Source organism: Cupressus sempervirens, chromosome 10 (assembly GCF_028749045.1).
Source record: "Cupressus sempervirens isolate cs-2001-9-10 chromosome 10, ASM2874904v1, whole genome shotgun sequence".
In the NCBI taxonomy this organism is placed as follows: Eukaryota; Viridiplantae; Streptophyta; class Pinopsida; order Cupressales; family Cupressaceae; genus Cupressus; species Cupressus sempervirens.
The window spans coordinates 848,671,605-848,815,783 of record NC_143127.1 but is presented as its reverse complement, the minus strand read 5'-3'; the positions used below and the strand labels follow the sequence as shown (position 1 = coordinate 848,815,783).

The 144,179-nt window shown below is 34.9% G+C and overlaps 1 protein-coding gene and 2 pseudogenes across 4 annotated transcripts; 1 reads left to right on the top strand and 2 right to left on the bottom strand.

The window, feature by feature from the left end:
* The first annotated feature begins 31,051 nt into the window (after positions 1-31,051).
* On the top strand, positions 31,052-32,203 carry LOC149536671 (enoyl-CoA delta isomerase 3 pseudogene; annotated as a pseudogene). The gene has a single exon (XR_016357284.1). The product of XR_016357284.1 is annotated as an enoyl-CoA delta isomerase 3 pseudogene (transcript).
* Positions 32,204-52,785: 20,582 nt separating this feature from the next.
* Positions 52,786-53,968, bottom strand: LOC149536670 (enoyl-CoA delta isomerase 1, peroxisomal pseudogene; annotated as a pseudogene). The gene has a single exon (XR_016357266.1). The product of XR_016357266.1 is annotated as an enoyl-CoA delta isomerase 1, peroxisomal pseudogene (transcript).
* A 3,507-nt stretch (positions 53,969-57,475) lies between these two features.
* SQD1 (sulfoquinovosyldiacylglycerol 1) lies at positions 57,476-123,061 on the bottom strand. Of its 2 annotated transcripts, XM_089802991.1 has the most exons (4): positions 122,903-123,061; positions 122,766-122,832; positions 121,558-122,653; positions 57,476-58,192 (listed from the first exon to the last, which is right to left on the bottom strand). In XM_089802991.1, the coding sequence occupies exons 3-4, from the start codon at positions 122,614-122,616 to the stop codon at positions 57,779-57,781; spliced, it is 1,473 nt and encodes a 490-aa protein (XP_089659117.1). In that variant the 5' UTR covers positions 122,617-122,653; positions 122,766-122,832; positions 122,903-123,061; the 3' UTR covers positions 57,476-57,778. The 2 variants fall into 2 exon arrangements, with proteins under 2 accessions (XP_089659117.1, XP_089659118.1); XM_089802992.1 differs by lacking the exon at positions 122,766-122,832.
* Positions 123,062-144,179: the final 21,118 nt, after the last annotated feature.

Genomic DNA, 144,179 nt, shown 5'->3' with positions numbered 1-144,179 from the left:
CCATGCACCGCATCAAAAATGGCACCATTAGACTCGGACACTCTGGATAGCTTAAGCAAGAAATTAGACCAACTTCAAATTCTCTTAATCAACGAGACATCATTAATAGGCTCAACAACTTTATACAACATAGACAAAAGACTGCGTCAACCATTTGGTAACATAGACATCATATTTTGTGGTGACTTCTACTAGGCACAACCAAAATGTGATGGTTGGATTTTTGAAGCACCAAGAATTAATGGTGAGAAAATTCCATACACATTTTTGGATAGACAACGTCAAATACTATAACTTGGAAACTGTAATTAGACAACGAAATGAACACTTTATCAGGATTCTCAATCGTATAAGAATCTGTGAGCAAACAAATGACGACATCTGCTACATAAATAGAATATGTCACAAGCCTATACCTAATGACCCAAGACTACCACATTTGTTCCAACGCAACCTTGCTGTTGATGACCAAAACCAAAGAATGCTAGACCTCCTACAAACAAAACTATACAAACTCGAAGCAATTGATCAAAAAGACACAAGCTTCGACAAAAACCCTTACCAACTAGAAAAGACAAGTTTACCAACAACTATATTCATAAAGCCAGGAATCCTCATTGAGCTTATTGCAGGCAATCTTGACACACAGGATGGCCTAGTCAATGGTGCTGATGGTACATTCCAACTACATACACATGACAAGCAAGACATCATCTAGATCGAGTTCAATGATCCTAATATAGGAAAACTAAGAAGACAACAAATGCAACATGTCTATAAAGATACAACACCACTTACATGGACACCATTGACACGAATTACAAGAAGGATGTGAACATTAACAAACATAGTCATACGATCACAATTTCCCATACAACTTGCATCCGCAAAAACTATTCATAGAGCACAAGGTCTAACAATGGATAGTATTGCTTTCGATCCCACGAAAGTCTATCAACATGGCCTTTCCTACACTACCTTGTCTCGCGTAAGAGACATAGAAAATTTGTATTTGATGAACAAAATACAGCACAACAATTTCAAGATCTCCCAAAAAGTTACACTAGAAATGCAACGACTACAAACAACATGACAATGGCCACTATGCTATACTCTATCACCTAAATCACCAAGCAACATTACAATATGCACTCTAAATACCCAAAGCCTACAACTCCACACACAAGAAATAGACCACGATCATGATTTACATGCTGCAACTGTAATTTGTCTTCAAGAGACAAGAACTAAGCACATTGACCAATTGCCATTGTTGCACAAGAAATTTGTCTTTTATGCATCGTACAATATTCATGGATTGCTAACATGTTGTAGCAAAATTAACGCAATCAAAAACATTGAAACATATGCAACAAGACACCTTGAATCAATCACAATCGACATCTCTCACATTCAAACATCCCTGTGCATTGTAAATATATATATATATATATATATATATATATATATATATATATATATATCAGACCAACAGCACCAACAAATGAACTTTTCACTTTCATCCATACCATCACTACAACCCTACCCGAACATTCAAAACTGCTAATCGCAGGAGACTTCAACATCGACACACTAAAGACATAAAGAAAAAAATTAGACCTCTTCAACATCATGCAACAACATAATCTCAAACTTGCAACTCAGAACACAACCACAGAAACAGGAACCAACCTCAACCATATCTGGATACATAATCTCAACACTGAAATAACAACAACCATCTTAGATGCATATTGGATTGACTATTTCGTAGTTTCACTCCAATTGCACATCTAGTACATCACTCCATTTGTCTATTATATCATCAACCAAAATGAATATCATAACTTATGCCTAATCATCCAATACTAACTACTTTCTTCTTTGTAGCAACATCTGAGAACACCATGGAGGTACAACAGAGCACACACTCTCCAACCACCATCCACAACAATAGGCAAAAGAGGCAAGTACTCCTAATGCTTTCATACTCATTCTCTCCAATGCATCAACATAAATTAATCATACTAAATCAAATTGAAGTTGATGTAACAAATTTCAATGCAGACAAAAGCTGACCACCAGTTTGCCAACTCCCATATTTGACATTTGCAACACACAGTCAGCAGCAGTCTTCGAAGGTGACATTCTAGCTACATATGGACCAGCTTTGAAGACCTCTACACAAAATGAACCAAGACCATCAATCGCACACATAGATCTAATAGATCAAGCTGGTCTACTGACTATAACAGCAAACATTACGAATGCCTCAGTTGACAAATACTTGCATTGGCTCATGCTTGGAACAAGTATCCGTGTTCAAAAATTTGGAATCAAGAGAAAAAACTCCCAATATGAAAGGGAAGATGCTGATTACTGCATACAATTCAGGTCAGACACTGAAGTGGAAAAAATAGTTCCTGTTTGCAAACAACAACAACTGTCACCTAATACCAAAATTTGCCAGCTCATTTAGTCACCTAACAACTATCCAATTGGCACTCTTGGCGTTCTTCTCACTTCACATCTACACAATGCCACACAGTTCCAGCTTCAGATAAGAGATGGACAATGGCCATCCGACACAGCTACTATAAGTGACAACCACTGAAAATTAACATTCACGACAATGTTATTATTCAATTTTCATACATGAATTCCTAACATCTATTCTCTCTTTTGTTTTCAGCTCATAGTGCCAAAAGCACACAGCTACAGCTACAAAAATCTTGAAAACATATGCAAATCGACATCATCATCAGCAATAGTCCTCTTACTACTAAAAAATGTCACACGCACTGGGCCAAGAGGTTCAACAGTCATTAGATCAAGACAAGCCACCTACATAGACCTTCTCAATGACAAGTGCACCAAACAATCATTACAACAACTCGCAAAAGCTAATTTACATGCAAGTTTAATAATCCTTAAAAGCCCAGATTTAGTTTTCATTGCTACTAAAATGTTGCTAAAGTGACTTTTGAGTAACTTTGACCTTGCTGGTTTCAGCATACAGGAACATTACGACCAAAAAATGTTCACAGCTCGCCATACCAGCCACTATGCACAATCTACCAACAAATTGTCTCTCTATCAACCACAGGAAATCCAACTGACATCCACTGCACTAAGTGTGGAACAGATACCACATTTCAATTTCAACCCTACCTCCAATGCATCATTGAGACAGAAGACACTATCTTTGAATGCAGTCTACATGGTAGCCTCTTACAACAACACTTCCTAGAACTAACCAAAATTGAGTTTGACAGGTATGCAGAACACATGTCTACACCAGTCTACATGATCCACAGCTTTGAGATCCAAGGCACTTTTACACTCGCCATGGACCATACAGTTACATCAATTACAAGAGAAACACTGACTGTAAGACCTTATTACAACTCCTCATTACTTCGACTACCACACAGTCAATTACAATTTAATCAAATTCAATCAAGCAACTAACTTATATTTACAAATTGTAGGGTACCTAACCAACACATGCTCGTGAAGACAATTTTGGAAGGCAGAAACACCACATGTCAAGGTAAAGTTAACACTCACAAAAAAGCACCCAAAAACTAAAAATGTTTCACACTTATTTCATATTTCACATTAAATTACTCTAAATATCTAACTGTCGAACTCTTTCTGTACAGGCACAACAAATCAATAGCAGCACATCCAAAAAATTTGAAAATCACTTTTTGCCACATCAACAATGCACACTACATTACAGCCAAAGCGGAAGCACATCACAGCAGAAAATACAGAACATCAAAAGCCTGCTGAACATATAGATTTTGAAAAAAATGCAGCTACTTGAAAATCAAGCTCTTCCAGACTTTTCAGCAACTAAAAAACTGTACATACTACAAAATCAGACTTCTATGTAGTTTCCAGCAAGTAGTAGCAAACAGGAAAAAAAAATAGCATGTATACAATGCATTTCCAGCATTTGCATATAGCAAAACCTATGTATATAGTTCAGACAATTTCATATAATATAACATAATATAAACTTCATACTATTTAAGACCTCCATGCAGTTGCCTCGTTATGTTTACACTGCTCAAAGGGCACCAACAGAATTATTAAGACAATACAGTTAACCTGGATCATTACTTCTCTATCGTGTTCTTTTTATTTACTTATCTCTTACATTAGTCTTCTTCCATTTCAATATTATGAAAGTTGTTTCTCTAGTTTGCTTCAAATTGTTTAGAAAGCTTTTAACATCCGATTCATTCTGTAATTCGTTAAAGCTCATGACATGGTAAAAATTAACACATATCAGTCTCCTTGCCAAAAGGCAAGGACTGCAGCTCACAAAGAGCTCTTGTTCAAGAAGAAAATGAGATGAATCTAACATCATTTTTTTGTTTTGGGTTCATAGGAAAGCAAAAAAAAGGGAAAATTCAGAGCATCTTGAAAAAATGATTTATCTCAATTAGTAAACTAGATAAAAATACCAACATAAAGTAGCTAACACAAGCACTGTGGAAAGATATGTTTTTATATCTTGCATTGTTCATAAGTTCTCCTTCTCAAGAATGATAGATATATCATATCGTCAACTACACTCATAGTTTACGGCTATCTACAAATAGATATTTGTATTTGGCACTAATTCAATTTTTTTTCAATATGATATGATAGTTTTCATTTACTAACTAAATATACACTTAGCTCCTAATTCTAAGGGATCATATTCCATTAGCTTTTTCAGTCTAAGTGACAAGAAGATCAATCAAAAAAAAAAAAAGCAGGATCACCTTGTAGGATTTGAACCTACGACATTAGGTTTTGGAGACTTGCGTTCTACCAAACTGAACTAAGAGTAGGAAACTGTTCTTTAGTCCTTGTACCCAAACGTAGTACTCAGATTAGGCAAGAAGATCAAAATTAGAGCTTAATAAAATAAAATAAAAAAGATATGGATTCGTATAAACAAAAAAAAAATTGTTTTACTTTTTTTATTGGTTATGGGTCTACATTCTGAAGATATGGGTCTTTTCTAATACAACCTTAATGATATTAACAAGAGTAATATTGTATCCTACTAATGTTTTCAACTCATTTTTTTTTTCGTAAAAAAATTCAAAATCAAAATATTTGTCATAAATTATTTTGTACAATAAAGTTGAGACCCTTTGAACCATTTTGATGTCAAACATCGTATGTTGTTTTTCTAAAACATTTGTACTAGAAAAATTCACATCCATAGGACACCAAGTGTCACTATCAATTAATTATTAAATTCGCTCTGAACTAGTCATCTGTAGCGTTGCCCCGCATTCCTCACAAACACCTTTTTTATCTAAATTAATTATATATATATATATATATATATATATATATATATATATATATATATATATATATATATATATATATATATATATATATATATATATATATATATATATAATGACCTCTCACAATTCTCGCACAAAAACCACAAATGTTTAAAACATTCTGAATTCAATTTGTATTCTACGGACTTTGTTTTGTTGATATGTTCAGAATCTTTGTTTTCTTCACACATATTCTCAGAATCTTTGTCTTCTTCACACATTTTCTCAAAATCTTTGTCTTCTTCACACATTTTCTTAGAATCTTTGTTTTCTTTACACATTTTCTCATATTTTTTCTATATATATGGTTACATGTACAACTTAACTTTTAATAGACACAAATACAAACCATCATACTTTAGCTCAATTTGGGTGCGAGCCAGAATAGATTGCTGGCCCTTGCCCCCCCAGGCTTGAATCTACTGATCCACCAACCCCGTCGAGTTATTCAAAATATTAGATATTAGGCAAATACCTTTCCTCTAGTTGAATTATTCTATTCTCATCCATTCAATATTCGGCTCAATCTTAAAAGAAAAGATTGGGCCGAGTTCGCTTCGATTAAGGGACCAAACAAATGAAAGTCACTCGATTAAAAGCGATCAATCATATCAAATTCAAATTTGATTTCCTTCCATACTTCACAAGCAGCAGCTAATTCAGGACTCCATTTAGTAGCTTCACGGATCACTTCATTACCTTCATGCTCAAGATCATGTCCTTCATTACGAGCTTGTACACAAGCTTCTAAAGCAACCCGATTAGCCACTACACAAAGTGCATTTCCCCAAGGGTGCCCCAAAGTCCCTCCACCAAACTGTAATACGGAATCATCTCCAAAGATCTCAGTCAGAGAAAGCATATGCCAAACATGAGTACCTCCTGAAGCTATAGGCAAAACACCCGGCATAGAGAACCAATCTTGAGTGAAACAAGAGCTCTTTGGGAGCTCGAGTCCTTGCCTTTTGGACTTTTGGAGTATCTTCTTGAAATGGTTATGTGGAAACTTAGTGTTGTAAGATTTCAAGATGACTTTGTGTCTTTGCTTTTCTTCTTTTCCCCTCTTACATTTCTGATTTCTAAGTAATATTAATGTCTATAAGTAATATTAATGTCAAGAAGTTGTAAAAAAATTGTAATATATATCAAGTGGTTCTAGAGATTTAAATTTATAAAATATTGGTATGTTAAAGCCCAAGAAAATAGTCTAGAAAAAAGAAATTTTGTTATAATGAATGAATTTTAAAATATACAACCCAAAATTTTATAGATATCATAATTGTTTACTGCAATTAGTTATAAGACACGAACTAATAAATACCATCTTTTTCAATAAAATCATACATGATCCCCTCGTTAAGATTCACTTTTTCGTCGTTTCTCAGTCGATTCCATCTATTCTTTGTTTTGTTTTTATAGGGGGCAAGTTGTGTGGACCAGATTGTATTGTGACGTCCATTCATGTTACCAGTCCACCACGAACATTTATTGGCGTTTGAATGCTGGGTGCTCACCATTAAGTCATAGCAGCGTCAATGGGAGTTTCAAAGCAGAGTATGTTCTTCCATTAAACTCTCAACAGGAGGGGGTTATCGTCAGATATTACAATTGAAAATGCTTGAGCATTGACACACATTTGAACTACTTCACCCAAGAATGTTGCTTCATGGAAGGCTTTGATTGCAGGATATGCATAAAATGTGTTTGTCTAGAAGACATGGGTGTCCAAGGAAAACCTAGTCATCTTTAATCCTCACTTGTATTGTTAATACCTAATTTCTTTTGTTTATTAAAATGTTGTGCGATTTTTTTAATTAAAAAAAACTAGTTTATTAAGACATTATCTAATATCTACCATTTTATCATTAATGAATTATGAAAAATAACAATTAGTAAAAGATTTCTAAATCTGATTATATAAATTATTTTTCTAATAATCTCATTCTTATTACTCCAACTATTGATATTTATCAAAAATCATAACGAAATTCAAATATATTACCAACTAATGTAGTTGAATGAAAACTTCATATTGTCAGGGCCATATATTCTTGGATATGAATAAAATGAATTAACATTTCTTACGAGAAATTAGAAAAAGAAAATATTTTTAAAATATGACAATTTTCCATTATTCATCAATAATTGATTTACACACTTCGTCAAATGATTGTGATTGATGAATATCGTTTCATAGAAACTGTCGCTTCATTAGAGTAACTGTAATTAATAAATATAGTTTTCGTAAAAACGTGTTTAATCTATTATATAAAATTAATATTACATTATTTGTATTATAGAATACATACATAATTAAATATTGAAAAATAATTAAAATTATTTAAAACAATATTATATAATAAAATCATTTAAAAAGAAATTCGACAGAGAGGGAGAAATCATAGGAAGGGGAAAAAAATCTAAGCTTAATTATATAACTTCTTTGTTTTTATAGGCTCGGCGTCCCGAACTTGGCAGCCATCTGCGGCCACGCGGCGGCCGGCGGGTTCATGATGGCCCTCGCGCATGACTACCGCTTCATGACGCAGGGGCGCTCTGTGTTCTACATGAGCGAGCTCGACCACGGGATGCTCGTTCCTAGGAGTCTCATGGCGTTGATTCGTAGCAAGTGGCTGCCCGCTGCCCGGCGCGACGTTTTGCTGGGTGCCCGCAAGCTGAGCGCGGCGATGGGGGTGGAGAGAGGGATCTTGGATGGTGTTTTAGGAGATCCGGCGAAGACTTTGCGGGCGGTGGTTGAGGCGGCGGAGGAGTTGGCAGGCAGGGGATGGACGAGGGAGGTTTACCGGGGGATCAGATTGGGGGATTTTCCTGGCGTCGTGGAGGAGCTTAATGCCCATACCGACCCTTATCTCTTCCACAGCGCCTTGTCCAAGCTCTGATCATCGTTTCTGATTTATGGGAACTCTCGTTTCCAGATCTGGGTTATTGTAATGTTTGGTTTTGTGGAAGAAAATGTGATTGGTGCAGGAACACCCACACATAAAGATCTCTTCTTGGGATGTGTCCAGATCATTGTGGGGTCAGTTTTCTTATTTTGTAATAATTAGAACATTCTGTAAGCCGTTTTGGCAAGATCTAGAACATTCTGTAAGCTGTTTTGGCAAGAGATCTCTTTGGGTCGGTTTTCCTATTTTGTAATAATCTAGAATGTTCCATAGACCATCCCGGAGAGCACGTATATATATTTTTCATCTGATGAATCAATTAGAAGAATATTGTTATCTATCTCTTTCTAGTGCTGGTTCTTTTTGTTTTTGCTTCCGTTGAGTTTATCTCTGCATTAGTGATTCTCTTGTACTCGATCGAATTTGTGTAAGAGGTGAATATTTTGGTAACTTCAACAAGATTATGCCCTTCTTGGGCTATCAATAAAGATTATGCCCTTCTTGGGTTATCAATGAAAACTGAGGGTAAGGATCTCCTAAGTCAATTTTGATTATTTAACTCTAGTTGTTTATTTAAAAAAAATTGTTTAGAAATCCCACCCTAGTATGTGGTGTTTAAGCCATTTGATTTTTGAGCAGGTGTATTTTTTGATTTTCATTCTAGGTCTATTACGAACAACTTAAACATTACACACTAAGACTTGATCCATAAGCTAAAAGTGTTAAATAGTCAAAATTGATTTACTTTTTCGAAGCTTAATTTTCTCCTTAGTGTGTTATATTTAAGGGTGGCTATTTTTCATCTTTTGGTGTTGGTCTAGCTCTACTCGTCAATGCCTTTTTGTGCCCTCCTAAAGATGTGACTTCTAGGTTTTGCAATAAATTTCATGGACCCTAAGATATATGTGGATCTCATTGATTGTTGATTTCACCAAGACTCCTGCTCTAGGGCTTTTGTTCAGTTGCCACTATTTAACTAGGATGAGCTGATTAAGTCTTTGCAAATCTTTTGATTTGTCAAATCATTTGGTCAAGAGGGGATTCCTTTAAGAAGTATTCATTTATGGGTTAAATGGCTAAACATGGCGAATAACGTTCCCCTCTTTACTGCATCGTCAAGTTGTAATTATTGTTTCACACATATTTTATATAATCATATATTACAAGCTTTGATATTTTTCTTTTTAAAAAATTCTTCAATTATTATATAATTTATTTCATAAAACATATGAATGTATAAACTTGTGATAAAATTTGAAACTTTTTAAAATATTGCTAACTTATACTTATTTTCTAATTTTTCAAGATTTTCATTTTTATCAATATATAATTAGTTAGTAGAAATTTATATACATTACTAATGGTTAAAATTAGTAAGTAGATTACTTATAAATTAGAAAAAATATTGATAAATTTTATTAAACTATATAAATTGACATGCTAAAAAAGGGGTATATATGATACTTATATTTATTAATATACCTTAGAAAATTGATTATCATACAGTCATATCAATTTACTTCTTTGTAAAAACTACAAACTTAGAAACTTATCTATTTAATTGAAGATTTTTGCTATCATTGTATATTATTTTCTTAATTATATACTTATTTTTGCATGTATTCACCATGTGTTTCATGTTTTTAAAGAAACCCTACCATCTAGATGCTTCTCATATCCTTGATTGGTGCACCTTGTAGGTACAAGATCCAAGAGTGGTGTTGATGAAGGCCCAACAAGCAACACAAAATAATGCAATCAAAGAAGCTACTTATATTACCTAATTTAAAATATGTTATTACATAGGAATTAAAATAGGAAATGAAAACAACAAGCCTTACAGGCAGACACTATACAAACATTCAAATCTTTGGAAACCACCTTGTTCTTTCAATACTACCTTCTACAAAAAGCTTCTTTCCAACCCTAGAGGTAGGTCCAAATAACCTACTTTTCGGGTAAGAGCCAAAATTTGAAATTAGGAAGTTAGGTGCCAAAATGGAGATTTTGAAACTTAATTTGAACTAGGTCTAAAAACATGTAAGTTCTCGAAAAATGGTCCATCTTTTGGGAAGCATAAATTTTGATCTAGGACTTTTTGGAAAATCATTTACACCATCTCTAAGTGCTCTTGATGCAGGGTTTGTTAGGAATAAGGTGTCTCAACCTTGTATAATTCCTATTCTTATTATTTGTTTTGTAAAATGTATTTCTTGCAAATAATGTTGATGTGTCAACATCTTGAATTGTGTGTAAGGAGATCATGACTAAAATGGTTATGATGGATTCCTATGACATGTAAGAGCTATGTTTAGAAGATTCAATGACATGTGAAGACATGTGGCAACTAAGATATTTGAGTAAAAAAATTTTGGGGTTCCTATTTCCTCGGAGAATGGTAAAACCCTAATACGGTTTACCTTTGGGAGTAGCCCTAAAGTGAAGCACATGTTATAAGCATTTTTTAGGGTTGCGAAGAGATGCGATGTGAAAAAGGTGTATTGTTGGTACTGCGAGTAGCTATTGGAGTCTTCTGTTGTCGATGTTGAACTTGCATTGCAAGTGTATTGTAACCTTGTGTTGAAGATAATACATTGTGCAGGTTCTGAAGGGGTGGGGTTGTTTTACCGAAAGGTTTTTCCCCATTGGAAAATCCTTGTGTTATGTGTTCCTTTCTCTGTCTAATTTTTGTATGCATGGTTGGCTGCAATATTGTTGTTTACATGATATTGAATCTATAAGTGTAGAAGATTTTAATAGGATTTGCATCATACTTTCCTTATGAGATTAGTGTAGGAAGCTGTTTCCGCACCTGAGTTTCCTTACAAGTGGTATCAAAGCTTGATCAACTTTTGATCCTAGTTGTTGGGTAGGGTTTTTTGAGCTAATCTCAAGTTGAGTGGGAGTCTTGTGCAGAGCATCCTTAATCTTATTTACAGATTGAGATGGCGAGTTCATCATATGGAAGAATGGAGGTGGAGAAATCTAATGGCACTAATTTCGAGTTGTGGAAACTCAAGATGGAAGACATTTTGGAAGATCGTGACCTATGGGAAGCGACTACAAGCACTACAAGACCAACAACTATAGCTCAAGCAGATTGGGATATCAAAGATCGTAAAGCTAAGGGTCTCATAAGAATCTGTTTAACCGATGCAGTCCTTCTGAATGTTCTAGATGAGAAAATCGCATATAGTTTGTGGGAGAGACTTGGGGCCGTGTATCAGGCCAAATCTTTGGTGAACAAGTTGTTCCTGAGGAAGAAGTTGTATTCTCTAGGAATGGAGGAAGGTGGATCCTTAACGAATCATTTAAATGCATTTAATCTGTTGGTTGCACAGTTGACATCAGCTGGTGTCAAGTTAGAGGAGGAGGATCATTGCTACACACTTTTGTGTTCTTTATCGGATTCATGGGACCATCTTGTGATGGCTCTCGGAAGCACATTAGTCACCTTTAAAATGGATGATGTGGTGTCTTTGTTGTTATCAGAGGAGATGCGGAGAAAGGCTTCTGTTTTAGAAAAAGAAGCCCTTGCTGTTCGTGGGAGATCCACGAAAAGAGGGAAGAAAAATGACAATAAGTCTGATAATAAGGGTAGATCCAAATCCCGTGGGAAGTCAAAGACTTCCAATAAGTCCAAGGCAAAATGTTGGAACTGTGATAAGACTGGGCACTTCCGTAAAGACTGTAAAGAGCCTAAGAAGAAGAAGAAAGCCTCAAATTCTAGTTCTAAAAAATCTCAAGAAGATGGCGATGCATTCATTGTAGTTTTGGTAGCCCATGCATCTGATGATGTGTGGTTGGTTGACTCGAGTGCATCTTTTCACATGACCTCTCATTGAAACTAGTTCTCAAGATATGAAGAGTTCGATGGTGGAAAGGTGTACTTGGGTGATGATTCTCACCTAAAGATAGTTGGACGCGGAAGGGTCACTATCAAATTTCCTGATGGATGAGTAAAGGGAATCAATGGAGTTATGCACATTCCAGGTTTGGCACGAAACCTATTATCTGTAAGTATGTTGAATGATGTAGGTGTGCAAGTTTTTTTTTCTAAAGATGGATGTAAGATGATGAGAGGAGCTATGGTGCTTGCTAAGGGTACTAGGAGAGGTACTTTGTTTCAACATACATTTCTCAGTGTAATAGTTCTTCTGTTTCAAAGAAGAGAGCAGCTATCACTTCATCTCCACCATCTGAACGAGTAGTAAAGAAGACTGTGGTTAGTGGTTCTGATGGTAGTGCAACAAGTGTACCTAAGAGTGAAAACACTTTGGAAGGAAAGCTTCCTGCAGAAAAGACAATGTTGTGGCATTTGAGATTTGGTCACATTGGTGAGAAGGGTCTCAGAACCCTGAAAAATAAAAATCTTGTTGAGGGGTTAAATGATTGCAATCTCGAGTTCGACTTTTGTGAACACTGTGTCTATGGTAAACAAAATCGTGTTCAGTTTTACTCTAGTTCTCATAAATCTTCTGATGTTTTGGATCTTATTCATTCTGATGTATTTGGTCCTGTAAAAGTTCCTTCAAACTCCAAGTCTGTATTTTTTGTATCTTTCATAGATGATTACAGTAGAAGGACATGGATTTATTTCCTTAAAATTAAGACACAAGTCTTTAGTCGATTCAAGGAATTTAAAGCCCTTGTAGAGAATCGGACTAGTAAGAAGATTAAGTGTGTGAGAACTGACAATGGTGGTGAGTTTTTCTCTGTAGAGTTTGAATAGTTCTGTAAAGAACAAGTTATCGAGAGGCATAAGACAACTCCTTATACCCCGAAGCAAAATGGAGTTGCAAAGAGAATGAAAAGGACACTGATGGAGAAGGCTAGGAGTATGCTTAGTGGAGCTGGTTTAGAACAAAGGTTTTGGGCCGAAGCTGTGGCCACTGCTTGCTATCTGGTTAACAGATCTCCTACATCAGCCCTTGTTGATAAGACACCCATGGAGGTGTGGTCTGGTAAGAAGCTTTAAATTAGACATCTTCGTGTTTTTGGTTGTCAAGCTTATGCACATGTTCCAAAGGAGAAAAGATCTAAGTTGGAAAACAAAGCTGTTAAATGTATTTTCATCGGGTACAGTGCTGGTGTGAAAGGATACAAGCTTTGGGATCCTGTGACTAGTAAGGTGTTGTATAACAAAAATGTTATTTTTAGAGAGCTAACATCTTCTTCTATTGTGCTACAACCAGATGAAAAAGAAAAGGAAAAAGATGTTGTTCAGTTGCCTCCTACCCCTGAGAAGACTGAACAGAGAGACCATGTTGGGTCTAATGATGAGGAGAGCTCTAGCAACTCTGATAGTTTAGAAGAAGAGGAAGAACAACCTCAACCTAAACCCTTGAGGAGATCCATGAGAGAAAGAAAGAAACTAGAAAGGTTTGGTTATTCTATGTTAGATTTCAGTTGTGCTTTTTCTTTGATTACTAACATTGATGAGCCTAGATCTGTGAAAGAGGCTTTGGGCATGGAAGATGCAGGTTCCTGGATTGAGGCTATGGATGATGAGATGGCTTCATTAGAGAAAAACAAAACATGGGACCTTGTACCTTTTCATAAAGGGAGAAAATCTGTTGGCTGTAAATGGGTGTTCAAGAAGAAATTCTATGCAGATGGCAGTGTTGAAAGGTACAAAGCTAGATTGGTTGCAAAGGGGTATTCACAGGTAGAGGGAATAGATTATGGTGAAATATTCTCTCCTATTGCAAAGTTGACATCCATTAGATTTCTGTTATCTCTTGCTGCATCATATGATTTAGAGATAGAACAGATGGATGTGAAGACAGCTTTCCTTCATGGTGATTTGGAGGAAGAGATTTATATGTCACAGCCTGAGCACTACATTGTTAAAAGTAAAAAATCCTTAGTTTGCATATTAAAGAAATCTCTATATGGTTTGAAGCAATCTCCTAGGATGTGGTACCTTAAGTTTGATGCTTTTGTGTTGTCAATTGGATTTGTAAGATCAAAATCAGATCATTGTGTTTATTTCAGAATTGAAAATGATTGCCTTCTTATTGTTGCATTATATGTTGATGATATGTTGTTGTTTGGGAAGGGTAAGGGTATGATTTCTGATTTTAAATCTCAATTGTCAGCACAGTTTGAGATGAAAGATCTTGTGGCAGCTAGGTACATCTTGGGTATCAAAATCAATAGAGACAAGTCTAACAGAAAACTTTGGTTGAGTCAAAGTAAGTATGTGAAGTCTGTGTTGGACAGGTTCAGCATGGCAGATTGTAGACCACTATGTGTTCCTATTCCTGTGGGAACAAAGTTATCTCTAGATGATTGTCCAAAATCTCCTAGTGAGGTGGAGGACATGAGTAGAGTACCTTATGCTAGTGCAGTTGGTAGTCTTATGTATGATATGGTCTATACTAGACCAGACATTGCCCAAGTAGTGGGAGTCCTAAGTTGATTTATGGCTAATCCTGGACGGATACATTGGGATGCAGTTAAGCGAGTATTCAGATATTTGAAGGGTACATCAGATTACTCCATATGTTATCATGGTAACTCTTCTGGATCTTCACATTCGGTTTTTATTCATGGGTTTGTGGATTCAGATTGGGCAGGTGATATTGATCGCAGGAGATCCACCAGTGCTTTTGTGTTCACTATGTTTGGTGGTGCCATCAGTTGGATGAGCAAGCGACAACCTGTGGTTGCTTTGTCCACTATAGAAGCTGAGTACATGGCTGCTACTCATGCTTGTAAGGAAGCCATTTGGCTTAAGAGATTGTGTTCTGATGTTGGTGTTGATGTAGAACATATTACTATTTGGTGTGACAGTCAGAGTGCTATTTGCCTTGCAAGGAATCCAACTTTCCATGCCAGAATGAAGCACATTGATGTGCAGTATCACTTTGTGAGAGATATGATTGAAGATGGAAAGGTAAATTTGGAAAAGGTAGATACTGTGAAGAATGTTGCAGATGCATTAGCGAAACCAGTGGGCACTGAGAAGTTCAAATGGTGTTTGGAGTCTATGGGCCTTTTGGCCTATAGCGGTTAGTTCCTGTTATGTTCCTGTTGCTCTTACAAGGTGTTCGACAAGTGGGAGAATGTTAGGAATAAGGTGTCTCAACCTTGTATAATTCCTATTCTTATTATTTTTTTTGTAAAATGTATTTCTTGCAAATAATGTTGATGTGTCGACATCTTGAATTATGTGTAAGGAGATCATGACTAAAATGGTTATGACGGATTCCTATGACATGTAAGAGCTATGTTAGGAAGATTCAATGATAGGTGAAGACATGTGGCAACTAAGATATTTGAGTAAAAAAAATTTGGGGTTCCTATTTTCTCGGAGAATGGTAAAACCCTAATATGGTTTACCTTTGGGAGTAGCCCTAAAGTAAAGCGCATGTTATAAGCATTTTTTAGGGTTGCGAAGAGATGCGATGCGAAAAAGGTGTATTGTTGGTACTGCGAGTAGCTACTGGAGTCTTCTGTTGTCGATGTTGAACTTGCATTGCAAGTGTATTGTAACCTTGTGTTGAAGATAATACATTGTGCAAGTTCTAAAGGGGTGGGGTTGTTTTATCGAAAGGTTTTTCCTCACCGGAAAATCCATGTGTTATGTGTTCCTTTCTCTGTCTAATTTATGTATGAATGGTTGGCTACAATATTGTTGTTTACATGATATTGAATTTGTAAGTGTAGAAGATTTTAATAGGATTTGCATCATACTTTCCTTATGAGATTAGTGTAGGAAGTTGTTTCCACACCTGAGTTTCCTTACAGGGTTGACCCCAAAGTGTGAGATTAATTATAACGCCTTGCTCGAGAACCCAAGAGAAATAAACCTAACAAGTTACAACTTTTACATAACTATGTTTTTCTAAAGTTTAAACAGTATCAAAGTAATAATGCAGAAGCAATATACACATATACATCAATTACATATGCAAATACAATACAAATTTGTGTCTTAAGGGTTCCTTCATGTTAAGTCACGATAAAAGGTTTATATTATTAACTCTTCAAGTACAATGTTCATGATCACAAAGAAACAATCAATACATCATCTCATAAAAAAATGTGTACATACGATTTGATACAATTAAATACATTTAATGAATAACATGAATACATATGTTCAACATATGTGAGAATATATACAAGTACATCAAAATACAAGCTACATGATAACACATATACATCAACTGAATAGAAGTATCCAAGATAAGAACAAAAACGGTAATGATACAACTGCACCAACGAACATCCAACATATGTCAACTTGAGAGGGACCTAAATGGTAAGAAGTCACTACCTCCCGACCACGTGGTCACCTAGTTAGGTTCCCACTCCAACTATACAGGTAATATAATGAACAATCCGCATACAAATAATCAAACCATTAAACAATCATAGGCAAGGAATCGTGATGGCCAATTATACCTCAAGGGTACATAAACTACTCATAACGAAACGATAACCAAAATTTTAAAAAAAGATCAACTAGTTCAACACCTTATACAAATTCAATAAATCAAATACCAAGTAGAAAATGAGTATCAAAATCAAGAGATAACATCAATGAAAGATATCCACTTCAAGCTAAAAGCCACATGTCAAAAGTACAATAACCAACAAAACATCAATTTCCATTAATGAAAATAAATCATCAACAATAAATACACCACCAGAAGCAAATACAAATTTATGGAGGGGAATTAGGCTGCATACTAGGGAGTTTCACCACATGGTCAAACCACTTGAGTTACCCTTGACTGGTCTTTCTTAACCCTAAACCCTCAAGCATTGAGTTACCCTAGACTGGCCACTCTAGACCTTGGACCCTCAACATGACACATGCAGAACTAGAATACCCTCTCACAAAGATGAGGAAAAACCCATGATACCCTCTTACTAGGTATCATGTCATTCCCATCCTTAGCCTATAGAAGTACTCAAGGCATGGGCGAGACAAACATCTCTAACTTATCTTTTTTAAATGCATCTTAAGGAAAAGAGCTAGGTAAGATATTTTAATTACAATGTTATTACTTGTTACACAACTTACAATAGGTTACCCAGGTATTGACCACTTTGAGTCTCAGACCCTTATTGAAAGCCACTTCCATAGACATGCACCTAGAATGTAGAATGTATTGGTAGTGATAATTAATTTTTTATTAATTTAATATAATTTAAATTATAAAACATATTGATGTGTTTTTTATCAATTCTATATTCTTATATTAAATTTATTAATTGAAAATTATATAAATTATATATTTTTGATACAATGCAAATTATTACATATATTTCAAAACTATAATTTATATCAAGTAGCCCATTATTTCTTTAATTGAAGCATCTAAATTATAATTATATATTATTCAATATAATTTATGAATAATTTTTTTCTTAGTGTGTGATGTTTAAGAGTGTTGACCACTTCCCTTATGTTCAATGTGAAAGTCTCACTTTTATTCCATCCATACTTAGATAGATTGTAGTAAGTAACTATTTGAATTTATCTTTTCTCATACGTGGAAAGTAGATAATTGAATGCTTAAATGGGAACAAAAATAGAGTTAGTTAAAGTTATAGATTGAATGTGTTCCAAACTAGCCACCTAAGTTGATTAATGCTTAAAGTGTGTTGGTTGTAATATTGATTGATGTTTCTACTTAATGATTGCATGTTTTTGAACTTTTATTGGTTTTAAAAAAAGGCCCCCAAAAGTGCAATGTTAGAAATTGGCAGATAATTTATGCAATTTTCTTCTTTTTAATTTTCTCAATATTTTTTTATAGTTTATCTTTCTTTTTGTAGCTAAAAATATTATTTTAAAAAAATCTTTGTTTGAAGAGTAGAATATTATGTTTCTCTTTTCTATCACAGACTAATTAGTGATTTCATAGCATATGTACATTTTTTGATAAAATTATTTTCATTATAACTAGCCTCATTCTAAATTTACAAAATAATAAATTATTTTATTCTTTATAAGACTAATGTATATTGCGAAAAAATTTTTAAAATGGCGAGATTTGGCAGTCGCATGAAAAAAGCAGAGCAGACATTTAAAGAGTCTCGAAACTTTCAGGGAACAAAATATGCTATGAAAATTGCAAATAGATTATCCCTGCTAGCAAAGAATGAAGATGTTAAGGGACAGAGGAGGCATCCTAGTAAATCGATCCCCCATCTGAAAGCAACTCATGAAAGATGGTTGAAGCCAAGAAATTTGCAAGCTAATACCTTTCATTCCACACCAGGTTCCGATGGATATCTTCGGCCTCAGTAATTTTTCACCATAGAAAGCTTGAACGATCAATTTAGGGTGTTCAACCTCACCAAATATGCCCTTCCCAAGCCTATCAATTTGCCTTCTTTGGAAACTAATAAGTCCAATCTGTCCAGTTCTCTTCATCCCTATACCCTTAGTATGATTGAATATCAAGACAAATATCTGCTCCCCTATCTCCCCCCTCATCGAAGATCTACAAAAAAGATTTACAAGGATACCTTAAACTCTCAAAGGAAGATAGATCATAATGCCAAACTTGTCCGCGAAGAAAACTCCATCTACATTTATAATAAGGAAATCGAAGCAGCATGGAGCGAATGTCAAGAAATGGGGTTTTTCGTAGTATGGACTGGCCCTAGCGAAGATTTGTTCTTTCTCTCAAATTGGTTAGAGGAAATCTGTCGCGACCAGGTAAGTATCTCTTGCTTTTCAGATAAAACTTTTTACTTGCAATGTATGAATGCAAAAATTTAAAAAGATTTTATGAATGTATCAAATTGTTTCTTCAATGGGCATACTATTAAATTTGTAGATTGGTGTCTAGATTTTAGGTTAGACGGGATAGATTTTAGGTGTCCTAAATGGTTCAATATTCAAGCTTTGCCATCGAAATTGAAACAAGTGAAAACACTAAAATCAATAGGATCTGTCATAGGAGAAGTCATAGGGATAGATGCCTCCTTGTAGTACTCCAATAATGTGAAATTACTTATCAGAACAAAATTTAATCAACCTTCTGATATTTGCAAAAGAGTGGTAACAAAGAAGGCTTCCTATGAGATAATTTTACAAGCATATGAAGGGGAGATATCTGAAATCTTAAGGGTAGAGGATGTTAATAATATAGACTTGAGATATCTTCCTCGCACATCAGACTTGCTAAGTATGGTTCTAAGGATAAGCACCCAGAAAAAGGAAATGAGGTCTAGAACGGTGGAGTCAATCACATCCTCAAGACATGGTGAGCTAGATTCCCATTTGGATCTTCGATGTATTGAATTGGATCATGGCTACATAGCAAAATCGGACAACAGAATCAAATCCATCATTGTGGTGGGACACAAAGAAAGTGGTGAAGGAAGAGATAAGAAAGAGGCATCCACCAAACGAAGATCTAAAAAGAAGTAGAAATCAAAGAGCAACACAGGGCAGGAAAGTAGCCTAGATAAGAGAAAAGATATATCAGATAATGTGAGTAAGGCAGAAAGGAACCAGGAATAGAACACAAATAGAGGAAGAAGAGAAAACCTAGACAACTCCAATAAGAGGGATCAACACTCCAGATATATCTCTAACAACAAAGGTCCAGTGAAACAATCATGTCATACGGGAGAGAAGGACCTAAGCAAATAAATTCAAGTATCAGGGAAAAACACTATAGCCGAGGGTCTTAGGAAAGACAGTATAGAGAACTTGGAAAAATCCTTACTTTTTGAAGTAAATTCTAACATAGCTAAAGGAGATGGACAACTAAAGGTTGAGAGTCACACAGAATAGTGTCAAAAGGAAGTCTCAGTAGAAAGGATCACTACTCCTAGCAGGGAGGTTAGTATAAGAACTTTTAAGTTTTGGTAGACTCTAGCAGCTACTGGTAGTTCCCCTTTCACTCCAAAAGATAAGAAAAAAGAGAAAATCACCAAAGGTGTAGACAAATCCTTGGCAAAAGAAGTGCAAAACTTTCTAAACAAAGACATTAGTCTGGACCTTGCAATGGACAATGGAAGTTTAGAAGATAAGGATCTAGACATACAATCTAAAGAGTTACTTTAGGTGTTTAGTTGGGACAATATTGACAATAGTTTAGTGGCCCAAAAGGAGGAATTGATCTAGAAAATCCTTAAATTAGGAGGAGATTATTATTCAACTGAAGATTTAAGAAGAGATTTACTAAAAATTGAGATTGAGGACAATTTGGGGGGATTGTTTTTGATAGGTGAGAATGGGACAAAGCATGAGGACAGAGGAAACAAAAGAGATAATAGGTAAGGTATAGATGAGGAATAGCCAAACATAATTCACCAGATCATTAGTGAACTCAACTATGAAGAACAGGAAGGGCAATGTGGATTAATATCTTTAGTTGTTCATAATGAATCAGATCAGTTTGAGCATCTTGGGATACAGATGAACCAAGAAGGTTTGAGTTCACCAAAATATGGCAGAATAAAAGGCAAAAGAGGCATGAAATCCTTGAAGGAACTCAGAGAAGCAGAGGGATTGTGCAGAGAACAAAGGAAGATAGATTAATTAATGAATGTTGGGAAGGGCAAGTGCCTTCCCAAGGAAACATGAGGATCATCTCATGGAATGCTAGGGGCCTAAACACCCCTAGCAAGAAAATGTTACTAAAGAAAAATCTTAAAACCTTTGACTTAGATATTATTCTACTATAGGAAACCAAGCTAAGTAAAGTAGAATGCACCAAGTTAAATAAGATGTTAGGTTTTTGGGATTCCAGCTTCCAAGAATCAGAGGGGGCTACAGGAGGTCTAGATTTGATTTTGAACCCTAGGAAAATAGCCAGTCATTGTTTGATATCTAGGCCTAATTGGATGAGTGCAAGTATTCAGAGTCTTAAGTCTAATCTGCAGTTGATTCTGATTAATATTTATAGTCTCATTAATATAGTAGGGAAAAGAGTAGTTTGGGATGAGATTAGTTCTTTTATTTTTCAATTTAGGGATAAAGCTTGTTTAATAGGAGCTGACTTCAATACTATTTTAAATCTAGAAGAAAAGACAAGTGGTATTCAACACCTCTCTCAAGCATTGTTAGATTTTAAAGCTTGGATAGACAAGCATAACATGATTGACATCCCATCAGCTAATGGTATTTTTACATGGAATAATAGAAGAAAGGATTTTGCATACATAGCTAAGAAGTTAGATAGGTTTTTTATAATAGGTAACATAGATGAGTATAATTTAAATTTCTAGTCCACCATTCTGCCCATCACTGGAACTGACCACTACCCAGTTCACTTTGAACTCAGTGAGCCCACAAAACCTGTTAGAAACCTGTTTAAATGCGAAAAGATGTGATTTCAAGATACTAACTTCATTAGGAACATTAGAGAATGGTGGAAGCTAGATAAATTTGAAGGTTCCAAGATGTTTGTTTTTGTTTCTAAACTTAAAATGCTGAAAGAAAGGATACTTAGATGGAATAAAGATCATTTTAATAACATTTTTAAAGAAAAAATGGAGATAGAAGATAAAATGAAAGATATAAACATAGAAATTATTAAGAATGGCATGAATAATGATAGCTTTCTTCTAGAAAAATAACTTCTCGTGAAACAGGAAGACATTATTTCTAAAGAAGAATTTTTTGGAGACGGAAATCGCGAGAAAAATCTCTAGAAGAAGGAGATTGGAATACAAAATTATTCCATAATTCCACTCTATATAATAGATCAAGAAGTAAAATTACCAACGTTAAAAATAGTTTGGGTATTCAAACTGAAAACCCAAAAGAAATTGCAGACATATTTGTATCGCATTTTCAGAAAATATTGAATAATTATGAAGGAACAAATAGAGAGGCTCAAGCTAAGATTCTTAGAGTTATCCCCAAGCTAATATCTCTAAAAAAGAATAAGTCTTCAATTAAACCTATTACATTAGAAGAAATGAGAGCGGTAGTTTTTAGTATGGATCCAGACAAATCGCCAATTCCAGATGGATTTTAGGCCTTCTTTTTCCAAAAATGTTGGGATATTATTGGGGAGGATCTATGGAAAACCATAGAAGCCTCGAGAAATGGAGGAGCACTATTAGCAGAGATCAACTTCTCATTTATCACTTTGATCCCCAAAAAGGATGAGCCTGAGGACCTAGAGGACTTCCAGCCTGTCGCGTTATGCAACACAATTTATAATATTTTCTCTAAGATTCTAGAAAATAGGCTTAAAGGCATATTGCCAAAGTTAATCTCTAAAGAACAAATAGGATTTTTCTTGGGTAGATCCATTCTAGATGGTATCCTAACAATCCAAGAGACCATTCATTCAACATCAAAAAATAGAGAAGCATGCATGTTCATGAAATTGGATATACAAAAAGCATATGATATGGTTGATTGGCGCTTTCTATGCAAGGTCCTTGAAGCCTTTGGCTTCTCTCATCAATGGATAAATCTAGTTTTTAAATGTATCTCTACCCCCAAAATCTCTATTCTCATCAATGGATCGCTTGAAGGCTTCTTCAAAATATCAAGAGGTTTAAGACAAGGAAACTCGCTTTCCCCTTCCCTATTTATCATTATGGTAGAAGCTTTTGGGAGAGCGATTTCTAAAGCATATCACAATCAAGAAATCTCAGGGATCACTATGGCCAACAATATGTTAAACATCATCCATCAACAATATGCAGATGACATGATATTGCCTGGAAAAAGTACAATTTATGAAGCCTTGGGTTTCAAGGCCATCATTAAGTCATATATGGATGCCTCAGGTCAAAAAGTGAATGAAAACAAACCGGAGATATATTTTCTAAATACTAAACCTGAGATGGAAGATCGGATTTGCAAAATTATGGGTTATAAAAGAGGTCAATTTTCGTGCAAATATCTAGGAATTGAATTGGAGAAGGGCTTAAAATCAAGTAAGATTTAGAATAGGACAATGGACAAGCTAGATGCGAGGATTGGAAGCTGGAAAGATAAATGGCTAACTAAATCAGGGAAGATCACTAAAATTAGTTTAGTCCTCTGTGCAATTCCAACCTTCCCTCTTTCCTATTTGCCTCTCCCTACTAGAGTTCTCTTTTGAAATTTGAAGCCAAATTGAGAAATTTTCTGTGGAAGAATTGTGATGAAGATAAAAAGTTAGCACTCATCAAATGGGAAAACATATGCAAACCCAAGGATTTGGGGGGATTAGGGATTGAGAATCTGCAATGGCAAAATGAAGCTTTAGGTGCGAAACTCATTTGGCATTTGTATAAAGAGCATGAGCAAAAGTGGGCTAAGATATATTATCACAAATACCTCAATCCAGAGGATCCTCTATCATTATTTAGAATGATCAATTTACTCAAAGGATTAGAAAGCTGGAATTTTATGACTAAATGTCAACCTTTAATTAGCAACTTTCTCACTTGGGATGTGGGCCTGGGTGACAAAGCCTTATTCTGGGACAATTCTTGGGATGGCCTTCCCCCAATTTTGGCCAGTCCCCTTCCAAAGGTCCTTAAGGAGAAATTGGTCTCTCCATGGGGGGATAAAGTGGGTAATTATAAGACTAAAATTTCTTTGGAAGGTACCCAGCGATGGGTTTGGAAATTGGTGGAAGGCTTGGGGTTAGACGCTCTATCCAGAGAGGCTTATGAGAACATTCTATCAACCAGGAAGATTAAGCAAGCAGAAAGGAAAGATGATCTAATTTGGGTTGCCTTAAACAACGGAAGATATAGTGTGAAAAATGGATATTACGCCTTGATCCATTCTCATAGATGGAGTAAAATTGAAGTCCCCCTCAAACTTTGCTTGGATTCAACATGTCTTACAAAGGCAGGCTTCTTTTTATGCTTAGCTTCCCAGAATAGAATCTTGACAGCTGACAGATTAGCTAAATTTGGTATTCTAGCTCCTTCTAAGTGTGTTCTTTGTAAATAGAACTGTAAGGACATGGATCATCTACTATATAGATGCCCCTTTGCCCAGGCCTATTGAGACTGGCTTAGAAATAACTTAGGATGGTTTTCTCTGATGTCAGAATCCTTCATAAACTTCCTTAAGGCCTGGCCTATAGGCATGTATAAAGGAGTATAAGATAAACTTTGGAATTTATGCCCCTCTATTGTGGCTTGGGAAATATGGAAGGAGAGAAATCATCGCATTTTTTAAGAAGATGAGTTAAAATTAGATGAGTTCCTACTAAAGATAGAGGCTTGGATAGTGGAAGTGATGAACTCCCACCTCAGGAAATCCATGACAAAGGAAGGCTCTTTCTCGATTTGGGATGGAAAAATGAAGAAGAATTGATCCAACTTGATTAATCCTCCCCTAGTTTACTTTAAGAAGAGTAAGGAGCAAAGGAACAATTGCAGATGGGCTCAACCCCCACCTAGATGGTTCAAATTCAATTTTGAAGGGACTGCTCAAGGTAACCCCAGGGTGGTAGGAATAGGTTGTATCATCAACAATGATGCAGGTAAGTGGGTAGCAAAGAAAGCCTCGTCCATTATACCTACCTCGAACAACTTGGTAGAGCTAGAGGCTCTGGAAAAGGGGTTGCATTTATGTCTTGAATTAGGTTTGAATAGAGTTATCATTGAAGGTGACTCATAGATTATCCTAAACAAGGTTAGGAAGCATGCAACCCCCAATTGGGTCTTGAACTCTAGATTATGCGAAGTTCTTGGTCCTATAGATCAATTTGAGGAAGTTCAAATATGTCATATTTTTCGAGAAGGAAATCAAAAAGTAGATGGTTTAGCCAACAATGGAGCCGATGGGGTAAATATTATGATGATCTACCTTGTCCTAAGTGAGATTAGCCCTAGTCTCTTCCCTCTCCCCACCATGGGTTAACACTCTTTATTTTTTTGTTCTTATCTTATAATCTTAGGAAAATTAATTAGGTTTCGGTCTTAGTTTGTAGAAAGTCCCCATTGGTATAGATTTAGCATGCTTCTATGATTGGATCGAGATGTGGTTATAAACCCATCAGTTCCCTCCTGTCTCACCATCATTAATAATGGTGGCATTCCATCGAGAGTTACTTGCTTTCTAAGTCATGGGTATCTGAATATAACTTTTGGGATTTCCCCATGAATAGGAAGGCTTTTGTCAGTTGAATGAGATCATGATAGGCGGGGTTCTAGAGAATTCCCCTGTTGTTATATAGTTGTCATTTTCTTTGTACTCTTGCCAATAGTGACTGGTGAATATGGATTCGAGTGTTTATGTATTCCACGCCATTGAATCTCGAACAATGGCATTTTGTGGGAACATAAAACCAGAACAGTGGAATAGGATTTTGAATCCTATGGACGACATGGCAAGAATTGTAGTCAGCAAAGCAATTGGGGAAGGGGTCTTCTACTACTTGTTCACTTGACGAACCAACAACAACATCATTGGTTCATTCATTAGATGATTGGCAAGGGCAAAAGTGAATTATGAGGATTCTATTTGTCTCTACCAAAGCATCTGTGACCCCACATGGAGGAAAGGGCTAGAACAAATGGTTTGCACTATTGATGAAAAACTAAGGATCCCACTGCTAGAAAAATATATGGAATTCCTGCCAGGATTTCCAAAATTGAGGGTCATTTTTCATCGGTCATCTTTAATTGTTCGAGAGAATTACGCCTTCTACAGGGAGTGGCCCAGAATGGAAGCCAGTATTCAGTTCCTTCTACGTTGGAGGGGCATAGTGGAGGACGAAAGCAGAGACTGGTTAGTCAACTATCTAAAAGCAATTAATGCTTATATTCAGCCAAGGGTTTCCTTTGAAGATCTAGAAGCCCTAGATTTCTACATGCCAAATGCAAAAATAACTAGTAGGGCAAAATTTGATTTCGAATTTCCCCCTAATTACTAGGCTAAGAATCCAAATGACATCTCCGACATTATTATGGTATAAGAGAAATAAGATATGTTTACAAGATTAGGTATTTTTCGTAGTACGTAAGAGTCAGTCATAGGTTTCTAGGGCTGGCATTTTTGGTATAGCCTCATGCCCAGTTTTGGTATGTATCGAAAGATGATTATATATGCATTTAGGAGAACTAAGTTGGAAGGTTGTATATAGCTTTTTACTATCATAGATGTTTATATTTGTAGCTAGAGCAAGTCAAGTTTTGGTTGGTGGCTTAACAGTTTATTTACATTTTATGGCAATTATATGGACACAAGGCAAGTGTGTGGTTCTCCTTAATTCTAGTTAAAGTTCTTGATTACTCAATTGTACAGGTGTTAAAGCTAGACTTCTGTATTAAATTTGTAGATCGCAGTAGAATTTGCAATTTTTATGCATTGGAATCTTTCCATTATGAGGGTCTCTGTTAAGGTCATGTGGTTGATCTCTGAAGCTCATTCGAGTCTCCACTCTTTTTCATTAATTACTTCTAAGATGTTAGGAGTAGGATGTCTTTTATATGGACTTTCTGATCTAATTAACTTAGGGTAGAATCTTGTTTAGTTATAGATTAATTGTATGGAGTGAGAGGATTTCCTGAAGAGTAAGTTGAGGGGTTCATTGAGCTAGATTAAGTTTAGATAGCTCTTACTCGATTTAGGAGCTTCTATGGGGTTCTAGCTGATATGTTTAAGCTCTGTAATTTTGTTGTATCTTTATTTTAATAGTGTGCTACAGTGTTACTATCTTTAGACAGTAGAATGTTTATCTCAATTTTAGATTATAAGGTTTCTTTTTGCTGGTTTTGATATCATGATTTTATTAGTCTAATTATAGAGAGGTATGTGGATAGTTTGATTCCCTCTCTGCTTTTATCTGTACATGTAAATATGCTTTTGTTTGTCCTTGATGGTCAGATTAGGGTTCGCTTTATTATTAAAGGTTGAGGCTAGGTTTAGTTGGTTATTATATCTTGGTAGTTTATGGAATCTTCTTTAGGCTATTCTTGTCATAGTTTAATGCTATCTTTTATGGATGGTTTTTAATTTTGAGCATTTTCCTCTATTATGTTAGTAGATGATTAACATCTATTTTAGCATTCAGTATATCTTGGTAATCTCATAAGGTGGCTTTATCTATGTTTGTTTATTATCATTATCTAACCATATTTATTGATAAGCCAAAAGGGGGGTTGATTACTCTGATCAAGAGGTTTGCGAGCACATTGGTGGTTCTTGACTCTAATTTATGTGGATCCTGATAAATGTATTCATTAACTGTAGCCAATTGAATGGCAATTTTCAGGGGTATGCCCCTCATTATGATGTAATTACAATGTTGTATTTAATAGAACAGGATCTCACTAGGGTATGCCCCTTTTAAGATTTAACTATATCAGGACATTTGTCCCGGGCTAGACTGGAGGTTTTCTTCTCTGTTCTTTCCTACCAGTGCCCATTTGAACAGAGAAAAGCTGATGTAACTTATTTATTCGAATTAATAAAATTAATCAAGGCCTTTGGCCATTTACTGATTTTAAAAAAAAGAGACTAATGTGTATTGCGGTAACTACAAATTAAAAACACTCTTTTTTTAACTAAAAATATTAGATTGAGATAAAATAAGGTTAAAATTTAGTCTAATAATAATATGAAGAATCTATACAATTTTCTTCTTCTTGTATTATTCTCAATATTTAATTTTTTCTATAATCATAATAAGAAAATATACAACTATTTATACTTAAGAAGACTAGTGTTTGTGGCATATATTCTTTGACAAGATTATTTGCTTTGTTGGACTAACCTAAAATTTGTAGAACTATTCAAGTTAAGAATACTTATTTTTAACATACATTCTTTGACATGATTATTTACTTTAGACTAGTGTAATTCTATTTTTATTTTTTTTTAAATTTGGTTATTTAATAGCAAGGTGGAATGATATTAATTGTATTTTTTGTTTGGAACTTTGCATAGTAAACAAGTGCCACGTAGTGGCATGTACTTGTGGTAAATTGTAATAGGAATAGAAAGTGATTTTCTTTTAAAAATTTGAAATAAATAAATGAAATATAGGGTAGAAAATAAATAATGTTAAAAAGAAAATCAAAATAATTAATCAAAGTAATATAGTATTTTGAAATGTTCACATTATCAATATCATTAATTTTAATAATATACACATAACAAAAGTACAATGAGCAATATTTCCATCATGAATATATGAATTGTCATTAATTCTTAATTATCTTTTAATAACTTCAACCAAATTATTATATAAATAATGAAAACTGCTAAATACTAATAATTTATCATTATAAGCATGGAGAAAATTGATTACAAAAGATTGTTCAATTTAAAAATTAAATTAGTTGTTTAATACCATTCAAGACTTAAAAATATAATAATTGTGTGGGCCTATTTGTTCTTGATAAGAATACTCCTAGTTGTAGTTTAATCGAAGGTTAAGTTGTAGCCACAAATTGAAACAATACATAAAGCATTAGTGCAAAACAAAATTTATTTAGAAATTTTCAAGGAGAAATAAGATTTAACGAATCCTAAAACCTTGCCGAAATTTATGAATATGAAGAACTTGTCTGAAAAAAAGGGTCCTATAAGAGAAAATTGATTGAGCCAATCAGAATTATATCATTTTTTAAGTTAAGAAATGTTTATTAAAACTTTAGTAATAATCAAACCCAAAAAAAATACAGACATCTAATTGGTTACTGAGTGAACAACTATTGATTAATTCAGCAAAACTGAATGCAATAGTACATTGCCTATGGCAAGTGCAATAATATTCTTAGTTTTTAACATAAATTTTTTAATAAGATTATTTAATTTTGACTAATTTTATTCTTTCTTTTTTTTAATAAAAAAGAGCTTTTATCCATAATTACAAGGCAGATGGAGTGCCATTGATTACAATATTTGAAACTTTGTATAATTAAAAATAATCTTATGTTTTGTTATAATTATATCTTTTACTATAATGTAGAACTACTTATAGTCAAGAATGCACTTATTAATAACATACATTCTTTAACAAGATTATTCGCTTCAGACTAATTTTATTCTAAATTTTAGAAAATCTATTTTGATCCATTCCTTAATAATAAGGTGGAGTCACATTAATTATTTTTAATTTTGTGTGGAACTTGGCATAGTCAAGAATATTTTTTTTCTTTAAAAAAATCTTAAATAAGATTATTTAATTTTAACTTATTTTATTCTATAATTAAAAAAAATACTTTTATCCATTATTTAATATAAGATAGAGTGTGATTGGTTACAATATTTCAAGCTTTGTATAATCTTGTGCTTTAATATAATTATATTTTTTAATATACATGCTTTAAAATTCAAAACTACTTATAGTTTTTTTTTTTTTCTAATCTTATTTTTAACATACATTTTTTGACAAGATTATTTGCTTTGAACTAAACTTATTCCAAACTTTAAAAAATCTATTTTGGTTCATTCTTTAAGAGTCCGTTTGGTTCCTGGAAGATGACAGGAATTGGCTTTTTCAAAATTTAGATTTGAAAATTTTTGCGTTTCTTTCAAAATTGGCAAAATGGAATTAGCATACCGGACTTCCAATTTTGCCCCAAAACTAGGTTTTCCAACTTCCTACTATCAAGTAGGAATTGAAAATCAAAACTTGGTTATGTTTTTTAAGGAGTCTAAAAACAATAGATTGAACTAGTTTTTGAAATTTGCCTTCAACTCCAAGCTTAAGCATAAAAATGTGTCCTCACATGCATCTTCCAAGTGAAACAAACAGTTCAAGTAAAATCACCAAAATCAGAATGAAGATTTGCAAAACCTTGATTTGGTTAAACCAAAGTTTGTAGAAATCTCAGTTTTTTAAATTCCACAAACCAAACAAACACCCTAATAGAAAGGTGGAGTGACATTAATTGTGTTTTTTGTTTGGATTTTAGACAGTCTAAGAATATTCTTATTTTTTATTAAAAAGAGTCTTTAATAAGATTATTTAATTTTGACTAACTTTTTTCTATAGCTTTCAAAAAAAAACTTTTATCCATTATTTAAAAGTAAGATGGAATGTGACTGGTTACAATATTTAGAACTTTGTATAATCAAGAGTGATCTTGTACTTTAATATAAATGTATTTTTTAACATACATGATTTAGAATACTTTAATTTTTTAACATACATTCTTTAACAAGATTATTTGCTTTGAACTGACCTTATTCTATTTTTTTAAACATCTATTTTGGTCCATTCTTTTATAGTAAGATTGAATGACATTAGGTTGTATTTTTTATTTCAAATTTCACATAGTCAATAATATTCTTTTGTTTTTCTTACCTACTGTTTAATATGATTATTAAATTTTAACTAATTTCATTCTAAACTATTAAAAAAATATTATAGTAAGATGGAGTGAGAATGATTGCAATTTTTAGAACTTTGTACAATCAAGAATAAGAAGATGGAGTGAGATTGATTGCAATATTTAGAAATTTGTACAATCAAGAAGAAATCTATTATTTAATATACATTGACAAGATTTATTTGATTTTGAGTAACCTTATTACAGAATATTTGGGCCAATATTTAGGACTTTAAGAGCAAGATGGAGTGACTAGGACATATGAAACTTTGTGTAATCAAGAATAATCATCTACTTAATAGACACGTTTTGACCAGATTTATTTGCTTTTGACTAATCTAGAACATCTATTTTAATAATAGCATGTGAAATGGATGGAGGGGGACAGTTTGGAACCATGCTTGGGAGCTTGGGCGAGAGTGGATGATGAGGTAAAACGCGTGGAAGACTGTTGTAGCGAATTAAGACGAAAACACGTGGGCGGGCGAGAGTGATGACCAAGTGCATTGGGCAAGCTCGCTCCCCTATTTGAACCCCCCATCGGCATCTCCTATTCTCCACTCAACCCTTCGATTTGTTTAGTAGTTACATCTGAAGGGCAGAAAGTAAGCGAGGATGTGCAGCCTTGAGAAGAGAGGGAATGTGTACGTACTGACCTTTGCGGGTGATTACGAGGACGAGCACCGCCTCAATCCCACAACCTTCGGTGCCATCGCGGATGCCCTCAACGAGGTGGAGCAATCCACCGACGCTGCAGCCCTGGTGACGACCAACTTAGGGAAACACTTCTCCTGCGGCATCGACATGAAATGGATCGGCGAGGCCCCCTACGAGCGCATCGACGTTGTCCTCGAGGGGCTGGAGAAGATGCTCGCTGCCTTCATGAGGCTCAACGTCCCCACCGTGGCGGCCATCTGCGGTGGCGCGGTCTCGGGCGCTTACATGCTCGCCCTCACCCATGACTACCGCTTCATGTCCCGCCATCCCCACCCCGCCCCCTCCGACACAATATTCGACCATTTAGCCAGTGCCTCCGAGCTCTACATGTGCGAGCTCGACCTCGGCCTCCCCATTCCGGAGAGTATGATGGCCTTGATTCGCAGCAAGTTTGGCCCCCAGACCTTGCGCGATGTCGTGCTCGGCGCCCCCAAGCTCAACGCCGAGGCGGCGTTGGAGAAGGGGATTGTCGACGGTGTTTTCGAGGACCCGGCTGCGACTTTGGAGGCAGCGGTTAAACGGGCGGAGGAACTGGCGGGGAGGCGATGGCAGAGGGAGATCTACCGTGGGTTCAGGTTGGCTACGTTTCCTGGTGTCGTGGAGGCACTCGACACCAATGTTCCTTATCGCATTCCTGAGACTTTCCACTTCTGATGTAGAAGCATCACATACTAAGGTTTGATTTCTAGATTAAAAGTTCTAGATAGTGATGATGATGCCCACTTCTTCATCGCCCCTCATAGCAAGACTTTTAAAAAGTTTGATTGTTAATTCTGTTCCTTTTTCAGCACAAATGATGCTTGAATATATCTGGTTTCAGGTTGTTCCAATGTTCTCTCAGATTGCCCTTACTATATAATAACCAATGTTTCAAATCAAACGTGTTTCACAACAGTCAGATATCGACAGAGTGTCGATTAAAATTGTTCAGTTTTCCAGTTTATAATATTGAATTCTAAGTGAGGGACATTTTTATTACAATCTTTATACAATATTTGAGCAAGTTTTTCATACCATATGTCACACGTATTTTAATCTTTCCAAATTTAAAAATTGTATTTGATCCCTTTTTTTGGGGTAGAAGGGTGGACTGAATTTTGTTGTAAGGGAGTCTTTTAGAAAATTGTAGAGGATTCATAAGGTCAAATCTATTTTGCTGGTTAAGAGACAACAATTAAAAAGTATGATCCATTCGGTAAAATTCACCCAAAATCAAATTTTGACCCGATCCTTTTTCAATATAACTTACCAAAATTAAAAAAAATCTACTTCACATCAAAAACCTATCGACATGGTGGGCTGAACTCTGAACTTACCTGTTTAATGATTAATTGATTACAATTTTCGAAACTCCTCTCGGTATTTTAAAAACTCGGCCGAGGAAATCGAGGGTTAATAAAAATGGTGCGACACGGTATTTTATGCATTCAACTGGATAATTGGTCCAAGTAGAGTCTCATTCAAGAGTCTTATTGATCCATTTAAGTCCCTAGTTTCTGTCCAATTTTATCAAAAAAGTATTTTATCCGTTCTTTAGCAGAAAGGCGGACTGTAGACTGTCTTTGCTCGGAAAGTAACCACGTGAGTCTTTTCTTGGTATTGCTAAGTGGGCAGAGTAAATCAAGAACAAAAAAGCGAACGACACGGTTAATTTGTTTTTCAGTTATCGTTATAATTACGTCGAGGGCCTATCTCTACTGAAGTAACCAAATTGATTTTTTTTCTCATGAAAGCAACGTAAACCTAACTGATGAGGACACTTTGAAACTTTGGAAAAAAAACTGTTTTTTATAATAGAATATCTTTTTATTGTATATTGTTTTATGTTTGTTGATAACATCATTATCACATATTTAATGCTAACTTTGTATCTATTTATTTTAATTCTTTTTCCTACTAATTGGTTGACAAAAATACGTATCAATCATTGTTTTTTTTAAATTGATTTCTTTCATGCTTACTATAATTAGTTATTTTGGTTTTTTATTAGTTTTGTTTATTTTCTCCTCAATCTTATTCATTGGGTTAAGCAATATAGAACTTATTTGAAATAGAAAATAACCTCAATAAGAATTGAGATTCCAAGTCAATTTGAGCTACAATGTAGATTAGCTATTAATCCTTACCTATTTTTTTTTAATAAAAAAATATGATTGAAGTTTTGTTATCCAGAATTATGTTAGGTCTAATTTCTATAACTTTGGTTGGATTATTTGTAACTACATATTTTTAGTACCGATGTGGTGATAAATTGGATATTTGATTTAAAACCATATTATGAACGAGTCTCCTACTGATTCTAAGGGAACAGATTCCATTAGCTTTTTCAATCTAAGTGACAAGATGATTGATCAAAAAAATAAAAATAAAAATAAAGCACGGTCACGCTCTGTAGGATTTGAACCTACGACATCAAGTTTTGGATACCTGCGTTCTACCTGGGTCTAAATTCCAAAGATATTTTTAACTATAAGAATGTTTAAGCATTTTTCCAATACTCAAAGGAGTATTATACATACAAGTATAATTGGTATTGCGAGAAGCAGAAGGCTATTTTGAAACTTTATAAAAAACTTTACATAAGTGACAAAAATAAAAAAGGAGAAGAAGAAGAATTGGATTTTGAGTCTATATATGAAAAAGTAACAACATTTTTTCAAATGAAATGTTTATTAGGAAGGATTGCTTGACGAAATCTGAATCAAAAACAAATCTTGAGATACCTGAGAACGAAATTTTATTATTACTGCACTATATATTGGTTACTGTGGATTACCTTATCAAAGTGCCATTTGGAGTAGGTACACCCGATGATATAGATCACTTATAAAATCGATATATTTGTTTTGTATCAAATTTATTACAAGAGCAATTACGATTAGCTCTAGAAATGAGCACCATGAAAGTACATCCCACTTAGCCAAATAAATATGATGGCTAATTGACCAAAATGAGCACTAAATACTTTGCAAGAGATCTCTTCCAAATTATTGGTATGGCTATCAAAATCATGAGCATCAACATGTAGGTTCCAGATCCAAGTGGTAGAATTGGGTCCCTTAGCTAGTGTCTTTGAGAAATGGCCAGGTTTAGCCCATTTTTCAAATGAGGTTTTAACAGGATCCCTCTCCACTATCATCTTTACTTCTTCTGGTGAATGAATGGTCATTGAGTTTTCCTCTTTCCAGACGAGACATGAGAATAAACCCATCAAATTTTTGAAAAAAAGAATGACTATATATTCTAAACTCGTCCCTTTCTTTATTTTCCAGTTTAGAACTGGAGCGACTATGATACGGAAGTTGATTTGAGGAAAATGTTCAAATTTATTATGACATATCTCGCCCGGTAGTAAGATATATAAATATGATACAATCAATTTTTTCATATCCAAATTTATTGATCCATATCTATAGACCCATATGTTATAGATCACTTTTATGATTCAAAAGAACTTTGAATTAATGAATATTAATGAATCTTTCATAAATTCTATTTATGGACGATATTTACTCATATTTTTAAAAAATTAATAATCCATAGATTGGATTCTTTGTTCTATTTTTTACTTTTTCATAATGATTATGCAATAAGAGAAGCTAATGTGTTCGAATAGCATGATAAATTTCATCGTCTTGACTATATGAATTGGGAGATTTTCATTCTCGAAAATGTCATGTAATCTTTAACCGATTTTGTGCTTCGATATAATTGCTTGGAGCAAGTGCTATAGATTGCTTCCAATATTTAACAGCTTGATCAAACCAAGCTTCCGCAATTATAGGATCTCCCTGTTGAATGGCATGTTCTCCTTGGTCGGGATAGAGTAACTTCTAAAAGTTTTCTTCCCTTAGAATCGTACTTGAGAGTTTCCTACCTCATACGTCTCAATTAACTATTCTTTAGTCCTTGTACCCAAACTTACAAAATAGGGTGCGCAAATACATCCTATATTTTTCTTCATCATTGAGATCTATCAAAAAGATTGACATTAATATTTTTCTTCCTTAGTTTGAATAAAAGACTTATAATTTTATATACAAAGAATCAGTCATTAAAGTACCCTGGTACAAGTGGCATAGATCTTTGGGCTGCCTCACCAAAAACTCTACGTATATCATTATGTTTCGAGAAGACTCTTTTGAGATACAATACAGTCTCCAATATTTCTAAGTCAAGATCTCTGTGATAAATGATTTCGAAAAGAATGTTGATTTAGAGAAAACTGCTTAGATGCATTTTGAAAAGATGACTTAGATCTATTTCTAAACTTAGATCTACTTCTCAATTTAGATTTATTTCTAAACTTATTAGATCTATTTTGAAAATATGGTTTATATGTATTCCGAAAAGATGGCTTCATTTTATTCATAATTTTTTTTATGAACCTTTCGAATACTATTTATTTTGTTTCAACATATTTCAGAAAGAAATATTGATAGAGACATTTTTTGTTAATGTATATACAAAGATACAGAAATAAATATCTTCAATAAATATTTTTGGGTAGAAATGTTTTTGATTAAGTTAAATAGGTTTTGAAGGGTGCCTAAAACGCTTTACATGTCGAAAAAATTTCAATGGAGCCCAAACAAAAAATACAACAGCCTAGAGGAGAAATAGGTCACCAACCAAAAAAAGTGATCGTCGTGGCCTCACAGATAAAATAGTTCACTTTTGCCACTAGATTACAACTTCATAAAACCATTTAGGACCCTTTAGTCCCAAAAGAGTGAGATAGAAGATGCCAATTAGAGGACTGTTGGGATCATTTGTATTTTTTTCTTTAACTTTTATCCAACCTTCCTCCGCCAAAGAAGTATCCTTCTCCCAAACCAAAGCATCGATGTCTAGCCCATCCGGAGAAACAAACAATACCATACTAGAAAGATTACCCACAAGATCCCTACCCACAAAGGGAGGGGAAACCACAACTTCCATATTCAACAATGGACCAGAAGCCTGGTCAAATGGGGAAGAAATATCAGCACTCTAAGCAACCACAGGCGCGGGGGAAAATAAAGGAGCAGGGTCTTTAAGGAATAAGTAATGTCGATCCAAATCCCCAGCCCAGTAAGAAGGCCTTTTCTTTAATATCCTCAGCTCTGCAAGGCAGCGCACAGCCACATGTCTACTTCTGGAGCAGACCCTATAGCGAAATTAGAGTCTAAAATCCAAGAACCATTAGGGACCTCAAGTTTGATCTTCTCAGTGGGGCCCTTCGAAATATCAACCACCACAAGAATGCATGCGAGTGTAAGTAGTATGAAGAATATCTAAAGATTTAGAATCCACCATTTGGAAGTCTCCAATAGCATCTCCCATAGCTTCAAGAGTTGAATCCAGCCATAGGTGAAGGGGAAAACTTTGGGGGAAAAGTCCAATCCTGTACCCTAGGCCAGCAGAGTAGGTACTTGGCACAAAAGTCTCGTAAGGGAAACTAGCCTACAACCTTTCTTCACTACAAAGGGGAGTCGAACATGTGACCTCAAGGAAGTAAACCTCAAGGCACAAACCAACTCGCCTACAAGTGGCAGCTTTTCTGGGTAGATATGTTGGATTCAATATTTTTTTTATTTCTCCATGAATAGTATGCTTGTAACAAGAAGGAAAAAATTTATTTAATTCCAATCGATGAGGAGTATTGCAGTGATTTTTTCAAGTCGTATATCTAGAAATACCTATTGGTTTTTTTCAAAACTACCTTGGGTACAACTAGTACATTCTAAAGTAATTGTTATTCTTACATTTCCACCCTTGGCCATATAACTTACTTTTGGTATTGTATCTACTTATTTTCTTTTCAATTTGGAAAAAAAAAAAAAAGAGAACAAAGAGAAAGGGATAGAAGTTGTCTTAAAAATGATTAAAGATTTTATTACTTAATTAATTCTTGTAATAAAATCTTTAATTAATATTTTCAAGTAGTTTACTATTTGAGGAACTTTTGGATCTAGACTTTTACTTTTATCTTAATCCTAACTTCACCCTCCCCTTCTAAAATTCTATTTATCCAAGAAGAAAATGAGATGAATCTAACAACATTTTTTATTTTGGGTTTGTAGGAAAGCAAAAAAAAAAAAGGGAAAATTCAAAGCATCTAGGAAAAAATGATTTATCTCAATTAGTAAACCAGATAAAAGTACCAAGCATAAAGTAGCTAACACATGTGTTGTGGAAAGATATGGTTTTATATCTTGCATTGTTTGTAAGTTCTCCTTCTCAACAATGATAGATATATCATATGGTCAACTATACTCATAGTTTACGGCTATCTGCAAACAGATATTTGTAGTTGGCACAAATTCCTTTTTTTTACAATATGATCTTATAGTTTTCATTTACTAACTGAATATACACTTAGCTCCTAATTCTGAGGGATCAGATTTCATTAGCTTTTTCAATCTAAGTGACAAGAAGATCAATAAAAAAAAAAAAATTAAAAAAAGCAGGATCACACTCTATAGGATTTGAACCTACAACATTAGGTTTTGGAGACCTGTGTTCTACCAAATTGAACTAAGAGTAGGAAACTATTCTTTAGTCCTTGTACCCAAATGTAAGTCTCAGATTGGGGAGGAAGATCAAAATTAGAGCTTAATAAAATAAAATAAAAAAAGATATGGATTGGCACAAACAAAAAAAAAAATTTACTTTTTTTATTGGCAATGGGTCTAAATTCTGAAGATATGGGTATTTTCTAATACAACCTTAACAATATTAACAAGAGTAATATTGTATCCTACTAATGTTTTCAACTCATTATTTTCTTCATGAAAAAATTCAAAATCAAATTATTTGTCATAAATTATTTTGTACAATAAAGTTGAGACCCTTTGAACCATTTTGATGTCAAACGTTGTATGTTGTTTTTCTAAAACATTTGTACTAAAAAATTCCATGTCCATAGGACACCAAGTTTCATTATCTATTAATAATTAAATTCGCTCTGAATTGGTCATCTGTAGCGCTGCCCCACATTCCTCACAAACACCTTTTTGTTCTGATATATATATATATATATATAACAAAAGTCTCACAATTCTCGCACAAAACCACAAATGTTTAAAATGTTCCAAATTCAATCCGTATTCTATGGGCTTTGTTTCATTGATATGTTCAAAATCTTTGTTTCCTTCACACATATTCTCAAAATCTTTGTCTTCTTCACACATTTTCTCAAAATCTTTTGTCTTCTTCACACATTTTCTCAAAATCTTAGTTTTCTTCACACATTTTCTCATATTTTTTCTATATATATTATTACATGTACAACTTAACTTTTAATAGACACAAATACAAATCATCATGTGTTAGCTTAGTTTGGGTGTGAGCTAGAATAGATTACAAGCCCTTGCTCCCCCAGGCTTGGATCTACTGATCCACCGACCCCATCGAGTTTTCTAGAATATTAGATATTAGGCAAATACCTTTTCCTCAAGCCAAATTATTCTATTCCCATCCATTCGGTATTCGACTCAATCTTAAAAGAAAAGATTGGGTCGAGTTCACTTCAATTAAGGGGCCAAATTGATGAAAGTCACTCGATTAAAAGTGATCAATCGTATCAAATTCAAATTCAATTTTCTTCCATACTTCACAAGTGGCAGCTAGTTTAGGACTCTGTTTAGTAGCTTTGTGAATCACTTCATTACCTTCATGTGCAAGATCACGTTCTTCATTATGAACTTGAACATAAGCTTCTAAAGTGACTCGATTAGCCACTACACTAGGTGCATTTCCCCAAGGGTGCCCCAAAGTCCCTCCACCAAACTGTAATGCAAAATCATCTCCAAAGATCTTGGTCAAAGTAGGCATATATGCCAAACGTGAATAACTCTTGAAGCTACAAGCAGAACACCTGACATAAAGACCCAATCTTGAGTGAAACAAGAGCTCTTTGTGAGCTTGAGTCCCTGCTTTTTGGATTTTTGGGGTATCTTCTTCAAATGTTTATATGTGGAAACTTAGTGTTGCAAGATTTCAAGATGACTTTGTGCCTTTTCTTTTCTTCTTTTCCCCTCTTACATTTCTGATTTCAAAGTAATATTAATGTCTATAAGTAATATTAATGTCAAGATGTCACAAGAGAATTGTAATATATATCAAGTGGTTCTAAAGATTTAAACTTATAAAATATTGGTATGTTATATTATATATTTTTATATTTCATTAAAATGTCTTGAGATATTATTGAAGTTGTAGTTGACAATAACACAATTTAAAATCTTATAATTTTCACTAAGAATTTCTCTCAATATTTTCTCTACTATAATAGTTTTTGTATTTTGTCATAATTTTAAAACTTTGGAAATTACAAAATTCATATGTTTAAATTTAAAAATCTATTAAAATAAAAATTGGCAATAGAAATGATTATAAATTTTTTAATTTTCACTTTTTCTATCATTATGTTTTGGAAAAAAAAAAATTTATTTTTATTATTTTTAAGTTTTAAAATAGCCTCAAATTATAAATGTTTTTGTAATTACAACACAATTTAAAATCTGATAATTTTCACTAAGAATTTATCTCAATGTTTAATCTGATAATTTTCACTAAGAATTTATCTCAATGTTTTTTCTACTGTAATAGTTTTTTGATTCTCTTATAATTTTAAAACTTTTGAAATTAAAGAATTCATATGTTTAATTTAATTAAAGAATTCATATGTTTAATTTTAAAAAGCTATTAAAATAATAATTGAAACATAAATGATTATAAATTTTTAAATTTTTACTTTTTCTATCATTATATTTTGGAAAAAAAATTATAACTTTTATTTTTTTTTTCAAAATTTTAAAATAGCCTCAAATTATAATTCTTTTTGTAATCACAACACAATTTAAAATCTTAAAATTTTCACTAAGAATTTATCTCAATGTTTTTCTTACTGTAATAGTTTTCAAATTCTCTCATACTTTTAAAACTTTGGAAATTAAAGAATTCATATGTTTAAATTTAAAAAGCGATTAAAATAATAATTGACAGCATAAATGATTATAATTTTTTTAACTTTTTCTATCATTATGTTTTGGAAAAAAAATTATAATTTTAAAGTAGTCTCAAATTATAAATATTTTTGTAATTAACTTTTTTCTTTAATGATATTGTTTTGATTTATTTATAATTTTATTTTTATTTTAAAATAAATTGTGTCAAAGCGGTTTACCTATTGTTAAAAATCGTAAATAGAGAAACAACATAAAAATTTCCTTTTGCTTGGTGAATTTGGTTGTTAAAAATAATGCATTTGAAATGTGCATTTAAATTTAATTAGTCGTGACTTCTATTAGTCCATCATTAATATTTATAACAATTAAAACAAATCAAAACTTCAAATGAGCAAATATAAACACACGCTAACACCCACATTCGTTGCACATAAAGCAACTATAGAGTTGATCGTTGGCAGGCTCCACACCACCACAAGATTTTTACCATCCTAACGAAAAATTGTCCAGTCTCATAAATTCTGACGAGCTGTCCAGTCTCATAATTAGATCCTTATCCTTGGATTTTCTTTACTTTTTCCTAGGTTGGAAAATTAGCATTAAAGCCCAAGAAAATAGTCTAGAAAAAAGAAATTTTGTTATAATGAATGAATTTAAAAATATACAACCCAAAATTTTATAGATATCATAATTGTTTGCTGAAATTAGTTATAAGACGCGAACTAATAAATACCATCTTTTTCAATAAAATCATACATGATCCCCTCGTTAAGATTCACTTTTTCTCTCGTTTCCCAGTCGATTCCATCTATTCTTTGTTTTGTTTTTATAGGGGGCAAGTTGCGTGGACCAGATTGTATTGTGACGTCCATTCATGTTACCAGTCCACCACGAACATTTATTGGCGTTTGAATGCTGGGTGCTCACCATTATTTTATCATTATCTAGTTTATTGAGACATTATCTAATATCTACCATTTTATCATTAATGAATTATGGAAAATAACAATTAGTAAAAGATTTCTAAATCTGATTATATAAATTATTTTTGTAATAATCTCATTCTTATTACTTCAACTATTGATATTTATCAAAAATCATAATGAAATTCAAATATCTTACCAACTAATGTAGGTGAATGGAAACTTCATATTGTCAGGTCCATATATTCTTGGATATGAGTAAAATGAATTAACATTTCTTACGAGAAATTAGAAAAAGAAAATATTTTTAAAATATGATAATTTTCCATTATTCATCAATAATTGATTTACACACTTCGTCAAATAATTGTGATTGATGAATATCGTTTCATAGAAGTTGTCGCTTCATTAGAGTAACTGTAATTAATAAATATAGTTTTCATAAAAACGTGTTTAATCTATTATATAAAATTAATATTACATTATTTGTATTATAGAATACATACATAATTAAATATTTAAAAATAATTAAAATTATTTAAAACAATATTATATAATAAAATCATTTAAAAAGAAATTCGACGGAGAAAGAGAAATCATAGGAAGGGGAAAAAAATCTAAGCTTAATTATATAACTTCTTTTAATTCTTTTAATCTTGTAAACTAATACGATACAACCATGATCAGATTTATTCAATTTGCTTTAGTAATTTATGCACAAGGATTCTTATTCTTATTTATAATTTATACACATATAAAAGACTTAGAAAATACTAACAATTAGCATATATTGATGCATATTATATTTTATGCCAATACTTTGCAATACCATATTGTCCAAGCTATGAAAGTGCAAATTGTACATGATGTGAAGATGGTCCCAATGTATCTGATTTCACCAATGAGGAGAAACAAATAACCTATAGAAAAGAGCTTCTTGCGAATATCAACAAAAATGTGAAAGAGTCTCTTGAGGGAAAATATAGACTAGAGGATGGAATATTGTTCACTATATATGTTTTAGAACACATAATTACTTCCCTTTATATATGGTGACTTAGGTGGGGCCACACCTGATAGAAGTGACTTGGCATAGAGTCACGACCATCAGGTCTTGACTTTAAAGTTTGCCTTATTAAGATATAAGCATTGTGGTCAACACACATTTGATTTAGTCGGTAAAAATCAGTTAATCAAAACCAAAATTGATCAATCGATCAGAAATAGATAGCTGATAATCATAATTTAGATGTTTGTAAAATAAATGAAATAATCAAATTTTATATATATATGATTTTATTGCATGTAAATAATAACAATATTAAAATTTATAGTTATATCACTTATACATATACATAGACACATACGTACCCTACTTGGAACCTTGCTTCGTCGAGAGTGGAAGATACATAAAATGTGTGCGAGACTTTTATAGTTGATTAAGACAAAAAAACACTGAGGCCACATGGACAAATGATCAACAAGCAAGGTGGTTCCCCTATTTGAATGCCCCATCCACACCTTCTTTCCTCCATTGAATTCTTAGATTTGTGAAATCTAAATTACAAGATATGCAATCTTGAGAAGCGAGGGAAAGTGTACGTACTAACCTTTGCGGGTGAGTACAAGGACAAGCATCAATTGAATTGCACAACCTTCGATGCCATTATGGAGTCTCTCAACTGTTAGTTTTTTGTTGTTTAGCTCGGAAGATGGAGTGAATATTCTTTAAAGCAACTAGAGTTGGATATTTAGTAACAACTTTGTTTTATTCTTTAAAAGAATATTTTTTAAGTTTGTGAATTTGAGAAAAACAAATAGTGATTTTATATATTATTTAAAGCCTAGGAAAGCAAGAAAACATTCTTTTCTTGCAAGCTAAGTAAAGCAGTTGTGCTCTATATATATGTAAGATTGCAGTAGAAAACTTGTAATTGGATTATATTGTATTTGAGAAAGTCAATTTCTTATAACCTAGTTACAAATCAATTGCATAATAAATTCACAGAAAGAAGCTCCATTTGATTTATAACAATTAGTGTTATGGGTTAATTAACTGAAACTAAATAGCGGAAGAAAAATAATAGAAGTCAAACACAACTAGACAATAACACATATATACCCAGTAAACCTTAGTTTGGGGAACAACTTGCAACATCAGATCTCCTATTTAGACTAACAACCAACTTATTCTTCTCAAATACAATAGAATCCAATTACAAGTTTGCTACTGCAATCTTACATATATAAAGCCCAACTGCTTTACTTGGCTTGCAAGAATAGAATGTTTTCTTTCTTTCTTAGGCTTTAAATCATATATAATATCACTTCCTATTTTCCTCAAACTCACAAACTTAGAAATATTCTTTCAAGAATATAACAAAGTTGTTACTAAATATCCAACTCAAATTTCTTTGAAGAATATTCAGTCCATGCTCTGAGCTAAACAACACAAAACTAACACTCCCTCTTAGTGAGGAAAGTGTTTTGCATAACACTCAACTTATCTCTGAATACAAACTTATTCTTCACCAAAGCCTTGTCAGTACATCTGCTATCTATTCGCCAATAGGAAAGTGTTGTTGTTTCACTTTCTAGTTATCCACCCAATTTGTGATGAAGAAAACCTCCAATTACACCTTTTATCCAACTTTAAGAGTAATAATAGACTACAAGATTGCCACAATGGTTATACTTAAATAACTTTAGTCTCACAATTGTCTTTCTCCTAAGAAGACAACTCTCACTGAATGTGCACATAATAACTTGTGTTGAAAATTGCCTTTGGAAGAATCTTTAAAAAAAAAGACAGCAAAAAAATATAACAATTTCTATATACAATAATAATTGTCTCTACTTCCCTCGCTGAAATTTTATTTCTCCATCTTTGACAGCTTCTCTTGGAAATCTCTTCCTCACGGGATATCTAGGAAATCTCTTCCACACAAAATATATAGGAATTCTCTTCCTTTGATATATCAAGGAACTCTCTTCCTCCAAGAAATCACTTCGTCAATGTCTCTAGGAAATATTTTCCTCTCAGTATATCAAGAAAATATCTTCCTCAATGTCTCTATGCAGCTCATCCTTGTTCCTTGGATCCACACCATGCAAAGCCTATGCCAAAGGATGATCACCATAGCCACCTTGCAACCTATCTTTACTCGATAACTGGTTGTCATAGCCATAAAACAAACTGGAGACAAATCTTTTTTTCTGTAATCTATGTCATAGATCTTGGCTTTGTATGTAGAGTTCATAGCTTTGATACCATGTTAATTTCTTACAACCTAGTTACAAATCAATTGCATAATAAATTCACAGAAAGAAGCTCTATCTGATTTATAGCAATTAATACTTTTGGTTAATTAATTGAAACTTAAAAGTAGAAGCAAAATAATAGAAGCCAAACGCAATTAGAACGAGGTGGAGCAATCCACCAACGTGGCGGCCCTGGTGACGAACAACACAGGGAAACACTTATCCTATGGCATCGAAATGAAATGGATTAGCGAAGCTCCCTATGAGTGCATTGATGTGGTTGAAGAGGGGTTAGAGAAGATGTTGGCAGCCTTCATGAGGCTCATCATCCCCACCATGGTGGTCATCTGCGGCAATGCAATCTTAGGGGCTTACATGCTTGCCCTCGCCCATGACTACTACTTCATGTCCTACCACCCCTCACACTCTGAGAAAATATTCAACCATTTAGCCGGTGCCTTCAAGCTCTACATGTACGAGCTCCACCTTGACCTCCCCATTCCTGAAACTATGATGACCTTGATTCCCGGTAAGTTTGGCCCTCAAACCCTCTATAAGGTCATGCTTGGCACCCACAAACTTGACAGCAAGGTGGTGTTGGAGAAGGGGATTGTTGACAATGTTTTCAAGGACCTACGACTTTGAAGGGCACTCTGAGAAAATATTCAATCATTTAGCTAGTGCCTCCGACCTCTCCATGTATGAGCTCGACCTCAACCTCTCCATTTCTGAAAGTATGATCGCCTTGATTTGCAACAAATTTCGCCCCCGAACCCTCTGCGACATCATGCTTGGTGCCCACAAGCTCAACAGCATTGAGGCAACATTGGAGAAGGGGATTGCCGATGGTGTTTTGACACCAGTAGTCCCTATCGCATTCTTGAGACTTTTTGCTTCTGATACAAACAGCTTAAACATCACACCCTAAGACTTTATTCTTAGACTAAAAGTGTTAAATATTCATGATGTCGCTCACTTCTTCGTCGCCCCCTATCAGGTTTTGAATAATTTTTACAATAATTATGTTCCTTTTCCAGCATAAACGATGCTTGGATATTATCAAGGTTCAAGTTGTTTCAATGCTCTCTTAGATTTCCCTTGGTATATAATAGCCAATGTTTCGACAAATCAAATGTGTTTCACATCAGTCAAATATCGACAGTGTCGATTAAAATTGTTTAATTTTCTAATTTATAATATTGTTGAATTCTAAGTGGCGTACTTATTAGTACAATATTTCATTTTTAGCACAAATAATGTCTGAATACTGTGGGTTCGGGTCATTGTTTTCTAGATTTCTTTGTTCTAATATAGTAGCCAATGTTCAAATCAAATGTGTTTCCCAACAATCGAATATCTCTAGACTAAAAATGGTTTAGTTTTTCGATTTCTGTATATTGAATTATAAGTGGGGGATTTTTTACGTAGATTTTTATACAATATTTGACCCAGATTTTCCTCCCATATGTCACTTGTGCGAATTTTTTGTTTTCCAAATTTAGAATTTGTATTTGATCAGCTTTTTTAAGTAGTAGGGTGGACTGAATTTTATTTTATGGGAGATTTTTATAAAATTGTCTTAGGTATCTAATATGGGGGGACAAGTCTTAGGGTCAAATGTCTTTCGTAATCTAATAGGGAACTATTAAAGATATGATCTATCCTGTCAAAATCGTTAGAAGAGATTTTGGCTTCATCTTTTCAATATCACAGCCTTACACTTACTAAAACTTTATCCTAATATATAAAATTTTATACTTACCTCAAAGACACATCAACATGGTGGGTTGAACTCTGGACTTACTTGTTTAATGATTGATTACAATTTTCAAAACTCCTCTTGGTATTTGAAAAAACTCAACCTAGCAAATTGAGGGTTAAAAAATAGTGCAACATAGTATTTTTATGTGTTCAACTGTGTAATTGGTCTAAATAGAGTCTCATTCAACAAGTCTTATTGGTCCATTTTGCATGGAGTAGTTTCTTTACAATTTATATAAAAAGCCTTATTTTCGAGTCTTTTCTTGGGATTGGAATAGTTGGGCAGAGGAAATCAAGAATGAAAAGTGAACGACAAGATTCATGTTTCAATTTTAGTTTTTGGACTCGAAATCCTATTACAACTAGCAGCATTTATTGGCATTCGAGTGGTGGGTGGTCACCATCAAGTCTAATTTTGGTTTGTTGGATTGCATGTCATAGGTCAAAATAGAGCGAAACGGCTATGCAGCCGACAAATGGCTGAATATTATGATTTATTAATTCTTTGAAATTTACAAAATAGTCAAATTATAATTATAATTATATATTAAATAATAAATTAATAGCCATTTTGTCGGTTGGGTAGATGGTTCCAAAATAGAGTGGGTTCATAGCGAGCTTCAAAACAGAGCAGGGGCTTCCATCAATATTTAATTAATTAAAATTTTAGAAAATATGTAGATTTTTTGTTACTCATTAATAATTAATTTACATACTTCATAGTTTCATAGAAACACTTGCTTCATTAGAGTAATTGTAATTAATGGATATAGTTTCCCAAAAAAAATTAAAATCTATCATATAAAATTAATATTATATTATATGTATTATAGAATACACACATAATTAAATATAAAAAATATCATTACTATTATTTAAAATAATATTATATTAATAAGTCATTTTGAAAGAAATTTAATTTAAACTTGATAGTTGGCGGAGGGAGAAATCATAGGAAGAGGGAAAAATCTAAGCTTGGCTTAACTTCTTCTAACTTTTAAATCTTGTAAACTAATACATTACAGACATCAAAATTGACCCTTTTAGAATTCATTATTCACCTAGTGATTTAAACACATTGTAAGACTAATCAAACTTCTCTTTTAAAAAAAATTATTTATAAATTTTATATCTGTATAGATTGAGATATTTTTAACTTTATAAATTATAAGAATAAATTATTGTTCGTATGATTGTTTTAACATATTTAAGTCTTATATGGGAACTCAATCTTTCATTATTTTATCTTATGACTAATTTTTTTACCAAAATTAAATATTTTTCAATCAAGCAAAAATAAACTATTTTATATAATATTTTCAAAAAATTAGGTATTATTATAATATATAATGATATTGAATAATATATAATTATAATTTAGATGTTTCAAATTAAATAAATAATGGTGTTTTTGATATAAATTGTATTTTTGAAATATATGTAATAGTTTGCATTCTATCAAAATTATATAATTTTTACAATTTTTAATTAATAAATTTAATATTTAAGAATATAGAATTTATAACAAACACATAAATATTTTTTATAATTTAAAGTATATTCAATTAATAAAAAAATAATTATCACTACTAATACACATTCTATGTGCATGTCTATAGAAGTGGCATGCAATAGGGGTCTGAGATCCAAAGTGGTCAATACCTGGATAAATTATTGTAAGTTGTGTAAAAAGTGATAACATAGTAATTAAAATATCTTACCTAGCTCTTTTCCTTGAGATACATTTTTGAAAGATAAGTTCTAGATGTATGTCTCACCCATGCCTTGAGTGCTTCTATAAGCTAAGGATGAGAATGGGATGATACCTAATAAGAGGGTATGACTAGTTTTTCCTCATTTCGTGAGAGGGTATTCTGGTTTCACATGTGTCGTGTTGAGGGTCCAGGGTCCAGAGTAGCTAGTCTAGGGTAACTCAATGTTTGAGGGTTTAGGGTTAAGAGAGACTAGTCAAGGGTAACTCAGGTACTTTGATTATGTAATGAAACTCCCTGATATGTAGCCTAAGTCTCCTCCATAGGTTTTTCGTATTTGCCTCTAGTGGCATATTTATTATTGATGATTTATTTTCATTAATGACTATTGATGTTCTGTTGATTATTGTACATGTGGCTTTTAAATTGAAGTGGATATCTTTCATTGATGTTATCTCTTGATTTTGATATTCATTTTGTACTTGGTATCTAATTAATTGAATTTGTATGAGGTGTTGGATTTGTTGATCATCTTTTTCCTTTTCTTTTGGTTATCGTTTCATTACGAGTAGTTTATGTACCCTTGAGGTATAATTGGCTATCAAGATTCCTTGCCTAGGATTGTTTTATGGTTTGATTATATGTATGTGGATCGTTCATTATCTTACCTATATGGTGGGAGTGGGAGCCTGACTAGGTGACCACACAGTCGAGAGGTAGTGACTTCTTACCATTTGGGTCCCCCTCAAATTGACATATGTTAGATGTTTGTTGGTATAGTTGTATCGTTATCATTCTTATTCTTATCTTGGATACTTCTATTCACTTGATGTATATGTATTATCATGTAGCTTGTATTTTGATGTACTTGTATATATTCTCACATATGTTGTGACATGTGCAGTGGATGTTATTCATTAAATGTATTTCATTATATCAATCGTATTTATGCATTTTCTTATGAGATGGTGTATATGTTATTTCTTTAAGATCATGAACATTGTAGTTAAGAGTTAAACTAATTAATATAAACTTTTTTTAAATGACTCAACATGAAGGAACCCTTGAAGACACAAATTTGTATTGTATTTGCATATGTGTAATTGATGTGTATGTGTATATTGCTTCCGCATTGTTACTTTGATATTATTTAAACTTTAGAAAAAATATAATTTTGTAAAAGTTGTAACATGTCAGGTTTATTTCTCTTGGGTTCCTGAGCGGGGCATTACAATTAATCTCATACTTTGGGGTCAACCCTGCATCAAGAGCACTCGGAGTGCTTTCTGATGGTGTAAATGATTTTCCAAAAGTTCCAAATCAAAATTTATGCCTCGCAAAAGTTGGACCATTTTTCGAGAACTGGCATGTTTTTAAACCTAGTTCAAATTTAAGTTTCAAAATCTTTATTTTGGTGCCCAACTTCCTAAATTCAAAATTTAAATTTCAAATTTTGGCTCTTACCCAAAAAGTAGGTTACTTGGACCTACCTTTAGGCTTGGAAGGAAGCTTTTTGCAAAAGGTAGTATTGAAAGAACAAGGGGTTTTCCAAGATTTGAATGTTTGTATAGTGTCTGCTTGTGAGGCTTGTTGTTTTCATTTCCTATTTTAATTCCTATGTAATAACATCTTTTCAATTAGGTAATAGAAATAGCTTCTTTGATTGCATTCTTTGTGTCGCTCATTTGGCCTTCATCAGCACCACTCCTGGATCTTGTACTTGCAAGGTGCACCAATCAAGGATATGAGAAGCATCTAGATGATAGGGTTTCTATAAAAACATGAAACACATGTTGAATACATGCAAAAATAAGTACATAATTAAAATAATAATACACAATCATAGAAAAAATCTTCAATTAAATAGATAAGTTTCTAAGTTCGTAGTTTTTAAAAATAAGTAAATTGATACGACTATGTATAATAATCAATTTTTGATGCTATATTAATAAATGTAAGTGTCATAAATACCATTTTAGAAATTTTTAGCATGTCAAGTTATATAGTTTAATAAAATTTATCAATAATTTTTCTAATTTATAATTTATCTAATTACTAATTTTAACCATTAGTAATGTATATAAATTTCTACTAACTAATTATATATTGATAAAAAATAAAAATCTTTAAAAATTAGGAAATAAGTATAAATTAAAAATATTTTATTTAAAGTTTCAAATTTTATCACAAGTTTATACATTTATATGTTTTATGAAATAAATTATATAATAATTTAAGAAAAAAAATTAAGCAAAATATCAAATTTCGTAATATATGATTATATAAAATGTGTGAAACAATAATTACAACTTGACGATGCAGTAAAGAGGTGAACATTATTTGGCATGCTCACCCATTTACCCTATAAATGAATACTTCGTAAAGGAATCCCTTCTGGACCAAATGATTTGATGAAACAAAAGATTTGCAAAGACTTTATCAGCTCATCCTAGTTAAATAGTGGACTAAACAAAAGTCCCAGAGTAGAAGTCTTGGTTAGATCAGCAATTAGTGAGATCCAAATATATCTTAGGGACCATGAAATCGATTGCAAAACCTAGAAGTTATGTCTTTAGGATGGCACAAAAAGGCATTGACGAGTAGAGCTAGACCAACACCAAAAGATGAAATTCAGATTCAATTTGACATGATCATAACTTGTCAGCCACCCTTAAATATAACACACTAAGGAGAAAATTAAGCTTCAAAAAATTAAGTCAACTTGGACTATTTAACACTTTTAGCTTATGGACCAAGTCTTAGTATGTACTGTTAAAATTGTTCATAATAGATCTAGAATGAAAACAAAAAAATACACCTTCTCAAAAATTGAATGGCTTAAACACCACTTGCTAGGGTTGGATTTCTAAACTAAATTTGTTAAATAAGTAAAATTGACTTAATTTTACCAAGCTCAATTTTTTATTGAGCATGTGATGTTTATACATAGTTTATTACAGATAGCTTGCCATGGCAAACTAACGGTTTTATAAAACTTGACTCTTATCTATTAAATTTTGGGATATACAATTCAAATGTAGGAAAAAGATAGTGTGATTTATAAATCAGTTAGTTGAGGCCTAACACGACATCTCACAAGCTCAAAATATTCCAACCTTCACAACAAAATCCTTGGTGACAACAAAGGAAAAAGCTCAAAAAGTTTACACCTACACTCACGAGAAATTTTACTATTAGAAATGTTTATGCCCCTACTCCTACTGAAATTACTATTATGCTCTGACTTCTACTAATTTGGGATTTCAGATCTATGAAGGAAACTGAGGAACACACCGATTGTAGAATAAAGAGAGAAACAGATGAAATGTTCTATTCAATTTAACGTTCAATCATAATAGGCCTTGCCTCATGAGAATGGAGAATGAAAACAAAAAATACCTACTCCGATATGAGACGGCTTAAACATCACACACCAAGGCTTGATTTCTAGGTTTAAAGTTTTAAATAGTCAAACTTGAAGGCTTCAATTCTTGCTTAACTTGATGCAATCATGTACCTAACCCCATGTCTCCATGTGATCACATAAGAGCAATCATTTAAAATCTAAAAATAAGCTATGAAAAAAGGAGAGATGGAATAAGCAGTCATTACTTATTGAGAAAAGGTGATGTATGACTCCATGATACAGTTTCCTCTCTTTTGTTGTCTCTTATCTTTTCTCAAATCATTTATCTACAAATTATTATTATGTTTTTATTTTAATATTCTACTTTCACTATTTGATAAGGTATAAACAGTGAAAACCAATAATCTTGGGGCCATTAGATCCACAAATTACTCTTATAAATGTTGAATAGTGACTGCAAACCAAAATAAGTTTAGTGACTTCTAGCATGGAAAATATACTAAGAGAAAAGAGGCGAACGACTTAAACATCATACACTAAGACTTTATTGGTATAAACAGTGAAAATCAATAATCTTGGGGCCATTAGGTCCACAAATTACTCTTATAAATGTTGAATAGTGACTGCAAACCAAAATAAGTTTAGTGACTTCTAGCATGGAAAATATACTAAGAGAAAAGAGGCGAACGACTTAAACATCATACACTAAGACTTGATTCTAAGACCAAAAATGTTAAATAATGAAAATTGACTTACTTTTTCACATAGGCCAGTATGGTAAGACTAGAGATCCTTGCCCACAGTTTTTATTGATAACCCAAGAAGGGCATAATCTTCTTAAAATTTCCAAAATATTCACCTACTCTAATATGAGACGACTTAAACATCACACACTAAGGCTTGATTTCTAGACTTAAAGTGTTAAATAGTCAAGCTTGAAGGCTTCAATTCTTGCTAACTTGATACAATCATTTACCTAACCCCATGTCTTCATGTGATTACTTAAGAGCAACTGCTTAAAATCTAAAAATAAGCTATGATAAAAGGAGGGATGGAATAAGTAGTAGTTGTTTATTGTGAAAAAGTGATATATGACTCCATGATATAGTTTCATCTCTTTTATTGTCTTATTTTTTCTCAAATCATTTATCTACAAATTATTTTATTATGTATTTACTTTGATATTCTACTTTCACTATTTGATAAGATATAAGTAGCAAAAATCAATAAACTCCACAAATTACTCTTTAAAATGTTGAATAGTGACTATTAGCCAAAATAAGTATAGCGGCAGCTAGCATGGAACATTTACTAGGATAAAAGGGGTGAACGCCTTAAACATCATACACTAAGACTTGATTCTAAGACCAAAAATGTTCAATAATCAAAATTGACTTACTTTTTCACATATAGCAGTATAGTAGTACTAGGGGATTGTTGCCAGCAGTTTTAAGACCAGGACATGCTGGCTATAGTAGTACTAGGAGATTGTTGCCAGCAGTTTTAAGACCAGGAGATCCTTGCCAGCAGTTTTTATTGATAACCCAAAAAGGGCATAATCTTTATTGATAACCCAAGAAAACAGTTTTTATTGATAACCCAAGAAGGGCGTAATCTTTATTGATAACCCAAGAAAAGGCATAATCTTGTTGAAGTTCCCAAAATATTCACAAATTCGATCGAGTACAAGAGAAACACATTTTCTTCCACAAAACGAAACATTACAATAACCCAGATCTGGAAACGAGAGTTCCCATAAAACAGAAACGATGATCAGAGCTTGGACAAGGCGCTGTGGAAGAGATAAGGGTCGGTATGGGCATCAAGCTCCTCCACGACGCCAGGAAAAGCCCCCAATCTGATCCCCCGGTAAACCTCCCTCGTCCATTCCCTGCCCGCCAACTCCTGCGCCGCCTCAACCGCCGCCCGCAGAGTCTCCGCCGGATCCCCTAAAACACCATCCAAGATCCCTCTCTCCACTCCCATCTCCGCGCTCAGCTTGCGGGCACCCAGCACAACGTCGCGCCGGGCAGCGGGCAGACACTTGCTACGAACCAACGCCATGAGACTCCTAGGAAAGAGCATCCCGTGGTCGAGCTCGCTCATGTAGAGCACGGAGCGCCCCTGCGTCATGAAGCGGTAGTCATGCGCGAGGGCCATCATGAACCCGCCGGCCGCCGCGTGGCCGCAGATCGCCGCCACGGTCGGGACGCCGAGCCTCATGAAGGCCGCCAACATGTTCTCGAATTTCTCCCTTATTATCTCAAGGCGGTCGTCGGGACTCTCAGCAATCCATCGCAGGTCGAGGCCGTTGGAGAAGTATTTGCCGGCGTTGGTTGTTACCAGGGCCACCGCGTCGGAGGATTGGTCCACCTCTTTGAGGGCGTCGCAAATGGCGTCGATTGTTGTGGGATTGAGTCTGTGGTCGTCGTTGCCGAGCAGCGTCAAAATGTAGACCTTCCCCTCCTTCGCTAGGCTGCATGTTTTGGCTGGCTCCGGACGGCCCATTCTGTTCATGCTTGGTTTTTTTTGCGGGCAAACCAATGCTGCCAGTGCGGGTCTATGGCTGGAGAGGTGGGGTGCGTTGTTGGCAGTTTGTCAATTATTGAGGCGCGCCGATTCCCTACCTGGCTCGGGAGGGATCTCGTTCGTACAGCTGTCAACACCAGGATCTTGAAATATCGTTTTGAAGTGACGTGATGGCTACGGAAAGAAATAGTAGCTATCCTCTTTTGTTCTTTTATTCAAAGTCTTCAAAATCGTAGGACTCTTTAAAAATATTTTGAAGAAAAAATGATTATAGAAAATGTGATTAACGAATTAAATGAGGAAGTAATAAAGTTAGGCATGGATAAAGACAAATTTTATAAAGAAGAACGATTAGCAAAATATGAAAATCTATTGGACAAAGATTAAGGAATTAAATGAGGAAGTAATAAAGTTAGGCATGGACAAAGATAAATTTTATAAAGAAAAAGATAAATTTTATAAAGAAAAAGCTATTAGCAAAATATGAAAATCTATTGGTTGAGGATGAAATATTTTGGAAGCGAAAATCTATAGAGATATTAGATGATGAAACAACAAAAATATTTCATTAAAAAACTAAAAGGAGGCAAATAAGTAGAATTACATAAATTAAAATCTAGAGAGGTAAACATTTTGAGAACCCCAAACTTATAGCCAAAGATTCTGTTCACTTCTTCTGAGATACACTTAACACTTAGGACTGATCAAATATCAAAGCTCAACAACATTTCTCAATGTTATTCCTAAGCTAATTATTGATCAATATAATCAAATTTTAAACATGAAATTTACTACTTGGAAGAAATAAAGACTGCATTGTTCCAATTACACCTAGACAAAAACACTAAGTCCTTATGGTTTCCATGCCACCTTCCAAAAATGTTTGTCCTTCCTCAGGCAAGAACTATTGGAAGTTATATGATGCATAACTTAACATGGAAGCTTGATCCAAGGCCTATACACACAAACTTGCAAGGAGATGGTTCAACAACAAGAAGTGGTTCCTCACCTTATCAACCCTATAAGGGAAATCTCAATGCTTCAAGGATATTTTTGATAACTTCTAGGTCAATGCACAAAATTTGTGTGGGAAGATCCATAAGATGACTTTAGAAAACTAACTCCAAGGATTAGGCATATACTCATCTAAAATGGACACAATGTGATGGGAGTGTATCAAAACAACCTTAACATGACCAAGGGACCCTAATTTGAAGAGCTTTGATTTCTTCAGAAGCAATAAGAGAATTTGTAACAACAAGATCGTGTATCTTTTTTATTACATTAAGAACTCCATATGATAGAGTCCAAATGAGAGTCCATGCTTTCCTTTCAAAAGACTTCCATTGAACTTAGGTACCTTCAAAGTTTTTCACTAGCCATACTAGATCTACCTCAAGTGATTAAGCTTCGCCAAGAGGAAGCTTGCTCTTATTCAATTTTTTAACAAGGCTAATGTTGAAAGGGGGTAAATGAACACACTTTAATTTTTAATAATATTACCCTAGATGTAGAATAAGTTCAATTAATGATCAATTAAAGATAAAGAAAAGGTTTCAATGCACATAAACACACAAGAGCCACATAATTATGTAGAAACCCCAAGATGGGAGTAACCACAATGCAAGAAGAGTACTCACTATATCAAACGATTACAATGTTTAAGGCTTGAAGCCAAGGCACTCACCACACCTATCAACTTAGGCACATTGTTGAGGATTATACTAACCCTTAATAAATAAAAAGAGACTCATTGACCAAAGATATAATGATTAATTTTGATCAACTGTAATAACCCTCCAATTTGATTCTCCAAACATTTTGCTTTGTTTGCATAAGCCTTCAAAATCCTCAGACCTATCCTCACACATACTCTTCCCAATATCACGAATACAATCAAATGATACAATGAATTGTTCATTGAACACACCAATAAGGCCAACCACAAAAAATAGGAATTATAGATGCAGAGTCGACCAATTTGAAAGGAATTCCATAAAGCAGTCCACTCCAAGAAATGGAGAGGACCTAAAAATATCCCAAAAGCTCTTTTTCATTCAATATAATTAATTAATAAGCATTGCACCAACATCTGAAATCGAATTTGGCGTCTCATCCTGTGGATTCAGTGGCTGTGGGCAGCGTTCTTTCCAAGCTGGTGGTTAAGGATTTGATCTCTCCCCCTGCTTCGGTTGACCCTCCTAGGGGTCAGTTGTCGTCAGTCTCTCATAGGGTGTTTGTTGAGGCCTCTGCATCCCCTGGGTTCCACGGGTCTTTGTCCTCTGAGGCTTGGGTGACCGAGGCAACGAAGTTTGAGGACGGTTGGATTGCGGTTAAAGGGAAGAAGGCTAAGCCTTCTGCTCCCCCTTTAGATATGACCCTTCGATCACGTAAGGGTAACCTCATTTTAAAAAGATAATCTTTTGTTCCCTTATGCTGACTGGTTCTTCTGGGTTGGTGTTATGGTCTTGTCTCTGGTTTTCTGGTATCTAGTTTGGATAGTCTTCTTGGCTGCTTTGCTCCAGTCTGTTTGTCCTTTCAGAGTCCAGAGTTTTTGGTTAATTTTACTGGTCATATCTACTGGTTTCAGGTCCCTGCAAAACCTAGTTTAGTTGTTTGGCTGGTTTCAGGTCCTTTTAAAACCTAGTTGTGCTTAATGGTTTATCTTTCTCTTTGATGTAATGGGTTTCGGGGCCCCTTCAAAACCTGCTTTTACCTTAATCTAAAACATCTGAAATCGAATATACTCTCTACAAGCAATCTTTTTTAGGATAATGGCAACTAGCAATGGGGTCGTTAGCTTGGCATGATGAGGAAGAAAAGGTGGAAGAGGAATGGATAATTGTTAAGGGTAAGAAATCTAATAAATTTATTTCCTTTCTTTATATGTCTCTTTGTGTCCACAAGGGTGGTGCTAGAGGTAAATCTTGGATGCTTGAGCTAGAGTCCCTGGTCGCCCCAGTCCTTCTCATTCATTGTTGTCTTTCTTCCCTCTAAGGAAGGATCAATAAACCCTATTCTTGTTAAAAGGAGATCGAAAATAATAAAAGAGTAAATGTTAGAGATTATGAAAACACGCTACATTGTAAAGCAATTTGATATCTTAGGAGTTTTTGTATAAGAATGGTATTAATCTTTATTTATTCAACTAATGACTAATGATAAAATATTATTGGAAAGAAAAAACATTCATTCTTTAGTAGTTAACATAGATTAATTAAATAAATGCAATCAAACAAGCACAATCATATTAGATTATCTAATAGTTGGATTTTTTTTTTAAAATATGTTTGTTATACCCATTAATAGATCAACATTTAAGCCATTGATGCAAACTTGGGGCTAGCATGACCTTAAATTGAATCATTTAGAAGTTCATAAATATAATCTTGTTTGTTACAACTAACACAATCTTCTGGCTAAGGCATCTCACAGATATAACAATCAATTCCTCAGTATGCTGCTGATCCTGCCCCTAAAAGACCAGTTCCTAAAGCACTCAAAGTATAAAAAGGGGGCATTAAGGACAGACTTCACCATGTGCTGAATAATTGAAATCACTTTTTTCCAAAAAAGAAAGACCATCGCCTGAAACTTGATCACCATTTAGTGCCTATGGGCGCAGGCATTATAACTTTGTTCAATGGAATATAAGAAATTTGATATTTCAGTATTAACTTTCAGACAAGTTTTCGGAAATTAATCAGAGAGAATTGGGTTTGAAAGTTTGAAGCTTGAAAAGTCAATGAGAAAATGACTTTTATAATACTAAAAAATAAACATATCAGTTGGAGAGAGTGTAACTATAAGCTTCCACATATGTTACATCTTTCAGTTTATTTAAGGCACAAGCATTTGAAAAGTTTGAAGCTTGAAAGTCAGTGAGTAAATGACTTTACACAGCTATAGAGTAAAGATGTAAGTTGAAATATGACTAAAACTCTATACATGTTAGATCTTTCTGTTTTCTTCCAAACTTTATACAAGCAAGGTTTTTATTGTGATTGGGACAGTTACAAATATTTCATATTTGCATGAAGGAAGATATTCTATAATTTCACTTCAGAAGCATCTGTTCTTGGTTTCACACCGATTTTCTTCCATGAAACGGCAGGCATGATACTTGACATGTCTACACGATCAGAAAACTTCATAGCAAAGTTAAGCAAAGAGTCCAGTAGTCCATCAGACAAGAAATGAGGCTGCAATCCCAACTCGACCAACTTTGTATGCTTTGCATTGTAGTAGTGCTCTTCAGCCTCAACACGAGGATTGGGCACACTAATGGTCTTGATCTCCAGTCCCAGCTTCTCACCAGCCTTTGTAACAGCTTTTGCAAGATCATTCACTGAAAACTGCTCAGTAAATTGATTGAAAACACGAAACTCCCCAGGATTTGCGGGATTAGCGATGGCAAGTTCAACACATCGGACTGTATCTCTTATGTCTAGATACCCTCGAGTCTGCAACCACAGTACATTATGCAATATGTGTTCAGCAGTACTTTCACAGAAAAAATTGGGTATTCCCTTGACTGAATTTAATCTTTTAAACAAGAATTCTTTCAAGGGCACATGTCAATAATAAACCATCGCAAAATTTTCAGGATCAGAATCTACAGAGGTGTGGATGCATAACAAAGTCCAAAAAACAAGAAAATTTTCTTTCTTGTATGTGATTACCTTGTCTGTCTTCTGTGTTTCATCATAAATTGTGATTTCATACACAAACTCATTGGAATAGAGCAGGAAAATTAGGATGAAAAGAATGAAAGCAAAAATGATAAACAGGTCCCTTTTAAGAGCAATTATCTTATGCAACAATCAAATGAAATCACTAGTCCATAAATAGTAAATACAAATGAAACTATTGGAAAACTATTGACAAATTGTATCTAGCATGATAGATGTAGGTGCAAGGTTATGACACTTTACCATCCAGGTTTGCCTTATAATTTGTCCTATTTTCATTTGGCTTTATCCTATTTGAACACCCGTAACATTATATTAAGGCTTTCTTTTGCTTTGTCCTATTTGAGTGCCCATAAAATTAATAACTTGTGCTCAACCATTATTCCCAAAACAATTGAAATAGCTTGTACATGTAACATCTCGTTTTCCCGGGTCTAAATTAACATCTATCATACTCAAAGAATACAATTATTACTTCGTTTCATAGGAAGACAGTTATATCATTCATGTTCATGTGAATAAGATTTACCGTTAAAAATCAGTTAGGCAAAATTTCTTAACTATAAACTTGAAATACCTTCAAATGAAATTACTATAGAAATTGAAAACCACATGCCTCGAAAAACTAAGATTGAAATCAAACTAAGGATGCTTCTGCAATCACCCGGGTCAGTCCACAAATACACTATAACAATTTCATATGATGACTGTCATCTACAAACTGCTATCTTAAAATCAAATGATAATTACAATTAAATACCACTATATTTTAAATTAGGGCATCACATACCACTATGTCAATTAGGGCATCATTTACCTTCAGTTCATTTAGGGCTTCTAATACTGCTATCTCGCTTAGAGCTTCCGCTACCACGGATTCAACTAGGCTTCCGATACCACAAATTCAATTAGGGCTTCCGATACCACATATCCAATTAGGGCTTCCGATACCATTGATTCAATTAGGGCTTCCAATACCACGGATTCAATTAGAGTTTCTGATACCACTGTATCATTTAGGGTTCCAATCATCATACAATCAATTAGGGCTTCAAATTCCTTTTTCTTCGCTTACTTAACTGTGACAGTATCTCAAGATTAGAATTATGTTGATATTCGATATTCATTTAAATGAAAAGCAATCCATGATCCTATCTCTTATATCTAGGTGTAAAATAACAGCAACAATGGAATAACTCATTTTAATCTTACCTCCTCATAAATAAAGGTAATATTACCTGTTTTTCGTTAAACAACTAACTGTATAACTTATCTCCGTCTGACTCACGACTGACATCTTGGGGAGAGGTAAAACATTGTCAAGGGCTTAACCACCCAACCTCGGACCACAACTTGTCCCCACATGATCTCTAACGAGAAAGGCCCTCCCTACTTGAAATTGGCAGGAATCATTTTGCCATCTACTGGGCTTCCTGGTAATTAACTCACCATACGACTTGACAGCAAGAGATCACATTAACAGGGATATGCATGAGCTAATAATTAATTCCTATTAAAATGATAAACATTGAAACGTCATAACTGATACTGATTCATATTATTACAGATTCCTTTCTTTCACCTCTTCACCCATTTTCTAGGCTATACAGCCTGGTGAGTCCCAGGTGTTTGGAATTCTCAAAACAACCAGTTCTGTTAATTATACAAGAAGATTTCATGCATCCAGCATTCCACAATCTGTGGTTACATGCATAGTTGGAAAACTCGCCAAATCCAAAAACTCGCCGAGCCCCCCAAAAGTTTAATCGGGAAAAACTCGGCCATTTTTAAAAAAAACTCGGGAAAACTCAGGAACCTAAAAAAACCGCTAAAATTTAATTCAAAATATATTTTTTTGCAAATTTCAATGAGAAGATGCATCTAATGAGTTCAAAATCACATTCTCATGCTGAATGCTGATAGTGGGAAGCATAATAGTAAATAATTTGTGTCAAACTAGAAGTAAAAACATCATTACAATCACATTTTCCTCTTCCTAGCTCTACTAGCATATTGTAACTCTCTATCTTACATAATATATATAGGCTTTTTGCCTTTTTTTTTAACCAAAAAAAAAAAAAAAAAAAAAATTTAAATTAAAAAAAAAAAAAAAAAAAAAAAAAAAAAAACGTTTTTCTGAAAAACTCTCGGCGATTTTTCCTGGCGATTAAATCTGAGAAAAACTCGCCGATTATTCGGCGATTATGCCAACTATGGTTACATGTTTATGCTCTTTAAAGATTCCAGAAATGATTTAATATCCAGTGGCATAATGATTTAGGGACCCATAATATGGATTACTTAGTTATCAATTACCATGTTCTAATCTATTTTAAAGAGATTTAATTCTGTAATATCATCTAGATCAATGTAACGGGACTCGCCGAGTCAGCCTCGGACTCGGCGAGTCAGAGGCAGAGTCCACCTTTCCGAGGCAGACTGCCTCTTGACTCAGACTCTGCCGAGTCCTGTCCGAGTCCAATCTGACTCGGCGAGTCCCGATGCCAAGACTCTCGCTGGCGGGTAACAAGTAAAAAGGCAAAGAAAACATAAAATGCTTTGTTTAATTGGATTTTTTTGGTTTGTATAACATGTTATTGACCTAAAAAGGTCATTCCACCATTTGCTTGTGCTCACAAGAGAGAGGAAAGAGTTAAAGAAAAATATTGAAGTTTTGAGAGAGAAATCAACAAACCGGTTTGCTCTCCCGTATTGATTGTTAATGGTTTGTGCATCTTTCTAGCTTGCATTAAAGCATTGAGAGGAGCTTGAGGGAGCATTTGGAGGAGGTTTCTATAAACTTGCATTTCCATTGTTTGTGCAAATTTGAAGAGGTAAGCTACAAGTTGTTGTTGCATTTCTTTGTGTTGTTTTATACTATGTTTTAAACTTTTACATTCATATTTTTTAAGTATTTTCACTTCTCATTTTATTTAAATTTGTTTGGTCTCTACTCTCTACTACTAGTCTACTATTTTTGTACTTCTCATTTTGTTTACATTCATATTGCAGCAGGCTGACAGCGAACAGTAACTTATTGAAATTTGATATAATGTCTCAACAACAAGGTGAGGGAAGTGGAAATAGGCCTCCATTTAACCCTAATGCAGACCCAAGCGCAATAGCAAAAGATAGGGCTTGGAAACATGCCATCCCGGGGCACAAAAAAGGAGTTGTTACATGTTGGCATTGTGGTGTGGTATATAATGGGGGAGGAATAAATAGATTTAAGTATCACCTAGCACATATACCTAGACGTGATGCTAAAAAATGCAAAGATGTACCCCAAGATGTTATGCAAGACATCCAAACTCTTCTAGAGGAAAAAATGGAGCAAAAAGAATTGAAAAAGGAGCAACATGAAGAAATGGCACAACTAGCCGAAGCCCAACAGGGGTCTTCTAGTTTTCGCTCTCCATTATCCACTGCTCCACCTACAGATACCACTGCTTCTACGAGTGTGAGCATTGGGCCTCGCATTCGTAAGAAAAAATCGACACTTGATTCTATGTTTGCTCCACGCACGGCTCCAGGTTCACAGCCATCGCTTGAGGACATGGGTTGGAACAAGGATAAACACGATTATGCAAAATTGGCACTTGGGGACTTCTTCATCTACAACAACATTTCATTCAATGCAGCAAGGTAATTATTTATGTAAATTTAAATTTAAGTCTTCTCTTACTTTCAAAGTTACAAGTTTCAGCTTTCAACTTTCAGCTTTCAATAATATGTTTATTTTGTTTATTTAATTTGTATTTTGTTTTCAAATTTATTTATAATGTACTAATTTGTTTAACTTTAAATTTTATTCTATTTGTTTTAGGTCCCCTTATTGGCAAATTGGAATCGATGCTGTTGCTGTTTGTGGTCCGAGATTCAAAGCCCCTAGTGCTGAAGAGCTAGGAGGCTCTATTTTGAACCAAAGGGTGGCTGATGTACAAGTTGAAATCACGGAGCAGCGTGAGGTGTGGAAAAAAAAACGTTGCACCATCATGACTAATGGTTGGACTGATAAAAGGAGTAGAACACTCCTCAACTTTCTTGTTTCTTCATCAAGTAAACTGTAATTGTACTTAGAGTCTTAGACATTAAAAATTTAGAAGTAGAACTTGTACTTAAGTGATTAAGTTTATAAATTTTGAATTTATAAATTATGATTCATCATTAATCATTATACTAATTTGTTTCTTTTTCTTTAGGTACCACGGTTTTTTTGAAATCCATTGATGCCTCAAGAAAAACAAAGAATGCTGAATATTTTTGTGGGATAATGGATGAAGTGATAAAGGATGTAGGTGAGGAGAATGTGGTGTAAATAGTTACTGATAATGCAGCAAATTATGTTGCTGTAGGAAAGCTTCTTATGGAGAGATAGCCTCACCTATTTTGGACCCCTTGTGCCGCTCATTGCATTGACCTCATGTTAGAGGATCTTGGTAAACTCCCTTGGATCAAAACAATTATAGAGCGAAAAACGAGTGTATGCAAATTCATATATAATCATACATGGGTCCTCAACCTCATGAGAAAATACAATGAGCAAAGGGAGTTGTCTCGTGCAGGGGTCACTAGATTTGCAACCAACTTCCTCACATTGAAATCCTTGCTTGATTCAAAGGGAGGTTTGAGACGTATGTTTGTTAATGAGGAGTGGCTTGCATCCTCATATGTAAAGACCACTGCAGGGATTGTTGCAGCTGATCATATTTTTGACGAGCCCTCTTTTTGGACACCTATTGTTGATATTGTGATGGTAATTTTCCCTTTTGTCCTCATTTCAACTTTATTTTGTTTATGAAATTATGTTATAAATTATTGTTCATTTTTTAAAGAAAAAACTTAAAGCTGATTATTTCTTTTCCAACTTTCATAATGATTGCAGTCTATAAAGCCGCTTATTGTTCTCCTACGAACAGCTGATGGAGAGAAGCCCTCAATGGGCTACATTTATGAGGGCATGGATAGGGTGAAGGAGGCCATTCACACTTTTTTTGCAGGGAATCGAGATAGGTATGGGCCTATATGGGATGTTATTGATAGACGATGGCACAATCTACTTCACAGGCCTATACATGCAGCGGCATACTTCCTTAATCCAGCATACCAGTTCAGCCCACATTTCAAAGCTGATGATGAGGTGTGGAGCGGCCTCTACGATGTTATAGAGAGAATGTCACCTAATTCAGCAGTTAGCACAAATATAGTCCGTGAGATTGAGCTATTTAAGAAAGCTCAAGGGGACTTATTTACACGAGAGTTGTGCAAAAGAAATAGGACAGCATTGATGCTTGGTAAACACTAAAAATCTTTGATTCTACATCCTAATTTCTAATAGTAATTCTATTACCATCTTAATTTGATAAATTCAAAGTTATTGATATGATTCAAAAATTTCTTGTTTCAGATGCATGGTGGGAGATGTTTGGCACAAAGGTGCCAAATTTACAGAGGATTGCGATTCGCATCTTGAGCCAGCCATCTAGTACATCAGGATGCGAACGTAATTGGAGTCTTTTTTAGCACATACACTCAAAGAAGCGCAATAGGTTGGCAGTGCAAAAATTAAATGATCTTGTCTTTGTTCACTACAACCTTCGCCTTCGCCATAGACACATCCTTGGCACCGATACAACTTCGATTGTATTAGAGAATGTTGATCCTCATGCAGAGTGGAACACAGAGGTGGATGATCCTGTCTTCAGTGGTGAAGATGTGGAGTGGGTAGATCAGGTGGATCAAGAGGTTGAGGCAGTAGCGATGGCAGTTGAGGAGGCTAGAGCACGAGGAGACAGAGTCGACCCTGAGGCTAGGAGTGATGGATCCCAAGCTGATGACAAGGATTATGTGCGTGAGGAGGATGATGATGATGAGGATAAGGAGGAGGTTCAGGGTCAGCCTCAGAAACAGGCAGAGAGGATGGCTCTAGAGTCTTCCATGACTTATCTTAGGCGCACTTGTAGGAGGACATAGAGGATGGCTCTAGTTGTTATTTTGATATATGTTTTGAACCTTTGAATTTGATACCATGGATTTTGTAATCCATGAATGTTGTAGACATTTGAGTCTTTGATATTGGAGTGACACTATGTTTATTACTTTATAGTTTATAACTTTATATTGTGGTTATTTAGTTTTTTTCCTTCAAAAATTCGCTTTTATACTTATGTGATCTATGCAAAATTGTGTATGTGTATTAAGTAAGTTCTATTTATATCAATTATTGTGTATTTGATGTTAATTGACTAAAAGATGCAAAAAACAATCTTAAAATCCTTAGAAATCTTTGGATTTCATGAGTTTTTCAATTTTTTGAGTCCTTGCCGAGTCCGAGTCCGAGTCGGATTTTGACCTTTCCGAGTCAGAGGTGAGTCCGAGTCTCGTAACACTGATCTAGATGTCAACACATTGGTATCATGCTCATTTATGGCATGATAGAAATTATTGACTAAAACCAATCAAGCAACCAAGTCCAAGTAAATTATTTTTTGCAAGGATTGTAGTTCAAGTAATTAATGATTGTGATGATGACAATTCATATTCGAAAAGGCACGATCAAAGATTTCTTACAATGAATTTCATTCCTTATTGGAACTACTCATATGAGTTGCAACTACATAGACCACTGGCAGGTTGCAGGTATATATATTGCCTCTTCAGAGACGACACCATTTGCAATAATTATATCATGACATCGGATACAACATTATACATCTTTGCAAGAATAATAAATAAAAATCAAGGACAAGAATCGTACTATGGAGGCCACAATCTAGTCGGCTCCCTCACATTCTTTAGTGCTTACCTCCATGCCCTAGCCAGAATTGCTTGCTCAGCTGAGTTGGAAACACTCAAAACTGAACTGGGTCGGAGATTTGCAAATTATTAATGGTAGATTGTAGACATAACAAGGGTATTTACATACGTTTTTCATTAGCAATTTGCAATTGATAAACGCATCAATGCAGGGTCGGACTGATTATGAAGCAAGGAAATCTAAAAACGTAGGAAGAAGGAAAAAGTTCGGCTCCAAAGTAAATGGTCATCCCTTCTCTCCCTCACGGCTTCCTCCAAATTAACTATGTACGGCCAACTAATAACAAAGAATCGATTAGGAATGAATCCACCAAAAAGAAAGGAATGTTTTTAAAGAAAACGAATATGAGAGTTGATGGAAGTATCTCCAATATGCTTTAAGATGTTCTCTTAAATGGAAGGAGCTTGACTCTTCAACTCCCTTCAGTTACAAGAAAACCCCTTCGAAATCCCAAGATGACCATTCGGATTCCAAATATTAAATTGACTAATTAAGAAAGAAAGAACAAGAAGTTGGAAAGAATTGGAAGATTAAAATTCGAAGATTATAATAATACAATTATTATAATGTACAACTATTAAATTATTAAATGATAATGGTCCCAAATCATTTTATATTTAAATGCACATAATTAAATATTTATTAAAAATAATATAACAAAAGATAAATTAAAATCCTTTAAGATACGTTTTATATTTAAACTCAATTCTTTTAATTAAATTATTAAATAACTCATACAAGTCCCACAAATGTATTCTATTTCAAATCGCTAGGTCCTTTACCCGTCTGCCCAGTGATGGGATGCCCTACCTAATTCTTTTCTGACAATGCTTCCACCCCTTCGACATGCTCTCTGCAAGGAATTTCTATGTAATTAAATTATAAATTATTTAATTATAAATAATCATAACAGTTAACTTTTCATCTTAATTCCATGAATTCGCGATTAACGATCAACTAACATGTCATCTTCACTTGAAATCATAATGACTATCTTCCATTTTGCCAGATTATAACAAATTAAACTGCCAACTAACTTCATGGAAACCTAAACGGCTATATTTCAAGCTAGGTCAAAAATTGGGATGTAACAGTAAGCCTAAAGATCATGGTTTGCCAACCATTATGCTTAAAACAATAAGGTTCCTTTTCACATAAACATATGGGATTTGTTTTATCATCTATGAATCATCATATGAAGTTTCCTAATTTTATGAATTGCAATAGATGAAATTATGTCTACTTTAAAGTCCATGAAGTTGTTCACTTCAATCTATTGAAAATCACATTTCATTACTATTTTCTGGGATACCATCTGTATATAGGCTTTGAATAAAAATGTTCCATTGAATCTTGTAATAGAACCATTAATAGCATGATGTCCATCCAGGACTTACAGTCCTAGTTAAAGAAATTCTTCTTTTGTTGTGTTAAAAATAACCACACCATGTGTTTGCTGCTACAGATTGTTGTAAAGTTTTCACACCATCGCCCCAAAACTTTTGGGGACCCCCTTTTCTTTCGGTTGCTTTGGCAATTTTTTTCGGAATTGTCCAAGAGTTTTTTATTTGAAAATTTTGCACCTTGGATGCCTTCGGGCCCACGAGGGATTTGGTGTGATTTGTTTTTTCACCCGATGTTAACTTGATTTTCCGGAGCATGTAATTTTATCCTTAGGCCAAACAAATTTCAAAGACAACATTTGTTCTATGATTGAAACGGATACTGAGTAGGATAAAATTGCAAATTTTTGGACTTGGATGATTTTTTTTGAAAATTTGAAATAATTGTATAAGCTTGAGCATTTTCAAAATGAATTTTGTTAAATTTAGTCATTTTGAAAAATCTTGATTATTTTTGGTGAAAAAAGAAATTTTTTATAGTGAGATTAAAATTGGAAAATCGATTTTGACTGCCAGGAAATGAATTATTTTGTTTAAAAAATTGAAATGTATTGCAAGGTTAGAATTGGATTAAATTGCAAAATCGCATTAATTTGGTTGAAATACTACCTAGAAGATTTTTAAATGTTGAAAGAGTTTGGTAATTTAGAATTGAAAATTGATTTTAGCTTGTTAAATTCAATTTCAATAATATTTTAATTACTAAAACGTTTTTAAATGACATCTCCTAGGCTAACCTTGTTTCTATTTTGCAATTTTTTATCAAAATTAGCAATTAAATGAGTTAATTTCACTTTGAGCTAAGTAATTTTAGCATGGCATTTAAATCTAGGCCATTAATAAAGAAGCTAATTTAATTTTGTTTTCCTCCAGGACAAGTTGGCCCACCTAGAGAGGCAAGAAAATTTGGTATAAGAGAGGGCTCTCCCCCCTCTTGTTTCCTCATCCTTTCTTCCTCCTCCTTGGGTGAGCAATTTTCTTCTAGAGGAGCAACTTGCAGATTTGGGTGATTTTTGGGCAGATTTTCTCCTTGCTTGGCGGCATTTTCTTCTTCTATATTGGGCAAGTTTATGCCCTAGGTCAGATTTTGGAGCAAATCTGAATTTCCTCTAGCTTAGACGATTTTTTTGGAGGTCTGATTTTATTTCCAAAGGCTGCGATTTCTACTTCCAGATTTAGGCGATTTTACTTGGTGAGGAGGCTATGTGATCCAAGGTCCGATTTTTTTGGCAAATGTGGGCAATTTCAAAGAAGTCAAAATTCTGATTTTTGCTAAAGCATCATTATTTGCAAGGAGACTTGAAATTTCCGAGATTTGATCCAAATTTGATGAAAGCCCAGTTATTGGTAAACGCAGATTTAAGATAAAATTTTATTCATTTTTAGAGTTGAAGATTGGTTTTAAAGGCAGATTCTATTCCTTGTTCTTGCTTGGTTCGTTTCTTTTATTTTCTTTTTGCACTCATCATCCACCACTTCATCATTCCATTGATAGGTTTAAGTTTGGAGAGATAAGTGTAGATTTCATGATAGGACACTTAAAGAGGCAAAAATAAGCTAGAACACCCTAAGATTGAAGTTGGGAGATATAAGTGTAGTCTATCCTAAGGTAACAAAGAGGTAGAAATAAGTCGTAGTCCCACCCCTAGGTTGAAGGTTGGAGATTGATAAGTGTAGAGAGAGAATTTAGAGAGGCAGAAATAAACTCGATTCCATCAATAGAAAGAAGGTTGGAGACTGATAAGTGTAGTCTATATCATTTAGAACGAAGGGGCAGAAATAAGTGTTTAGGATGGTAAATGTTAGTGCAAGCAAGAACCCAAAGGGAACGAATACCAAAACAAACAAAGAAGACATGATGCCTAAGACCACCTTCTCCTCGAAAGTGAGGTGAATAAGTGATACCAATATCGGCACGGTAAACATGGTACAGTTGAAGGATAGATTGAAGGAAAGACAATCCCCCATGGCAAAAAAGATTTACAAGAGCGGAATTGTACACACAGCGGCTTTCCCTCCTACCTTGCCTTCTCCGGAATTGTGTAATGGGCACCCCTGGATGTCCCAAAAAACTAAACCAATTTGCTGAAAGGAATTTTGTCAAACAGTTTGCATGCAACCTCTTATTTCTCCGTTTAATGTTTTCCACCCCTTATAACTCCGGAAATCAAACGTTTATTTGTTTGTTGTGTTTCGTGCATGGAATTGGTATCATACAACATAAACAAGAAAGAAACTACAATAATATGCAAAGTGGAAATGAACTACTGCTAATAAAATGTTATTTTCAGAATTCATAAAACCAAATACATAGCAGATTTAACAACTCACTAATTACTTCAGCAGTATTGACATAATACTCCAGCCCATGCTTTCGAACTTGCTGCTACAATACTTTGTCCTTCAATTAGTCCACTACCTTCGTAATACCATTCCCTCAAAGCGGCATAAGCGTCGGACAAGTAGTGAAGAAGATATGAGCAAAATACCAAATCTGCCTGTAGCCGGAAATGCAACTAAACTGCCTAATAATGAAGCCAATAACAAAGAATTCCAAAGGCCAAACCCCCAGGGAATGACGTCTAGAATGTTACAAGAGAGGATAGACGTCCTCAAATGCCAAGAACGGAGCTGCAACTCACACACCAATTTCTTCTCATATTTAACCTGTCTAATGAAGCCACAAATGCTTCCTTTTATTCTATTCCCACGGGTCCGCTCAACTCATATGGGCAATGTGGGATAAAAGATGTGTAATATAAAACATATATTAAAATACCCCTTATGTCTCCCTTGGATACACATCACCATAAAATAAATATTAAAGTAACACTTTAATATTTTACAATTAAATTAAACGTTACTTTAATAAAACTTCAGGCATTAAAATGTATTAGCAATCAGACTCCGAATAATGCGAGTGATAGCTCATCGGAAAGCTCCCACCGAGGAGTATCGAATCCAATCACCAAAATTGACCTGCATTGTGTCCTGCCGACTTACTAAAAATAGTAAGTATGCCTGAAATTAAGTAAATCAACTTCGTTTTGGCCCAAACTGGAAATGACTAGGCCAAAACACTCCAAGATCCCATTAAACCCTTCGTTAGCCCTCGGGACCATATAGAACAAGGCTAACGCACACACACTTGGTCAACTGCTAAAATGGGGACATTACAGTCCGCCCCCCTTGAAATTGCTTGTCCTCAAGCAATCTCAGTCCAGCCTGCTGAATAACCTGCTCACTCTCCCATGTAGAATCTTCCTCCGGCAGGTCTTTCCATCTGACCAAATACTCCTTCACTATCCTGTTTCTAAGCTTCCTTTCTCTGGTATCCAAAATAGCCTCAGGTACTAACACAAGCTTCCCCTCCTCATCCAAAGGGGGTAAATCTGCAGAAAGCACTACACTCTGACCAATGGCTTTCTTAAGCCTAGACACATGAAACACATTGTGCACTCGATTGCCCTCTAGAAGCTCAAGCTCATAGGCTACTTTGCCCACTTTGCGAATCACCCTGTAGGGACCATAAAATCTAGGTTTCAACTTTTCAGCTCCGCTCTTTTTGAGCGATGACTATCTATATGGTTGTAGCCTCAAGTAAACCATATCCCCTACCTCGAAGCTACGCTCTATTCGGTGCTGATCAGCATACAATTTCTGTTGATTCTGGGCCTGTTGTATATTCTCTTTGAGCACTTTCAGGATGTCCTGAGTATCCTGCAATAAGTTTTTGGCTTTGGGCACTCTACTATCCCCCAAAACTAAATCCATGAAGCTAGGTGCTTCATAACCATAGAGTGCCATAAAAGGAGTCATCTTGATGGACATATGATAAGTGGTGTTATAACAATACTCTCCCATATGCAACCATCTGATCTAAGCCTTTTGTTGTGTAGTTACATAGTTCCTCAAATATCCTTCCGCCCATTTATTCACAATCTCTGTTTGCCCATCTGTTTGCAGATGATAACTAGTACTAGGTGTAAGATCTGTACCACACAACCTAAACAACTCTTGCCAAAAAACACTCATAAACTTACTATCCCGGTCGCTGACAATGAATCTGGACAGCCCATGTAACCTGAATATCTCTCTAAAGAAAAGATTTGCCACCTGTGTTGTTGTGTAAGTGGAGGGAATAGCAAAGAAGTGAGCAAACTTCGTCAAGCGGTCCACCACCACATAGATGCAATCCCTTCCCTGTACTCGTGGTAAACCAGTAATGAAGTCCATCGAAATACTTTCCCATTTCCTATCAGGAATGGGCAAGGGCTATAATAAAGCTGCAGGAAATGTGTGCTCTCCCTTATTTTGTTGACAAACCACACACTCCTTGACATACCTCTGAACATCATCCTTGAGCTCTTTCCATGAAAACCGCTCTCGGATCTGCCTGTAGGTCTTGAAGACCCCCGGATGTCTAGCTGCGGGTGCATCATGAAATGCCTTCAGTATCGCCTCTCTCAAATGTGATGATGGAATCAAATAAACCCTATCCTGAACTCTAATCAATCCATCTATCACCTCATAGCGATCATCCTGTATGGTACCTGAAATCAATCCAGAAGCCCAAGCATCTCCGACATACTCTGCTATAATCCGATCTCTCCAATCTCCTGAAATCTCTGCCAGAGCACATAAGTGAGGTCTCCGAGATAAGGCATCAGCCACCACATTTTTCTTACCTTTGACAAACTCTATGTCAAAGTCATAAGCCTACAATTTAGTCACCCATTTTTGTTGCCGGTGATTAAGATCACGCTGGCTCATGAAGTATTTAATACTGTTGTGATCAGTCTTGATCACAAAATGTCCACCTACCAAATATGATCGAAATTTGGCCAATGCATGCATTATGGCCAACATCTCCCGGTCATAGATAGAATAACTTTTCTCAACTCTCCGGAGCTTCCTACTCTCGAATGCAATGGGATGCTTCTCTTGCATCAATACTGCTCCAATCCCATCACCTGATGCATCACAATGAAGCTCAAAAGGCTTCGTGAAATCCGGTAGAGCTAGAACTGGACATGAAAAGATTACCTGCTTGAAATGCTCAAAACACCTCTGTGCTGCCCCTGTCCACACGAAGGCTCATTCCTGGTAAGATCTGTCAAGGGTGTAGCAATCTGTGAGAATCCCTTAACAAACCTCCTATAAAAACTACATAAACCAAAGAATCCCTTAAGCTGTGTAAGGTTTGTGGGAGTAGGCCACTCTACAATAGCTCTAATCTTTTCGGGATCAACCCGAACGCCATCTACACTAATGATATGCCCAAGGTAAAGGAGCTCAGTCATGCCAAACTCACATTTAGAGTCCTTGGCATACAATGACTCTCTCTTCAGAATAGATAACACCTCCTCCAGATGATGTAAGTGCTCCTCCCAGGTCTTACTGAAGACCAAGATGTCATCAAAGAAGATCAAGACAAATCTCCTCAGCTGCTTCCTGAATACCTGGTTCATACAACTTTGAAATGTAGCAGGTGCATTGGTTAGACCAAATGGCATAACCATGAACTCAAAGTGGCCATAGTGACATCGTAAGGCTGTTTTCTCAATGTCCTTTGCTCTCATCCTGATCTGATGGTATCCGGATCGCAAATCAATTTTGGTGAAAAAGCATGCCCCATGCAACTCATCAATCAGCTCATCAATCCTAGGAATGGGATACCTATTTTTAATTGTTTTCTTATTCAGTGCCCTGTAATCGATGCACATGCGCATCGTCCCATCCTTCTTCTTTACCAATACTACTGCTGAAGCAAAGGGGCTCTTACTGGGCCTGATATGCCCCATCTCCAACAAATTCTTAATCGCCTTCTCTATCTCATCCTTGTGTTTCTTAGGATGACGATAGGGAGTAATCGTAACTGGTTTGGCTCCCTCCTCGAGCTCAATAACATGTTCCATCCCTCTGTCAGGAGGAACCCCATGAGGAATATCGCTAAATACTTTAGTGTGTCTATCAAGTATCTTCTGGACATCTAGTGGATGACTCTTTTCTTGTGGCTCTGGTGAAGTTGGCATAATGTGGCACTCTGCCGCCCACTCTATGTCATCATGACGAAAAAGTCTGCATTCTCCTCAAGGACACTACTCTGCAACCTCCATCTGAAAGCCCTCTAAGTACCACAGTTCTGCCCTCATGCTGGAATCTCATCTCCAATTTTCCTAGATTGAGTGTGAACTCAATTAGTGAAGCCATCCATGTCATGCCGAGGATGACATCATAATCTCCCATGTCCACAACATAGAACTCATCCTCCAACTCGTAGCCATCTCCAAACCTAATGCGAAGATTAGATATCTTCCGAGTGCATAATAACTTATCACCATTAGCCACCATGACTCTAAACCCATCATGCTTCTCTGTCTATAACCCTCTCCTGGCTACCAACTGTGCATCTATGAAGTTATGTGCAGCCCCAGTGTCAATAAGAGATATCACTTTCTGCCCCTGGATAGTACCCCTGACCTTAAATGTGATTGCCTTTTGGGCCCCTGTCAAGCGTGCCAACGATCTATCATCCTTAGGAATGTTGCTCTCCTCTATAGTGTTACCCTCATCTAAATCGGAGTGCTGATCCTCCCCTTCTGACTCTGACTCTTCTGCTGAAAAATACTCCATTTGATTTGCCTTAGCCTTGAGAGAACATTTATGAGATAAGTCCCAAGGCTCTCTACAATGGAAGCACAGCTTCTTCTTTCGATGTTCATTCAAGGTTTCATTGTCTAGTCCCTTTGATCCTTCTTTGAGTTTGCTATACTCTTTCTTAAACGATTTTTTGTCTTTGTCCTTGCGGTAGGAAGAATCTGTTGAATGGTTTTTTCCTTTGTATACCGAAGGGGCTAAATCTCGTGCCTTTTTAGTTGCTTCAGCTAACGTGAGTGGATCATGTCCCTTCACCCAACCTCGTAATGGATCAGCAAGACCATCACAAAATAACACCACCAATCTCCTAGGAGAGATATCAGTAACAAGTACAGACAAGCGCTGAAACTCGGCAATGTAAGCATCCACAGAACCTGACTGTTTTAACTGTGCTAGCTCCTTGAAATGTAGCTCGGGATCCTTAGTGTCAAATCTCCCAATCAATGTTTCGGTGAATTCCTCATAGGATGTAATTTGATTATGCCCCAAAGTCACCATGCCATGATGCCACCATTCATGTGCAACGCCATCCAAGTGCATAGCCGCATACTTGATAGCCTCCTCCTCAAGCATAGCATTTAGCTGCAAGTATGTATCTACCTTCTGCACCCAAGCTCGTGCAGTCATCTTCCCTGAAGCATCATAATAAGGTAAAGAAAGTTTTCCAACTTTCTTCCTCAGCTCAAAGTTTTGATTCCTCCCTCCTGCTTTAGGCATGTGTCTCATCCTCAAGTCCATATAATCTCTAAGGGAAATTTCCGCCTGAAACTCTGGTCCACTAGCCTCCCAGTCCCTCCTGAACTGATCCTGTAACTCGGTAATCTGCGTTTCGTTTACTGGTTGAACCGGATCTCTGGGTGGGAAAGTGGGTAGAAGAGGTCTCGAGCTCGCAGTCCGGCTGGGCGTGCAACGTGTCTAAAGTTATCAGCCTCATTCCCATTGTTGTCGTGTCCATTATTACCATTAATGTTATTCTCAGGACCATTGTTGTTGCCTTGGCCTTCATGGTTATTGTTTCTCCCGTTGTTATTGTTTCCCTCGTTGTTATTGTTCCTGTTGTTGGCATCACCTGGATTAATATTGACACCCATCTGTCTAGCCATGAGCTGCAACATCATGTCCATTCGCCTATTCTGCTCCTGCTGCATACGCTGCCCCTACTCTAATGTATCCAGTAACTGTCAGAATAGTACCTCCCCCTGATCTGGACCAGCATTCCTGCCTCCGCCTAATCCTGTATTCCTGTCATCTCGATCACCCATATTATTGTCCTGATCACAGAATATCTCCTCTGTGTCTGTATGGTTGGATTCAATGTCCCCCTACACGGATGTACTAGACTGTTTGCTTTGCAAGTCTGAAATCCTATTTTGTCTTGCTCTGGTATTGCGGAAATTATAAGACCCCTGTCGCATGCTCAAACATAAATGATTAGCCTGTGTTTTTTATTTATTTCTGATTTTAGTGTTTTGACATTTCGTCAAACACCTTTTCCCTCTATCCAGCTGTTCCAAATTCCCTATAAGACCTCCACAGGATGGCAGGACTTATAGCTCTGATACCACTGTAATGGGCACCCCTGGATGTCCCAAAAAACTAAACCAATTTGCTGAAAGGAATTTTGTCAAACAGTTTGCATGCAACCTCTTATTTCTCCGTTTAATGTTTTAAACCCCTTATAACTCCGGAAATCAAACGTTTATTTGTTTGTTGTGTTTCGTGCATGGAATTGGTATCATACAACATAAACAAGAAAGAAACTACAATAATATGCAAAATGGAAATGAACTGCTGCTAATAAAATGTTATTTTCAGAATTCATAAAACCAAATACATGGCAGATTTAACAACTCACTAATTACTTCAGCAGTATTGACATGATACTCCAGCCCATGCTTTCGAACTTGCTGCAATACTTTGTCCTTCAATCAGTCCACTACCTTCATAATACCATTCCCTCAAAGCGGCATAAGTGTCGGACAAGTAGTGAAGAAGATATGAGCAAAATACCAAATCTGCCTGTAGCCGAAAATGCAACTAAACTGCCTAATAATGAAGCCAATAACAAAGAATTACAAAGGCCAAACCCCAAGGGAATGACGTCTAGAATGTTACAAGAGAGGATAGACGTCCTCAAATGCCAAGAACGGAGCTGCAACTCACACACCAATTTCTTCTCATATTCAACCTGTCTAATGAAGCCACAAATGCTTCCTTTTATTCTATTCCCACGGGTCCGCTCAACTCATATGGGCAATGTGGGATAAAAGATGTGTAATATAAAACATATATTAAAATACCCCTTATGTCTCCCTTGGATACACATCACCATAAAATAAATATTAAAGTAACACTTTAATATTTTACAATTAAATTAGACGTTACTTTAATAAAACTTCAAGCATTAAAATGTATTAGCAATCAGACTCCGAATAATGCGAGTGATAGCTCATCGGAAAGCTCTCACCGAGGAGTATCGAATCCAATCACCAAAATTGACCTGCACTGTGTCCTGCCAACTTACTAAAAATAGTAAGTATCCCTGAAACTGAGTAAATCAACTTCGTTTTGGCCCAAACTGGAAATGACTAGGCCAAAACACTCCAAGATCCCATTAAACCCTTCGTTAGCCCTCGGGACCATGTAGAACAAGGCTAACGCACACACACTTGGTCAACTGCTAAAATGGGGACATTACAAATTGGTAATGGAGTGTGCATCCCGGTTTGATACTGTTACTAAGTCCATCATTTTTTATGAAGGGAAGAGAGTGTTAGCCAACATCAGCAGACAAGTGGTCGAGGAAGCATTTAATATTCCCCAATATAAAAGCATGACAGTGGTAATGATGGATCAGGCGGCTAAGTTATTTCAGGAGAATCAGGAGGCTTACTTCATTCACCTACAGCAAAATTGGTTACACGAAGGCAAGAAAGGAGTTACCAGGTCATCAAAGCTCACTAGATCAGATTTCAAATTAGAAAACAGCGATCTCATTGTACTTCTCAGCCGAATCATGGGCTTAGCTCAAGGTATGCAATTCAAGAACTAGATGTATTTCTTTATTGATGAAATTGAAAATGTAAAGAGAAGATTTGATTGGGCTAGGATTATAAGCAAAAATTTATAGTTGCAACTTAGGACCGTGCAAAATCAAAAACAATTCTATATGGGATCCTATCTTTTCTATTTAATTGCGAGACTATATGAAAATCTTGGACTTAAGGCCTTAGGAGTAATTGGCAATGGGTCGGAACAATGTTTGGTGCATGAATGCTGTCCACAACTTCATTTGCACAGCACCAAAGATTATAAGATGTTTTATGACGCCTTTGCCATGAAGACAGTAAGGATATTGCACGAGACACCTGCTAAGAGGCTCTCATCAAAAGCAGAAGCAAAAGTTAAGAACTATGGGAGTTGGTTCATCCAATTTCCGCAATTTACTTATATTAGAGTAGTAGGAAGTACAGTTTGTCCCAAAAGGCTTCCAAGGTATCCACCCGACAAGGTAGTTTTGATGTAATTGGCTAGGCAACTTGAGCATTATGACAAGATGATGAAACTTAAAAGTGAGACAGGGATTACCTTCTCATTTAGAATAGGCAATGATACTTGCCCCAATCTTGTCGCCTTTGCAATTGTGGAGAAAGACTTAGAATGGTATCATCTAGGATGGTATAGAGCAAGACAAGGATTCAATCCTAATGGTCTTATCAAGGCATCTCACAGAAATACATTTAAACATATTCCCACTATAGAAGATTTTTGAGCCAATGCACAGGATGACTTTAATGTGGCTTTCTCAAGATTGTCAGTGCACATGATGAGGGCAATCAAATGGAGAGGCCTTGATATTCCCAATCAACTGGAAGATGGTGAAAATGTGCTAAGAGGGGATTACGGTACAGTGGATGGAACAGAGTTGAGTCTAGTAGATTGGGATGATCACCAGGATCCTTCCGTAGAGGCAGTTACAAGGACAGTTAATCTACACACCAAGTTGTGGTACAATGAGAAGTTAAAGCAATTACAAGGTCGGAAGGTACACCTTACTTATGAGAAGATGAAACTAGAGGAGGAAGGTCCAACAAAGTCAGTCGGATAGAAAGGTGGGGGCAGTAGCCAGCACCGAAGAACAGTTGAGAACAAGAAGAGAAGTTTGGAGGTTGAGAAAAGTAAAGAACATTAGAAACCTCTAGTAAAGAAACAGAATGCAGCACTGTCAAGGGAGACCATAATTGAAGCTAGAAGCCCAGAAAATAACACAGGTGGACAAGGGATCGCGGTAGAGATGAGCTCTGATTCAAAATCAAGTGGTTACAGTGATAGCACCGAGTACTCTCCTCTCTCGGAGAACCAACATAGAGATGATGTGACAGTCACTAGTGAAGAAGAAGATAGGCCAATCACTATTGAGGAAATAAGCCAAGCACCCAAGGTCGTTGGTGATGCTTTGCTAGTCGAACCAAATCCAGATTTGGAGAGATGCACTGCACCACTATGGTTAAGAAAAATGCTTATACCGAGAGGCGAGGTAGTGACTACCTGAACAGTTGAAGATATCCAAGGGTTAGTGGAAAAGGGTGATAGCAAGAACCAAAAACAAATTGCAAAAACGGTGGCAAAGGTAATCAGGAGCGATAACGATGGTCACCAAAAAGTTTAGACTGCTATACCCAAGGTTAGCAAAGCAGTGGATGAGATTGTAGCTCAAGAGTATGAGATAGTAGAGCATAACTTGGGAAGAATCACAGATGATATGGAATGTGAGGAGATCCAGGAAGGCATGGTTTCAATTAAAGAAAGGTTCAGAAAGGCAAACAAAAGGATTATAAAGTTGGAGGCCGAAAATAGATATTGGAGAGACTGCTAGCCTATTCAACAATTGCACCAGACGGCCCTTTCTCAAGTCAATGGGAGTAACACAAGAGATATCGGCTCAGTTGCATGAAGTCAAGGATTGGATCCACGATACAATCCAAGATGGGTGAAATCTCTTGCCTTCCTTTGTCTCGACATTCAGGTCATTAGTGGCTATTAGAGATAAATTCAAAACATTTGAAGGTGAGTGGAAGGATTTCCTTCCAGTCAAGGATTTGGCCATTCCCAGGCTACAGGCATTTATTGAGCTACCGGAGAAATATTTGGAAAGGGCCAAGTTGATAGATGAAGGAAGAATGAGTACAATGGAGTCTTGGTTTGTCACCTTGACTATCAAATTGAGGATACTTGAGGAGATACAGAGTGAGATTGCACAGCATAATCCAAGCGTTGATACTTCCATTTCAACCATGATGAGCGATGTTGGGGTTGCGCTTGATTTTGAAGATATCAAAGAGGAGAACGTCAATGAGACAAAATTTGGATCGAGGTTGAATGAGTTGGGTAAGGTTGCCATCAAGAAGAAACATTTGGGCACCCTTGCTTCTCTCAATGCCTTTGTTGGATATGCGAAAGAACATGAGAAAGATCATGAGAAAACACTGCAAGCAGCAAGCAACATGATGAATTTAGCTGAGCTCAAGATGAAGCATACACTTTGCCCTCCCATGAAGGAAGTCAACGACAAGCTAGCCAAGTTCATTGCCTTGGCTAAAAAGATGAAGGAAAAAGGTAGAACTATATTAGAAAATCATTTGATGTAAGCCCAAGTGGCAATTTCTCCTTCTTGGGTAGGATAGGTGCTTGATTCTGATTGGCTACCATTTTGGTGCCTTCTCATTGGTTGCCACTTTTTCTTTTTCATTGGTCCATTGATGAGGTGGTGCTTTCTCGTTGGCCACTGGAGTTCATTGATTTTGCCTCTTAATCTCTACCATTGGTTGTAATTTTGGCCTCTATATAAGGCCATTTACTATTATTTGTAAAGGGTTGAAGAAAATTGTTGCTAAAATATACCAAAATTGCCTCTCTTTATCATTGTTGTGACTTGCATGGTGATTAAGAACATTTGGTGTTATTGCATGGTTTCTACTTCCAATAGTTAGAATTAGATTTCCTTTGAAGTTGTTAAAGTAGATTACATTTTGAGAAAGTTGCTAAGTAAGAGTAAGAGTAGATGGATAGTTGTATGCTGATATTAGTGGATGTTTGATAGGGATCTATAAACTAGGCCACTAGCATCCTAGCGGCTTGTTAAGGAGCCTTGTGTGGTACTCTAGTCTTTTCCCTTTGAATCATTGCATCTATGGAGGTAGAGCCGCTAGTTAGCTTTCATCAGATTCGATCCCCATCCATTTGCTAATCTTTCCATTCATAGGAGTAGGAGTAAAATAGCAGCTAGTTGAGTAGTCGGATTTCATTCTAAGAAAGTTAGGAAGGGAAAAGTCATTGGAGCATTATTGTCTCCATCGTCGTGACTCTCAACATTATCTGGCACTATACCCTCCATCATCACCACCATCAACACCATTTGGCGCTCACATCTTTTACAAAACTATCATCATCACCATCACACAAAAAGTCCAAGATTATCCTTGAGTGAACAACGTAAGGCCGCCTACGTGATTACCAGCAAATCACATCGATATAACTGAGTTAGTATCCACAGGTGTAAGGAACATTGGAGTTTTCTCATGTCTTCATGAGTATCAACTTTTCAAGAGAGGGACTTAGTGTTTGACATTCCATGTCAAGTATTCAATCGCCATATGTTATGTAGTGGTACAAAACTGACATCAACACAGATTTGTGCAACTGGCAGCATATTAACCATTCAATGACAAACAGACAATGCTGCAAGTATACACATCTTCTTACCAATTTACATATATATGTGAAAGTTGCTACAGATAACAAAAATGTCTGATTATAGTAAAATGACCTCTACACAACAATTATGTTACGTGTGTTAGACATATTGAGTTGTTGAAATTGTTGTCATGGATGCCAAAACCTTCATACCAACGTCTTGGTAGTTTTGGTAGTCTACCTGTTGGTTGTCGGTAAATATATCAAAAATTTCAGTTATGCACAGGACAGGTTTAGTATGAACAGTTTTGGTGTTCCACGGAAGGTGTACTTGGATCTACTCATGGCATATATGTTTGAATACACTCGTATGCTTTTGGTGCTCTGGATTGTATGATGTTGTCTGTCAGTTCCTGGTGATTGCTATGCATGTTCCTCCAGATGTTTCTGATATCTAGACAATGGTGCAGTTCATCAGATGGTTTTGGTATATTAGCCATATCCTATTCTAGACAGATACTATCAAGCTTCATATATTGGTGGGTTCAGATATTTTGTGGATCAAGTTGTTCCAATAATCTCAGTAAATGTGATATGCATTGTATACACCTTAAGTGCAACCCATTTATGGGTCCTGTTGCAGCGTGTTGTAAAGTATTCTTAAGTAGGTCCTAGAATTAGGATCGGTGGGATTACATTAAATGTAATTGTAATATCCTTTTTGTATTGGGGCCATCACACATTTGGTCTGGCCAAAATATATGTTTATATAAATAAAGAAGACCTTTTGCATCCAAAGTTTTTGTGAGTAGAACATAATGTGAGCATTTGTAACAGATATCTAAAGGTGATATAGTGGGAGTCCATTTTGGTACATCAGTAAGAAGCGTGGTTGAAGGAGTGGTTGAAGCAAAGCATTGCAGAAAGAAGGCCTTACATATTGAGCTACAAAAGATTGGTGTACGCTGGCAGAGGATTTATTTTGGATTTGTGTTGTTGATAGTCTGAGAGCTATCAATTGAAACTGTTTCATGAATAGTTAAATCCAATTCTATCAGTTCGTCTTTTTCAATAAAACCTGTATTGGTAGTTAGCCATATTTATACCTTAGGGTAGTTAACTTGACTGACAATTAGTAAACCAGCAGTGAATCTTTGTAAAAATCACCTTGACCAGTGTTCATTTCATGAGAATTAGTTTCTCTATGGTTTTTCCCAGTTTGGGTTCCCATGTAAGTTCTAGCATTCTTTATGTCGTCGTCTATGTGCTTTAATATTTCCATATGTAATGAATGTTTGAAATGGTTGCCGATATCTTAGTAGATGATATTGCTATTGTTTATGAGTTTACCAACAAAGAAAAAATTCTAGTGAGTGTTGTGGAATAACTAATTCACGACCCTCTCAAATTTTCGGCCTATTCAACAAATGGTATCAGAGCATGGTCCCTTATGAATAGAGTTTAACTGCTTGAGAAAGATCTTGGATGTTTAACAGATGGAAGGTGGATACTAAACTGAAAAAGATTGGCAAATCATGATGAGTGAAATTGAGGGTACTAAATCAGAGAATAAGGAGTTAAAGGAGAACCTAAAAGAAGCAAATGCATGTATCACAAAACTGAGAGATCAGATCCAAAAGTTCAAAGCAAGAAATAAGGAAGTCAGTCAGAAATTGAAGGAATCAAAAGATAAAGTTGCGAATCTAGAATAGGAACTAAAGGAATCAAAGGAAAAGGTAGGAGATCTTGAAAAGAAGCTGAATGTCAAGATGCCTACTGAGGAATTTATCAAAGATGGATTGGAGCTTATGATGAAGAGTGCTATGATTGTCAAGCAGAACTGGAAGTTGCTATACAAGAATGGAAGGAATCTAAAGATCTCCAGGAGATCAAGAAGAGCTTAGAACAAGAAGCTATTAATGGAATTGAATAAGTTGACGTCAGAAGCAAAAGTGTGTGAAAGTAGTACTATTTTATATCAGTTATTAGTCATGCAGGAAAGTCACAAGGATAAAGAAGGATTACGGTTTACAGATGAATACTCAAATCAGAAGGATAAAGACAAGGAGAAGGTAACTGAAGATGATGCAAAGGTTGAAGTGAGTCTCAAAAGCAGAATACTAAATGGAAAAAGAAATCAGACAGTGTGGAGAGTTTGGTGGTACCTAATGCCGGTACTAGTTCTACCAATGTCATATTAACAATTTAAGTCTTACACCTCCCCCGCTCCAATGAGATAAAGGTTGCAACTAGCTTGTTACTGACAGATAGGATGAAGTAATTATGATTACAACTGTATCGGTTGATTTATGTGCTAAGTACATTCTGATTGCATCAATGATAATCGATTGTAGCTTTAAAAGCAAGTTTTTGAAATCATTTGGTGTTGTAGCAAGAAAAGAAAATTGTGAATTTGCAAGGGAAGCTTGAGAAAGAGATTTTTGAAGTAATTATAGCACCCAAATTGGTTATTTGCGATGTCTGTGCATCCACAAGAAAGAGAATGAAGAAAAATGAGCTTAAGGAATTTGGTCATAGCTGTACTAAGCAATTGGAATTTGAGTTACCTATCAAAGACATGCAAAAAATCAAAAATCTTGGACTGGATATTTGGGGAGAATTTCCCTGGTGTGAGGATAGAGAATTCATCTTGTCATGCTTAGTTAGTTTCAAGGTGAAACCCTGGTACTGGACAAACCCTATGTGGTGTTGAAGGATGTGATTGAAGCAACAAATGGCTTATGCAAGAATGTTGAGTTGCCTAGAAAGAAAACAATTAGCTATCAGGACGTACAGGCCCTAACTCTGATTGGAGAGGATTAGTGTGTGTTTCTTATCAATACCCTGGATGAGATTCGAATGTAAGGTATATGGCATTTCCTATAAGATTCAGTTTCAATATTGTTATGCTTCAACTTCTGCATTAGTTGTGTATATTTTACACAAAGTTGTAAAGGAGAATGTTCAAATGGATCTTTGTAAGATGTTGGATAACTTTCTTGAAAATGTAAAAATGGCTGTTGAAGGTGGATAGGGCTTTAGTTTTGGGTCATTGATTACGTGTTTAGTTTTTCTATTTCTTGAGGTCTTTACCTAGTAAACAAAATGTTGAATGGAAGATTGGCATTCTTGTCAATAAGCAAATTTTCAAATGTTTGGATGTGTTAGAAAACAGGGCAGATGCCTGTAAGGCATACTTTATGTTTGTACAAGAGAGTTTTGGTTTTGGATTAGTTGTTGCTGATTTTTCACCGGCAAGTCATGATGAGGAAGGTTCCTCCATAGGACAGAAAAGACTAGAAGAAGCTATCAGTGGTTCATCTTTTGAACCAAAGAAGAGGAAAACAAGTGACAAGGGAAAAGAAATAATTACTGTCTCAGGTGGTGATGAAGAAGAAGTTGAGGAAGAGAGTGTAACAGAAGTTGGAAGAAGAAGAGGAAGAAGATGTGGAGAAAACTGTGCTTTCTCTAACAGAATCTGAGCCTATAAATTCCAATATTGTCCAAATTATACTGGAAGATGGTGAATATGATAAAATTGGTAATTTGTGGTCTGATTGATCCTTAATGAAAAAGACATTAGTGATAGAATTGCTAACTAATCACTTGATCAATAAAAGGATCATTGTATCTAGTGTGTCTGACATGTGACCAACTAATCTGGTTAGAGATACTGAAAACAACTTTTACAATATGATGTTAATTTCAATGTGATACAGAGATCTATTGAGAAGAAACGTAATAATGTGAAACAAAAACTTTCTAGAATTATTAGTGAGACAAAGGAATGTGCAAAAGAAATTACAAAAATATACAAGTACTATCTCCAGTGGTCTGTTGTAAATAATTTCAGAGAAAGAAGTGAAGTGAATAAAAAAGAATTGAATGAGCTTGAAAGACATATGATGTCTTCAATGACAAAGATAGAAGACATAGGATAAGAGTTGGTGAGCTTCAGGGAAAGTTATATCTGTTGCAGAGACAAAGGGAAGACTTGATAAAGACATTTTGGGTTGTGAAGGATATGGTAGAGGTCCGGATAGAGTATGTTACTGGCATAGTTGTTGATGCAGAAGGTTATGAGAAACAATTTCAGTCTTAAGACTAGAGTAAATCATTTGATAAACTGGTCAAGTGAATTTGTGTGCCCGGATTGGAGTTATTGTGGAATGGAAGACAGAGCTTCCAATCTTGAAGGAAAGATACAAGAAAGTCTTTTGGTGAAAACGGTTGTATTTCTTTGACTTTCTTTGATATTTTTTTGGCCCTTTGCCATTGCGGCAAAAACAGGGAGAGAAAGGAAAAACAAAATAAAATGTTGTCTACTCAAGGGGAGTTTACTGGGTCCCAGGTTTTTGGTTATGAAGAACAGAGTTTGAGTTTTGTTTTGTTCTTTTAAGTGTTTGGTGTTTTGACATCAACATGCCAAAGTGGGAGATTGTTGAACATACTGAGTTGTTGGCATTGTTGTCATTAATGTCAAAACCTTCATACTGACATCTTGGTGGTATTGGTTGTTGGCAGTTTTGGTTGTGTACCTATTGGTTGTCGGTAAATATCAGAAGTTTCAGTTATGCACAAAATAGGTTTAGTATGAACAGTTTTAGTGTTCCATGGCAGGTGTACTTGGTTCTACTCATGACTTATATGTTTGAGTACACTTGTATGTTTTTGATAATCTGGATCATATGATGTTGTTTGTCAATTCCCAGTGATTGCTATGATTACAATGTTTCTGATGTCTGGACAATGGTGTAGTTCATCAGGTGGTTTTGGTATATTAGCTATATCGTATTCTAGACAGATATTATCGACTTTCAGCTATTGTTTGATTCAGACATTATGTGGATTAAGGTGTTCCAATAATCGTGGTAAATATAATATGCATTGTATACATCTTAAGTGCGACCTATTTATGGGTCTTCTTGTAGTGCGTTATAAAGTGTTCTTAAGTAGGTCCTAGATTTAGGATCGGTGGTAATGCATTGAATGTAACTGTAATATATTTTTTTGTATTGAGGTCATGACACGTTATGTATGGCCAATATATGTATGATAGAATATCTATATAATTAAAGAAGACGTTCTGTATTAGAGGCATGTGTGGTTGGAATATAGAGTGAGCATTTGTAGCAGAGAGTTGAAGGTGATATAGTGGAAGTCTCTTTTGAGGTATCAGTCAGCGGAGTGGTTAAAGCAGAGCATTGAAAAAAGACGAACTTGTAGACAATGTTGAAAAAGATCAATGTAAGCTGGTAGAGGATCTGTTTTGGATGTGTTTTCAGTGATCTGAGAGCTATCAATTCTACTTCAGCATAGTTTATGCAATTCTATCAGTTATTTTATAAGTAAAACTTGTATTGGCAATTAACCATGTTCATATCTCAGAGTAGTTAGCCCGAACAACAGTGAGCCTGTCAATAGTGAGCCAAACCATAATGAGCAAACTGACTGTGAGCCTTTTTTAAAATCACCTTAACTGGTGATCATTTCATGAGAATTAGTTCCTCTTTGATTTTTCCCAGTTTAGGTCTCTGTGTTCTTTGTGTTGGTGTTTTTGTGCTTTCATGTTTACATTTATTATGAATGTTTAAAATGGTTACCAATTGATCAGCAGTTGATATTGCTATTGTTTATGAGTTTACCAACAGAGAAAAAGCTTGGAACGTGTTGTGGAATAACTGATTCACCCCCTCTTGATTATTTAGACTATTCAAAGAAAGGGGACCGTCAATTTTAGGAATAAGGCTTGATTTGGACATTGCTAACTTGAGAAAATAAAGATCTATGATGGACACTTAATGCTTTTTAAACCCACATATCTGGAAAAAATAGTTGATCTCTGGAAACTAGAGTTTACCAAATCAACATTACTAAACAAAACAGTAAATTGGATAGAAAGAAAGGAAATATTTTAATGTCTACAAACAATCAAAAATAGATGAAGGGGACTGACATGTACAAGAGGTACATGCCAAAGAAGCAAAAAGGTCAGAAATACAAACATAAATTGGTCCTAACAAGGAGAAGGTAAACCGACAAGGAAGAACAATAAAAACGGGAGGATAGGGAAGATCCCAATATGTAATAAACAGCTGGAAACCATCAAGGTAAGTAACCAAAAGAAATTAGCATCATGCAAATACTTGTCAATAAAAATAATCTATTTGTAAGATCCTTGACAATGATAGTCCATTTGTGATCGTAGAAAAAGGTAATCTATAGCGTACAAGATGCTAAGGACATACATTCACCACATATTCAAGAAATGAATCATCCAATTGGATGTTTTAAAATATAACATGGCCGTAGATGTGTATCAAGTATGCATGTGTACAAATTTTATGTCCTTTTCTTTACTAAATAAGCTGAATTCATTTGTCGTTATGAGTCATGACTACAGTCCAAACTATAACGTTGTAGCTTTCAACATTGAGACCACAGCTATGATCATAGAGTAAATTATGTGTGACTAATTTATTTAATTCAAATTACGAAGAATATTTTAGGCAGTCAGATATATGTAGGATGTAAACCCCTCTTACCAAGCCCTTTGTATAACCTTGGTTTACTGAGAACATTAAAATCTATATAAGCATTTAGGCTCTCATCTCATATATTAATCATATAGGTACTTTTATATGACAATGAGCACCAATCTGATTTTTAGTTGTTGGAATTCTCCTCTTATTGAATATGTGGTGGCTTGGGAGATTTCTTGATGATTAGTAAATATTGTGTGTTCATGTTCTATTTTGTATTTTGTGTTTTTTTTTTTTTTTTTCCAATTATTACATATTGCACTTGAATACTCACCTGGAACCAAAGCCTATAATTTTTGAACCAACAATTTTTGGCCTTTCGCAATAACAAGTTATGGCATGGGTGTGTTTCAGCAAAGAAAAGAAGTTTGATCGAACCAGGCTATTTCATTCGATGTTTGATTTTCTGAAGAAGAGACTGCAATTAAATTATTAACATAAAGGTGGTTCAAAGTACTTATTCATGATACTAGCATAGGACCCCATAAGCAAAGGCAAAGAGAGCGTGTTTAAACAGAAAAGCAGCAATTTTTTCTTGTCTAGCACAAGGATCTGCTTGTTTAGAAGTAGAACGATTAGGATTTCTAAATGATTAGCACAAGAAGGATTAGCACTAAAACTAAAAGTCTTCAAAAATGTTACATTAAGGCCAAGTCTTTCAGAGTACAGTAGGAATTGTTCATTATCAAACTTAGGAATTTTGCGCAGATTGATGATCACCTAGCAAATCTCCAAAATTAGAAATATAAATTTTCACAGAGATAAATTCAGGGTACCAGATCAGCAATCTATGCAAATAGTGATACATCTTAAGGAACCTATGACATACTCTCGACTACATTTCACACCAGCAAAATGATGAAGCTAACAAAGGGAAAAAGAATCCATTGATGCACTATGTGAGCTATGTAATGTCCCCTGTTGGGAATTTACTTAATTTATCTTATATTTCTTAATTAGGGTTTGGATTGTAATGTCCCCGATAGGAATAGTAATTCATCTCATTACATGTAAGTTATCTTTAACACTCATATCCAACCTTATTACTATTTCAGCTCGCAGACGGAAGGAGTAGGTGTTATCCAAGTTGCCTAGATACCAACTTGCAATGGATTCCCTCAAAGTTTACAGATCCAAGCCCTTAGCCTTTCTTGGGGTTGTGCCTGCAAGGCACCTAGGGTCAATGATACCCGCCCTATCTTGGGACAAAGATCCATTGCTTGGATTTATACAAGCCCCTCCTTGGTAACATCTTAAACTTTCTTCTATAAATCAAATAGTAACAAGATTGGAATATAATTTCTATGTACACTTATAATTATTTAATTTATATGTTTTTGAATATATATAGATATATATTGATTATGTTTGTTTACTTACTAACAAGAGTTTCAGATATCTATACACACTTGATTAAATATATCTTTATATCACCAAGATCGAACTCTACCTTATACGCTGATAAGGTTGTATACACACATACATTAATATATGTGTGTGTGTGTGTGTGTGTGTGTGTGTTGGATTGATATCAACTATCCTGTGACCCACAATATCCTTGCATAATTTCTCCTGTGGATTTCCTTTTCAATTTCAATGTTCTATTTGGTGCTTCTTTCTTTTCCCAATTACTAATGTTTATACCCTGCTTCTAAGGGCGCGTGCCCTTCCTATTTGAACTGAGGCAAACTTCATATGAGCTGAGATGTAAATGTATTGAATTGTAACTAGCATCATGCCTTTCCCAACATGCACAATGTTGACATCATTATAGGTGTATTACTTCCATCATCAGCTTGGGCAAGTATTATGTTTGTCCTTGTGCAATTAGACCAGTGGTCAGCACATCCAATTGACACATGATTAGCCGATGTCATTCTACCATAGAATAGTAGGGGCCCACCCAAATAATAAATGGTTGTGCCTCTTCATTATCGATAATTTCTATCAATTAACAAATCCTCTAGTTGAATAAGTTAATAAGATAAAATTCGTGACTCACTGTTAATTGCCATAAGTCGTTGATTTAATCGAATTACTCATCATTGCTTAGCCCTATGTAGTTAATCACTGATACAAGCCTCTGCTTAGTACTCAAGACAATGTCATTTTTGTTATCTCTCAATCTCTATCTTTAATAGTACCTCAAGGATACATTTTCTTCAATAGAGTTTCCATGTTATATTTGATGGCCTTTACGATGGTATTCTTTTATGTAATTATTTGATGAATCAAACTTCTTCTATAGGGGTGACCTAAAGGACTATTCCCATGAATGCAAATCAATATTCTTCAAGTTTGTAATGTTCTTGTGCATGTCCGAGCTAGAGATGTCCTGTCTATACGATGAAGAAAGCAACTAAGGTGTATGAAGGCAGTGAGGTGTCCATACAAAAATAATAAGACAAGAAGCCTATATAGTTTAGATCTCACAAACTGTATGGTAGACAAGACAGTTTGTATGATGGACAAAGATGCCCATATGATAGGCACACAATCCGCACGATGGTTGCCAATACGAGGTACAGTATTGTAGAGGGTGGTCGTACAGTCTGAGTGTGAGGAGTTGACAAAGTAGGGTAATGATGAAAAGAACACGTACAATAAGAGTGGATTGTCGTACGGCAACAAGGTGGAGGGTTGTATAAAGCAATGTGAAGCTGAAGAGGTCGCATGGTAGTACAACGCACAAACTGATCTATTTATCTTGATCGTCGCCAATGCAAGTATGATGCCAACATTAAGACTGATATAGTTTCATTGACAAAATTAATAATCACAAAATATGCCAAGAGAATGTATTCAAATATCACCGAGTAGAACTTATAGTTGCAAACAAGGATGATGCACAGACTTGCCAAATCTAAGCAAGTAATACACAGAACGGAATAGGGTGAGGGTTAAGTCCCATCGAAACCGGGAAACCAAGTAGGGAAGGCCTTTCATGTCCGAAATGGCGAACAATACTAAACTCCAACAGGAATTTGCAATACAATAAAATAATGAAATCGCATACCAAAACAACTCAACCTCACGGACATATATACCCCGTCGAGGGAGAAACTATGTGCCAACAAAAGACACAATAGACTCCTACAGAAATAAATAAAAATAAAAATGGGTCCGAGATATGCTAAATCAATTGACCCATAAACAAGATTTTATATTTTATTTTATGACGGAAAAATTAAAGTCCACCTATCCCAAAAACTGCTTGCCCTCAAGCAAATGCAATCTTGGATTCTGAAGAACTTGTTCTCCTTCCCAAGCGGCATCATCAAGCGACAGATGTTTCCAACGTACCAAGTATATTCCTTAATGGTGTGACTTCATAGTTTCCTCTCCCGAACGTCAAGAATTTCGATAGATTCCACTATCAACTTCCCTTCTTCATTCAGAGGTAACAAGTCAGTTAATACAATGATGTTTTGTCCCATGGCCTTCTTCAGGCAGGATACATGGAAGACATTGTGGATCCGACTTCTTTCTAGCAACTCTAGCTCATAAGCAACTTTGCCTATGCGTCGACTTATGTGGTATAGACCATAAAATTGTGGCCTAAGCTTTTCTTTGCCACTTACCCTCAGGGATGATTCCTTGTGTGGTTGAAAATGGAGATATACCAAATCACCTACCCCAAAGCTTCTCTCATTTCGATGTATGTCTATATACATCTTTTGTTGATTATGTGCCCACTAGAATGATCCCTTCTTAATCAAGTCTGTTAATGGTGCACTAAGTTGAGAGAAGCCTTTTACAAACCTCCTATAGTAACTGCACAATCTAAAGAAACCTCACAACTCTGAGAGTGATTTTGGCGGAGGCCAATCAAGGATAGCCTTAATCTTCTCTTGGTGTGACCTGTACGCCATATCTATTGACAACATGTCCCAGGTTGTTAGGAACCTGTGTGTTCCTTCTGTTTATTTTGTTAGAGTAGTGTTGTTGGACGCATATGCTTTGTAAGTCGTCCCGTGAGTATATTTTATTATCCCACATGCATAGGTAGTATTACTTTTCTAGATCGTACCCAGTATATAAGAATAGGTTGAGGCCCTTGATGGGCACGGACGAATTTATTGTATTGAGCTTGCTCAAAGGAGGTTACCCCCTCGAAGTGGCCTGCGATCAGTAGATTCATTCTGAGTTCTGCTATCACTTTGTATTCTGTTATTTCGAGCATTCGCACGATATTGCTATAAGGAGGTTCTTCACATCTGGTATCAGAGCACTCTCTTGGGCTCGCTGGGTGGAAATTACATCAAATTTTTTTTTCTGTCGTGACCTTCAGGTTCCTCTCACTTCTAATATCTCTTGTTATTGCAATAACTCTTTTCAGTTGTTCTGTCTGTGAGTGAATTTTTCTAAGTCGACTGTTCAAAAAAAAAATAAAAATAAAAAAAAATAAAAAATAAAAATTTTAGTCGTAGCTTCCTTGTTTGCTTTCTGTTTCTGCTCATACTTCCGCAGAACGTCTGCAATATCATTTCGCATACTTCCTTCCTTGGCGACCCAACCCCAAATTTTACATATCAAAGCCCTAAATCCCTCATTTATCTAATTTTAGGGTTTGCCCTATCTTTTTCACCTCTCATCCAATCGCCACCAAACTGAGCCACAAGATTCAATTCCTCATTTTGCTCCCTTATCCCTCTTGGACTGTTCGCCTCATTTCGCCTCCCTACCCTTGAAACCCTCATTTTTCTTTTTCCCTTGTCCCCAGATAGTCTCCCACCACCCGTCGAACACCCATTTCCTATATGAGTTTTACCCAAATCCAAGTTTGCCGTAACTAAAAAAGTTTTTGTTTCTCATCTTCTACCCATTCCAAAAAGAAATTAAAAAAAAAAAAAAAAAAACCTTGTTTTATGGTTGTTACGCGTACAGGAGCAAAAATCATGGAAGAGGAAATTGCATCCCTCAAAACCAAACTTCAAGATCTGGATGACAAAATTCTGGGTCTTAACTTTCAGCAGTCAGCCATGAGCCGAAACCATTCAGGAGATACTGGGTCCTCTTTTGGCAATTTCCGTGGACCAAAGCTTGATTTTCCACGCTTCGATGGTTCTGATCCGACTGGATGGATCTATAGGGCAGAGCAGTATTTCAGCTTGCATAATACTTTGGATAACCACAAAGTCTCCCTTGCATCTTTTCATTCGGAACATGAAGCTCTTCAATGGTTCCGTTGGTACATCAAGGCTAATGTAGGCCCAACGTGGAGAGAATTGTGCACCCTCATTTTGGAGCGCTTTGGCCCTAGTTCCTTTGATGATTTCACAGGAGCACTCACTAAACTGCGTCAAACAAGCACTGTAAGAGAATACCAGACAGAGTTTGAAAAATTAGCTAATTACACAGAGGGCTTGTCTGATGAATTCTTCCGTAGTTGTTTTGTCAGTGGTCTGAAGGATGCACTTCGCTCAGAAGTCAAAATGTTTCGACCTACTACAATGATGGAAGCCCTTGGGTTGGCTAAGTTAGCGGAAGACAAGATTAGTGCTCTACAACGCTCCAGATCTAATTTTGTTCCATTCAGAAATACAGGTTCTCACAACCCTCCAGTCATACCAGCTCCCAGAACTACTCCGATCAAGCACTTGTCTGAAACAGAGATGCGAGTCAGGCGAGACAAAGGGCTTTGTTATAATTGTGATGAGAAATGGTCTCGGGGCCATAGATGTGTTCAGCAAAAGCTCTATCTCTTGGATGTGGATTCTCCACCGGAACTGGAAGAATATGTAGATGCTCAGGAAACAATGGATGATGAGGTTGAGCCTCACCAGCCTGAACCTCCTTCACCAGAAGCTCCACCAGAGATATCTGTCCATGCTTTGGCAGGAGTCACTACTCCACAAACCATGCGGGTCCAGGGTTTCTTCAAGAAGATCCCTCTTACTATACTCATTGATTCTGGTAGCACTCATAACTTCATTGATCCACGAATAGCCAAACAGGCTGATTGCTTTATCCATCCCTGCTCTAGCTTTGAAGTCATGATTGCCAATGGGGGCACTTTACCTTGTAAAGGGAAATGTCGCAATGTGCGTCTCTCTATTGGAGATTATAACATGCGCTCTGACATGTTTGCCTTACCCTTAGGTGGCTGTGATGTGGTTTTGGGTGCCCAATGGTTACGCACTCTTGGCCCCATTCTCTGGGATTTTGCTGAACTTTGGATGCAGTTTTCAGCCGAGGGGCACCAACACACTTTGAAAGGCTTACAACCAGGGTCTCTCAGCATCATCAGTTCACACCGTATGGAAAAACTTCTTAAGAAGAATTCACATGGTGTCATCGCTCAGCTCCATTCCATTCAGATGCAGCCATCAGCAGTCTCTAGCACTCCTGCCGATCTCCAACACATTTTGGACAAGTATTCTGGTATATTTGCTGAACCTGTGGGATTACCTCCTTCTCGTCCAGAGGACCACCGTATTCAGCTCCTTCCTGGCAGTGTTCCGCCCAACATCAGGCCCTACCGCTACCCATTTCATCAGAAGACCGAAATCGAGATACTTGTCCGTGACTTACTGAAGCAAGGTATTATTCGCCCTAGTACCAGTTCCTTTTCTTCTCCAGTTCTGCTTGTTCGCAAAAAAGATGGGTCATGGCGACTCTGCATTGATTTCCGAGCACTTAATCATCTCACTATAAAGGACAAGTTTCCCATTCCAGTTGTTGATGAACTTCTTGATGAACTTCATGGGGCTCATTTTTTCTCCAAGTTAGATCTTCGTTCTGGGTATCATCAAATTCGGGTTAATGAGGAGGATATACCTAAAACTGCCTTCCGCACACATGATGGTCACTATGAATTTTTAGTCATGCCCTTTGGCCTCACGAATGCTCCTTCAACATTTCAGGCAGTGATGAATAACATATTTCGACCATACCTCCGGAAATTCATTCTGGTCTTCTTTGATGATATCCTCATATATAGCAAAACTTGGGCTGAGCATCTCCATCATCTGGAGCTTGTCTTGCAACTTCTCTCTAATCATCAACTCTGTGCAAAACTATCTAAATGTGTGTTTGGCCAGGAGGAAGTGGAGTATCTCGGGCATATTGTTGCACACCATGGAGTGCGGGTGGATCCTACAAAAATAGATGCCATGAAAACTTGGCCGCATCCTAAAACTCTCAAGAGCCTTCGGGGTTTTTTGGGGTTGACTGGCTACTACCGCAAGTTTGTCAAAGATTACGGGAAAATTGCAGCACCATTGACAGCTCTGTTAAAAAAGGATGCCTTCTCCTGGACCCCTGTTGCTGAGACTGCATTTGAACAACTGAAACAGGCTATGTGCAGTACACCTGTTCTCGCGATGCCAGATTTTTCCAAACCCTTCACTATTGAGAGTGATGCTTGCGGCAATGGATTGGGTGCTGTTCTCCTGCAAGATGACCATCCTATTGCGTTCACTAGCAAAGCCCTCTCTGGTAAGAATCTAGCCCTCTCTACTTATGAAAAAGAAATGATGGCTATTTTGCATGCGGTACAGAAGTGGCGGCCATACCTCTTAGGGAGTCATTTTTGCATCAGAACCGATCACCAAAGTCTGAAATACTTCCTGGAACAACAGGTATCCTCTCCTACACAACAGAAATGGGTCAGCAAACTCATGGGGTATGATTATGAGATCACCTACAAGAAGGGTAAGGAGAATATTGTGGCAGATGCTCTTTCTCGCACATTTGATAATCAAGCTTCCCTTTCCGCTATTTCTATGCCCATTCCCAATTGGTTAGCGTCTGTTCAGCAGGGCTATGACAGTGTCTCTTCTTTATCTCAAATCATTCACCAGCTAGCCAATAATCCTTCTGCTATACCACATTACTCTTGGGATGGTGCTTCTCTTCGATACAAGGGTCGGCTAGTGCTTCCTCAGAACCCAGCTCTACATCAGGCTATTTTTTATGAACTCCATGCTTCTCCTTCAGCAGGGCACTCAGGCTTCCTCAAAACTTATGAGCGAGCACGGAGAAACTTCTTTTGGAGAGGGATGAAACAGACGATTCAACAGATGGTGGCTGAATGTGATACTTGCCAACGCCACAAGGGTGAAACGACCCTCCTTCCTGGCTTGCTCGAACCATTGCCCATCCCTACACGGATTTGGACTGATATTTCTATGGATTTCATTGAAGGGCTTCCTAAATCCGGTGGCAAGACAGTGATCTTGGTTGTGGTTGATCGTCTCTCGAAATATAGTCATTTTTGTGCCCTCAGCCACCCCTATACTGCCTCCTCTGTTGCACAAATCTTCATGGACCAGATATTTCGTCTTCATGGACTCCCTTCTTCCATTGTCTCTGATCGTGATGCAACTTTTACCAGTCATTTTTGGACTGACCTGTTTCAGAAAACTGGCACCAAACTGAAGATGAGTTCGGGCTATCACCCACAAACTGATGGTCAAACTGAAATTGTCAATAAATGCTTGGAAACTTATCTTCGTTGCTTCACTTCCGAACAGCAACATCAGTGGGCCAAGTGGCTCCCTTTAGCTGAATGGTGGTACAATACCTCTTACCACACTGCCTCTAAAATGACTCCATATGAAGCAGTCTATGGTCAGGCACCTCCAGTGCTCCTTCCCTACACTCCCAACAGCTCACCAGTCCAGGCAGTTGACATAGTTCTCCGCAGCAGGGATCAGATTCTTCGTACCTTACAAGATAATCTTCACATGGCACGTAATCGGATGAAACAGCAAGCAGATCAACACCGTTCTGAGCGCTCATTTCAAGTTGGGGATATGGTTTTTCTTCGTCTACAGCCATACAAACAATCCTCCCTAAAGCTGAAAGGGCGTCATAAGCTGGCCCCAAAATTTTATGGGCCTTATAAGGTTCTGCAGAAGATTGGTTCAGTTGCTTATAAACTGGAACTTCCTCCTTCTTCCCGCATTCATCCAGTCTTTCATGTTTCTTGTCTAAAGAAAGTTCTGGGTACCACTGTCAGAGCACAAACTACTCTCCCTGAAATGGATACGGAAGGATCCATTATCCTGGAGCCGGTGGCAATCATTGACCAGCGCACTCGCCAGCTTCGCTCTCGCTCCATCTCTGAGGTCTTGATTCAGTGGCATGGCATGCAACCAGAGGATGCTACCTGGGAACCCCTTCTTCAGATTCAACAACAATTTCCACACCTTAAGCTTTGAGGACAAAGCTTTTTTCTAAGGGAGAGGGGATGTTAGGAACCTGTGTGTTCCTTCTGTTTATTTTGTTAGAGTAGTGTTGTTGGACGCATATGCTTTGTAAGTCGTCCCGTGAGTATATTTTATTATCCCACATGCATAGGTAGTATTACTTTTCTAGATCGTACCCAGTATATAAGAATAGGTTGAGGCCCTTGATGGGCACGGACGAATTTATTGTATTGAGCTTGCTCAAAGGAGGTTACCCCCTCGAAGTGGCCTGCGATCAGTAGATTCATTCTGAGTTCTGCTATCACTTTGTATTCTGTTATTTCGAGCATTCGCACGATATTGCTATAAGGAGGTTCTTCACACAGGTATAATATCTCTGTCATCCCGAATTTGCACTTTGATTGTTTGGCGAACAATGATTGTGCTTCCATGATTCTAAGGACTTCATCCAAATGCTTTAAATGTTCTTCCCATGTTTTACTCTAGATAAGAATGTCATCAAAAAATACTAGCAAGAACTTGCACAATTGTTTGTTGAAGATGGAATTCATGAAAGACTTATATGTAGTTGGTGTGTTCGTTAATCCAAATGGCATGACCAGGAACTCATAATGCCCATAGTGACAATGCGTCTTTTCCGCATCTTCCTTGCACATACGAATCTAATGATATCCAAAACGAAGATCTATCTTAGAAAAGTAAACCACACCATGCAACTCATCAAGCAATTCATCGATCCTATCAATAGGGTATCTATTTTTTATTGTCTTCTTGTTCAATGCATGGTAGTTCATGCATGTGTAATGATCCATCCTTCTTTTTTACAAGGATTACTGACGATGCAAAGGCACTAAAATTGGGATGGATCCATCCTTTGTCGAGCAACTCCTGAATTGTTTTTTCAATCTCATCTTTGAATTTTTGAGGATGGCAGTACGGTATGGTGATAATTGGTTTAGCACCCACTTCCAATTCGATGGTATGTTCAAAACCTCGATGGGGAGATATGCCAAGAGGGATGTTTGCAAAAAACCCTATCATGTTTATTCAAAATGGCCTGAAGCTCATCATCCTGATGGTACACCTGTTGCCCTTTTATTGATTTATTCGAAACAATTTTGTTGAAACGAAGAAATGTGCAACCCATACAATGTCATCATGTCGGAAGATGGCCTCCATCTGTTGTGCGGATACTTCCTTCGATCCCTCATTTGCCATTCCTCTGGGAACAACCCTCTTTCCACCAACAACAAAAGTGAAGTCCATCCATTTGAAACTCTGTGTGTATTCATCCAGTGATTTCATCCATTGTAAGCCTAGAATGACCTCCTTATCATCCAAGCCTACTATAAAGAAATCTTTTGTCACTATATGGTTAGCCATGTTGATACTGAGTTGGGGAACAAGGTGTGTCCGTGGTAAGAATGTTCCTCCGACAACCTTGACTTGGAAACCTACGTGTGCCTCTGTACGTAAACCTCTTCGTTTAACAAGTGATGAGTTTATAAAATTTAGAGTGGCTTCATTGTCCGGCATCACAATGACCCTTTATTCCTTGTACCCTGAATATTGTACATCTCGAGCTTCCGGCCAAGGCAATGGTTCCTCCATGTCATACCAATGTGGCAATCTTCTCCTACAGTTTAGGCTATCCACCTTGGGGTCCTATTAGTGGCCACCTTCGGTGGATAATTCCTCCTGATCGTTCTCATCATCAGATACGACATTGATGTAGTATATTTTCCCTTTCTCGAGGTATCTGTGTCCTATTTCCTATGGCTCCTTACAAGTGAAACATAAATTTTTTCATCAAAGTTCCTGTCTGGTAGCTCCATCCAACGAAGGCTCCTTCAATGAGGGTTTGTTGTCTCTAACCCTAGAAGGTTTGGAGTGAGAGTAACCTCAAGAAGACGATGTGGATGATGATGCTATACTTTGAACCTTTTTGATAGCCTCTGAGAGGGTGGCAGGATTGAAACTCTTTACCCAACCCCTCAGCGGTTTTGTCAAATTGTCCATGAATAGTATTATCCATCTCCTTCCGAAAATGTTTGTAACCAATATAGAGAGTTTCTGGAATTTCGTGATGTAATGGTTAACCGATCCTATTTGCCTTAACTACACTAGCTCTTTAAAATTGAATTTTGGATCTTTTCCATCAAACCGATCTATCAACTTTTAGTGAATTCTACATAAGTCTTTACTTGGTCATGTCCCAACATAATTGTGCCATGATGCCACCATTCATGCGGCCACTCCCTCCAAGTGGAGTGTTACAAATTTAATTGCTTCCTCTTCTAGCACTGGGTTGAGCTAGAAGTAGGTATCGCCTTTCATTACCCATGCCGGTGCAAATATTGATCCAAATCCATCAAGTGTCAACATATCCACTTTACACAACTTCCTTTTGACATCATCATTAAAATAACCTCGCTTTCCTCCCCTTGAAGATCACATTCTCCATTTTGCGTAATCTTTGTAGGATATATCCCCTTCCAAGTTTGCACTGTTCCAATCTTCTTTCAACTATTCTTGAACTTCCTCAAAGGTTGGTTCCCAACCTCTGTGCAACACTTTTGTCTGTGGAGGGAATGTTGGTATGGAAGGTCGAGAGCATGTTGGATGAGGATTTTCCTTTCTTGAAATTGAATCATCATTATGACCATTTTGTTTGCCAAATGTTTTATTTTTGGCCAGTTTTGACATTGTTTCTTCTCTAAGTCATTGATTTGTGTCTGATTCCTTGAAAGTTCCCTTTGTAATGCCATGAATTCTACGAGAGTGGGTTCTCAAGAATCTTTCATTCTATCAACTGAGGGGGATCTCCTTCGTTTCTAGCTATATACTTTCATTCACTCCACAGGCTCGCAAGATCACTAGCTCTGATACCACTATAATGTTCCTATGCATGTTCGAGCTAGAAATGTCCTGTCTGTACGGTGAAGTTAGCAAATAAGGTGTACAAAGGTAGTGAGGTGTTCATACGGAAAGAATAAGACAAGTAGTCCATAAGGTTTAGATCTCACAATCCTCATGGTAGACAAGATAGTCTGTACGGTGGACAGAGATGCGCATACGATAGGCACACAATACATACGATAGACAAGACAGTATGTATTACGGTGAAGTTAGCAAATAAGGTATATGGAGGTGGTGAGGTGTTCTTACAGAAAGAATAAGACAGGAGGTGGTGAGGTGTTCTTACGGAAAGAATAAGACAAGAGGTGGTGAGGTGTTCGTACGGAAAGAATAAGACAGGTAGTCCGTAAGGTTTAGATCTCACAATCCTCATGGTAGACAAGACAGTCTATACAGTGGACAGAGATACACATACGATAGGCACACAATACGTACGACAGTTTCTAGTACATGGTAGGATATTGTAGAGGGTGGTTGTACAGTCTGAGAGTGAGAGGAGTTGACAATGTACAGTAATGATGGAAAGAAGACGTACGCTAAGAGTGGAATGTCGTACAGCAGCAAGGTGTTGGGTTGTATGGACAATATGAAGCTTGAGAGGTCACACGGTAGTACAATGCATGAACTAATCTATTTATCTCAATTGTTACCAATGCAAGCATGATGTCAACAATAAGAATGATATATTTTCACCGAAACAAAATTAATAATCACAAAATATGCCAAGACAATGTATTAATATATCATCGAGTAGAACTTATAGTTGCAAACAAGGATGTTGTGCGGACTAGCCAGATCCGAGCATGTAATGCAGAGAACGGAATAGGGTGAGGGTTGAGTCCCATCAAAACCAAAAATCCAAGTAGGGAAGGTCTTTCACTTCTGAAATGGCGAACAATACTAAACTCCAACAAGAATTCGTAGTACAATAAAAATAATCAAATCACATACCAAAACAACTCAACATCACGGACATATATACCTCATCGAGGGAGAAACTGTGTCGATAGAACACACGGTTGACTCCTACGAAAATAATTAAAACCAAAATGGGTCCAAGATATGCTAAATCAATCGGTCCATAAACAAGTTTTAATATTTTATTTTATAGCAGGAACATTACAAAGTTGAGCACAAGCAACACCAATACTCATCAACATCTTTGTTTCATAATATCATGATGTGGCGTAACCTTGAAGATTTCACCAGGCAATGTCTTTATCCTGGAATTTGGATGATGCCAAAGATTCTTCACAATGCCTAGTGACAATGGATGGTGGTTTCCTTCATCATTGAAGAGATATCAACCTTTCATTGATCTTAGTTATCTTAACATTATATTTTATTATTATTTATTTATTCTTATATGTTAATTATTATTTATAATTAGATTCATTCTAGAGAGGAGATATTACAAGCTACTTCTACAATAAGTTGACAAGATTGTCAATTTTGGAATGAACTTATGACATTCTTTTCTACATTCCAAACTATTGAAATTACAAAGGTGGCTGATGAAAAAGACTCCTTTGATGCACTCTGTTAGCTACTTTTGCAATCAAAAGACAAGATCGCTGAAATAGAAATGATATCTAAATGCCAACAAAAAAGAAAAGGTCTTAACATGCCACATTAGGGCAATGCTAAGCATTATTCACACTTAAAGCCCAAGAATTTTGAGCACATAAACAATAAACTAGCAAACCCCAATAATTGGCAACATTAAATTGCAAGGTGTAAAGATAAATCTGAGGTGCCAAAGGTCCAAATCAGTTTTGTAAATACTGATTGCAAATTTGAAGAAACCCATTCATATATTCCAAAGGTATTGGGTCCTTCCCCTCGTCCCATGGGTCCTGGTCGGTTTGAACTAGGTTCTTTTCCCAACCTAGTTTAGTGTGGATCTGGACAGGGTAAAAGATCTTGACTGTGGATCTTGCCCTGCCAAACCTGGGCAGACCTAGGGCAAATTTACACCTAGATGTTCAACACCATATTTCACCTTTTTTTTTAAAATTTAACTGTTTGTTTTTGGCAAAAGTGAATTTTGATCACCGCCAACCCTAATTTGACCATTGAAAACAACAAAGAGCTGAATTTTCTTTTTTTGCTTACCATTGCACAAGGAGAGTTGAAGATTGATAGTTGGATACTCCAAGTTGGTTCTTGTGTTGTTCATACGCATTTGCAAGTGCTACTTTGTTCTAAAAGACATTCTAGAGGAATGTTTCAACAATAGAGGCAGTTCTTTGTTGTATTTTTTTCCTTGTATTAATTTTTCACAAATGAACTCTCTAGTTTTGTTTTGAAGCTTTTCCATTTTCGTTCGTGTCTATCCATGTTGTTTATAGAATTTGTTGTGTTAGGTATAAAGATGGAAAGTATTTCTAACTTTGGGACTAGAGCCAACCCCACTTTAAAACAAGCCCACAGTCTACCTTTTTGGAAATATGTAGAAATAGTACAACTTCCAAGCAAAGGAGACTACACCTGGATTTGTCCTCGTTGCAAAGCACAGTATAACAGGTCGATTTAAAGCACATTTGTTAATGAGTTGAAGATTGATAGGTGGATGCTCCACGCTGGTTCTTGCGCTATTCATACGCATTTGCAAGTGCTAGTTTGTTCTAAAAGACATTCTAGAGGAATGTTTCAATAATAGAGGCAGTTTTTTGTTAGTTGGATGCAAAAGACAAGGATAGTTGAAGATTGATAGTTGGATGCTACAAGCTGGTTCTTGTGCTATTCATGCGCATTTGCAAGTGTTGGTTTGTTCTAAAAGGTTTTGTAGAGGAATGTTTCAACAAAAGAGGCATTTTTGTTGTTTTTTTCCTTGCGTTAATTTTTCACAAATGAACTCTTTAGTTTTGTTTTCAAGCTTTTTCATTTTGGTTTGTGTCTATCCATGTTGTTTATAGAATTATTTGTGTTAGGTATAAAAATGGAAAGTATTTCCAACTTTGGGACTAGAGCCAACCCCACTTTAAAACAGGCCCACAGTCTCCCATTTGGAAATATGTGGAAATGGTACACTTTCCAAGCAAAGGAGATTACACCTGGATTTGTCCTCATTGCAAAGCATAGCATAACAGCTTGACCGAAAGCATATTTGTGCTTTATCCCTCAACAAGGCATCAAATTTTGTCTAAGCAAGCCCAAAGGTGAAGGCCTCAATCTAGAGGAGCAAATATTGGCAAATATTTTAGGAGCAAGCAAAAGCAAACCATGTAGCAAGGAAACTAGCTAGAGGTATTCATCTTTCCCTAAAGACTAAGAAAGGATCGAAGGCCTTTCCATCAACTCTAATCTTGAACGTACTAAGGGCCCTCTGTTCTTGTTTATGCCTAAAGAACAATTTGTAACGTGTAAGAAAGCAACAAGACACTTGAAAACAATATTTCATAATGAGTGTAGAGAGGTTGTAGAGAAAAACATAGCTAGACATATCTATGCTAATGGATTGGAATTCAATGTTGTTCACTCACCTTATTGGCAAAAAATGGTGAGATCAATTACTGAGGCTCTAGTAGGGATGAAGAGGTGAAGTCATACTACCTTATCGAATAGAGAGGTAAAACATGTAGAGGACTCCTTAAAGCACATCAAGTGTTCATGGGTCGAAACAAGGGCATCCATAATATCTAATGGAAAGATGCAAAAAATTATCAATCAATCAATGTTATTCTAGTGCCGCTTAAAGGGGCTTTTGTATTGAAAGAAGTAGATTGTGAAGGGTACATAAAGGGCGATTAAATGAATTCTAAGATTATTGTCAAGCCATTGAGGAAGTTGGCCCTCGAAATGTTGTTCAAGTTATTACAAACAATGCCAAAAACTGTAGGGCTGCTATGTCATTGGTTGAGGAGCATTATTCACCCGTTTTTCAAATATCTTTTGTTGTCCACTGACTCAACCTGATGATGCAAAACATTGGAAACAAAGATAAATGGATCATATAGATGTATGATAATGTCAGTGGGATCCGAATGTCAATCAAAAACCTCATATGTCACAAGCATATTTAGGCAATCATCGAGATTGGGATTGTTGAAGGCAATTTAAAAAATAAATCTGATATATTTTAGTAAACTTTTTAATTTTAACTTCTTTTTTTATTTTGAAATAGGTTGGTGAAACATATTTTGCCCCTAACACAATTGTGTTAAGATGACTTCTGAAAGTTCATGAGGCACTAGTTGGAGCATATAGAGGCAATCTAGCACTACAAGGGAAGCAAACATTAAGAAAATGATACTAGATGACATTTGGTGTAATCATGTTTTGTACCTTGAGTTTCGCTGAGCTTATATTGAGAATCAACACTTATATTGAGAAAAAAATGTGATGATCAAGAAGATGGAAGTCATCATAAATGAAAAAGAGAGAGATCTTGAAGAAACATTCTTAAAAGATTACAACAAATTATTGTGTAGAGGTGGAACAAAATGACCAGTCCATTGCATCTTCTTTTCTTTACAAGAAGTCCCAAGTATTATAGTCAACAACTCCTAATTGGCATAGGAGTTGCCCTATATAGAGATCTTGAAGTTTCTTAAGGGTGCATGACAGCACTTCATAGACTCTTTGGTGATCATGACATAAGGGATGTAGTAAAAGTTGAGTTCATGAATTATGCAAACACAAATGATTATGGTCTAAATGCTCTTCAGGACAAGTATATGATTGATGCTCATAGTTGGCAATACGAACATGCAAAATCATACCTGTATGATTGTGCCTACAACGTCTTGCCATCAAAATTTAATTGTAAGTTCGTTCTTAGTTTTAAGAAAAAAGTCTTCCATCTTGCTATTGAGTTTACCGTCTTATTTATATTTTATTTTTATTTTTAACTCTTAACTCTCCAATTTCAAAATCTTGTAGGTTGCTCTCCTATCTTGCTATTAAGTTTACCATCTTATTTATATTTTTATTTTATTTTTAACTCTCCAATTTAAAAATCTTGTAGGTTGATAGTTCATCTTCATATGACAGGAATTGGAGCATATACTGTTGTGATGTGGAGCCTAATCAAACAAGGAGGTTATTTTTTCAAACTTCATTCGGCACAATTTCCCCCCAGATGTGGTGGTTCCTCTCAGATGGTCATAGGGCAGCACCCTAGGCAAGGTCAAGGAGCAGTGCCCCTTGCAGGGTCTTGGGGTCAAAGGCCCCAGGCACACTCCATGTCGCAATACAGGGCAAGGTCGAGGGGCAAAGCCCCTAAAGCCAAATATAAATTTACTATTGTAAAAAGCATTAGAAGTTATACTTTTTCTATTGGTTGGCTTATTCTAGCCCTATTTTATAAGCAGCAAAAAGCTTGTATAAAATGGCTTAGTGTTAGCGATTTCATAATGTATGATGAGATTGTAGCTTCTTGTGGTGGTATTGAGCTGTAAGGGGTTACAGATTCTAATCAAGTTGTAATCACTAGATAATAAGAATATTGGACTCACTGTTTGGTGGAAGTAGCCCAAGGATTGAGTGAAGCATGTTAGATATTTGTGTTTTGTGTTCTCTTCAGTGAGATTTATTATTTTTCTGGTATTGGTTATATTTGCATGTAATTGTTATTTCTATCTCATTAATCCTAACATATACTCCTTCATCCACTTAATAAAACACAATAGACTAAACTCCAAAGAGGCAAAGGACTTATTGTTTGTGCACTCAAACTTGTGGCTCCTCACACACAAAGAAAATTCCTATAAACAAGGGAAAACAAAGAAGTGGGATATCAAAGGAGAGCATACCATGTTGGATGCTTCAATTTACCACCTTCCTGCACTTGGAGTTTACAATGACTATGACCACCTAATGAGCATGAAATTGAGTGTCAATATCATTGCCAATGCTAGTGTGACTATTTGTGATTCTAATTTACCACAACATGTGTAGGAGGATGATATTTTTCATGACCTTTTTACTAATGGTGGCTGATTCTTCACACTTGACATTATTATATTTGACTAAAACATTAATATTGTGGTGCATTTTGCTATGTTATGTTGTAATGTGGAGCCTAATCAAGCTCGGAGGTTTATTCGGCGCAGTTTCTCCCCAAATTATTTCTACGGGGGTTTGGGGGCAGCACTCCCTATTGTAGTACAGGGTGGGGTTGAGGGGCAACACCCCCACAGGGGTTTTGGAGGGCAACGCCCCTGAAGCCAAAAATGACCTTATATTGTCAAAGGCATCAACTGCTATTTTTTTCTATTGGATGACTTATTCTAGCCCTAAATTTGTAAGCGGTAAAAAGCTTGTATAAAAAGGCTTAGGGTAAGGGATTTCATAATAAATGGTGATATTGTAGCTTCTTGCAGCAGTATTGAGCTATAAGAGATTGCGGATTGTGATCACTGGATAATAATAATATTGGACTTGCTATTGGTGGATGTAGCCTAGGGATTGGGTGAACCACATTAAATCTTGGTGTCTTGTGTTCTCTTCTATGCGATCTATTATTTTCTGATATTGGTTATATTTGCATGTAACTGATATTTCTAGCTAAGGTCAATCCTAACATGTTATTTGACCTAAAACTTTAAAATATACAATGACAATCAAGTTTTGACTATTTATATCGTGGTATATTTTACTATGTTATTTGACTATTTTGAACTTAACTATTGCTGCAAATATGTATACATTTTTTAAAAAATTTTATGTCTTTGTACAAACAAATCCAAAACAAACCCAACATCCAAACCCAAGCCAAATCAGGACTAGCAACATTGATATATTCTTGTATGCATGGTGGAACTCTGAAGTTGCCCCATGAAAAAACATCTTTATACATTTTATATAAACTATGTCAGCATGAAACAATACAAGACCACCAAAACAATGATTCGTGGAAAACCAAAAAAGTTGTCTAACTGGAATCAGTACAATACAGAGAAAGCACAAAAAACCAAGCTGCTCATTGAGATGAGAACAACAAAGAATCTAACCAAGAAATTGCCATGGAAAATTATAGAGACAAGGAAAATGAAGATCTGTTTCTGCATGAAACAGTAAAAGACCATCAAAAACTATGACTCACAGCAAACCAAAAAAGTTGTCGAACTGTAGTGAGTACAATACAGGGAAAGCGCATAAAACCAAGCTCCTAATTGACATAAGAACAATAGAGAATCTAACCAAGAAACTATTAAATTTTAATAGATTTGTCATTGTTGTAACTTGTAATAGCACTTATAAATTTTTGTGTGTTTTAAGTTACCTTCTCAATGCGTATGTATATGATATTAAGAGGCATGTCTCTATAGAGACATGTCTTTTTAACTCTCATTAATTATCATTAACATTTACTTATTATCATGATTAAGAATGTGATAATAACTTTTATATATATCTTCAATGAGTGTTATCCGACTAAAACTACACTAACATTAACACTCCCTCTTAGTTAGGAAGGATAAACATAGGAATAGATATGACCTCAATGTAATATCAAGAATGAGACTTTTAAGGATATCTTTGATCAGAAGATATCCACCATTTAGACATCGTCTCATGATATCAAGACCAATGGCCTCTTGAATGTCAAGTCACATGACATTCACCAAGTACTCTAAGTAATGGCCTCCTGAACATCTAGATGCATGATATTCACCAAGTACTCTGAGTAATGGCCTCTTGAACATCAAGTCACATAATATTCACCAAGTACTCTAAGTAATGGCCTCTTGAACATCAAGTCAGAAGACATTCACTAAATACTCAAAATGTTCATAAGCTATGTCCACACATATCCTCAATAATACTTACCATATGAACACTCATGGTCTATTTAAAGAACTTTATCCACCATGCAAGATATAATCTATCATGATTTGCTTAGACATCATAAGATATCCATCATAATAGAAGATAAAGTTATTGTAAGATCGTCACCTTCCAATAGCTTTAACAAATACAAGTGATAACCATTTGGAAGTCGTCACTTCCTCATGATGTATACAAGGTCCAAATAGTCATGAATTAACACTCATGAATCATAGTCCTCTGAATGCTACAATTTCTTGATCACTATAAAATCCATCTCGACATGGTCTACTCCCTTTGAATCAATAAGACCAAGAGATCATCAAAAGTTGACTAAAACATATCCTCTATCTGCTCCCTCTCTTTCCAAGGTTGCCTCTATCAAGGTGTCAAACTCCCTCTAAAACTAATATCAACCTTCCTTTTCCTGCAAGAACATCCCCAAAGAGAGATTTCAAATAGTTCATAAAACTATCTTGAAAGCATACACAATTTATTACTCCAATGTTTATGGCATGAATTATTAAAAGATTCGTGAACATTATTCAAGTGTAATACTTATCTCTGATTGTTAAATGTTGGATGCTTTTGACAACTTCTTCCACTAAGCTCAGTTTTGCTTCAAGGCCCAATACCGATAAGTTTAATTGGCACCACAATATAGGATGCTACATAGATATTTTGAATAGGGATTTCATCAACTAACATATCTATCATTTATCTGGAGATAGTAGCTTTAGAAACTAACACACCCACAAATTCTTTTAATGTCCGATAACTGAAGCAAAACAATTGTCAGAAGACTTCTGCCGAGTTGTCTAGATTTACAAATTATTTGTTTAAACCCGACAGCTTTTATATTATTTGTTCTTTGGACACATCAGCTTCTTATGTATTATTCTTTAACCAAATAAACAGCTGTTCTCTTGAGGATGATAGGTTATAATTTTATTGGGCCCTCAACATGTTATTTTGTTTTATTTACAAGACGTTCTTCTTCCAAAACCGAACACTTACAAAACACCATGTTTATTATAGCTCTCCTTCTAATCGTCAATATGTGATCCTTGCTAGAAGCGCCGAGTGTAAGAAATGTTTGTTCTAGTTCTTATGTCATGTGGGTTCACAATCTTCTCTTCAACTTCCCCAGAGGATAGCGTTCAATTTTATCTTGGAGTCTATTCAAAAAGAAAAACATTGTCTTTTATTTTCAAGAATAATACAACCTTCACGAAAAAAAGGTTTATCGAGTATAGCAAAAATATGGAGTTAAATAGGTTTTTTTTTTAGCATTGTGGGCGATTATCTGCAGATTGAAATATACATGTTGTGTAGCATTCTTCAAGCAAAGAATCGACTCTATAATATTATTCGTTATTCTAATGTATTACATTGTGATTTCAGACTACGATCCTCTTCTGCACTTGTCTCTTAGTTGATAGATCACTCCTTGTTGTGTTGGTGTTCCCCCAATTTCTCTATTAGTATCATTGTTCATATGATTTCTCATTTAAGCACCTTCTGTGTTGGCTTCAGTTTTCAACAATGGAAGTTCTTCGACACTTCTTTTTTAATCTTTGCACCTTTCTTACACGGCCTTTCATGCTCTTCATTTAGGATGTCAATCTATAGCAATGGCCCTCTCACTTTTGTAAGATGTAATTCTCTTAATCTTAGTTATGTTCAATGATTGTTTTAATATAACCATTCTTCATTCATTGCCAAGTCATTCTCATTCGCAGATAGCAATGTTTCATCATCTACCAATTTGTAGGGAATGGCAATCTCCTCCCAAGTTTTTCTCTAATACCAGGTTAAATTTTAATAGCTTTGCCATTGCTGTGACATGTAATAGCACTTCGAGATTTTTGTGTGTTTCAAGTTACCTTCTCAATGCATATGTATATGATATTAATAGGCATGTCTCCACTACATTTGCTTATTATCATGATTAAGAATGTGATAATAACTTTTATATATATCTTCAATGAGTGTTATCCAACTAAAACTACACTAACATCAACAAAAATTGCCATAGAAGATCTTAGTGAAGAAAACCAAAGACCAAGCAGTGATCATGAAAAAATACCACCAATTATGCACTTATTGCTGCCGCTTTTGAGGCTTTGCATTTATATATTTCTATAACTAACTTGCAAATCAGTCAGTTCTACTCATCATATGGCTAGGAGAAGACATTTCTTTACATCATTCGTGTAAGTTGCAAATAAAACTATATATATTTTGTGCAAAATCAAATCAGGAAACAGTCTTCTCTTGATATTTATATTGCTGAGAATTTGATGGTGGAGTAAATGGTACAGTAAGGTACCTAATTGGGTTATTCATGATGTCTTTTCATGTTTCTGAAAAACTAAGTAATCTATATTGTATGCCTACCAAGTCACTCAAAAAGGAAAAAAAATGAATTTTAGCCTAACTACATTGTTGTAAACAATATTACTAACAGCTCTCAGGTGCTTGTTGATGGAACATTGGATAAGCCATGTAAGCTTCATTTCTTCATGGATTTGTCAATCTTCAAAGAATTGGGAGCAATTTGAATTGGTGACAAGAACAGATTGTAAGAAATTCCTCTAGCATTTTCTGTTAGGGCAACTAAACTTTCAAAGAATGCAATTGGCGCACCCTCTAAAAGTTGTCCATGGCCTTCCCGCTATACCAAAGTTGTGAGCAAGTGACATGCCCCTACCCTTTAAAGTGTAATGGGTTATGACTTATGAGCTAAGTTGCCAATGCGGATGCACGAATTTTCTTTTTTGGGGATTTTGTATTTTTGATGCGTTTGGATGCGTGTGTGTGTGCATGTGCGCGCGTGTGTGCATGCGTGTGTGCGCATGTGTGTGTGCGTACATACATATATGCAAAGAAATGCAAGAAATATACAAACATAAATCATTCCATAGTATGATACTTCACCATAGATAGTTCAACTTCAAACTTCACAAACACAAATATAACAATTGAAATAAGTAAATTACTCAAGTTCAAGATTCCAATGCAATTTAAATTACAAAATCAAAACTTAATTCATGATTCAATGTTGATCAATCAAGAGCCAAGACTCAAGATTTACTAATCAGATTCAGAATCACAAGGATTCTCCAAAATATCCACATTCTCATCATCTCCAACTACTACAAGTTCCACTTGTGCTAAATGCACCATATCCCATGATGCTATCAGCATCACCATTTGCAATTTTAGTTAAGTCCTAAAACATTGCTTCCAAGTTTACACATTCAGGACTACATCTCAAAGCTTGGCTGATCCTTCCTTGTATCCATCCTCCTTACATGACAAAAGGCGCAAGTTGGTATGAATGTAAACCAAGTCCTCAGCTTTCTTTGAGCCTCACTGAATAGATATAGGAGTATGTACTCCAATTTCATTCAGCAATAGAACTTGCAACCTAGATATTGTTCATAAAATTAAACATACAAATGAAAAGCAAACTAAAGAATGTTAAACACTAAATTATAGAAAACATGTGGTAAACAAAAAAATAGTTACTTGTAAGAGGAACTTGATTGCAAGAGGTTGTAGATGCTTGTATGGTTGCCCATACATGTACTACCACGTGATAGCCCCCATGTCATTTTGGTCCTTTACTGCATATGGAGTAAGTCTTGATTTCGAAGCAAATAAGCCAAATTCTAGCCTTACTTTTTTGTGCATTTCATCATCTTAGAAGAATCTTGCAAATACTTTATAGCACCCATTAGCAACTTCTTCATCTGTATACAATGCAACTCTAATTGACATAGCAAATATTTCCTGGTTGTAGTACCTTGGAGATGAGGCATATGCAAGGAGTTGGTCATCTTCTCCCAATGATGATGAATGATTGCTTCCACCTTATTGCATAAGACTTCACATTTTGTGGGGTCATTCTCATGTGTTTGTATAGAAATTTTTACTTTCTCTACCATGGTGTCCATGCCCTCGTACACATCCGCCAAGCAAGGTTAATCTATATCAACAAAGCGGAACAGAGTCATGATAGGCTCGGTGAAATCCAATACAAATTGCACATGGGCCCACCAACTGTCATCCAAGACCAAAGCCTTGATCTTTTGGACTCTCTCTGAACTTGAAGTCTTCCATATATCCCACTGGCTAGAAATAACCATTTGGCTCAATGCCCCTTGCACCTTGACAAGTCGTCTCATAACAATAGTATGAGATGCACTAAGCAAGTTAACGATATGTCAATAAATATTAGGCAAAGTTATATACAATTTCATAATTGAACATAAACATAAAATTTATTCAAATTAAATTAATAAATGAAACCAACTAATTACAATTTCCCTTCAGCAACTCCAACTTGGAGAATGATTTGAATATGGATTGTGACATGTGGTGGTTCATCACAAACATTTGTATCTCCTCTCCCTCTAGGTATATTTGCTTCAACGAATCTATTTGGGTGGCAATTTGTTGCATGACCATGTTGAGGGAGAGTATGATGCATGGTGTCAAAAAATATGGTGGTGTCAACTCTCAACCAAAGCAACTACACCCCTACAATTTTTGGCATTATCTGTAACCACTTGGACCACATTCTCACTATCCACCATCTCTATGGCCTCAATGAAAATTCTAGAAGTGAATTGTGATCCTTCATTTCTCCTTCACAATCAACCGCCCTAAAAAACATTGCCCCTCTAGAGCACTGCAATCACATCAATCAATGGTCAGATTCTTGTATCTTTCCATCCATCAGATACAATAGGTATACCGAAGGTTTTCCAATAAGTTTTAATTGGTTGAAGAACTTTCTCTATAGAAGTCTTCTCTTTTTGCAATAGAGTAGCACGCACCTTTTCATGCCAAGGACTAGTGTAATTAGTCAATGCTTTATTGATGACTGACACCATTTCCTTTTAATATGGTGATCTCATCAAGTTGAAAGGAAAACCATTGGCATAGAGGCAACATGCAATGGCCTTATCAACAACCTCTCTTGACTCCATTTTAAATGTGAAATCCAATGGACCTCTTTTGTAGGCGATAACTTCTACTTCTTCCTCTTCCTCTCGTGGTACAAGTACTTGCAAGAAAGGATATTTGGAGGATACAACTGGATCATTCAGCAATTTTATTTTGCTCTTTCTAGATGGAGGTTGATAAAACTTTTTTTTTTATCTTTCAGCCAAATGATCAGCAACTTCTTTTTCTCTTATAAATCCTGCTAATTGTACACCAATCATCCCCTTTCCATCTTTGCTTCCTTTGCAAATTCTCATTCCTTTACCAATTGGGCCCATAAATTGAAGTTTAACCCAAGAATATGAGCTATTGAATGGTTTACTATGACATATATTACATTTCCAAATGTATGACCCACCTCCTGAAACTTGTGATAATCTTGTGGTATGTCTCAATAATGGAGTCCTACATTAATTTTGAAGTTATCACTTTCTTCACCTTGCCCTGCCACTAAACTTGGACTATCCGTAGTGGCCATTCTTGCACAATACAATCTAATAAGAAAATTTAAAAAATTAAATTAGAAATAAACTATGAAGATCAAGCATAAAAGTGCAAAATATGATACAAAAATATTAAAATAGATAGCTAAACTTGTTTCATCATTTTTGTAAAAAATGGAAAAAAAACTAGTTAAAATTCTTCCAAAACTTGAAAAATTCATCAACATCTCAAAAAAAATTCCATAAAAGAACTCAAGAATGGAATCAAATGCTTATCTTAGATGCTTAGAAGTCCTTTGTGGAAGCCATTTGACACCCTAAAGTTGATCCTCTTCAAAACTAATCACCTTGCTCTCAAAATGCAAAAAGGAGACCAAATGAGAAAAAAGCCTAGCTACAAATAAAATGATAAGAATATGGGCTCTTTTAGGATCATTTTGGGGTTTAGGAACAAAAAAAGAATAAAATAAATCATGGATGTAAAAATCATCCAATAATCGTCGATTTCTAAAACCTCGATGAGTTTTCCTAGGAAAAACTCGCAAAAACAGGCAGTCGAGTTTTTTAAAAACTCACTTGGAAATTGGCAAGTTATTGAAAAAAAACTCTCCCTAGCATTTCTTTTGGCATCCAAAAGCAAAAGAAAAATGTCATTTTTGAAGCTCATTTCTTATTTGTAGGTTTAGTCGTCTTTCATCTTAGGGGCAAGGGATTTTTACAAATATAACAATAATGTATAAGTTATCTTTAAGTTATATTTGTATAAAAATTGTCAAGATGTTTGAGATGGGTTTCAACTTCGTAGGAGTTAAAATGCAGATTTTAGATTTTGGGGGTTTTCAAAAAATTCCAAGCTTAGCCCAGATTCAAGATTCAACATACCTTCAGCAGTGTTATCTCCCACAACCTGTCCTACTTGTTTGAGGTCAACTTGAAGCTGGAACAAGGATTTTCTATTGATTCTAACTCATTTTCTCATAAATCAATTAGTTTCAATTCTATACTCCTAAGTCCTGACAGACTTAGCTCAACCACTTGCTCACACCCAAGACAAGCATTACTTTCCAGCAAGCCAAAATTGCTCAAACTCACTTTTGATTTATTTTGCTACAATGTGTTTGCTTCTCGTTTTATAGAAACTATTTACTATGATGTATTTACTTCTAGTTTTATAGAAACTATTTACTATTTTGCTTCCTACCATCAGCATTTTGCATAAGAATGGTGTATGTGTGTGTGTGTGTGTGTGAATAAGAGTATATATATGTTTATATATGTGTGTGTGTAATATGTATACATATATAAACTCTTATTTTCTGTTCTCATTATTTAACTCATTGGATGCATCTTATCATTGAATTTTGCATAAAATTTGTATTTTATATTAAATTTAAGCTTTTTTTTTGGTTCTCGATTTTTTTTTAAAACTAGCCGATTTTTTCCTAAGTTTTTTTAGGGGGCTTGACGAGTTTTTGTTGAGTGAGTTTCCCATCTATGAAATAAAACAATTATGCACATGCAAAAAAAGACTTTTTTAGTTGTTTTGGGCATCCAAAATAGCCTCGGGCCTGCAGATGCTCTCGAATGCCCATGGAAGCTCTGTGGAGGCGCTCAGGAACCACTGCCTGGGCCTGTAAATGGTCATGGAAGCGTTTTTGTTGAGCAACTCAATAGAGCCTTTGAGGTGCATTGGGCATCTAGACACCTCTACATCTGCTTCCAAGCATGTGGCAAGAGCATTGGTATCCTAGCTTATAAGTAGTTGGCTTGTGGCTACCTTAGCTCTTCAATAAGTTGTGTAGTCACTGTCATAATCGTAGAGAGGTAATAAGGTCATCCTAGGGTTTATAGCTGAGTATCAAAGTCGGCTTGGGTGTCAACCAAGCCATAATTAGATATAAATAAGAGCTAGTGGCTAGTTATTATCATCCTGTGTTCCACAAGGACACGTCCCCTGTGGTTTTGAGGTCGTACCTATACCGAGGACAAAACAGAGCCGCGGGGATGGATCTTGGTCGTCCCTTGAGTCGTTCCCTTTTTGAAAAATTTGTAAACGTCCCCGAAACGGCCAAATTTTTTTGGTTGGAAACTTGGGGATGGCCAACAGTACCGAGGACAGTTTTGTCGTCCCCTAACTGTCCCCGAAATTGCTGGTCGTCCCCTTTTTTCCAGCCAATCTGGTAAAAAGGTAAAACACCCCCAAAAAACCTTTTTTTTTCTAATTTTTGTTGTATGTGTGGCCCCTAGTTGTCTTAAAGACATAATAAAAATATGCAACCCATATTTGGTCCATTATAACACTATCACTTCTACTCATTTTTAGATTTGACATACTTGCTAAGAGGAAGAAAAAAAACATAAAAGCAATAGCAATAGTGAGGAAAGATTGTGTTTAGTATTTACTAACTATTTTAGTTGGACTTTTCTTTATTTCATTATGATTTCAGCATGATACTTGGAGCCTTTAGGCATTTTGATTTTATCTATATATGTATGTAATATTGTTATAATGGAAGTACTTAGTATTTGCCATTTGATAATATTCCATGTATTGATCTTCTAAAATGTCTACGGTGAATGGTTTATCAATATTATGATACGCACATTTGAATTTTGTCTTTATATATAAAAAATCCCCTATGTTTTTAATCGCCGTCCTCTGAGGTCCTGTACCTTAAATTTTGGCTTTGACCCGTACCTATACCAAAAACACGTCCCCATCCCCTAAAACGTCCCTGTCCCAGAGACTCCGTGGAGCATAGTTATCATCATACTGTAATGTCCCCTTTCTAGCATTCATAGCATGATGTGTCATTAGCCTATTTCCCCATGGTCTCATAGGCTAACCAGGACATCAAAGGGACTTAGAGGCCATTTGACCTAGACAGTTTCAGTTGCAGGTGTCTCTGAGGGGTTTTGAGATAGTTTTGGGCATACTTACTATTTATAGTAAGTCATTCTGGATATGATTGGACATCCTATGGCAGCAACATGTCGATGGTAAATGTTTAAAATCGACAAAAAGATTCATTTATGATTTATTTTGCATTAATAAAGTCATTTTATAAAGTTAAATTCAAATATTTAACTTTGTTAATGCTTAGACTATAGTTGGTGGGAAATATTTAAATAAAAGAGTCCCCTTTATTTTATAATACATTGGAGACATAAGTTACATAAGGGAGTTATGTTTTTATCCCACATTGACAAGAGGAAGGCATGGGTTTTGTGAGAACAAAATAAAAGAGGTGGAAGAGCTTCCCTTGAGGTATGCGTTGGTTGATTGAAGAAATCACATGTTTAGTTTGGAGAGAATCTTCCTGGGGCTTTGAGGACGAAATCCCTTGCAGCTATCAATCTCCACGCTGTTGCAATATACAATCTGGGGGTTTATTTGGTGCCTGCAAATCAGAAACTAATTTGCAAAGTGAATGGTGAACAGTGACAGCGCTACAATGTTGACCTACAGTGCCAAGCTACAGTGACAGCGCTACAATGCCGAGCTACAGTGATACGGCTACAGTAATTGCTATCTTGTTGGAAATCAGATTGTGAGGTTCAGCAGCAGGGTACAGTGCAGTTTCTAGACCAGTTTGGGGAGCAGTTCGGGTGTCTCTTCATCAGCATTCGTCAACAATGATTTGCATCAATTTCTAGGTTCCAATTTAATGTGTTCAGTCTTAGGAATAGCAATAAGAGTCTGTTTTTACTGATCAAAAATAGTACAGACTGTAACAATCCAGCATATGTGTTAAGATCAGTCATTGTTATTCATTGAAATCATATATATGTATTTGGAATGTCATAGTAAATGTGAAGTGCATTGATGAGGTCTTGACATTTCAATAGATTCATTCTTCATATATTGGAGTTGTAACATCTGAATGTTGTAATTGGCAACCCTCCTGAAATACATCATTGTTTGGTACTGTTCTTACATCACTACATTTTGGCACTGTTATTACATTAGTTTACTGTGGGTTTGTTGCACAACAAATTCTTGAGTATGGTATGTTTGACAGAATTCCCATAGTACGTATTCAGTTCCATTCTACAGCACTACGGGTCAAATTGCATGCCAAGTGTTTGACAAAATTTCGTACTTCAGCATTGGTAGTTGTTAGTAGTTTTTAGTAGGGATCTTTACAGTGGTATCAGAGCTTGTTTTTCCTGCCATCCTAGTGGGTACAAACACAATGAACAGGTGGTGATATGACAGATTGGAGTGTTCAACCTTTAACTCATCACTATAATTTAAGAAGAACCAGGGCTCGTCTAAACACAGGACAAGAGGAACAAGGAAATCTAGAGGATCATATTGATACAGGTGAACAGGTTATTGGCAATATGGGAGACAGGAATGCTAGGGATCCTGGAGAGGAAAGATTCTTACAGTTATTAGAGACCTTGGCACAGGGACAACGATTAGCAGAATAGAGGGCACAGGAACAAAATCAGAGATTGGAGCTTATGATGCAGATGATGGCTCGTCAAATGGGGTTGAACGCTAACATGGATGGAGGAAATAATCAGAATGGTAATTATCAGAATGCTAACAATCAAAATGGGAATAATCAAGATGGGACACATAATGGAGGTGAACAAATTGGGAACAATTTCGGTCATGCACCCCAGCAAGCTAAGACCGTGACTTCGAGGCCCATGATTCCCACATTTCCTCCTAGAGCTCCAGAGCAGCCCGTACCAGAGCCCCAGACCACTGATATACAGAACCAATTGAGGAGAGATTGGGAAGTCGGAGGTCCAGATTTTACTGCTGCAATTACCTTTAGGGAGTATATGGATGTGCGGATGAAACATATGCCACGTGGACATGACAGGAACCAGAGCTATGAGCTACGGAAGAGAGTAAGGAAACTTCAGTTACCATATTATGATGGCTCGGGGAAGTCTACAGCAAGAGCTTGGGTTCAAAAGCTTGACACATACTTTCAATTGAACCCTATGCCTGAGGAAGAAGCTATTAAGTATGCAGCAATTCATCTGGATGGGTTAGCACACGAGTGGTGGCATCATGGTATGGTCACTATGGGACATGCACACATTACCTCATATGTGGAGTTTACGGAGAGACTGATTGAACATTTTGATAGGAAGGATCCAGAACTCCATTTCAAGGAGTTAACTCAGCTTAAACAGTGGGGATCATTGGAAACATACATTTCAAAGTTTCAAAAACTTGCAGTGTTAGTAACAAATGTATCTGAACAAAGGATACTGGTTCTATTTATGGATGGGTTAGCTGATCCGTTGAGAGGGTGGATTAAAGCTCACAACCCTCCCACTTTGCAGGAAGCCATTAAGAAAGCTCGTGACATGGATTCCTCTTCAGCTTCTAAAAATAAATTCCAGGCAAAGAGTTTCCCTTCGAGGAAAGATAAGGACAGTAAACCTTTTCATAGAGAGGCTCAGCCACCTAAGGAGGAAAGTAAGAGGTTGGACAATGAGACACTTAATGATCTCAAGAAGAAGAAGCTTTGTTTTCATTGCAGGGAGCCTTGGGATTTGTCACATAAGTGTCCATTGAAAGCAAAAGCTAAGCAGATGGAGTACTTTTCAGCTGAAGAGTCAATGGAGGGAGATTCAGAGCAATCATCAGAATCAGATGGAGATGATAATTCTTCACATGAGGAAGCACGCAGTGATAGCAAGATAGCTCAGTTGTCCAGTATACAGGAGGCCGTCACTTTCAAAGTTAGGGGTACTTTGGATGGACAAAGATTTGTGGCACTCATTGATACAGAGGCAACACATAACTTCATTGATGAGAAGTTTGGGTCACGCAGAGGGCTACATACAGAGGAGCATAGGGGATTTAAGGTGATGGTTGCTGATGGCTTCAAAATCGATTGTACCAAGAAAATCACCAACTTGCAGCTTCATTTGGGAGATTATGACATGGTGGGAGATTTCTTTGTGGTCAACATTGGTGATCAAGATATGGTGCTTGGGATGAATTGGATTAAGTCTCTGGAAGAGTTTACATTTAACCTCCAGAAAATGGAAATGAGGTTTGAGGCAAATGGTAAGAAGATAGTGCTCAGAGGTTTGTCAAATGGGAGACTTTGAGTGGTGTCACTCAAGCGGATGCAAAGTTCCTGCAGACACGACCAGGTGCAGTGGACAGCAGAGTTCAGAGTAACGCCTGAGGTGACAGAGCAGCATAAACAGGAGTATCCACCTGATGTACAAAAAATAATAACCAAACACACTAAGGTGTTTTGTGAGATACCTCCAGGGAGACCCCCGGATAGGGGAATCGAGCATGTTATTGAGTTAGAGGAAGGGGCTAAGCCAGTTATCATCACACCTTACCGCCATCCAAAGAGATATAAGGATGAAATAGAAAAGGCAATTAAGGAGTTGATTGACATGGGGCACATACGGCCAAGCAAGAGTCCTTTCACTTCTTCAGTAGTATTGATGAAGAAGAAGGATGGTACAATGAGGATGTGCATTGATTATAGGGAGCTAAACAAGAAGACAATCAAGAACCGATACCCTATTCTATGCATTGATGAGCTTATTGATGAATTGCACGACGCCTGCTACTTCTCTAAGATTGATTTGAGATCCGGCTACCACCAAATACGGGTTAGAGAGGTGGATGTGGAGAAGACAGCTTTTAGATGCCACTACGGACATTTTGAGTTCTTAGTCATGCCTTTTGGGTTGACTGCCCCGCCACTTTCCAGTCCTGTATGAATAGAGTGTTCAGAGATCAGTTGAGGAAGTTTGTGTTGATTATTTTTGATGATATACTAATATACAACCATACTTGGGAGGAACATTTAAAGCATATTGATACAGTGCTCAGTATTCTAGAGAGGGAGTCATTATATGCCAAGATGAGTAAATGTGAGTTCGGGATGACAGAGTTGCTCTATCTAGGGCATATTATTAGTGCAGGAAGTGTTCGGGTTGACCCAGACAAGATCAGGGCCATTCTGGATTGGCCACCACCGAGGAACACTTCACAACTCAAGGGATTTCTTGGGCTTTGTGGGTTCTACCGCAGATTTGTGAAAGGATTTTCACAGATAGCAGCACCACTTACAGATTTGACACGAAAAGACAGTTTCAAGTGGTTAGAGAGGGCTCAGGATTGTTTTGACAGGTTCAAGAAGCTGATGAGTACATGTCCTGTTTTAGCCATTCCAGATTTCACCAGGCCTTTTGAGCTGCAGTGTGATGCCTCAGGACAGGGCATAGGAGCTGTTCTCATGCAGGACAAACATCCCATCACATATGAGAGCAGAAAATTACGAGGTGTTGAGAGAACCTATAGCATCTATGACAAAGAAATGCTAGCAATCATGCACGCGCTAGCTAAGTTCAGGCAGTACTTAGTAGGAAGCCGATTCACAGTAAAAACAGATCATAATAGCCTGAAACATTTCCTTGGACAAAAGGATCTTGATGACAGGCAACAGAAATGGGTGAGTAAATTACAAGCCTATGATTTCGACATAGTCGCAGATGCTTTATCAAAGGGAAGAAAAATATTGTCGCAGATGCTTTATCCAGGAGGCCTCATTTACTTGCTGTTGGGATAGTCATGAATGATTGGAGAGAGATGATCTTGGCAGAATATGCTAAGGATAGTTGGGCATCTGGCATTGTGGAGGGGGCCATTCAGGATAGCCGATACACCGTTGTAAATGATCTGATCATCTACAAGGAAAGGATTTATTTAGTACTTAGGTCTACTATGAAGCAGAAGATTTTGCGGGCATTACATGATTCACCAATGGCAGGACATCTCGGATTCTTTAAGACATATCGGTAGGTGAGAGAGCACTTCACTTGGAAAGGACTCAAATTAGAGGTGCTTCAATTTGTTAGGGAGTGCCAAGTGTGTCAGCAGAACAAACAAGAACATTCGTTTCCGGGTGGTTTACTACAGCCCCTACCCATACCAAAGAAGAAGTGGGATAGCATTTCCATGGATTTTATCACAGGCCTCCCCAAGGCACAGGGTCGGGATTGTATTTTTGTTGTGGTAGACAGATTGACGAAATTTGCACATTTCTTTGCAATTTCAACTACGTATTCAGCAGCACAAACAACAGAACTATTTTTTCGAGAGGTATTCAGACTACATGGGATACCACGGAGCATAGTCAGTGACAGAGACAGCAGATTTATGAGCCACTTTTGGCAGGAGTTGTTCAGGTTATGTGGAATAGAGCTCACTCCAAGTACCAGTTACCACCCCCAAACCGATGGGCAAATAGAGATAGTGAACAAGTGGGTTGATAGCAGTGCCATGTTTTACATCTTAGAAAACTTGGCAGTGTTAAAATGTAAAACATGGCACAGCTATCTTTTATTTCTTGTTTGCAATGACTTGAGCGAAGAAAGGAGGAGGAAAGTAGGCTTCCAAGCCCTTGCTAGGTGATTGCAAAGTATTGGAGGCCAATTTGAGTGGATTTTAGGACAGTGCCAAGAGATACATCCAGGATTGAGTGTGAACCACACACATCAGCAGAGATGCCGAGCGAGGAGGAACGGTCACGCCCAGCATAGGCTTCTATTTCTTGGACTAGACCCTCTAGTTCCTCTCCCTTATTTGCTAGTAGAGCTGGAAAGAGGAAGATGCAATTGTAATGATGTATTTGCTTCTAGTTCTGTTTACTAGTTTACTTCTAGCCATCAGCATTCTGCATGAGAATACAATTTTGTACCCACTTTGCGTCTATATATATATCTAAACTCAACTTGTTTCTTTTGTGTTCTCATTAATTAACTCATTGGATGCATCTTCTCATCAAATTTTGCAAAAAAAATGCATTTCTAATTAAATTTAAGTTTTTTTTTGTTCCAAGTTTTTTCAAAAACTGGACAAATTTTTCCCAATTTTTTTTAAGGCTGGGCGAGTTTTTGCCAAGTCTGAGTTTTCCAACTATGGCTAAAAGCCTAAAACAACTTGATGAATCTAAATCTGATGAGGAAGATTGGATTCACAGTTCATGAATACTAAGTGAGATGCAATGGACCAATTATGCTCGCATTGCTAATGAAATGACCACTTTAGATGCTCCATTCTCAATCCTCCAACGAAACCAAGGGGAAAAGGCTAAAAGAAGGTAATGGAGAAAGAGCATAACTCATTGATGAAGCAGATTACTCGGAAGCTTGCAGACTACCCACAATAAAGAATTTCATAAAGGCAATAGCCATCCATTAGTGCATGCAGTTTTAATACTGTTCTCTTATCAAATATGTAGTGATATTGGAATCCCTAGAATAACCAATCAATTGTTCTCTGTTCGCATTCTATATTGCATTTTGTTAATACTTTCTTTCTATTGATTACGTAACATTACAAGTAAACACTCATAAAACAATTTTGCTTTAAATATAACAATTGGAGGACTATAGAGGAATAAACACATGCTTAAAGCTAAAAAACCAAACTATTTAATCAAGAAAAATATTTCACCAAAATCATTTCCTACTCAATTAAGATGGTTTGTGAACCTCAAAATTTATGAAATACAAAGAAATTTATACTTTGCCAAGGGTCAAGTAAACTAAATAGTTTCAATCTTTTTGGTATAGCAGGAAAAATTTACAAGTTGATACTATGGGAAGCAATCATGAATATGGATTTGCTTTTTTAAATCAAATTAGCTATAAACTAACTGTTTGCAAAAACTGGATAAGTGGAATGATATGTGATAAAGAAGTACCTGACCACCCTTTCCGTAGACTGTGAGAGGATGCCCAACAGCCGCTTGCACGCAGAAGCGATTCAATGCTGTCCCAAATACACCATCATAGTCTAGTCTATTTATTAGTTCTTCATGCATTGCAGTCTCTGGAGTCATGACACCGTAGACCACCCCTTGATTAAGGTCTGTAGCCCTTAGTCCCCAGGCCTTACAAGTGAAAGCAATGTTATGGGAATCGTGGACTTTGCTAAGATGATAAAAAGAACTCGCTTGCTTAGGATATGGTAATGTATCAGTTCGACCATTGTGATTGATGGTAATGTACCCCTCTTCAATATCAATATTAGGAGTTCCGTATTCCCCCATTGTGCCCAATTTCACCATATGGCATTCTGGACTGTATTCTTTGATTGCAAAAAGCACATTCAAAGTTCCAATCACGTTATTATGCTGTGTATAGACTGCTCTCCCTCTGTCTATCATGGAGTAAGGAGCGGACCTCTGTTCTCCAAAGTGCACAACAGCCTCAGGTTCAAAAGATTTGAACGCTTCTGCCAGAAAATCAAAATCACAGATGTCACCAATCAAAAGGTCAACTTGCTTGCCGGACATTTGATTCCATCTCTTTATTCTCTTCTGAATAGAAACAATGGGTGTTAAGGAATCAATGCCGAGCTGTTGATCAAATAGTCGGCGCACAAGGCTGTCAACTATCGCAACTTGGTAGCCTTTGTTTGAGAGGTGTAGTGCCGTTGCCCATCCACAGTACCCATCTCCTCCGATAACCATAACTTTTTTGCCTTTGCCCGGTTCTTCAGACTCCACATAAGTTGATGGATTGCCTTCTTTTTCCCTTACAGCAACAGCCATGGGCGAAAATCTGGTTCTGTATGTAACTTGCTTTCCAAAACTAGAAGAAGATACAAGGCTGCTGCCTCCACACAACGTCTGTTTTCCAAATGCAATGACACTCTGTCTTCTCAACAAAGAAACTGCACTGGTGGACTTTGAAGTGGCGCTGGCTTCCAATTGGGGTTTGAAACACGCCATTGCATTAGGACAGCAAGCAGCCGCCATTTTATGGAGTATCAAAAGCCAACTTATACTCGAGCTTCTACATGTCAAACATGAACTTTTTAAAGAAAAATGACACCTACTGAATACAAGATATACTGAAAATGGAAAATATAGAACATGTAATATGCAATCTTTTTACTCGCGAGTACCTAAAAAGGGATTTGTTTTTTTGGCCTCTGTATGCGACAGACCCAGGAAGATGCCACTCGCCCCCAACTGAACAAATACACCGTACATTTTTAATTCATGCTAATCGAAAATAAAAACAGGCCAGTAGAAATCTTACCTCTGAAGAAGAACCCAAATAAGTGGATAGTCTTTCTCAGTCCAAAGTAGAAGAGAGTTCACTTTTGTAGTAGGAGAACTGCCTCTTTGTGCGGCAGAAAGTATTGGAATGAGAAGAGTAGCACAGAAGAAAATTTTGAGATCGCAAACCTAAGAGCATGGATGGAACATATAATTTACCATTATTATATGCGTCTCCTGTCCTCATACAGATGGCATTATGCCGTAAAACGACGGGTATATTCCTGTGATCTGGGTACATTTTATTGGTTTCGTTCAATTGTAAGCTAGATTTTAAACTCTATCCGACGAATATTCTCTATAGATTCTGTCATCTCTTGTACCTCTCTTTAATGAATAGTTACTACTAGTGGATAGTCTTGTATAGTTTTGATGATGTTCATAAATAATTAAGTCGTAAGGCTTTCTTTCTAGGAGACTTTGGTTGGAATTTTTTGAGTTTTCAATGTTGTTGGATGTTTGAAAAGGTCAAAATAGGGTCGGTAAAGAAAACGGTGTTTTTTGTCATAAAAAATGATAGTGGTATCAGAAAAAGCGATAGTAGTTTGGATGCTGATAAAAAGAAATGGCATTGGAAGAAAAATTCTCCCCAACCGCTGTCGGACGAAACTCTAGAAATTATTTGAGCGCTCTGTTGGACAGCCGCTTCTGCTTCTCTTCAGTTTCATGTTTTGATGCATGTAATACAAAATAAGATCATTGATTTAGGATAATAAAGTAGGAGCAAATTCCAATTACTATTCTCGTGAGAATTAGATTTGGTACTTCAATTAGTGAGAATCGAATTGCCGCATTTGCCCTAAAAAGAGATGAAACTGCCCTGTTTTTGGGATTCGAAATGTTGGATGCATTCATCGAATTTGGCTTAAATTTTATTTGCAATAGGAAATGCCCTTAGCTTTTGTTCATTAATCCAGCTTTCCGTCATAGAAAGGTTTTATTTTTTCAGATCCTCTGAATTGTTGTGACGTTTTAGATTGAATGCAGGCCATAATAAATCTGTTGAACAATATTTTGCAGCCATAAGCAATCTACCTGTCAAGCAACAACTTTTCCTAATTTGCCCAGACCAAGTACTGCGTCCCTTCTCAAATGCTGAGGTTTTTTTATTTGTGATTGATTTGCATTTTATTGTGGGCTCTCAACACATAGATAGTTTTTTTTTTTTTTTTTTAATAGGTAAAGTATAAGAAAATGTTGTTGTTTTTTCTAGGAAGGGTAAATATTTTGTTTTTAGAGTAATAAATTTCTAATGTCACAAATGAGAGACTCCATTTCTAGATGGGGAGAATAACATCAAAACAACTTAAGGGTCAAAATGCATCAATGTCAATATTCCTTAAAGTAATTTTAATTATAATAAAGAGAAATGTGTCGATATTTTGTTAAGCAATTTGAATTATAATAAAGAGAAATATGAAAAGATAAAAGGAGGTGGGAAGAGAGAGGGGTGGAAATAATGATTAATAGATAGATGGCGAGAGAGAGAGATATGAAGATGATAATTGAAGACTTGAGAGTGAGAGAGAAAGAAGGTGTTGGAGACTAGTAATGGAGAGAAGTATTTAGAGAAAAGGAGAAACACAGAGAAGGGAAGATAGAGATAGGTATAAGCAGTATGGGATGGGTGTGTGTATATCAGTTAGAGAGGGAAGAAAAGTACAAAGATTTGAAAATAGGAAAAGATGTGGGAAGATAGAGGGAGAGAATGAGGTAGACATAAGGAAGGTGGGGGGAGAGAGAGAGAGAGAGAGAGAGAGAGAGAGAGAGGGAGAATGGTATATATAAATAGACAAAAAGGGGGAGAAATATAGAGAGAAATAAAGAGATATAAAAAAAGGGATTGATAGTGAAAGAGGAAGAGATAGAGAGGTAGATATAGTGGGAAGGGTGGAAGGGGAAGAGAAAGAGAGATATAGGGGTTAGGAGGTAGAGATAGAGATAGATATAATAATCAAATGATGGGTAATCCCAAGCTATACATCAATTATTGGCATGAAATGGGTAATCAATAGTTAGCTTCTTTCCCTCTTGCTCATACTCTGAATTTTAGGTTTTTTGTTGAAATTTATTTTATTTGATAAAATTCAATTCAAATTCAAATAGTAAATAAGTTTTTAATAAGACAAATAATATAACTAATTTAATTCTAATATCTTGATATTTATCTATAAAATTACATAAGAAGACATAAGTAATTAAAATAAAAAAGTTAACCTAATGAAAAATAATCTACAAAAGAAGATAAAAAGGAATAAAAAAGAATATCTTGATAAGAAGATATATTCTTGGAAAGATGAAGTGAACAACTAAGGGTCTAGAGAGAACATCTAGCTCATGCTAGAATCATGTGGTTCTAAATAAGCACTAGCATGGAATTTTTCATTTGTGGAGGAACATTGGGGTTTTTATCAACTATGTGTGAGGAGAGCTTTGATTTTCATCATAGTTTGGGGCTTTCTTGTAGGTGTTTAGAGGACTAGTTAAATTATAACATTGAATGAAATTTTAATTTTTTTTAGCTGATATTTCTACTTCTTTGATTTTTTATAGGTTATGTTAAATGTTTCTTGCGGTGAAATGTTTGTTTTTCCTATTGTTTGATTTCATTGTGTAAGTCAGTCCTACTTAAAATTATGTTCCCTACAACTGTCAAGAAGTGGGTATGTGCTAGGAAATTCACCACCAAGCTGCTTACAGGTAGATTAGGTTGTCTTTGTAAATGAGCATATTGAATTGATGTGCCTAGAGCTTGAGGGAGCTTTGACACCAGGGAATTTGATGAAATGACATCTATTAATGTGATCAAAAAAAAAAAAAAAAAAAAAGAAATGACATCTACTGGATGCAACTATCAAAAAAAGGTACGCGAATACATTTTAATCTACAATGATAAGAAGGAAGGAAATATATATCATTAAATTACAAGTGGAGAAGAAGACACATTGCCAAATATACTCGGTAAAACCTAACCACATGTTTAAACATTGTTGGACTGCTTGTTTATTATTATTGGTTAATAGCCTTCAATTGTGGATGATTAGTTACACTAAAACCATTGAGAAATACAGAAGCTAAACTAAAATTGTAATAACTTTGAGATTTTACCCTTATGTTCCTTATGTTCTATATACCAATCAGATGTGATGCTTGGCCTACAAGTGTGGTATTAATTTCTCTATATGTTACTATGGGTTTTGTGCTAAGTATTAAATCAAGTATATCTAGTGCCTTCACTTGTAAATGAACATGTAGTAATAGGAATGACTTAAACATACACACACTTAGCTTAATTCTTAGACCAAAATGTTAAATAGTCAAAGTTGACTTTTTTCCCAAGCTTATTTATTTCCTTAGTGTGTGATGCTTAAGGGTGGCCGTATTGATAAGATAAATAAGTGAGTAGACAATTTATCATTTTATAGGAGATTTTGGATAAATTAAATGAAATTTGACTATTGCAATAGAATAGTAAAGTAGAACTGACAAACAATAAAACATATGTATTAGATAAGCTCAATAAATATGTAGATAATCTATCATTTTTTATAAAAGATTTTGGATAAGATGAAATGAAAGTTCATTATTTCAATAGAATAGCTAGTAGAACATAGGTATATCTTAACAAAAAAATTATTTATTTAAGATTAAATAAAAGATACTTAAACTCAATTAATGTGTGTATTATAGAATATGAATGTGTATCTAGAAAACTTTAAAAGATACTAGCACTTGCACCAGAAAGAGGTGCAAGGGGTACGCAGACAAGTTTTTTTTTTCTAAAATCAAAATAAAAAAGATGTAAAATTAAAGGAAGGATTTAAAATTGGTAGTATACAATTTAGTTGTTATATAGAAAATTGAGTCATATACATATGACTAACCTCTTAGAGATTCAAGAATTATACAACTTTAATATTTTATTTTATTTGCAACAACACAATTCAAGAATTGGTTTGAATTAACAAGCAAACATTGCAAAGAAAATGAATGTAACTATAATCGTTTTCTTTCATTGAAAAATGAGTTGCAAAAATTGAAATCTAATCATCCAACAAACACACTTTAAATAGTTTAGTTTTGTTGAAAATCAAATTGATTCTCAAAAAACCTCATGTAAAAACTACTTGAGTCCCTGCCTATTGCAAAAAGAAAAAGATTGACTTTTATTTCTTTAAAGCATAGTGATTGATTGAGAAAGAGAGACAAAGACAACATGACAATTTGTTAGACAATTATTAAAGTCATTTGTGAATATATCAACTTATCCTGGTAATTAGATTAGCAAACATTTCCTATATAATGGAGTTTTCAATGATATGCAATAATGATATGTATTATTGCACATGACATAAAAATGAGTTCTTAAAAGAATTATTCATATTCAAAATAGAAAAATTCATTTAGAAAGGTTGTAACTCACAATTTGTGTGTAAATTATTCAATAAAAATATGATTTTTAGTCTAGTAAGAAAACATTTTTAAGTTGAATAGTTTGTTTGTTAAAGTTTAATATTATACCAAGAATCAAACATATTTTTTCAAGAATTGAATCGTCACAACCAACAATTAAAGTAAGATTTGAAATTCTTGGTCCCTACAAATAGATTCAAGTGTCTTGAAGTGTAGGGAAGGGTTGGAACTAAAAAGAACCTCAAATTCCCCAAGTATATGGGTTGTTCATTTAGCATTTGAGACTTGATGCGGACTCGTAAATTCTAGGTGCTTTTTTCAAACAACAGTCATTGTCTGATAAGTATGAGATAATTTCCATAGCAAGTCAAATTGAAATATTGCTATCAAGATTTAACTGTGTGATTTTGAGTCAAACTCATTGACCCATGTTTCATGAGTAGTGATTCAACATGAATCCATCTCTCATGAGAATAAATGGAGCACTTAGCATTCATACTACTCCAGCCTAAGTGTGCTTAATTATAGAGTTTCCTCCATGGGTCAATGTTGAATCACTACTCATGAAACATGGGTCAATGAGTTTGACTCAAAATCACACAGTTAAATCCTGATAGTAATATCTCAACAATCATTGTCTCTCAAGAATTAAAAAATCAAAAGACAAACAAGGGGTCACTAATGGTAGCATATGGCCAAGTTTGATCAAGATCATCGCCCTGGGTTTTAAATTGCAGAGATTGAACATTACCGTTGTCTGGAACGTTCATCAATGTCCAAAGGTTTCTAAATGTCTAGAATTGAGGAAGTTTTCAAAAATTCATTTTTTCTAATTTTATGTGCTAATAAATCTATATTACCCCTACGAAAATTGATGCTAGCCAATCAAAAAACAATTATTAATAATTGAAAATTATTTTAAAAATCAAATTGATTTTTAACATTAGAAGTTGAATAATTCTAGAATTAGAATTAATCGTACCTAAAAAGTGAGAACATTAGTTCCTGGGAGGGACTAACACTTAGTATATATTTTTAGCTTAACTTACTAAGTAACCACCCAAAAAAAAATCATCACGTGAACATTGAATGAACTTTCTAACTCAATATCAATAGCTTGTCGCAATCAATTAAGTGTCAATTTAAATTTTATTGGAATACAATAAAAAATTATGAAACATTTAAAATAGTTATCAAAACTTGGACATTTACATTCTTACTCAAAACCATTTCTCTCATTGTCAACACTAGTGAGCTACCAAAAACAACGACAAGAAAAAATTCGTTAAGATTCTTTGCTGGGTATTTTCTGTAAACTAATGACCGAATTTCATATTCAAACACAAAGCATATACCATGTTTGCAAGACTTACCTTGATAAAAAGAGCTTCTCAATTATCGCTCTACGATTTTTCTATGGAGAGCACTGTCATGAAAGTTCACATTTTGATTGGGCATTAATTTTTCCCCCTTTCAAAAACCATTCCAAACCAAGAGATATTGATTCTTATAAAAAAACCCTGATTTATTTTCAACCTTCATATATATTCATTCCTTCTTAATGAACCCTACATATACTCATTTGAAGCTCCATAAAATCTAACACTTTTTACAACCCAACTGAAATATTCTATGCCCACCATTGTCATATCTTCCCCTGTTATGTCAAAAGAATACTCCAAAACCCACGATTTAGCCTTCACCAACAGAGCAATATGTGCACATGGTAAATATGTTTGTTATAATCATCAAGACGTGGCATTTGGCCACTATGGAACTTACTAGAGGCAACTCAGAAAGCTTTGTACGATGAAGCTTCTCATAGCTAAAAGAAACAAGTCTTTCAGGTTTGTGAGAGAGAAAGAAATGTTTGCTACGGTGGCCTCTGTATGACGATCATATCCATCTCCCCATTGTATACTATTATAAACATTTTTTACTAAATTGTATACTAATATGTCTTCTATTTGGCGATCGTCTCCATTGCCCTATTGTAATTTCTTGTAATTTTTGCTATATTGGTAGTTCCGTGCGTAATTAAAGAATTTTGTTATTGTGTCTGTAACATTAATGATTTACTTTTAAGTTACATGTGCAAATGTAGAAGCGGTTATCAAGAACAAGTGATCTATTGGAAGCATTTGATCAAACCAAAAAAAACTTTCTAGCAGGATTTAAGATCTCTGTTGCAAATAAACTTGATATTACGTAGAATTTGTCATGGTTTTGAGCTTATATTGTTGCTGCTGCTCTTCATACCAGAGTCAATGGCAGGGCATGGCTATGGTAGTGGTTATGTGGCCATGGTCGGGGCATGGTTATGGCAGTGTTCGCTCTGATAATGACTGTAATCCTTTTATATTCAAGAAATCATATTCTTTTACAATTTCATTCACTGATCAAATCCTTCAATAAAATTATTATGCCATCGAAAGTAGTTGCTTTGGGAGATCCCTATTGGTCAGATTCAACATCAAGGACATGCTTTGGTGAGTCAATTATTATGCCTTTTAAAGTAGTTGTTATGGTAGGCTCCTGCTGGTCAGATTCAACTTGAGGGACATGTAAAGCATGTCGTTTGGGGTACACTATTTGTCGATTAGACGCAATCGGAGCAACAGATATGGCGATTTTGAGACCATCAAAGTCACTTTGTAGGGCATACTTGGGTTGTCCAACGATGTTAGAAGGGGCTTCCGTTACATGGTAAAAATAAAAACAAAAGGGAAAGCTTTTATCAAAAAAAGGGTTTGGAATTTGAAATGCTTGACGGGTTGAATTGAGGCAAACAGAAACCATAAAAACTAAGATAAATCTATTTTCCTGTAGGGACGCTAGAAAACCAAGAACTCAATATGGCATTAATACAATGCAGTGAAGATGAAGCTAAATTCAATGTAAATGTAGCCGCCTAGAAAAACATGTTCTGAATATAAAAATAGCGAGCAAACTGTGGTTGAATTAAATATAAATATTAAGTACCACACAAAACACGTAGGGGAGTTGAATTCGTGTAAATAATAAGCAAACAAAACATGTAGCAGAGAATGAGTGGGTTTATGACTGGGGGGAAGCGTGTGGGCTTAGTAAATCTTATACGATCTCGACTTTTGAAACTTGTACTCCACAAGAGACGCATACGCTTCCCAAGTTCTGTCCGCATTATTCAAAATCAATATTGATAAATTATTTTCTGTCAACTATTTTGCGGCATGAGACAATTTTCGGCTGGAGGACTCTAGAGGGAAAGCCTATCGGCTAATTATTTTGATTATTTATTCTTTCACAAGGAATGATTTTTAAGAGATATAAGTTTTAACTAATTATTTTAAATAAAAAATATAATAATTATTTATATTTTAAAATATCTATCTAAACTTTATAAAAATAAAGTTTATATAAGCATTTGGGTAATCTAGAAACAGTCATAGGCTTCACTAAAGGAAAAATAATCAGTATTTGGAAGCAAATGAACATAACTAGATATGATGTATAGTATGCTAATTAAGGAAATCAACTCTGAGGAGGAAGATCAAAATGAAGAAAAAAAATTGATAAAGGCATTGATGAAATGATAGAAACCTATACATTAGAACCATCTTCATAGATAAGACCATTAAGTAATGCACTACTTGATGAGCTATATATGCTTAGAAGGCACAAATTTGACACAAGCAACAAATAAGACCATACTAAAATTCCACTATATTTACATAAAAATTCTACACTTTTTGTATTTTTTTGTGTATGAAAATAAAAATTGTGAACTATCTTTATATTAACTTGCACAATAAATTACAGTGTTGACTCTTAAAAACTAATATTTAGAGTTAATAGTTTTTCTTCCCACAGTATTCGTTTAGAGTGAAAATGTAATATTTTACTTTTAGCTCAACAAAAACTATAGTTCTTATACGAATAATTTGATAAAGATGAAAAATATATCTATTTATTTAGGTTTCTATGTTACTTAACATTCCCAATTTCACTTAAAGACAATCAAATATAAAATATACTTTTGTTTCATTTCAAGTGGTGTGTGAGACTATTTAGTGTTGTGAAATTAGGATTTACAATTTTGTTCATTTCAATAATGATTACAATAGTTTATATATATATGTATGTATGTATGTATGTACACACACACACACACACACACACATATATGTATGTATGTAAATACACATATATATATATATATATATATATATATATATATATATATATATGTATGTATGTATGTAGATACACATATATATATATATATGTATATACATATATATATATATATACATACATACATACATATATATGTATGTATATACATACATATGTATGTATATACATATACATATATACATATGTATGTACATATGTATATGCATACATATATACATATGTATGTACATATGTATATGTATATACATATACATATATATCTACATATATATGTAGATATATATGTAGATATATATGTATATGTATATACATATACATATGTACATACATATGTATATATGTATGCATATACATATGTATATACATATATATCTACATATATATGTATATATACATATGTATATGTATATACATATATATATCTACATATATATATATATGTATATACATATATGTAAATGCATATATATATGTAGATATATATATGTATATACATATATACACATATACATATATACATATATGTATATGTGTATATGTATATACATATATATATACACATATACATATATACATATATGTAGATATATATATATATGTAGATATATATATATATATAGATATATATATGTATATACATATATACACATATACATATATACATATATGTATATGTGTATATGTATATATGTATACATGTATATACATATACACATATACATATATGTAGATATATATATATATATATATAGATATATATATGTATATACATATATACACATATACATATATACATATATGTATATGTGTATATGTATATATGTATACATGTATATACATATACACATATACATATATGTATATATGTATATACATACATATATAGATATATATATATATATATATATATATATATATATATATGTATGTATATATATATATATACATATATACATATATATATACATATATACATACATACATATACATACATACATACATACATACATACATATATATATATATGCAACATCATAAAGATGAATGTAAATATATTGAAGATATCTATAATATAAAATAATATATTAAAACTATAATAGTATTTAAATTGTAATAATATTATAATTTTAAAAAATGTTAATTGTAGTGTAGTAATAGTGATAATAGAAAATGTTAACATAGTATAGTTATAATTAATTCTAGAGTGGTGACATGCTTAATTCAAAACTCATAAGACCTAATTCAAAGCCATCTAATAAAGAGCATTACATTTAGAGTATTCAAATTTACAGGTATTTATTAACAACAATGTTAGATTTAACTTTGATCTTAACTTTAAAATATATATATATAATTAAGAACTATATTATATTTTAATATTTATGAATGGGATGAATTAAAATTTAAGGTTGGAGAAATCAATATTAAAATTATATATATAGAAATCTTAAGAGAATAAGATGAAATATTTTGACAAATTAAATATTGATACATTTGATAACTAGAGCAGATTTGTAAGTGTTTATTTTATTTTATTTTATAGAAGTATTATATATTGGACGAACATGAATATATGGGAGGATAAGGGGAGAGAGACGAGAGAGAGTGAATAAGATAAATAATATAATGAGAGATAGGGAGGTGAAATCTTTTGCACTAATTAAAAATGTGTGTGTGTGTGTGTGTGTGTGTGTGTGAGAGAGAGAGAGAGAGAGAGAGAGAGAGAGAGAGAGAGAGAGAGGAGTGGGGTAGGGGGATGCAGAGATATAATAAAGATATTTGAGGTGATAGATAGTATATAGATAGTTACATATAGAATATCAAAGAGAAAGTGAGAAAATAAAATATAGATAGTCAGAGTTAAAACTTAAAGAAAGGGGTATGATAAGATAGAGATTGGAGTAGAGGAAAAAGTGTATGGGTATAAGAAAGATATAAGGAAAGGATATGGAGGTAGATAGGGAGAGGGTGCAAATTAGAGAGAGATATGGATATAAAAACAAAGAGATACATAAATATAGTGAAAGATGGAGATAAAAAGATATCTACATGATGAGATAACAATTTTAAATTGTTGATTTCAAATATCTAGGCTATCCATTTTGTATAGGAAATAATAGTTTGAGGCATAGATAATTATAACGAATAGAAGGAATAATTAATGCACATTAAATATTGAGCGATAGTCATCCATTACCAAGTTGTTGGGAAATAAAGGAATGAATGGAAGCCAACAATATAAATTGTAGTAGACATAGGATTGAGACTGTAATATTAAATATATAATTATTCATTAATTTGAATTCTAGCTAACAATTGTGAGTTTTTTTCCTTACATGATTACATTTACCGCAAGTAGATTTGAAACCAAAACCTCTTCAATAAGAGACTCTCAATTTACCATTGTGTTGTAGGCTCTTGCCTATAGTATATTTTAAAGATGATTTCATATTATTTCATTTGAATTAATATTACATTATTTTAATATTATTTTATTTAAATATATTTTGTTATTATATTTAGAAGTTTTAAAATCGAAATTGATTTTTGTAATATTAAGATTTATAATTAAAATTTAGGTGATTATTATTTTTGTGGTAAAATTAATTGGTTGAGATTTATATTTTTTAATTTAATATGTTTTATAAAATATCTATTATGTTAACAACATTTTTTTTTAAAAATATTACCTTATGAAGGCTTATCTTTTGCATACTTTTTCTTGGTATGTATTTAGATATTTTCTCTATACATTAACATTAAAAAGACAAACAAAATCAAATACATAAAATATATTGGACACCTTGTATATAAATTTGATTATTTTATTGTTTGAATTACCTAAGAGTTCCCAAGGTTCACTTACATACACATTTTCATTAATCATACTATTATCATTGTCACTCATTGGATTATCAACTTTCTAAGGAGTCTTCTGGAGTCTTTAGGCATTCATTATAGGGGAGTGGATCCTGAGTTTAGCATGGAGTAGCTAGATTTTTTTTTTGATATATGTGTTACTACTTAGAATCTGCAAAATGTGTGCCTTTACAATAATATAAGATATCATTCTCCCTTAGATGATCATTGTCTTCTGAATACAATTGAGAGCTTTGCTACAATTATTTCTCATGATTACAAGAATTGGTAAACCAAGTTTGGAGACACACAAAATACACTAAGTGTACATGTTTACACAGGAAAGAAAATAAGGTCACATGCAAATATAATGCCTCTTGGAAAGAGAAAGTTGTATTAAGATGATATATTGAGTGCATTTTAGAAGGTTAGGTTATCTAAATCATTTATGAAATGATAATTAGGGGGAGGGAGAAATAGTAAGAGAGAGTGCGCATATGAGGGAGGGAAAGGAAAACAAGAAGGAAGCAAAAGGGGGAGAAATAGGAAGACAAGAGAGTGGGTAGATAAAGAGATATAAATTGATAGAGATATGTAAGGTGATAAATAATATATTATAGATAGATACATAGAGAAGAAAAAAGATAAATAGAGAAAATGAAATATAAATAATGAAAGGTGAATGGTAAAGAGAGGGGTAAGATAAGATAAACATAAGGGGAAATGAGTTGATGTGTATATTAAAAAGATATGTAATGCTTACAAAAAACATTTGGATAGAAGCAAGACTCATCAATGGAGCGATTGGTGAAATCACATATATTATCTACAGAATGGGTACCAAACCACCAAACATGTCCATGTATGTTGTTATACATTTTGAAAACTACAATGGACCACCATGGAATCAAGATGAGTCGTGGAATTGAAAGATAAGGACTCATTTTTATAGCTATATCTAGAGTAAAAAAAATAGATGGTATCTGTATCTGACCTACTTTCATTTTGAAAGATACTCAAAAATGAAAAGCAATCCATATACAATTATACACAAACAAAAGGAGGACCGCCTATAGAAGATAGTTCTTTAGACAAAACATTTGTATTTTGAGTGTGACAAGAAATCAAAATAACACAACTGAATCAAACATATTACATAAAGAACATACTCAAGCAAATACTCAAAAGTACATAAGACTATTAGCGTAACCCTTTGCACCATCAAAGGTGCAAGTGCTAGTTATTTATAAACAACCTTGGAGTGGGCTATTACTATTGCATTCACTTGAGTGGTTTAGTTTGTATTTTTATCTTATTTTAACTTTTCTAAAGTTTATAAATTTTTATTAATTAAATATATTATTATAAATAATTTATCTCTATTATAATTGGTTTAAAGCATTTGGTGTTATAAGACCCTTTTTTGTGTAGGTCCTTCCATATTGCATTTTAATCAGCAAGATTTTTGGAGTTTATTGATAAATACCCTTCAAAAAAATTTATTAGAAGTATCAACCAAAATGACCAACTCTAAATGAAAAAATATAAAAATATTTAAACCTTATTTTTTTTGTCAAAATAATAGAGTTTAAAGGTGGATACAAGTATATTAACCTTACTTTTACATTTTCTCCAAAATTCTTGCAATACATTTATTTAAATATGATGCTCATGATATTTGATTGCACAACCTTTGCCAATAATAAAATGCTTAGGCTTAATACAATCTTATTAAAAACAATATTTTCATTGTGCACAAATTACAATTCAATTCTTTTTATAAGGTGTAACAAAGGATCCTAGGGAAATATTATAAATATAATGAGTTTAGGATAGACACAAAAACAATTTTGCAACAACTTTTTTTAAATTTCTAAATTGATATTGTTTAATCAATAACTCAGCGTTATCAATTTTTAATACTATATATATATATATATATATATATATATATATATATATATATATATATATATATAGTTTAAAATCACCACTTTACCACACTAAACTATTTGTTCTACAATTTTGCTTAAGTTTTTTTTGCTTGTATTTTTACTAAAGGGTAATGGTGAATCTAGCAGTATTGGACCTCTTCTAATCTCAGAAGCCAATAAAGTCCCTAGAGGAGGTTTTAACTTTTCTAAAGTTTATAATTTTTATCAATTAAATATATTATTATTAATAATTTATCTCTATTATAATTGGTTTAAAGCATTTGGTGTTATAGGACCCTTTTTTGTGGAGGTCCCTCCATATTGCATTTTAATTAGCAAGATTTTCGGAGTTTATTGATAAATACCCTTCAATTTTTTTAATTATATGCATCAACCAAAATGACCAACTCTAAATTTTTTTTAAAAAATATGTAAACCTTATTTGTTTTTTTCAAATAATAGAGTTTAAAGGTGGATACAAGTATATTAACCTTACTTTTACATTTTCTCCAAAATTCTTGCAATACATTTATTTAAATATGATGCTCATGATATTTGAGGGCACAACCTTTGCCAATAATAAAATGCTTAGACTTAATATAATCTTGTTAGAAACAATTCCCTTTCCTCTATCATTTCCATTTTTATTGTGCATAGATTACAATTCAATTCTTTTTATAGGGTGTAACAAAGAATCTTGGGGAAATATTATAAATATAATGTGTGATGTCCCCAGTTATGGAAAAGATTTTTAAGAGTTAAGTAATAATAATAGATAAATACAAGATCATTTAATACATATATTTTGATATATTTAATACAATACATATAAAGATAATATATATAATCTATGAGACATATAATAAATAACAAATAAATATATTAATTATAAATAATATCAAATAAACAATAATAATTTTATAATGTATATTATGAGGCGAATACATCTATGAATAATATTATAGTATATCATTGTGCTACAAATATAAAGAAATGAATAACATATTACTTTAAATATGAAGAAGTAAATATTATAAATAAAGCAAATATACTTAATGATACTAATATTGTTATTATAACCAATACAAAATAAACTAAACAATATATATATCTAACTAATGCAATAAACTATATGATTAAACTGATGTCCTTACATAATCAATCATATCTAGGACATGTCCATTCAAGGTTAGTATCTACATCGATATAAATGCAAAGGTGGTAATATGACATTAGGGGAGAAGGACCACCGAAGTATAATATTGGAATCACATTCCACATCAGCGAAAAATAAAAAGGGAACTAAGGTTTAATCCAACACAGGGAAGGAGGTTAAAAAGGTAAAAGGTGTAGAAGTAATACAAGTAACGACAATCTGCAGTCAACCATACGAAAGCCAGTCACATCGCCAATACAAGCAACCCTTCTTAGCGCAGATCCACATGAAGCCCTTGTACGTGCAATACAACATCACTATTGTCTCAATCTTCTCGTGAATGGAAAATTTATTGAAGTTAAATTAAATGGTTAATAAGAAAGAATATTAAGTTGATATAATTATAAATATAATTTATAATTATATTAATTATTTAAAAGATTGGAATTAAGTTGACATACAATGAGGAGAGAGTTCTAATTATAAATATAATTTATCTCCAAGTTATCAATAGTTATATTAATTATTTAAAAGGATTGGAATTTCATTAGAGATAATTACAAAGTCCATATAATTCTAAATATAAAACGAATATTTGAAGTTTTTAAACTAGAACCGAGAGCAACCTGAGTTAAAGTTAAAAAGGGGACATTACAATTGGTATCAGAGCCTGATCCTACCATCCTGGAAATAGAGTAAATGACAAAAGGAGCAAAGATGACTGAGCAATTATCTAATGAAATTAGAAATGTTATGGAACAGACAAACCAAACCTTAGCAAAACAAATAGAAAGATCAAATCAAGCACTTCTTCAAGCCTTGTAAAACATGGGAAATTCCATAAACAATCTAAGAAACAATAATGCTAGTGGAAGAGATGTAAGTTCAAACCACTTAGAAAATAATGGAGCTTCATCATCTCAAGTGCCCAAATCCCCTTTCTTACCTCAGGAGGACCCCTCAATGGAAGAAGAGGGATGAACAACCAATAATGCTATTGAGAATGCAAGGGCTTATGCCAGTCTTGAACCAGGAATCAGAGAGCTAGTAATATTTAGAGAATTTTGTGAAGCAAAAAGGCAAGAAACGCCCAGGAGAGGAAGAAGACCACAAAATAAAGATCTTAAAAGCAAAGTAAATAAAGTCACACTTCCAAATTTTGATGGATCGGAAAAGACCACTGCACGTGCTTGGCTACAAAAATTGAACACTTATCTTACCCTTAGCCCGATGACAGAAGAGGATGCACTTCAATTTGTGGTCCTTCACTTAGAAGGCACAACACATGATTGGTGGCATCATGGCCTTATTACTCAAGGACACCAAAATATTTCTTCTTATGAAGAATTCTCTCAATAACTCATTAAAAGGTTTGATAGAAAGCACCCTCCAGAAGACTTTAGAAAGTTGACTCAAATCAAGCAACAAGGATCAGTAGAAGGTTATATAACCGAATTCCAAAAACTCTCAGTTAGAGTTATAGGAGTAGATAACGACAGACTCACTTACTTGTTCGTGGAAGGATTAAAAGATTCACTAAGAGGGTTGGTTAGTGCTCTTAAACCAACATCTTTGGACGATGCCATTGGAGCAGCTTTGAGATTAGAAATTTCATCATCAAGTTTTAGACCTTCAAACAACCATAGCAAACCATTCCATGATATGAGTGAAAAGCACAAGCAAGAATTCCCAAAAAGAAAAAATTTTCACTGAGGCGAGGACTTTGAAAAGGGTCACCTATGCCAAGATGAGAAAGCTCAAAAACAACGAGAAGACTTAAGAAGGAAGAAATTATGCTTCAAATGCGAGGAATCATGGGAACCGGGACATAAATGCAGAAAGAAAAGTCAAGTTCATAGAATAGAGGAAATAATCAACCTAGAATTAGAAGGGACAACATCGAAGAAGATGAGATATGATCAAGGGAACAGATGGAGCTTCGAGGAAGTTCAACCATAGTTAAAAATATGAAATTGTAAGTTTTCTTAAGTAATGTAATCATAAAGGTGTAAAATTGATTATTTGAGAAATGATTTAGGGATTTCAAGTAGCTTTCCTATGGAGTCTACAATCAAGGAAGGTCTATAAGATGCCTTATTGTACTACTAATTAAGGGAAAGACTATATAGAAACCCTATTGTATATAACTTTCCTATGGGGTCTACAATTAAGGGAGGTCTGTTAAGACACCTTATTGTAGTATTAGTTAAGGGAAAGGCCATATTTAACTTTCCTATGGGGTCTACTATTAAGGGAAGTCTATTAAGACACCTTATTGTAGTATTAGTTAAGGGAAAGGCCATATTTAACTTTTCTATGGGTTCTGCAATTAAGGGGGGTTTGTTAAGACACCTTATTGTAGTATCAGTTAAGGGAAAGGCCATAATTAACTTTCCTATGGAGTCTGCAATAAAGGAAGGTTTGTTAAGACACCTTATTGTAGTACTAGTTAAGGGAAAGACTATAAGGGCATCTATCCTTCCTATGGAGTCTACAATCAGGGAAGAGTTGCTATGATACCCTATTGCAGTACTAGTTAAGGGGAAGATAGTAAAGGAATCCTACCACTTTCCTATGGAGTCTGCAATCAAGGGAGAACACCCTATTGTAGTACTAGTTAAGGGGAAGATAGTAAGGGCACCCTATCAACTTTCCTATGGAGTTTGCAATCAAGGGAGAGCCGTTAGGACACCCTATTATAGTGCTAGTTAAGGGAAAGCTAGTAATGACTCCTTTTCACAAGAACCTTTCTAGCCAAAGTTCCGCTCTTGGGCTTAGTATGGAACTGGCTTGGATTAACTTATTATCATTCAAATTTCTTTGAAGTTTATATATATTTACATGCATGAACTGATGCTTATTTTATGGTTGCAGGGTTCATAAGCCTAATGAAGAAGTACAGTCATTATGCATTGTTAATTTTAGGATTTAATCAAGGCTATGTATGATGTGTCTACATTGTGTCTACTTCATGTCTTCATGCATCAATGTGTATGCCTCGTGTTTTCTTTGTGTCTTCATACATTCATATATATAATTTGCATTCAAATGCATACTACATGTATGACTCTTGTATAGAATAAACGAAGTAATATTACAAGTAAAAATTTGAATAGGATCTAGTAGTCAATTTCGTTATATAAGAGGAAACAAATATGAAAATGTTTTTGCTTGAGGACAAGCAAATTCAAGAGGGGAGGACTGTGATGTCCCCAGTTATGGAAAAGATTTTTAAGAGTTAAGTAATAATAATAGATAAATACAAGATCATTTAATACATATATTTTGATATATTTAATACAATATATATAAAGATAATATATATAATCTATGAGACATATAATAAATAACAAATAAATATATTAATTATAAATAATATCAAATAAACAATAATAATTTTATAATGTATATTATGAGATGAATACATCCATGAATAATATTATAGTATATCATTGTGATACAAATATAAAGAAATGAATAACATATTACTTTAAATATGAAGAAGTAAATATTATAAATAAAGCAAATATACTTAATGATACTAATATTGTTATTATAACCAATACAAAATAAGCTAAACAACATATATATCTAACTAATGCAATAAACTATATGATTAAACCGATGTCCTTGCATAATCAATCATATCTAGGACACGTCCATTCAAGGTTAGTATCTACATCGATATAACTGCAAAGGTGGTATTATGACATTAGGGGAGAAGGACCACCGAAGTATAATATTGGAATCACATTCCACATCAGCGAAAAATAAAAAGGGAACTAAGGTTTAATCCAACGCAAGGAAGGAGGTTAAAAAGGTAAAAGACATAGAAGTAATACAAGTAACGACAATCTACAGTCAACCATACGAAAGCCAGCCACATCGCCAATACAAGCAACCCTTCTTAGCGCAAATCCACGTGAAGCCCTTGTATGTGCAATACAACATCACTATTGTCTCAATCTTCTCGTGAAGGGAAAAATTATTGAAGTTAAATTAAATGGTTAATAAGAAAGAATATTAAGTTGATATAATTATAAATATAATTTATAATTATATTATTTATTTAAAAGATTGGAATTAAGTTGACATACAATGAGGAGAGAGTTCTAATTATAAATATAATTTATCTCCAAGTTATCAATAGTTATATTAATTATTTAAAAGGATTGGAATTTCATTAGAGATAATTACAAAGTCCATATAATTCTAAATATAAAACGAATATTTGAAGTTTTTAAACTAGAACCGAGAGCAACCTGAGTTAAAGTTAAAAATGGGACATTACATAAGGAGTTTAGGATAGAAGCAAAAACAATTATGCAACAACTTTTTTAAAATTTCTAAATTGATATTGTTTAATCAATAACTTAGCGTTATCATTTTTTAATACTATTGAATTTTTTATTTTTTTTAAATTTAGTTAACAATCACCACTTTACCACACTAAACTATTTGTTCTACATTTTTGCTAAAGTTTTTTAGAATTTGATTTATTGAATTAGTTCAGAGTTTATTAATTTAACTGATAGGCTATTTGTGGGAATTTTGTTTCAAAAAATTAAATTTTTGATGAAAAAGTTGTCAGTTGGCTGGAAAAGTTGTTAGTTTGGCCGGAAAAGTTGTTAGTTTAGCTGAAAATTTGTAAATCCTTCTCGTTAATTATTTACTAGTTAGTTTTTATCTCACTCCACTTTTAACTCTTGTTTTGATATTTATTAGTTGTTATCTCCACTTTTAACTTCTTTTAAAAAAAAAAAAAAAAAAAAAATTATCATGTTGTGATCTCTATTTATTTAACTTTTGATTTTTAAAATTGATTTAGTTTTTAGTTTTTAAATTATTTTAAATTATTTTTTTATATTAGTTTAGCTCTGTCTTTAAATATTGTTTTTTAGTTTCTATAATTTTTTTTAGTTTAGAGACATTATTTTTTCATATTACGTTTTTGTATTCTTGTTATTGATTTTTCATAATAGATTTTTTATGAGATTTTTATAATTTATTTATTTTTTACATTTGATAAATTAAATTTAAATAAATAATATTTATTAATCTATTTAAAATATTTTAGTAAATATTATGTTATTTAAATTAAAAATTATTAATAATCTATTTGTTCACATAAGATTATATTTTAAATCTCCACTTTTAACTATTATTTTTCTTTTCCTATTTATTTAAAAATAATTACTTGTGATCTCCACATTAACTTATGTTATGATCACTATATATTTAATTTTTGATTTTTTAAATTGATTTAGATTTTAGTTTTTAATTTTTTTTTTCATTAGTTTAATTTTTTCTTTAAATATTCTTTTTTAGTTTCTATAATTTATTTAATCAATATAATATTTGTTAGAGACATTTTTTTTCATATTATTTTTCTGTATTTGTTTTATTAATTTTTCGTAATACATTTTTTGATGGATTTTTTATATAAAAAAATCATATTCGATCAATTAAATTTAAATTTTAAAAAATATTATAAATCTATTTAAAGATTTTAGTAAATATTATGTTATTTAAATTGAAAACTATTAATAATCTAATTTTTGTTCAGATAAGCTTATATTTTAAAAAATAATTTTATTATTGAGCACCTATCGACATATCATTGCAAGCACAAAAGCATGCAACTGCTAGTTTAATGGTTTTTTTTATTTATAACTATGATGACAAGTACATGTCAATATGTGACACTTGTTTACTCACATGGACACTCATTGTTTTATCCCTCATTAGTGTTCTCTATTAACTATCTCCTATTTCTACTATTTTTCTTTGATTTATTCTATGTATGTACTTCATTTATCTATCTATCCACTATCCATTTGTTATGCTCTTCCTATTTATGTCCCTCCTCTTTGTCTCTCCCTTCATAACTAACCTCCACTTTAATATTTGGATTTCAATCTATTTATCTATACACTAACTTTCCCTACATTTCCCTATCTATTGTTGGGTAAAAGCACAAACTTGTGTCACCTTTTATAAAAAAAAAGATATCAGAATGCAATTGTTTGACTTGAATGACATAAAAAATGGTATTTGTATTTAGAATTTGAAGATGATGTAAACGAATGAAATGTGTAGAATTGGGTGAATTTTATGTCCATAATTTTTTATAAAAAATTTGAGTAAGAATTTATTCATTTTTAAAATTTTGAAGTCCCTTTTTTAATTGTAAAAAATATAGGGTGTAGTTCTAGTCAAACAAGCATATGCAAATCTTTTTTTTTTGTTCTAATTTGAAAATATCTTATAGATGACATGTATAGCCAGGGAAAAAAAATAAAATTATATATATATATATATATATATATATATATATATATATATATATATATATATATATATATATATATATATATATATATATATATATATATATATATATATATATATATTCTTTGTTATAAGTACTCAAATTTGATCTTATCCGAATCCAATAGGTTTTTCCTCCTATCAAATCTACAACTTTTTGAAAAAAAAAAAAAAAAAACTACATATTCTTGAGGATGACTCTCTCCTACACACACACACACACACACTTTTTTATTCCTTTTTCAAGGGATCATCTTTTGAAATGTTAAAATATCAACTTATAATATTTTGAAATTATAACATATTATTAACTAATCAAAACACTCTGAAATTTATATAATGATGATAAATAATCTAAGATCTATAAAAGGGTATTTTTAGTTTTT

Excerpts from the sequence above, each read along its gene's own strand:
- SQD1 (XM_089802991.1), bottom strand. The coding sequence starts at position 122,616 with ATGGCGGCTGCTTGCTGTCCTAATGCAATGGCGTGTTTCAAACCCCAA. Across the intron at positions 58,193-121,557 it reads TCTACGGAAAGGGTGGTCAG|ACTCGAGGGTATCTAGACAT; the intron begins GTACTTCTTTAT and ends CTGTGGTTGCAG.